Source organism: Entelurus aequoreus, linkage group LG04 (genome assembly GCF_033978785.1).
Source record: "Entelurus aequoreus isolate RoL-2023_Sb linkage group LG04, RoL_Eaeq_v1.1, whole genome shotgun sequence".
NCBI lineage: Eukaryota > Metazoa > Chordata > Actinopteri > Syngnathiformes > Syngnathidae > Entelurus > Entelurus aequoreus.
This window is the reverse complement of record NC_084734.1, coordinates 24,630,407-24,774,585: the sequence shown is the minus strand read 5'-3', so window position 1 is coordinate 24,774,585 and position 144,179 is coordinate 24,630,407. Positions and strand designations below refer to the sequence as shown.

The 144,179-nt window shown below is 40.4% G+C and overlaps 3 protein-coding genes and 1 long non-coding RNA gene across 9 annotated transcripts in view; all 4 read right to left on the bottom strand.

The window, feature by feature from the left end:
- The window catches only part of LOC133648385 (gamma-aminobutyric acid receptor subunit rho-2-like), a 56,348-nt gene extending 40,397 nt beyond the window's left edge, over positions 1–15,951 (bottom strand). For both annotated transcript variants that reach the window (XM_062044424.1, XM_062044423.1), the window contains exons 1-3: positions 15,713–15,951; positions 9,439–9,545; positions 127–194 (exon numbers count right to left, since the gene is read on the bottom strand). In XM_062044424.1, the coding sequence (XP_061900408.1) occupies positions 127–194; positions 9,439–9,545; positions 15,713–15,828 (291 nt within the window). In that variant the 5' untranslated portion in view covers positions 15,829–15,951. The remainder of the gene's footprint in view (positions 1–126; positions 195–9,438; positions 9,546–15,712) is intronic.
- A 4,214-nt stretch (positions 15,952–20,165) lies between these two features.
- ube2j1 (ubiquitin-conjugating enzyme E2, J1) lies at positions 20,166–59,345 on the bottom strand. Its single transcript, XM_062043463.1, has 8 exons — positions 58,975–59,345; positions 52,972–53,045; positions 49,388–49,519; positions 44,257–44,341; positions 25,788–25,893; positions 25,106–25,235; positions 22,684–22,815; positions 20,166–21,067 (listed from the first exon to the last, which is right to left on the bottom strand). The coding sequence occupies exons 1-8, from the start codon at positions 59,003–59,005 to the stop codon at positions 20,816–20,818; spliced, it is 942 nt and encodes a 313-aa protein (XP_061899447.1). The 5' UTR covers positions 59,006–59,345; the 3' UTR covers positions 20,166–20,815.
- Positions 59,346–71,968: 12,623 nt separating this feature from the next.
- LOC133647773 (uncharacterized) lies at positions 71,969–79,864 on the bottom strand. 3 transcript variants are annotated; one of them, XR_009825771.1, is made up of 13 exons: positions 79,203–79,864; positions 78,876–78,953; positions 77,578–77,655; positions 77,414–77,488; positions 77,282–77,308; positions 76,973–77,163; positions 76,653–76,770; positions 76,408–76,499; positions 76,223–76,292; positions 76,059–76,133; positions 75,818–75,959; positions 72,792–75,614; positions 71,969–72,124 (listed from the first exon to the last, which is right to left on the bottom strand). It is a non-coding gene; the product is annotated as an uncharacterized LOC133647773 (long non-coding RNA). The 3 variants fall into 3 exon arrangements; XR_009825772.1 differs by having other exon boundaries at positions 76,653–77,163; XR_009825773.1 differs by lacking the exon at positions 72,792–75,614 and having other exon boundaries at positions 76,653–77,163.
- A 5,168-nt stretch (positions 79,865–85,032) lies between these two features.
- cfap206 (cilia and flagella associated protein 206) lies at positions 85,033–142,235 on the bottom strand. 3 transcript variants are annotated; one of them, XM_062044416.1, is made up of 12 exons: positions 141,846–142,234; positions 141,223–141,306; positions 135,229–135,319; positions 124,612–124,800; positions 113,688–113,855; positions 113,018–113,226; positions 111,063–111,182; positions 106,071–106,269; positions 105,843–105,983; positions 96,293–96,468; positions 96,003–96,140; positions 85,033–88,988 (listed from the first exon to the last, which is right to left on the bottom strand). In XM_062044416.1, exons 1-12 carry the CDS (start codon positions 141,948–141,950, stop codon positions 88,764–88,766), a joined length of 1,845 nt encoding a protein of 614 aa, XP_061900400.1. In that variant the 5' UTR covers positions 141,951–142,234; the 3' UTR covers positions 85,033–88,763. The 3 variants fall into 3 exon arrangements, with proteins under 3 accessions (XP_061900400.1, XP_061900402.1, XP_061900401.1); XM_062044418.1 differs by lacking the exon at positions 113,688–113,855 and having other exon boundaries at positions 141,846–142,235; XM_062044417.1 differs by lacking the exon at positions 141,223–141,306 and having other exon boundaries at positions 141,846–142,235.
- Positions 142,236–144,179: the final 1,944 nt, after the last annotated feature.

Here is a 144,179-nt window from a genome sequence, read left to right as displayed (position 1 = left end):
CGGCTATAGTTTTGATGTTAAAGGTCTAAAAAATTGAATTTTATAATGGGACGCGTGTGGCCCGCGGGCCGTATTTTGCCCAGGTCTGGTCTATCATGTGCGATTTAATTTTGTCATGTCACTCACCATATCTACTTCTGATATGCTATCCAAGCTCTCAACCTGAACGTCGACACCAACAGGAACAGCTGGACCTGTAGAAACATTTAAAAAATAAATAAATAAACCTAATATTTCATTAAATAGATGAATGTCACAATGGTGTAAAAGGGAGGAGGGGCAAATAACTGAGCGGTTTGCTAAACACGAAAGAATGAAGGGATTCATATGGCCCCATTCTTCACGGTTTACCTGACACATGAAACGTGACAAATTGGTGGGGCGTATCCACTTTAGATACGAAAATGATCGTGTTGATCCTCATGATGTCTACGGGCTAAATTGAATTTTCAAAGACATGCACTGCGGATTGATATGTGCTTTCATGTCTTTAAAACACCCCGAAAAAGTACAGTATTTGTCGCTCGTCGCTTTTGAGAAAAAAAGTAACTGAGAGGAGTTGGAAAGTCACCAGATTTGGTGTCTTTGCGGCTGAGAGGCGTCGGATTTGTGGAATATTTGCATTTTCTTTAAATGACGGCCGAGAGTGGAGTCAGCTCTCTTGGTTGCTTTGTTACACCTTCTCCCTTCTCCGGGGGAGAAGGTGTAAATCTCGCGCCAGGCCGTACCCATATCCGCAGCAGGTCTCCAAGGTGAACAGCCTCTGGCATGTTAGAACAACCAGCAGACGATGGCGTGGAACACCGCAGAGGCCACCACAGTGTATATGTTCATTTTACTTTTTATTTATAGCTGTATGTAGAATTGGCTGGTTGAATCAGCTCTGCTCTTTTAATTGTCTTTAATGTCCTTTGTGTTCTTTGTGTTCTCACACACATGTTGTTTTTTCCCTTGGCCTCAGTCTGGACCCCCTCTCCAGGGGCCCAGGCTTAGACCCCCCAGTTGTTTACCTGTATCTCACCTTTTTTGTAAGGGGCGCCGGAAGTTGGCTGACCCGTCAGAGATCCTGTTCTGTCTCCCTGTAATGTTTGTCTGATCTTGAATGGGATTGTGCTGAAAATTTTAATTTCCCCTCGGGGATTAATAAAGTATTTCTGATTCTGATTCTTATTTATCTTTACACTTGGCGAGACATTAGATTTAACATTTGTATTTTTATTTAATATTTAGATACTCATTCAACACTAATATCTAGATTTAATGTGTATAATTCATATCTATAACATTTACAATAAGATTTAGCATATAGTGTAGATTTATATTTGATATTTATATTCAATATTTATATTCAACATTTAGATTGAACATTTCACTTCATCATTTAATTGTTGCCTCAAATGTGAGAAAAATTAGCTAAAAGTAAAAAAAAAAAAGTGAGCTAAAAATTCAAAATATGATTTAATTTCTACATTCGGCACCCCATAATATTGATCATACAGTACATCCGGAAAGTATTCATAGCGCTTCACTTTTTTCCACATTTTACTATGTTCCAAAATGGAATAAATAAATTTTTGTCCACAAAATTATACACAATGACAATGTACAAAGTTGTTTTTTGGAAGAGGTTTTTGCACTTATAATTAAAAAATATTTTTATAAAAAAATACAAATTACATGTACGTAAAATATTCACAGCCTTTGCTCAATAATGGTCACCTGGTGGCAAAGATTTACGTTATGATCATGGAATTTAAACATTTGACTGAAACTGTTGTATTGATTATATTTGTAACTAAAGGACTTGTAATCACTGCTAAAGAAAGGACGCCAGAAAAACAAGTGCCTTTACAGTAAATTTGCTGTGTGTTACGCGTCTGACTACGCTAACAAAAAATACTCACATTTTTTTTTTGCAAATAATCTTTAACTTAGAATTTAATGGCAGCAACACATTGCAAAAACGTTGGCACACGTGCATTTTCACCACTGTATTACATGGCCTTTTCTTTTAACAACACTCAGTAAACGTTTGGGAACTGAGGAGACCAATTTTTGAAGCTTTTCAGGTGGAATTCTTTCCCATTCTTGCTTGATGTACAGTTTAAGTGGTTCAACAGTCCAGGGTCTCCGTTGTCGTATTTTACGCTTCATATTGCGCCACACATTTTCAATAGGAGACAGCTAGGTCTCATTGAGAAATGTTGTTCTTAAACTGTTGGACAATTTGTTCACGCATTTGTTCACAAAGTGGTGACCCTCGCCCCATCCTTGTTTGTGAACGACTGAGCATTTCATGGAAGCTGCTTTTATACCCAATCATGGCACCCACATATTCCCAATTAGCCTGTTCACCTGTTGGATGTTCCAAATAAGTGTTTGATGAGCATTCCTCAACTTTCTCAGTCTTTTTTGCCACTTGTACCAGCTTTTTTGAAACATGTTTCAGGCATCAAACTCCAAATGAGGTAATATTTGAAAAAAATAACAACGTTTTCCAGTTCGAACGTTAAATATCTTGTCTTTGCAGTCTATTCAATTGAATATAGGTTGAAAAGGATTTGCAAATCATTGTATTCTGTTTTTATTTACGATTTACACAATGTGCCAAGTTCACTGATTTTGTTTTTTTTAGATTACACATTCAATGGTTGTAATCAGCACTTGAAGAAACAATAGTGCAACAATGTTGCGATAGAATTAAACTTTTATACTTGCAATTCCTTTCCTTTTTTAAAATTGCAATGATGAAACTTTGGAGGAAGTTTAAACTGTCCAAAGTTTTTATAATGAAGAAAAAACTAAGTAAACTTGTATTTTGTAACAAATTAGAGTGATTTTCAATATTTAAGTGTAGAATCTATTTAGAATCAATTTAGAACCTTATGAATCAAATTGGAATTATTTATAAGGTTCCATGATACCAAGCCCTAGAAGACAGAATAATTCATATTGTCAACAAATCCAAAACATCTAGGGACTATAATAGAATTGATATAGAAATTATTAACACACATCAGCAATTTATGGTACATTTTTAAACCAAATGAAAATGGCAAAAGTTGCACTCATGTCTCAGCCTGGGGACAAACACCAGTTCACAAACTACAAACCATTTTCTGCGACTCCCCAAATTTTCCTAAATCATTTAAAAATTGTTTAGCAAAAGATGAAACAAACTCAAAAACAAAAGTTACTCAGTGTCAGCCAACGCGGATTTAAAGCAAACATTCCAACATTGATGGGACTGATTGGAAAAACCTTAGGAAGTTGACCTGTTACCACCGTCATACTCACTGCAGTGAACTTTTCTTCTGGATATCAGCTGATAAACTTCAGGCCTCTAAAAACCCAGCATTTTGAAGCAAACATAACTTTGGGTTGAGTTCTCACCTACTACTAGACTTTTTAAACCAAATGAAAATGGCAAAAGTTGCACTCATGTATAAGCCTGGGGACAAACACCAGTTCACAAACTACAGACCATTTCAAAAGTCTGGCCCATTCAAGTGCACGTACAGCTAAACCACCAGTTTGCTAAAGCAGGTGTTCTGTCAGCCCTGGCCTTAATTCGGTTTGCAGGCTAAATTCTCTCGACAGAATTTTATTTTGGGACCCCCTTCCCGATTACAAAAATAATTTAGACTTTTTTATTCATGTCATACTAAAACAAATCAGGAATTTGTTTGCGTTAAAATGTCATATATAACCTTCTGTCATTCTAATAATTTACATTTTACATGTGCTTCTTCATGCAAAAGGGGGCTGTACGCACAGCGTGTGTTCTGCCTATAAGAAGGGGCGGCCCTCACTGTTTGAAAGCTAACAAATAGCTCTTCGCATGGCACAAATATAATTTTTCTACCACTAAAACTCACTGAACAAGCAGCTTGGTTTACTCTTCTATCCAGTAGTGGATGTACAGTATGTAACGTCAAAGTCTCTTCTTTACTTTGATACCAAGCTCATGTAGACCTTGTAGATCAGGCGTGTCAAACTCGTTTTCATTGAGAGCCACATCGCAGTTATGGTTGCCCTCAGAGGGCCGTTTTTAACAGTGAATAATATACAGTATGAATATTGTATATATAACAGTATGAATGTTATATATACAACATTCGAAGAAAATGTGTATAATTGTCTGTCTTTTTTTACGTACGCTGAACAACCAAATCTTTAGTTTGTACTGTATAAAACTGGCAGCTCAGTCGCCACAGTTTCACTGTAATATTTGCATTTTGTTTTTTTACAGCATATAAAATAAATGAAATACATGGAATGAAATTAAATGGAATGGAAAAACGGTACCACAAAATTTTTTATACTGCAAAATCTACGGTTGTTGTGTTTTATAGTGTATTATTACTCTATATTGAAAGTGGATTTTACTGTAAAAAAAAATGTTACTGTAAAATTTCTACATTGAACTACAGTTTGTTGTTTTACTTGCTTTGAAATCATAAATCAAGCACATATTTATGTATTTATCGTTATTTGAACAATAACATTGTTTTGAAATGTATGATGATATAATATTTTGTTTTATAATTAGAGATGATTAAAGTGGAAATGTATGTAATTGTACACAGTACATTAATTTTTCTAATACATGTATTAAGAAAAGATAAGGTACATTATTTACACATATTATTTACACATATTATTTCCACGCTTTCGGGGGCCGCACAAATTGATGTGGCGGGCCTTGAGTTTGACACCCGTGTTGTAGATGCATAGAAACATTTGTTTTATTTTGGGTATGCCTTTTTTTTAAAAAGCCTTCAAGACCAGGGTTTCAGAGATTATTAGGTAACCATTTGTGTATTTGCCATTAGGTCCTCATTTCTGACTTTCTTGGCTTTCCGATTGCTTTTTTTGTTGTTGTTGTGTTTTGACAATTACAGCTATACATGTAACTATTGAACAGGTTGAATATTTATGATATAATCAGGGGCGTTGGGATGTGATGGGGTTTTGTAAAGAAATCACATAACAGCACAAAAATTATTGGTCAAGGACTCAAGGTAACCTTGAGTGACATAACAGAATCAGGCTGACTTGGGCGCAAAATCAGCCCGATTATGTTGATGTGCGTATTGGGCTTAACTTGTGCCAAGTACCAGATGTCAGCAGTGTCCTCCCTACACTTCCTCACACCATATGGCCCGTATCACGTGCCAGACTCAAGTTTTAGTGCCAGCTGACATGTTGACTCCGCAGAAATACCATATTGACCTGAATATAATAAAATGTTTCTCCTTGAAAGAAAATGGTGTAAAAAATGTGTCGTATATTCACAGTTGTTGTACCAACAATTAGGATCACATTTCTGGAAAAAATTATAAATTGTTTTCATTTTACTCTTTGTTGTTTTTTCGGCTTTAAAGATAATAACAATAAAAAGAAAAAAATCAGTGAAGTCAAAAACATGGCGTGCTTGCTTACTCGACAGTACGTTCAAGTTGAAAGATGATTAAAACAGTTAATTATTTTGTGCAGTCCAATAGATCAGGGGTGCACACAGTTTTTCAGCAGGCGAGGTGATATACTTAATAACGTAGATTATATACATACATATTTTTTAGCATGGTATTAAGGTGTTTGACAAAGATACAAACATGTTAGATGCATATAGATTCTCCCTGAGAGTGAGAGCTTTTCTTGCTGTCACTCACAAATACCAGTAACCTGGAGAAATGCAGTGATTTGTTAAAAAAACAAAACGGTCTCAGACGATGGGAAGGTTAATGACATTTGTAATAATATATGTATACCATCAACTATTATTATATTTACAATTGTGTTGGACACAATTAGTATGACATACTAATGAATCATATTCGGTACTATACCGCCTCTCCGGTGGTTTTACGAGCAGAAGAGCATGTTCGGCAAAGCACAATCACGGAGTACTTACAAGCAAACACAGTGTGCGAGGGAGAACGGACGCATTTTGGCTTGAAAACTAACGATAAAGGTGAAGCTATAACACTGAAACGCCCTTAGGAAGAGGTGCTTTAAGATATGGCTAGCTCGCTAGCGGCTAAAGTCCAGCCCTAAAATCACTAATCCTCGCCTCCATTCTTACAAGTATCATCCCTGCAGGACGAGGAATAGTTAAACATGCTTGACTACACACCGTAGCTCACCGGCGTCACAATGTAAACAAACGGCATGGGTGGATCGACACCTAACATCCACTGTAATGATAGGAGCGAATCTTGTCGATACTACTATGATTACATCGATATTTTTAAAAATCAAACAAATTGATACCAATGGTGGTATCAGCATGAGATTGATACCATTGGAGTTTAACCCAGTAGACAAGAGGGTAGTCTCCCTTCGACTCTGGGTGGAGGGGCAGGTCCTGACTGTTCTTGCCAAACACTAGTTTAGAGTACCTGCCGAAGAGGGCGTATTGAAGAGTGTTCCCTCAGGTTTCCCTTGTTCTGCCGGGGGACTTCAACGCTCACATTGGCAACAACAGTAAGACTTGGAGAGGCATGATTGGGAGGAACAGCCACTCGGATTTGAACCCAAGTGGTGTTTTGATACTGTTCGCCAGAAACTGTCCATAACAAACACCATGTTCAAGCACCCTGAATCAATGATTGACTTTGTGGCTGTGTCATAGAACTTGTTGTCCCACAGCTTGAACACTTGTGTGAAGAGAGAGGCACAACTTAAAATCGATAACCACCTGTGGTGAGCTGGCTCTAATGTGGGAAAGGGTGCCGGTAAGACCTGGCAGGCCCAAACATCTTGTGAGGGTCTGCTGTAAATATCTGGCAGGATCTCCCGTCAGAAAGAGTTTCAATTCCTAACTCCGGAAGAGCTTCAAACATGTTCTTAGGGAGGCAGTGGGTTGAGTCCGAGTGTTCCGTGCCTCGATTGTCCGATTGGAGCTGTGGCCACAAGGTGGTTGGTTCCTGTCGTGGCAATAATCCCAGAACTCGCTGGTGGAGACCAGCAGTGAGGGATGCCGTCTAGCTGACGAAGGAATCCAATATGGTATTTTTTGTACAATATGGTACCGTAAGCAGCGGCCAGGTATCGATAGGCCAAAAAACTCAGACATGGGAGGAGTTTGTGGAAGCCATGGAGAATTACTTCTGGACGGCTTTCAATAAATTCTGGACCACCATCTGCAGTCTCAGGAAGGGAATGCAGTGCGCTGTCAACACCTTGTAAGGTGACGTGCTGACTTCAATTTGAGGTGTAGTGAATTGGTAGAAGGAATATGAAGACCCCCTCAATCCCACCTACATCTTCCTATGAAGAAGCAGTTCATGGGCACTCTGCAATCTCTGAGGCTGAGGTTGCCAATATAGATAAAAGGTGGATGATCCGCCTGGATGCTCAGGCTCAGGATGCTGTGGGGCTGTCTTGGTTGACAGGAGTTAGCAGTGCCTCTGAACTGGCAGACCGTGGTGGTTTTTGCTCTCTTTAAGAGAGGGGACCATATGGTATGTTCCAAGTATCATGGGGTCATACTCAGCTTTCCTGGTAAGGTCAATTCAGGTGTACTAGAGAGGAGGTGTGGACTCATTAGTAGGATGACCAACGTTGTACGGCTACCTCTGATTGAAGAAGAGCAGTGTGGGTTTCCTCCTGGTCATGGAACGGTGGACCAGCTCTATACTCTTGGCACAGTCCTTGAGGGTGCATGGAAATTTGCCCTACCTTGATCTCTGTGGAGAAGGCATTGATTGTGTCCCTTAGGAAGTCCTGTGGGGGGTGAAAATATTGGGACAGATTGTGACTAGATTGTGGCGGTCTGCTCTCTTTATGATTGGTGTCAGAGCTTGGTAATTCAGGCTTTTTTCTAGTAAGGTCTGTGCTCTTTGTCACAGATTCTGTTCATATCCTTTATGGACAGAATTTATAGGTGCAGTCAGGGCATTGAGGTGCTTTGGTGGCTGCAGGATTAGGTATCTCCTTTTTGCAGATGATGTGGTCCTGCTGACTTAATTTGGCCGTTTTTTTCAGATCTCACTGAAGCGAATGGTATGAGAATATCAGCACCTCTAAGTCAGAGTCCATGGTTATGACTCAGAAAAGTGTGGAGTGCCATCCCCGGTTTTGGAACAAGATCCTTCCCCAAGTAGAGAAGTTCAAATACCTCAGGGCCAGTTCACGACAAGTGAGGGAAGAATAGATCATGAGACAGTTTGAGTGGTGCTGCATTGGTCCGTTGTCGTAAAGAGGGAGCTGAGCTGGAGGGGAAAGCTCTCAATTTGCCGGGCGATCTTTGTTTGTATCTTCACCTATGGTCATGAGCATTGAGTTGTGATTGAAAGGGCAAGATCGCGGGTACTGAGGGGCTCTCCCTTAGAGATAGGGTGAGAAGCTCTGTCATTTGAGAGGAGCTCAGAGTAGTCACTGCTCTTCCACATCAAGAGGAGCTAGATGAGGTGGCGGGGGGATGCCCCTAGGATGCCTCTCTGGGGAGGTATTCAGTACACGTCTGACCTGGGTAGACCCAGGACACGAGGGAGAGACCGGTCTCCCAAATGTCCTGGTAATGCTTCGGGATCCTCGGGAGGAGCAGGATGAAGTACAGTGAAGAGGGCTTCTATAATAATAATAATAATAATGGATTACATTTATATAGTGCTTTTCTATAGACTAGACACTCACAGAGAAGTGAGAACCCATTATTCACTAAAAGGTGGTGGTAAACTACATGTGTAGCCACAGCTGCCCTGGGTTAGACTGACGGAAACGTGGCTGCCAATTTGCGCCTACGGCCCCTCCAACCATCACCTATCATTCATTCACCAGTGTGAGCGGCACTGGGAGTAAGGGTGAAGTGTCTTGCCCAACGACACAATGGCAGTGACTTGGATGGCCAGAGACGGTGATCGCACCTTCAGACTATCTGCTGCCCTCGCGCCCCGACCCCAAGAAGCGTAAGAAAATTGATGGATGTTGTAATATTGTCTTATAATGCTGTGTTTATAGATTGTAAAATTTCTCACCTTTGTTGATACAAATATTTTTTGGAGTAAAATATTTGTCCTGTGTTTTATCCTGATCATGGTCATCAATTGAAGGTCAAATTACAAACTCAATGAATTAGGTTAAAAAAATCAAGTATCAACCTATTGAAGATGTTAACAGGTTTGTGTTCTTGCCAAAAAAAAAGGTTAAGTCAATTGCAGTATACAGGACCAGAAACTTGCATTGCTCTACCCCATGCCAGTTGGATGTTTATTTTGCTTCATTTACCTTTTTTGTTCCAATTTGGATCTCAATTTTAAGCAAGAAAATTGTGCTTTACATTTTATTACCAGAACTGTGCACATTTATTGTTAAGTGCATCCTCTCAAAAACCGGAGCTGACAGAAAATGAAGATCATTCAGTGGACTAAATATATCTAGCACCAGTTCATGTCATGAATCAGCAGGGTCATCGGTCATTGGACAATTTACCTGCAAATGCAGGTCTCATGGTGAAGTCATGATCATCAATCTGCAGAAGGTGGGTGCTCTTCACCTTCCGATTTTTGGTTCCATCTGCAGCCTTCTTTGACTTTGGACTATCAAAACAGACAGGAAGCACTGATTTAATTGTGTACTCTTTCAGTGTGCATACCAAACCTCTCAGGGTCTGCTACTGTTAGACACCAATCGGAGCACCATTTGCAGTTTTTTCCAATTGCTTACACACAAAATTTTACATGTTCACACAGTTAACAAAGTCTACACACAGTGAACAAAACCATTGTGCAGATTTGCCTAATATTGGGCATAGACTCTGCTTCAACGTTTTTGCAAAATATTACACACATTGCTTTACACACACCTTCCCATCTTGCACACATATAAGGATTGTGATACACACATCTTCACATCTTGCACACAGATAACGATTGTGATACACACATTTTCACACTTTACACACACTAGGATTGTGACACACACATCTTTATCTCTGCTGTAATTTTTATTTAACTCCAGATTTCTTTTCAAACCTTTTTATTTGTCTCAGATTTTAATTTGTACTGCATGTTGACTACTGTGATATGTTACTATACCTGACTGTGGTAAAAAATAAATATTTGCAGTTTGCCGCATCATTTTTGAGTAGTTCTTGAAAAGATTACAGGCTATTTTTACTTTCTCTTTAGGTCCTTACATATAGGCCCACTTCAAAGTAAACAATGACGATTGCTGTGGATTTGCCAATATATTTTGTCAAGTTATAGTAATGTGAAGTGAAGTGAATTACATTTATATAGCGCTTTTTCTCAAGTGACTCAAAGCGCTTTACATTGTGAAACCCAATATCTAAGTTACATTTAAACCAGTGTGGGTGGCACTGGGAGCAGGTGGGTAAAGTGTCTTGCCCAAGGACACAACGGCAGTGACTAGGATGGCGGAAGCGGGAATTGAACCTGCAACCCTCAAGTTGCTGGCACGGCCACTCTACCAACCGAGCTATACCGGTTAATCATTCATCACATATGCTAAAAGGGTCGGGAAAAATGCCCCAAACGTGAAAATGTTTGAAAATGTCACAATGTAAAATAGGGTTTTTTACAAATGTGTTGTGTATTTATCACTGTTCTGGGTAACTCACTCCAATAGTGTGTTATCATTTGAAGTCTGTGTGACTGAGATGACAATAAAACTGCATTTTTACAAATGCTTGCTTTAGTTTGATGAATGGGCATATGTTTTGACGAAGTGTGTCATTTTGCAAATAATCTAGGAATCAAGAAAATTGAATGTGGTGTTTGGAAAAGTGTGTAAATCCTTTCGAAAAAAGACACACAGTTAGTAAAATTGTGTGTAAGCAAATGGAAAAAACTGTAATCCAAGGGTGTCAAGCGTATGGCCTGCGGACCGGATGAGGCCCGCAAACAGGTTTTATCCGGCCCGCGAGATGAGTTTGCGGAGTATAGAAATTAGCTGAAGTTTTTCAATGAAAGAAACTGTTTTGTCCACTGGATGTCACACTAGCAATTCTTTTAGGCAAGTAAACTGTTTATACCGGGGCCAAACAAGAGGTACACGGTAAAGCGTGGCTACGGCTCCTCCCCCTCGACACCAATGAAACGTAAAACCTGCTTCGAACTTATTTGTCACACTCATTGCCCCAAAATGTCTCCGTCAAAAATGAGAAAAGTGAACACAAAGAGTAACTCAAGTCTCTGACTAGTTTCTAACTCCATCTGTATGGTTTGTTGAGTTAGCACATGATTAATATGTGGAAATAAATGAGGTATTTCATACCTACATTAAAATGGGTTATACTTGTATAGCGCTTTTCTACCTTCAAAGCGCATTGACACTATTTCCACATTCACACACACATTCCCACATGGCGGGAGCTGCCATGCAAGACCCTAACCACGACCTATCAGGAGCAAGGGGGAAGTGTCTTGCTCAAGGACACAATGGACGTGACGAGGGGATTGAATCAGGAACCCTCAGGTTGCTGGCACGGCCACTCTACCAACTGCGCCACGCCGTCCCCCACAATAGAATACTTTTTATCTATTTATTATTTATTTGGTTCAATCCCAAATAGGCTGTGACTTGTCAAAACGGGGGGGTCGCAGCTTGCTGCGGGGTTCTTCCAACGCAAAAAACGGCTCCGGACGACAGTGTGAAGGTGAGTTTGGATTTATTAACATAAATCACTCAAACTATCACAAACACAAAAATTTAAGCAAAAAGGCAAGCGTGCCTAAAACACAAAAGAAGCTGCTAGTTAGCAGAAAACTATGGCCTGGACTAGGAAAACTTACTTGGTCAGCAAGAGACATAAACTGGTGTGACAAAGACAATGCAGGCAGCACGAGTGAAGAACAAAGGTAGACTTAAATAACAGTGACTTGATTGGTGAAAACAGGTGCGTGACTCAAAACGTAAAACAGGTGCGTGACGTGACAGGTGAAAACTAATGAGTAACCATGGAAACAAACAAACAAGGAAGTGAAACCAGGAACTAAGAAAGTGTCCAAAAAACAGCACATGGCCAAAACGCAAACATGATAAACAGACATGACAGAACCCCCCCCTTACGGACAGATCCCAGATGTCCAAAAACAAAAAACAGGATCAAGAGTCATGGGAGGGCGGGAGGGGGACATGGCGGTGGGTCGCCAGGCCAAGTGGCCCCGGATCCACCAAGGCATGGTCATGTGGCGGCGACGCGTCGACCGCCGCTGAACCTGACGAGGTGGGCGACCTGGGAATGGCCACATTCGTGGCCGACGAGGAGGTCGGCGCACCTGGCGTGGCGGACGCCCATGGAATGGCCACATCAATGGCCGACGAGGAGGTGGGCACGTTGTTGTGGCAGGCGGCGAAGCTTGGCGTGGTGCGTCAGGCGGCGAAGCTTGGCGTGGGGGGTCTTGGTCTTGGTCCTGGCATGGGCGGTCTTGGCCGCTTGGGTCTTGGTCTTGGCGGCGTGGGTCTTGGTCTTGGCGGCGTGGGTCTTGGTCTTGGCGGCGTGGGTCTTGGTCTTGGCAGCGTGGGTCTTGGTCTTGGCAGCGTGGGTCTTGGTGTTGGTCTTGGCAGTCTTGGTAGTCTTGGTCTTGGTAGTCTTGGTCGTCTTGGTCTTGGCAGTCTTGGCCGTCTTGGTCTTGGTGGTCTTGGCAGTCTTGGTCTTGGCAGTCTTGGTCTTGGCGTGGGTCTTGGTCTTGGTCTTGGCGTGGGTCTTGGTCTTGGCGTGGGTCTTGGTCTTGGCGTGGGTCTAGTACCGGAGCTTGGCAGCGTGGAGCTGGAACCGGAGTTTGGCAGCGTGGAGCCGGAACCGGAGCTTGGCAGCGTGGGGCCGGAACCGGAGCTTGGCAGCGTGGAGCCGGAACTTGGCAGCGTGGAGCCGGAACCGGAGCTTGGCAGCGTGGAGCCGGAACCGGAGCTTGGCAGCGTGCAGCCGGAACCGGAGCTTGGCAGCGTGGAGCCGGTACCGGAGCTTGGCCGCGTGGAGTTGGTACCGGAGCTTGGCCGCGTGGAACTTGACGTGGTGCAGGTGGCCTAGCTGGGGGCTGTGGCTTGGCATGGTGACGGACTGGTGGTGGCGGCCGGGATGGAGGTTGCTGCCTGGTTGGGTGCAGCTGAGCCACCCCACCAACACAGCTCCCGGTCCCAGCCCCCCCCTCAAGGAGCGGATACCAGACGCGCTCCCCGTCTGGAACCGTTTTTTGGGGTGGGTGGAGGGAGGTCAGGAGGGGGGCAGAATCCTCCCCATTAAATTGTCCACAATGTCTATTCACCACCCCCACTTTAGACTGGGTCTGAAAAAATCTAAATTTTGAAAAAAATTTCTCAAAAGGATTATTTTTTGAAACAAAGTCCTTAGTGGGCGGCTGACAGAGGGCGTAAATGGAATCTAAAAAAAAATCTTGGTCTCTGACGTCATCACCAGTGGGCGGGATGACGTCATCAGCGCGGGTCTCCTGCGGCGGCGAGGAAGACAGGGCTGGTTGGGGAAACTTGTTGTCCGGAGGAGGATCCTGAGGGAACGACGCGCCATGCTGGCGAAAAGAAGCCTTTCTGGCTGGCCTACATCTTCGCCAGCGCGTCTCCATCACCTCGTCATGGCCCGTCTGCGGAAGAACGTCTGCTGCCTGCATTCTGTCAAAACGGGGGGGTCGCAGCTTGCTGCGGGGTTCTTCCAACGCAAAAAACGGCTCCGGACGACAGTGTGAAGGTGAGTTTGGATTTATTAACATAAATCACTCAAACTATCACAAACACAAAAATTTAAGCAAAAAGGCAAGCGTGCCTAAAACACAAAAGAAGCTGCTAGTTAGCAGAAAACTATGGCCTGGACTAGGAAAACTTACTTGGTCAGCAAGAGACATAAACTGGTGTGACAAAGACAATGCAGGCAGCACGAGTGAAGAACAAAGGTAGACTTAAATAACAGTGACTTGATTGGTGAAAACAGGTGCGTGACTCAAAACGTAAAACAGGTGCGTGACGTGACAGGTGAAAACTAATGAGTAACCATGGAAACAAACAAACAAGGAAGTGAAACCAGGAACTAAGAAAGTGTCCAAAAAACAGCACATGGCCAAAACGCAAACATGATAAACAGACATGACAGACTTAAAGTTTGAAGGTTTTGTAGATACACTTAGACAGTCTAAGGTCATTGTGTTCTTCATGGTGTTTTTGAAACTGCACCAATGTTTGCCTCAAAATTAACTTGACCTGTTTTGTCAAGAAGATTATTTGGGATTTGTACTTTTTCACAATGCGCTTGTTCTATTTTTGGACAAAGTAAAACAAAGAAAACAATCTGAAGTTGTCTTAATTTTTAAGTTCTCATGCCATGAATTTATAAGTCCAGCCCACTTGGTAATGGATTTTCCTCCATGCGGCTCCTGAGCTAAAATGAGTTTGACACCCCTGTCTTATCCGACTGGACATACTGTATAAAATACACACATATAATATCCTAACATTACAAAACAAAGTTACATTGAATAATGAATTAAAACTATCTTAAACATCATGTTATTAAAAAGAACAGGAACAATTATTTTGAAATGTAAAATATTCAATAAAATATATTTTAATTTGATGTGGATACAAATTGAGTGATATCAAATTAAATACTTTTTTTTAAATCGCTATACCGTACATATACAGTAATGTATATAATGTTCATATATTACACTAATTACATATAAAATAGAATACATTAAATGATTTTAGTACAAATTACAGCTGCAATTTAATAATTTAAATTTAAAAGTCATGAATGATATATTATAACATAACTAATACGCAAGATTAATATAAAAAAGGAAATGTTTGGATTACTTTTATATTTGCTGTTTTAATTCATAACAAAACATGTATTATTTTTGTTTTCTATAATATATGCATACATGCCTATTTGTGCCAGGGGTGTCAAACTCGTTTTTAATTGAGGGCCACATCGCAGTTATGGTTGCCCTCAGAGGGCCGATTTTAAAAATGAGTAATACATGAATATACATGTATATATAATACATTAACAATATATTTTTTACATAAGCTGCAAAAAATGTTTTACATTTTACTTTGAAAGCTCAGTCACCAGAATTTTACAGTAAAAGCAGTGTTGTTGTTTTTTTACAGCATATCAAAAAATTTAATAAATGGAATGCAATGGAAAAACAATACCACTGTTTTTAGCGTTAAAATTCAAGCAACAGAGCTGCCAGTTGTTTTTTTTTACCTTGAAATCTTGTTTTAATGTTTTTTTTTTTGTTTTGTTTTAATGTTTTTGTTTTACTGTATATGGAAAAAAACTTTACCAAAGTTGATTTTACAGTTAAAAAAAACAACGTAAAATCTATTGTCAATTTTACAGTCTACAATTTAATTGATCATTTGTTTTGAAATCATAAGACAATCAGATATTTAAGTACAGTATTTATCTATATTTTAACAAAAAATATTTTTGGAATACATGATTATATATTATTTTGATAATATTGAATTTTAAAAGATATGCAATTGCATGCAATACATGATTTTAGTATATATTTAGTAAGAAAATATTAAGCATTTTATTAACGCATATTATTTCCAGGCTTTCGCGGACCATGTAAAATCATGTGGCGGGCCAGATTATGCCTGTAGTATAGCCAAAAATACACACAATATAACCTTAAATATCCCTATATTATAATAAAGTGACAAAAGTAAAATGAAAATACACCTTTAAAAACATCAATAAACTTTCCACACTTACGTGCCCAAACTGTGATTTTCCGTCGACCATCGTTTTTTTCTGCTTTTTTGTCTCCGACAGTCGCCAATGACGACCAGGCACAGGAATAACAGCAAAATCCTCACGAAACACCGCATAGTAATTCCAAAGTCATGAAGTGAAACGTTTGGTGTAGGAGACAGTTGGCGTGTCGTCTGTCAACAACCTTTCTTTGTGGAGGAAGAGGGAAAGCACGAGTGTGGAGTAGATTTCATTTAACAACATCTGCACGGGCAGGGGCGGATTTAGGACTGCAGGACATCCGGGGCTTATCTTGGATTTGGGTTTTTTGGGGTTTAATACCACATGTGATAATAATAATGATGATAATGTATATACATCAAAACTAATTAAAACATGGAAATTTACTGACAATTAGTGTTTTTGCTATTGTGACAATTTTGTCACGTTTGGACTTACATATTGAAGCGGTGGGCGGGATAATATTGGTTTTACGTTTGAAATGACAAGAAGTTCTATCTCTTTGATAAATAATTACCAACTAAATGCTCATATTACTTATTATCTCACCATACCATATGAAGGGCATATTTAGTCAACAGCCATACATGTCACACTAAGGGTGACTGTATAAACAACACCAACACTGTCATAAACCTGTGCCATATAGTGAAACCATACTAAACAACAATGACAAACAGAAACACAACAGAACAAATAGAACAAATTCCCAGAATTCCCTGCAGCACCAACTCTTCCGGGACGCTACAATATATAAGCATTATTTCTGTAGCTTACTCCTTCAAGAAACATGGTAAGTTGATTTGTAACATTTGATATCATATTAAAGCATTATATTACAAAAATTATAAATGTGTTTAAAATGACATTTTGGGAAGTCACATTATCACATTTCCTAAATGTCATTTAGGGATTTGAATGATGAGTCAAGAAAAATCTGTATTTTAGGACAGTATTGACTTGTGTAAAAGTAGAGATGTGACGTTAACAAACTAATCAAGTCCTTAGAACGGCTCTTTAAAGTGAACGATGAGAACCAAGTCCCAGTTGTTTGTTTGGGAGACATTGTTGCACATGCAAATTTAGCGTCTGCATTCACCCACTCGCACACGCATGTCGATCGACTGGCAACTGGACTAGAAATTGAGTCAGAGTAAATAGAAATTAGCAGCAATTGGATTAACTTGTTTTTAATTAAAAATATTTTTTACATATGTGTGAATGTGAGTGTGAATGTTGTCTGTCTATCTGTGCTGACCCTGTGATGAGATGGCGACTTATCTAGGTATACACCGCCTTCCGCTCGAAGGGACAAGTGGTAGAAAATGGATGGATGGAAATATAATTGTTTAAAGTATGATTTTTTTTAATTTTGATTCACTTTTCAGGTTTACTTTAAACCTCTCATACACATACAGTATATATACACATACACACACGTATATTTATATACAGTACAGGCCAAAAGTTTGGACACACCTTCTCATTCAATGTGTTTTCTTTATTTTCATGACTATTTACATTGTAGATTGTCACTGAAGGCATCTAAACTATGAATGAACACATGTGGAGTTATGTACTTAACAAAAAAAGGTGAAATAACTAAAAACATGTTTTATATTCTACTTTCTTCAAAATAACCACCCTTTGTTCTGATTACTGCTTTGCACACTCTTGGCATTCTCTCGATGAGCTTCAAGAGGTAGTCACCTGAAATGGTTTTCACTTCACAGGTGTCATAGTTTTGATGCCTTCAGTGGCAATCTACAATGAAAATAGTCATGAAAATAAAGAAAACGCATTGAATGAGGTGTGTCCAAACCTTTGGCCTGTACTGAATGTATACACATACACACATGTACTGTATATGTATAAACAGTATATATATATATATATCTCCATCCATTTTTTACCGCTATATATATATATATATATATATATATATATATATATATATATATATATATATATATATATATATGTATATGTATATATATATATATATATATATATATATATATATATATATATGTATATATATATATATATATATAAAACGGGACAAGCGGTAGAAAATGGATGGATATATATATATATATAAATAATTGTCTTGTCATCGTCTCCCCCCCCCCCCCCAGTCTTCTTTTCCCCCTCTTCTTTCTATCCTATATGTCTTGAAATATAGAAAGTATTTCACTTTTGAGTTCTTACGGTAATCTACGTACGGTCACAGCAGCTCAGATGAGGAACAATTAAACCAGAGTGGGCGGGGTTTGTTTTCAGAGCAGCCAGCCAGAAACGCATGTGTCAGGAACAGATGCAGAATCAAATTTGTACAACATATTTTCTACATAAAAGTGATAATATATCATATTGTAGGTGTCTATTACACTTTGCATTCATATTTTGCTGTTTGTTACATTGTTGTTGTGTTTTACTTGATTGTAAAAGATACACAACTATCAAGAGCTGTTCTGAGAAGTAAGAGGAGCGATGTTCATATGTTGTTAATATTCAGTGTTTTATCGTTCATAGCTATTGTAAATCCCACTTTCTTTATTTTCATGTATATTTTGGGTGTCTCATTCAGTAAAAAAATGTAAAATTCCATTCCGTTTTTTTGAGGTGGTCTGTCATAACTTTTTTAGAACTCCATCGGACATTGTGACTTTTGATAATAGACCCTGGGACCCAAACACACATACTGTACAGCAGATTTTTACAGATAAATGTGCATATCTCATTTATACACATTGGCCTCCCAGACACATTTTTTATCTGGATGTGTCCCCCCAGTCAAAATATTTGCCCAGCTTTGTTCTTGTTACACAGCAAAAAAACATGCACACAGTGGCTTGCTGTTCAAGGCAAAGCGAGCCTCAAAATGAAAACATGGCATTATTAACCTTGATTCTACCATACTAACTACAGTAAATGCACCCACTCACTGTGATCATTTCTATATTCTTAACCACTGGCAGAAAAATGTTTGCAATACAAAATTTGTAGTACATATTGCATGAATACCAAAACAACACTGTTAGGGTAAGTATTTAATTAGTTATACTGTATCTGCAAATCAAGACTGCAGACTTCTGTTTCAATGGCAATTTATTTAAAAAACATCTTGCTGACTCTACTACTGTGGTTAATGTTGTGTTTTTTTAATTAATTATGACATGATTAAGAATATGTGTTGACAATCATCTGAGCAGCATGTTTTACTCCACCCAAAAGTATCACAACAACAACACAAGTTTGAACTTCACCCTTGACATTTAGGGGTGTGCTCACATTTGCAATGGTCACTTCAATTGAACTCTGGTGCGCTTGCTGTGCGAGTACAGTTCATTTGTGAGAAAGCAATCAGCCGACCCTTGAAAGACCGCATGAAAGATGAGTCTTAGTTTGTTGCAAGGGAGCACTGGTGTAAAGACACGGCTCTAGCATTAAAATAAAGCAACAATCAAAACTAAAAGCATTCGAATTAAAAGTGCTGTTTCTCTGCTCTCCGACTCTTTAAAAGGTATATTTTGGTTTGGAACATTTGAGTTACATCAGTTAATAAGTCAGAAAAGCTGCCCAATTAAGTTAGTTCAAAATATTTTGTTTACAGCATAACCTTTGGTCCCAATGGGGCGGCTCAGATGGTTCCTGGTTTGAATCCAGCTTCCGCCATCCGAGTCACGGCCGTTGTGTCCTTGCTCCTGATGGGTCGTGGGTAGCGCCTTGCACGACATCAGTGTGTGAATGTGTGTGTTATTGGGGAAATGTGACGTATAATGTAAAGGGTATTGTGCATGCATATAAACAGACCATTTACATTACAGGGGTCTCAAACTTGTTTTCATGGAGGGCCACATGCCTATGCATTTGGTTATTTGATTTTTGTACATGCAAATTGACGGATAACTTGCTTTGAAATCGTAAATCAAGGTGACAAGCAGATATTTAAGTATTTATTGTTATTTTTACAAACTATAATACGGTGTATAATAATAGGGGTGCTAAAAATGTTTTTTTCTTAAATCACATTCGAATTCCGTTTTTTTTAGTAATTTTCAATACTCTAATAAATATTTTGACGAATTAATAAAAAACCAAAACATTTTTAGGCCATCTCTATGCTTATTTGGTGCACGTATGTGTCATATGTCAGTAACCAAAAGGAGGTTTTGGTAACCTGTTTTAAGGTGTTATTATTATACCAAATAATACATTGCAAAAATCAGTTTGAATGGAGAATCGTGTTGAATTGAGTATCGATTATGAATCAAATTCTCACCCCAAGAATCGGAATCAATTGGAGAGGTGCCCAAAGATTCACACCAATAGCAATTGAATATTTGTATATATATATATATATATATATATATATATATATATATATATATATACAGTGGGGCAAAAAAGTATTTAGTCAGCCACCCATTGATTGTCAATGGGTGGCTGACTAAATACTTTTTTGCCCCACTGTATATATATATATATATATATCAAAGTTTAAAACATATGAAAGTTTAAAACATTTTTTTTTCTGTCAAACTGGAAACAATGAAAACATTTAGTAAGAACGATGAAGTATCCGCATTATTTGCGGGCCACATTAAATGAGATGTCGGGCCGGATCTGGCCCCCAGTCCTTGAGTTTGACGCAAGTGATTTACAACGACAATAATACCAGTGTGAACGCCGAGCGAAATGCACCAAACTGCAACGTTATACTTTCGGTCCGGACCAGAGTACTGAGCCGCAAGTGTGAATGAAAACTTTAAATGTCGGATTAAATGGAAATTTGTAGGCAAACAATAATTGTATCTTTTTTACATTATATTTCCAATTATCGTGGGAGCATCAGGATTGATGATTAAAAATGTAGGGATAATTGTGTGATGTTAAACACAAAAATACATTACTTCCCTTAAAAAACATGAGGGCAGGGTGCAAGGTGCTGTAGTTACTGATAAGCGGCATGAAAAGGGCCTAAAAAGGAGAAAAGAGAACACCAGACGTCACTTCCAGGGACCACGCAACCTCAGGGATGACTTTGGCTGATCATTGGTGGCATGGCGGCCGGACTAACAAAACAGAAAAGCTTGAAGGTCACAGCTCATAATCAAACTTGTACTCATGAGCCAGGTAAATCCGACGGAAGATAAGAGCAGCAAGGGCGAATGTGAGCAACACTATTAGGACAGCTGAGCCGGCGTGACTTTCATTGTGTGGCTGGCGAGTGGCTGCAATGAAGGCCGGCCTAATGTTGTCTCTTTGGACCTGTTGCACATGACGCTGCCGAGGACTGAGAGGACGAGGAGTAGGTGGTCTCTCCACTTCAGGAGCTGGTGCCGCCTCTACCTAAGGGGTAGGAGAATATAATTTAACGGTTCATACACCCTTACTGGTGCATTTTTGAGAACGGGACATTCAATATCCCACACAGTTCACACTAAATGAAGAAAAGGACTTGGTAAACAAAAACAGTGCAGCCCAGATTTTGGCTAGTGCAAAAGTGCCGAAAAGAGTTTATCAATTTGGAACGCTTAGTGTATCCGTTCAAATATTGACATAGACAAAAGACAAGTGGATAAGACAAAAGCAATCATTACTACCATTATAAAGTAGACATGGGGAGCGGGGCTAAAAGCTGGAACTATTAATGCTGCACTTTAATTGACTAAAAATAAGATATTCATTGACACGGTTACTTACTTGTGAGAGTTGTTCATTCATATGAGTTAAGAATCTCCCCACCACTAGTTGGTGTAGCATATGTCACAACCGGTCTTACTTGCTAGCAATAGCTAAAAGCTACTAAGACATAACTTTGTTTTTCCAAACACAAAGAAAGTGAGTGCGAAGGACAGTGCCGAAAAGAATGAAAGAATATAGTATGTACTAGGGTTGTTCCAGTACCAAAATGTATTTTGATATTTTTCAAAACAGAGGGGACCACAAAAAAATTATTAATTAAAAAATTATAAATATAAATATTTTTTAAATACCAGTTTTTCTCCGTTTTTAATTCATTCTGATGCAGAATGAGCCGATAACACAAGGCAAGTACGTTAAAATGGCAGACATTTATCCATGAAAACATGGAGAAGCTGCTGATGGTGTGTTTGACAGAGAAGCAGCTCGAAGGAGATACCATAAAAGTCCGCTCTCCAGGGTAAATGTGGTATATTACTTCATAAAATACTTCATACTGTAGTTGTTTGCGGTACATCATATTGTGCTGTTTTTCATACAATATTTTTATTTATTCCAAAAGTTTTTTTTTTTTAAAGGGCATGTTACGTATTAAAATTGTGCTGTCATTCGGGGGCCAAGCAATGATTAAAAAACCCATGCATCCTTTGAATTTTCAGTATACAGGGGACCTCAGTAGAAAATGTTTGGATTAAAGGGTTTACCTTATATATAGACAGCTGTGTGCCTTCCCAAATAATGTCCAACCAACTAAATTGATCACAGGTGGACTCCAATTAAGCTGTAGGAACAACTCAATGATGATCAGTTGAAACAGGAGGCCCCTGAGCTCACTTTTGAGCTTCATGGCAAAGGCGGTGAATACTTATCTACATATGATTTCTTATTGTTTTATTTTAAATACATTTGCAAATATTTGTAAAACATTTTTTTTCAAATTGTCATAATGGGGTACTGTGTGTAGAATTTTGAGGACAAAAATAAATGTATTCCATTTATGAATAAGGCTGTAACATAACACAATGAAGCGCTATGAATACTTTCCAGGTGCGCTGTAAACAGGGTCGACTTAAACAGGTTGCACTGTGGTATTGGAAAGTGTAAATTAAAAACCACCTGATTCACATGGTTTCTTTTTGGTCATTTAATTAGGAGGAACAGTCTGTTGAACATCCAGTAAGCTGATTGTGATCACATGCTCTGACTGCCTCACTTTCTGATATAAATCTAATATACAACATACTTTAATAAAGGAACCCTACCTGCTCAGTCAGAGGCCCATCTCCTGCTTCCTGGACTGCAGAAGTGGAGGTACCTTCCTGGGTAAGAATGGAAGCCTCACTGCTGGCATCTTCACTCTCTCTTGACTGCTGACTTAATGAACTGGATTCTGTCTACATTCATACACAGGAAACAGTTGTCATCACACCCCAGTTGTTTCATTAGCTATTGCATTTATATGATTCCTGAATGTACAGAATGAAGTCATTTTTACCAACAAACAAACTTTTTCTTGAAAATATGCCAATAAAAAACTAGCTGCGGGCCATAAATAGGACCCCAGACAGGTCTTTGCACACACCTGCCTTCTCCCCAAAACCTACTGATTTTTGTGGTTGTTTTTTACTTTCACAACTTTTACTTTTGGTGTAAATAAACGGTCTCAGTTAGGTATAATAAAGGTGTACCGTATTTTCTGGACCATAGGGCACACCGGATTATAAGGCGCACTACAGATAAGCGGGTGTATTCAGGTCTTTTTTCATACAAAAGGCGCACTGGATTATAAGGCGCATTAAGAGGGTCATATTATGATTTTTTTCTAAATTTAAAACATTTCCTTGTGGCGTACAGAACATGTAATGGTGGTTCTTTGGTCAAAATGTTGCATAGATTATGTTTTACAGACCATCTTCAAATCGCTTTCTGACAGTCACTTCAGGATGCGCCGTTTTGTGGGTAGTCTTATTTACGTGGCTTACCTTCGACAGCTAATGACATTCACTCTTTACTTAAATCTACAACAGAGCAGCATCTTTTCATCTGTGGCACACTAGTGCAACAACGCCGGAAATGTGTCCAGTGAAAAACCGTCTGACCGGAACTCTCTAATAACTAAAGTTCCGTGGGTGAATTATGTAAACCCACTACACTGGTAGGTTTTAGTTCTTCCATAGCAAGATATAAGTTAGAACTTTACGCTACTTTATATTAGAAATGGCAACAGCAGAGGATGAATGCCCCATGACAAGAAGATAGTTAAAAAGAAGACGCTTACCGACTACGGCATTGCCACAGACTACAGTGGCGGTTGTGCGCAAATTTTCAAGACTTATGCAGATCTCAAATACACATCAGCAGTTACCAGAAGGTAAGAAAAATTGGTTTTGCATAATATTGTGAAATAAAACGAAAGATAATATACATGTCTGCTAATGGCTGCCATTTTGCAGGCCTTATACACACACCATAGTAATACTTGTATCTCTGACTATGGTCGCCGTAATGGGCCGACAATCCATCAAGCGGTGCGGCCTCAAAGTCATATTAAAACATTATGACAGATTTTTGAGTGCTGTGTGTAATGTTCTTTAATTTCAATGGAACATTTAAAGTTTTGGTGTTGTTTACTGGCGTCATATTGCAGTCTACACATATCTCTTATGTGTGACTACCATCTACTGGTCACACTTATCATTACACCATGTACCAAATAAAATTTCTTCGAGGTCAGTAAGCAAAACCAGAATTATTCCGTACATTAGGCGCACCGGGTTATAAGGCGCACTGTCGATTTTTGAGAAAATGAAAGGATTTTAGGTGCGCCTCGTAGTCCGAAAAATACGGTACTCAGGATGTCCTGATCAACATTTTTGGCCTCAGATCCGATCCAATTTTGAGCCTGATCCAATACTTTGACAATATATAATAGAGCTGAAAATGTTTTCTAACCAATAACTAAAGTAAACATAATAACACATTTTCATAAAGTTTATCCTACATTTTGATTTTGCTGGTATTGTTGTAAATCATATGATGTATTACATTTGTGATACAATAAAACAATAACTAAACAAAAGCCAAAACTACTATTAATCCCCTTTAAATCATTTGGGTTTTGTCCTCAAAGCCTTCCTGTATCCAGAGACGTACTCTCTGTGTTTGTAAGCAATAAGGAAAACAGTAAGAAAAATGATTTTGTAAAAATAACAAGAAAAAGAAAAATATTGCTAAAATCATTTCATGGTTTTTATACTGATATTGTACTATGATACTATCAACATGTGGGTTGATCAACCCTACTTTACATTGAAGTTTTTGTTTAACGGGGGGGGGGAGCAATGTTCTGGCAAGACACGAAGCAACTTGGAATTCACGTATGCCCCTTCTGCATGTGTGTATAAGGAATCTAGAAATTTAATTGTGTTTCCAGAGTGTACATCCCTTTTGAAGGAATCTTTCACGCGAGTACAATCTTTAGCCGTGCAAACACTGGAACACAGCTGCAGTTAAGATCGATTGGGCTGGGCAGCTCACCAGCTGATTGCCGATCAGTTAAAAAAGGCAAATATCACCGCTCCGACCCGATGAGCTGGAGTCAGTATATTTTAGGGAACCCCAGAGATAAAACAACTAGTTTTTTTTAGGCACAACACTGAATTATGCGGTCGTAATAATTATTACTTTGAAGTTAATTTGTTGGGCTAGCTCTTCTGCCATGTGGTCCCCTGGGCTTGGACTGCTGTCCGGGGTCAAAGCCAGGAGTGCTGAGTGCATTGAAGAGTTGCATGTCTCACAGCAGAAGTCCTGGGACCTGCATGGTTACAAATGAAATATAATGAGATGCCAACGCAGAAGGTCCTGTAAGTAAAATGTTTCATGCAAGTCGAAATTTATACCAAAATTAACACCTACGCCTGGATTTTTGGTAGAATATTCAATAGACCCACAAGACTAAAGTTTAACTTTTGGAAAGGTGTGTATTACTTTACATCTAGTGTAAATCTAACACAGCATTTCAGAAAAGACCTCAATGAAGCCCAGCAGTACATGCCAGCAAGTCAACTAGGCCAGTCCAAAAACTTTTTTTTATTCTGGATGGCTTAATAAACATACTGAAGGTCACTACAGAACTTTCATGGTGCGTTTTTATTTTAGCCTTAAAATCTTAAAAAATATTTAAGGTTTTGGCGTGGCCTAGTCAAAGTGCTGTGGCATGACCCTAAAAATGCTGTCCATGCTCAAAAACACTCCAGTGCTGCTGAAATAAAACAATTCTGCAAACTGTGCCGTTATGTTATGCTAACACAACAATTTATGTTATGTAGTTAATAAATGTTAGCAAGGTTTCAGCTACAAATCTTACTTTTTTGCGAGGACCCTCCTCTCTTCTGGTGTGTAATCAAGAGATCCAATTGCACCTTCTCCTTTAGTTGGCATGAATCCAATTATGGCAATCAGAGCAGTTCGTACTGAAAGAGACAAGATAAAAACAAATTACACAAAAATAGTATAAATGTGTATATATAGAATATCTCATGCAAGTTATTGGTGAAGGCGGAAGAAAGCACATCCCTTTTGAGATGTTTTCTTACACAACTTTGATGTGTTCTGGGAGAGAAGACATCTATTTGGGCCAGAAGGGCTCTTCACCTTAAACAGCAGGCTGTCGGCGAACCTGGTGTTTGGCGTGCAGCATGCAAATTTCCCCACACCTGAACCAGCTCAGCTGTCCGTCACTGATTGACGTTCCTCGTGTCATAGATTCTACATGTTCAGTTCTACCTCCGCCCACCACACACATCACTGGACTTGGACATTCACCCATCCCTGTCATCATTACACCACATGAGCACACCATACACCTCTGTTAACTTCAGAAAGCTCAGAAATATCCCAAAACACTAATAATTGACTTTTCCACAATACAAGTTACCTGTCACCATCAATATGGAAGTAGGGCTGGACGATATGGCCTTTTATTAATATCTCGATATTTTTAGGCCATGTCACGATACACGATATATATCTCGATATTTTGCCTTAGCCTTGAATTAACACTTGATGCATATAATCACACCAGTATGACGATTCTATGTGTCTACATTAAAACATTCTTGTTCATACTGCATTAATATAAGCTCATTTTAAACTTTCATGCAGAGAGGGAAATCACTAGTCAATTTACCAAAACTGTATTTATTAAACAATTATTAAGCAGTGGCACAAACATTCATGTCATTTCCAAAACAGAAAGTGCAAGATTGTCAGAGACATTTTAAAACAAGTTCTAAGTGCACTTTTGTGAATTATGTCACCAAGATGACTTATCAAAACAACACTAAATTAAAGTGTACTTTTTGTACAGAACGCCACTAAAATAGTTAAAAACAAATAAACTGCACTTTTGCGCATGATGTCACACAAGATATTTCAATAACTGTCAAATAAAAATTAGCTGCATAATAGGAAATCAAATAGTGTATGTCCTTCGCTATGTGGTAGGTTACTGCGGACCTTATCTCCTTCTGTTGTTGATTTTTTTTTCATACGGTGTTGATCTGGAAATAGTTGCTTCGGCATTTTGTTGGTGTGGCCTGGTCATAAGCCATGGCCTGTCCATTGATGGTGTGTACTCTTTTGTTGACCTGGCTGTGTCTGCCCTCAAATGTATTTTGTAATATCACCAGTCTCAAACAACGGGGGTCCCCGGTGAGAACAGCGAGGAGACACTACCTAACTTCTGAAGTGGCTGCAAGTTTTTTTGAGATTTTACACAACACACCTGCTGAAATTGTACTTGCATCATGTGACGTTGTCATTGATAAGTTTTAGGTTGAGCTGAAGAGGTGGCGACTTGTCCAGGGTGTACCCCGACTTCCGCCCGAATGCAACTGGGATAGGGTCCAGCCACCCCCGTGACCAAGACAGGGACAAGCAGTAGAAAATTGATGGATGGATGGATGAAGTGAACTTCGGACTCAATAGCTTTTAACGAAGACAATCAAAACAAAACCTCAGAAATAAAGAGAAATGAAATAAACTGAAAAAAAATTGCAGGGTTGCCAACAGGGAAGTCCTAATTAACCATTCATTAGAGATGGAGATGGGAATTAGCCATTCTATAATCACACATAATTTACATGTCAAATGTTCATTAATATGTATTGTCTCTTTCAAATAAATTAAATATCAAATTATCAGATTTCACTCATAACGCAGTAAAACAGGCTAGAATTTACCAGTAATCATAACTCATCAGAGACCAATTTTGCTAATTTAACAAGTACGAAAGGTATTAAAAATGTTAAAACATCATCTGATGCTATTCACGAGGACTTCGCAGACCACTTTAGAACCAACATCAATGACATCAGATCTCATCTCCTATCACAAGTTCTATCTGATGACACACTTGGGGCCTCATGTTTCAAGCGTGCATACGCACAAAAACCTGGCATACACACTTTTGAGGACAAATTTCACCACATCTAGTGTGTGTGTGACAATCATTGGTACTTTAATCTTAATCTTTAATCTTTTTCACGGCAAAGTTGAGATGTATCAAGAGTGGACTAAACGTGGGAATGTGCGGTGCCTCACGCCAACTTCATGCTTCACGTACACACATTTCAACAAATCCGGGGAAATAATTACAAAAGTACACTTCATTCATTAACGGTGTTACAAAAAAGATCAGTTTGAATAATACATAATGTTGGATATAGAGAACATACAAACCCTTTATTTATTGAATCAAAAATACTGAAATTCCACGACATAGTGAATTTGCAAACAGCTAAAATTATGCACAAAGCAAACTATAACCTGCTACCCAAGAATATACAACAATTCTTCTCAAAAAAAGAGGAGAAATATAATCTTAGAGAAAAACGTAATTTAAAACATTTGTTTGCACGTACAACACTTAAGACCTTCAGTATATCAGTATGTGGAATTAAATTATGGAATGGATTAAGCAAAGCAATCAAACAATGTACTAATATGATACACTCCAAGAAACTCTTCAAACTTAAAGTGTTTACAAAGTACAAAGAAGAAGAACCATGACAAACATCCTCAATGTATTTCATCCATCCATTCATTCATTCTTAAAGTAATCTTACTTATCTCATCATATGAAATATGACTTACTTCACCAATTATTATTATTAAATTCTTACTATTATTTATTTATTTATTTTTATTGTGATTACTTATGGAGTTTATTGTGAAAAAATTGTGAACAGGAAGTGAACAAAAAGTTTTGCAACTGTTATGTAAAGAAAAGGGGTAGGATTAAATAAGCTCTGCTTCTTCCTACTCCTTTCGAACATGTTGAAAAGAAACTGGAAATTGTGATGTATCATGTTGTATGCTTGCATGTTCGAAATAAACTCAAACTCAAACATGCAGTGGATATTTTGGCGACAGAGAGGTTCAAGCTTTTCCAACATTTGATTTCAACAATGTAAAATATCGAGGCCGTACCCTTGCCTGTTATGACCATGCACATCCATCCTTATTTCTTATTTAGGCCTGTGTGTGGTTCTCTGACTCCACAGCATTGAGAGGCTCACTCAGTTTATCACGCTCAATAATTCTTGTTTGCTGGAAATGCCAGAAAAAAGCACTTCTTACTGCTCGGCAGTTAATTCTGAGGGTGGGATCTCAGGCACATGTGCAATTTCAATATGATTTGGGAATTCATAAGGGGGAGTGGCCTGGAGATGCCCAGCCACCAAAACATGTGCGCTTAAATCCATGTTGATTGGGATGTAAAAAAAAAGTGCTTGGATTTAATACATCTGAAACTTTTAGTGCAATCAGCCTTTTCTGGATTTGAGCGTACTCAAATTTTTAGTTGGAAACCCACACAACTTTAATACATGAGGCCCGTGATCTGTTGTCCTTTCTTTAAGTAGAGGTAATTTAGATCCAATTCAAACATCACTTTTAGAGTAATTTTATGGATTCTTTGAATACAATTTTTTAAACATTATGAATTTCTTAAGACAGGGAAAGCCTTCTCTGCCACTTTTTTTTACAATGGCAGTGGTGAGGCCCCTTCTAAAGAACAGTATTTTGGACCCAAATAGTTTTAATAACTACCCAGCTGTATCCAACTTACATTTCTTCAGTAAGATTTTAGAATAACTGTTTTTAAACCAAGTCAGTAACTTCTTAAATAGAACATTTTAGTAAGACATCAGTCTGATTTCGGGAGGAACCCCAGTGCAGAGACAGCACATTAAAAGATTTTAAAGAATATCAGATGAAATTCTGAAAATAAAAAGTTCACAGTGTTGGTTCTGCTGGATCAAAGCTCCAATTTTGACACAGTAAACCGTCACATTTTAATAAATAGACTAAGACATCTTGTCTGCCTCTTAAAGACCTACTGAAATGAAATGTTTTTATTTAAACGGGGATAGCAGATCCGTTCTATGTGTCATACTTGATCATTTCGCGATATTGCCATATTTTTGCTGAAAGGATTTAGTAGAGAACATCGACGATAAAGTTCGCAACTTTTGATCGCTGATAAAAAAAAGCCTTGCCTGTACCGGAAGTAGCAGGCTGAAGGGCTCCTCGCATTTCCCCATTGTTTACAATGCAGCGAGACCGATTCGGACCGAGAAAGCGACGATTACCCCATTAATTTGAGCGAGGATGAAAGATTTGTGGATGAGGAACGTGAGAGTGAAGGACTAGCGTGCAGTGCAGGACGTATCTTTTTTCGCTCTGACCGTAACTTAGGTACAAGGGTTCATTGGATTCCACACTTTCTCCTTTTTCTATTGTGGATCACGGATTTGTATTTTAAACCACCTCGGATACTATATCCTCTTGAAAATGAGAGTCGAGAACGTGAAATGGACATTCACAGTGACTTTTATCTCCACGACAATGCATTGGCGAAGCTCTTTAGCTACGGAGCTAACGTGATAGCATCGTGCTTAAATGCAGATAGAAACAAAAGAAATAAACCCGTGACTGGAAGGATAGACAGAAAATCAACAATACTATTAAACCATGGACATGTAACTACACGGTTAATGCTTTCCAGCCTGTCGAAGCTTAACAATGCTGTTGCTAACGACGCCATTGAAGCTAACTTAGCTACGGGACCTCGACAGAGCTATGTTAAAAACATTAGCTATCCACCTACACCAGCCAGCCCTCATCTGCTCATCAACACCCGCGCTCACCTGCGTTCCAGCGATCGACGGAGCGACGAAGGACTTCACCCGATCATAGATGTGGTCGGCGGCCCGGAGACGGAGGAAGTCAAGGTGAGGTCGCCGGCTAGCGTGTCTGCTATCCATCTCAAAGTCCTCCTGGTTGTGTTGCTGTAGTCCGCTGCTAATACACCGATCCCACCTACAGCTTTCTTCTTTCGTGGCGAAGTTGGTAGAGTGGCCGTGTCAGCAATCGGAGGGTTGCTGGTTACTGGGGTTCAATCCCCACCTTCTACCATCCTAGTCACATCCGTTGTGTCCTTGGGCAAAACACTTCACCCTTGCTCCTGATGGCTGCTGGTTAGCGCCTTGCATGGCAGCTCCCGCCATCAGTGTGTGAATGTGTGTGTGAATGGGTGAATGTGGAAATACTGTCAAAGCGCTTTGAGTACCTTGAAGGTAGAAAAGCGCTATACAAGTATAACCCATTTATCATTTATTATTTATCTTTGCAGTCTTCATTGTTCATTAAACAAATTGCAAAAGATTCAACAACACAGATGTCCAGAATACTGTGGAATTATGTGGTGAAAACAGAGCTTTTTGTATTGGATCCAATGGGGTCCGAATACTTCCGTTCACTCCATGACGTCACGCGCAAACGTCATCATACCGAGACGTTTTCAACCGGAAGTTTCGCGGGAAATTTAAAATTGCACTTTATAAATTAACCCGGCCGTATTGGCACGTGTTGCAATGTTAAGATTTCATCATTGATATATAAACTATCAGACTGCGTGGTCGGTAGTAGTGGGTTTCAGTAGGCCTTTAAGTACTGTTTTAACTGGTTCCGCAACTCAGGAACCCATTAAATCAGGTGTGGGGTTCCCATAGGTTAAATTTTAGGTACCATTCACTCGCATATGCGCCTAAAATATACTGCGTGACTGAACAAAAATTAAAAGGGAGCACTTGTACGAGTACTTAGCCCAGGGGTGTCAAACTCAAATACAGAGTGGGCCACAATTTCAAACTGAACAAAGCCGCGGGCCAAGGTTGAACAAATGAACCTTTTAATAGGGACCCAAACAAGTTTTGCATTGAATATTGAACAAGCAAGACTTATATAACTTTATAGTGACATGCAAAATCGAGTTTCAAATAATAATAATAATGATAATAATTAAAAAATATCAATAGCATATCAAATACAATTTAAATAAAAATTGAATGCCTCTTTTCTATTTGCAGCCTTCTGAGGTAAATATCAACATTAACTTTTTCCACAGGCTAATAATACATTTGAAAATAAAATAACAATAATGAATGAATCAAACATTTAAGCCTTGAAGTAGCAAGAGAAAGTGCATGAATAAAACGTTAATTATTGCTCAGTTTGCAACACTGATTTGCCTTAACACTGAATATGGAACAAGCAACGCTTATATAACTTAATAGTGCAAAATCAACTTTCAAAAGACAAACGAAAAAACATCAATGGTATATTAAATACAATTTTAATAAAAAATGGAATGCCTCTTTTTTATTTGCAGCCTTCTGAGGTAAATATCAACATTAACTTTTTCCACCGGCTAATCAATTTGAAAATAAAATAACAATGAATAAATCAACCATTCAGGACTTTAAACTGCTCAGTTTGCGACACACTGATCTAATCTGATGTGCCCAAGCCAGATACCTGCCATCTTTTCTTGGATGCTAGTTCATTAATGTCGGGGCTCAGGTGGGTGGGGTTTGGTGGTAGCGGGGGTGTATATTGTAGCGTCCCGGAAGAGTTAGTGCTGCAAGGGGTTCTGGGTATTTATTCTGTTGTGTTTATGTTGTGTTACGGTGCGGATGTTCTCCTGAAATGTGTTTGTCATTCTTGTTTGGTGTGGGTTCATGGTGTGGCGCATATTTGTAACAGTGTTAAAGTTGTTTATGCGGCGACCCTCAGTGTGACCTGTATGACTGTTGATCAAGTATGCCTTGCATTCACTTATGTGTGTGTTAAAGCCGCATATATCATGTAACAGGGGCCGGCACGCTGTTTGTATGGATGAAAAGCAGACGTGACGACAGGTTGTAGAGGACGCTAAAGGCAGTGCTTTTAAGGCACGCCCCCAATATTGTTGTCCGGGTGGAAATTGGGAGAAATTCGGGAGAATGGTTGCCCCGGGAGACTTTCGAGAGGGGCACTGAAAATCGGGAGGGTTGGCAAGTATGAGTATTAGCGGTGAATGTGGTGTTACAGCGGCATTGCCGCTGTATAATACCGGCGGGCCAGCTCTAATGTTGATTTGATATTGCCTCAAGGGCCAAATGAAATTACGCGGTGGGCCAAATTTGGCCCGCGGGCCAGAGTTTGACACCCATGACTTAGCCAGTCACTGACGATTTAATTTCAACAAGGTAAGATGCAAACATCATAGTAAATAAACCAAGGTTTTCACTGTACGATGTTCTGCTTATTTATGTTGATGGTGTTTTAACATTTAGGGAACATGCTGTAATGAAATAAGAAAACATACTTTGTTGGCGCTGGCGAAAAATAATTTGAATGGCGGTCGCCGTTTTGTTATGCTCAGACGGCATCTGCGCATACATGCTGCTTCAGACAAGATAGTAAGCATGGAAAGGAGAAATAGATAAAACCTAGATTGCTGCTCAGCAGACTATTGCAGCTATATTTTCTGCTTCCCCTATTTATGATCAGACTAGCGATAGTACCTCCACATTACCTGTACGCACTTCTGTCACCTCTACTGAGCCTGATGCAAAATGAATTAATCTACTTTTTGCATCTTTCTCCAAAAAAATTACATTTTCCAGATGAAATTAAATGTTATATTTAGGCTGCTGCAACATTTGCACTGCTCTCACCAAACAAGCACATCGATTGCAGTTAAGAAGGTTTTGCTTGTGTCAAAACCAGCACTTTTATTGATATGTTTTGGTATTAGTTGTTTTCATTTGAATTTCACTAATTTATTTATGTGTTATTTATCTTGTTACAAAATGTAATCCCATTTGAATTGTGCATCTCATGCCCTGGTGACAGTTGTCTTTTCAGATTTGGAGTTTTGTTTAATTTCAGATACAATTTAAACATAAATTAATACATCCGTTAATTATAACTATATCATACCATACCACCACTAAAGGAAATCAATAAATTGTTATAAAACATATAATATAAGAACAAGAAAGAAATACATATTTTAAAAGAAGCTCAGCTGTTTGCAACCTGCTCTCAGTTAGATTTTTCAAACAAAAAACATAACAAGAACACCACTAGCTTATGTTACCATTAGTGGTTTAACAGAACAAAAAAAATGTTTTAAGTATCTATATTTTTTACATTTAATAATTATATTGAATAAAAATTGCTTATCCATCTGAGGAATTTGTTTGTCATTCATGCTCGTACACACGTACACGCAGGGATTGTGTGCACACCAGGCATGTGATTTGACCACAATGAAAAAGACTGGAAAAATTTCCGGGGGCTTGGGGGACGAAGGCCCCCAGCCAGGTCCAGGGCGGTGCCCTGGTGGGGGGACAAGGGGGGCAACGCCCCCCGAAGCTCCTGGTTTTTCACCAATTTAACATGCTAAAATTAACAAAGACAGCACCATTTGAAGAAAATGTTTTAGTGTTTAAAGACATGAAAACATCATTAATAGAACATACATAACCCAATTATAATAATGAATCACTGTATATGGTTCAGTCCCAACAGTATTTAGTCACTAATATTTACATCTTGTGTTCATTTCACATCCACAGGTGTCACATTGATCAGTGATATTATTTACAGTTTATTTACAGTATTACCACATTACTTCAGTTCACTTCACACATTAGCTTTCTCGGAGAGCCCTAACATGAGCCTTCCTTGCAAATTTCTGAGCAGCCTGCATTTTCCTTTTGGTCTCTGCTTTTGTAGCTTCTTTTTTGGATTTTTGGATAAATATAACAAAATACCAAATGTAAACATTTCATTCTTTTCGCCAAAATAGAATATAAATTTATGAAAATAATTAAACATGTTTAGTATTGTTTACTCATATTTGAAAATAGGAAATAATAATAATGCATGAAACAAGTGTGAAAATATTTACCTTCAAGATTGTTACACCACTGACAATAGTTTCAAGAGACTACATAAGAACTTAATATTACAAAATAGTATTATATGCAAATTTATTTCAAATAAATTGTTAACTGGAGTCAATAATGCGACTCTTTGAATTTCTGTCATTTCATAATATATTTTCACGTGGCTTTTTATTTTTAGAAAAACCCATTTATATTTCGCAAAGCAATAATTGGTTAATATCTAAAACAAACATGCGTATTTCGCAAGCAAATATTTTTTTAGCTTACCTCATTATTAACAACCCTGTCTGCAACTGAAGTGGGTTGTGGGTGGATCTTTCCTCTCGATGTCACTTTCGGTTGACATCCAAAAGTACCAGCTAGTGAAAAGTTCGTTTTCCTTGCTTCAAGTTGTTTCATGTTTTTGGCGTTTCGCATGTACTTCCAAAGCCTTGAAACCTCGTGATCCATAGTCAATATTATCATGACACCACGTGCACAAAACCTTTCCGGGACGAGCGATTTTCCGAATAAAATCACCGAACAAAGTCGTAACTTCCTTCTTCCCAACAGTATCAGTGATTTCCCTTTCCATCCAGTCCCATCGAAAGTTATTTTTGACATGTTTATCAATTTCTTTTACTCGTAAAGCGTCCTTTCTCTCGAGAACAGACATCGTTTACATATGGAAAATGGCGGTAATAACCATTATGAAAGATAACGTTATTAACGTCATCATTCATAACAGATGTCCTGATTGGTCACAAGGAACATATCGACCAATCAACTACGGCGTAATATAAACTACGTCTCGAATCTTGATTTAGGGTCGGAAAAAAAACCGGTAAAACGGGAGACCTTTTTTCTTTTTTCCTCCGAGATTCAAAAAGACGGAATTCCGACTTTAGACGGAAAAATCACATGCCTGGTGCACACACAAAAGCTGTCAATAAGAAGCAGCTAACAATCTGCAGTCATGTTTTGTTATGATGGAATATACAGTACAATAAATGATCGCAAATGTTAGCTATCCAGATTAATATCATTAGCTAACAACACACAAAGCTAATGCGCATGCACGTGTTACATATGGGTGTAGTTATGTCATTACATGCTGAAAGCTGTAAGTGAGCGGGATATAATGCTTAAAATACTTGCAGTAGGCCTTATGATGACACTGTGTTTATATTTATGAGCAAATGTGTGTTACTGTATATGTTGTTTGCATGTTAAAATAAAATTGTGTTATTTAGGACATTTCATATTGCTTCTATTTTGTTTCTGTGATCCTAAATTTTGTATATTTACAGGCAACTGTGCTCCTAGTGAAAAAATGAGGTGCAACAGTCCTGCACATGCTGTCTCTTGGGGACGTCATTAGGACAGAAGGCATCAGTTTCCAAGGTTACGCTGATGGTACACAGTTGTACATTGCCATGTCTCCAGATAACACAGGACCAATAGACAACTGTTTTAAGTGCATTTTAGTGATCAAGTCATGAATGGCAGTGAATTTTTTACAGCTTAACAGAGACAGAACAGAGGTTTTAGTTAGGCCAGAAAGAGAAACTTTTACCAAATGACAAGATTTTAAACCAACACAATCCATAAAAAATCTGGGCATCATTTTTTTATACCACATATGAAAAATGTATGACAAATATTTTTTTTTTTATCATCATAAGAACATAACCAGAGTGCGCTAGTTCCTCTCTCAGGCCAGCGCGGAGGCGCTAATGCATGCTTTTATTTCCTGTCACTGGTTACTTCCATTCGCTGGTCTTTCCCAAAAGAATATTAGATGAATCTACGTTATAACAATACTCAGCTGCACGCGTGCTGACAAAGACCAGAGGGCTGGAGCACATTACACCAGTCCTCTGGGCTGCAGAAATGATAATATTTTTAAAAAGCCACAACTTTTTAATCAGGCTTTTTACTTATCATTTTAAACTCTTAGGTTCTTAATTTTTGTAATTTTCAATTGTATTTATAGCTATTATTACTGCTATTATTTTAACTATTTTATGTTTGTATTAATTATTTAGTGTATTATTTATATTTACATATATCTTAAAATATGTTTTATAAAATTATTTAGATTACGTTTATTTCAGTTATTTTCCAGTGTGGCTGCCTTAAAGATGGCGTTTTCCTCAATACTCTGAGCCATGCCATGTTTTGTTATCGTCAATAAAGCTTTGTATGTGTGTGTGTGTGTGTTTTCTTCCTTTTGTAATTGGTGTAAAGCACATTGTGTTGCAACTGTCCTGTGCATAAGAAGTGTTGTATAAATAAAGTTTGATTGATTGATTGATTGACTTCTGAGTCGGATTTGCAAGTATGCATTCAATATAGTTTGTCCTAGGTGTGGTGCTGTAGTCAGGAAGTACTCGTTGCCATTAAGTTGAATGTGAAGATGGGTGGTAGATGCATATCGTATGGCAGAGGTCTTCAATTAAAAATATGTCCAGGTCTGGAACGTCATTAAAAAAATGTATCCTAAAGGTATTTTCTCCAACTCTCTGTCAAATAAAATATTAAAAAATATAAAACGTTATAGTATTTAATAAATTTACTTGGATAATTAGAATGAATAAAAATATTTCTTAAATGTATGCTAAATAATTGGTGTGTTCTGAGCGGAGCGTACTTTGCGTGGAATGTCATCAGAACTTTTATAGTCAAACGCAATGAAATTTCAGTGAAACACTACATTTCACTGAATTGTTGCTCATTGTTCACATTTTTCCATCATGGCGTCTTACATTGACAACGAGGAAATGGAGCTGCTTAGCCTGCTGGCAATACCAAGCAGTGAAATAAGACGGTGGCATTTACAGGTATTAAATGTCACAAGAGACCCGAAGAGGATGGCTGTCGTCTGAGAGTACTCGCTACTGGATGCTCCTAAAAAGTGTTGCAGCCAGTTATCGATTGGACTATCTGCTACAGTAAAACATTGCAACATACAACAAGCAACATTGTTTGCTGATAGCCATGTATTGAAGGGGGGTCAAATTATTGTACTTTGCTATATTTGAATTGTTAAAATACTCACTTCCCCTCACTGTAGGTGTTAACCTCACATTAAAAGAATTGTCTCGCTAAACAGAATTTGTGTTTTACCTTTACAGCTCCTATGTAGATATATTTTATATACACGTATATGTACATTATGTGTTGCGTGAAAATTGCTGCTGTGATGCCTTCATTTCCCTCTCGATATTAATAAAGTCTAGCTCTTTGCATTCACATTTAAGATTATGTAATCTATCCAGACTTAGGCTGCTGTAAAAAACAGACGAGGAACGGTGTTACATAAGAGCACATGGTGTTTTGTTTTTTTTAGCTGCGTAAGCTTGGATTTATACAAGGACATCCCCCGTGCATCTGTACTTTACTCGCACAGTTTACTCCAGTTAAAGGGTGTATTTAAAATATTTTGAATAATCTTTGCACTCATATTTCATTTCTTGAAAGAAAGAAAAAAATACAGTAAGCCTTAAAAGATGAGTTTGCTTGGCTGCAGAACAAGAAGGTAATATTTTGCTGACTTGCAGATCAATGCCACCATGCATTTGACGAGTGGAAATAGAGGTTTGAAATGTCTGTTTCATAATTCAAGTTGTCAACCGATGTTTTGGACTGAGGTTTAACTTTAATGGACTCAATTTGACTCAACAAACTGCATGATCGAGCATAAGCTTTGGTATACAGACGTACAGCTGAAACTCAAAAAATGTGAACGTTGTGCAAAAGTTCATTCATGTCAGCAATTCAACTTCAAATGTGAAACTAATATATGATATAAACTCATTACATGCAAAGTGAGATATGTCAAGCCTTTATTTGTTATCATTTTAAAGACCATGGCTTACAGTTTTTGAAAACACCTACATTTCAGAGATTTTCAATTTGAGGTTTTCATTAACTATGTTGGAGCCTATGCCATGTATTAGTTTCACCTTGTAAACCTTACTGCTGGAATAAACAAACCTTTACACGATATTCACATTTTTTGAGTTTCATCTGTACATATCGCTTGTTGTGAACTCTGACTTCCAGTAGCTCAAAACATAAAGAACGATTTCCTAGTTCCCATTGTTACACGACAGAGAAACAGCCCCTAGGATACACCTACAAAAGTCTGCTCTCCAAGGTAAATGCTGAACAATATTATTACATTATTTCATAAATCTACTGTAGTTGTTTGTAATACATTCTATTGTGATGCATTTCCAAACAATTTTTGTTATCTAAAATTTTTCCTTTTGTCTGACTTATAAATATTGTTACAACGTTGGATACTCATGTATTATACAATGCCAAAGTGTCAAATCAAAAGGTGCAACCTCCCACCTGCTTACTGTAGATTTCTACAGAATACTTCCGTCTTAATTTGTCGATGACATTTTACTCGGCACCATTGTTGTGTTGACCACACAAGAAAGCTGCAAGTCACAGTTTATCAGTGTCCTAACTGTTTATTTTGTGTAAGAGCGATTGTCTGTGTTGCGTTAGTGTACTCACAGGGAGCTATGGAAAAGTTTTAAATCAAGCTGGTTTGGCTTACGACATAAATAGACGTGGATCAAGAACTATGGATTTATACTTTATACTCATTCAAATATTAACGCTGAATTAGTAATCTTACTCTTGATTTTCATCTTATTCAATAATTATATCTAACCTACTTACAGTTTACAACCTAGTCAAATGACTTAAAATAATGTGTTAATTACAAAAACTATTATTTATTTAACATATAAACCTTAGGCCTAGGTCAGGCTGATTAGAAAAATAAGTACTAACCAATTATACTGCATAAGAAGGGACTCAAAAATAACAAACAAAAAATACATCTATATATAATCATGTTGTGCTGAAATGAATAAATTAAATTATTAATCCATCCATCCATTCTCTACCGCTTGTCCCTTTCGGGGTCATGGGGGGTGCTGGAGCCTATCTCAGCTGCATCCGGGCGGGAGTAATAATGAATATGTTTAACTAAACTGTCAAAATAAAATAAAGTGAAAATCACGGTGGCACAGGGGTTAGTGCATGTGCCTCAAAATACGAAGGTCCTGAGTTCAATCCCGGGCTCGGGATCTTTCTATGTGGAGTTTGCATGTTCTCCCCGTGACTGCGTGGGTTCCCTCCGGGTACTCCGGCTTCCTCCTACCTCCAAAGACATGCACCTGGGGATAGGTTGATTGGCAACACTAAATTGGTTCTAGTGTGTGAATGTGAGTGTGAATGTGGTCTGTCTATCTGTGTTGGCCCTGCGATGAGGTGACTTGTCCAGGGTGTACCCCGCCTTACGCCCGATTGTAGCTGAGATAGGCTCCAGCGCCCCCCGCGACTCCAAAAGGGATAAGCGGTAGAAAATGGATGGATGGATGGATGAAGTGAACTTCGGACTCAATAGCTTTTTTGTCCTTTATCCCTAGCCAATATGGACAATAAAATATTGGCAAAAATCTTAGCCACACGATTATCAAATGTAATAGGAAAATTAATTCATACTGACCAAACTGGCTTCATGGTAGTTCGACAATCTTCAGACAATACAAGGAAATTGTTTAATGTTATTTACTATGCTAGAAGTCTCCCTTATCCCACAGCAGTATGTACTGTTGATGCGGAGAAGGCTTTCGACCGCATAAACTGGTCATTTATGTTTTGCACATTACGTAAATTTGGATTTGGAGATAATTTTATACAATGGATTAAGATGCTTTATACAAGACCCATGGCATCAGTCAAAACCAATAATCATATTTCAGAACCTTTTTCGTTAAAAAGAGGAGTAAAACAGGGATGTCCTGCATCTGGATTATTATTTAATTTGGTTATTGAACCCTTAGCTGCAAAAATAAGAAGTGAAAATAATATTCATGGTATAAAAATTGGCTCTCAGTATAATAAGCTGTCGATGTATTGTGACGACATAATTCTCTACCTGTCACATGTTAACTCCTCTCTTCACTATATCAATAATGTCATTACTGAATATGGCTGTTTATCAGGGTATAAAGTCAATTGGGACAAATGTGAAATATTACCACTTAATAAACACTGCAGGAAATCACAAGTTCAGAACTCCAAAATTAAATGGAAAGAGGCAGAAATCATATATCTAGGACTACATATTACACCAAACCTTTATGCAAGTAGAGATCTAAATCTTAAACATTTAACAAATAAGATAGAATCCAAAATGGAACGCTGGTCACGTCTCCAAATATCACTTTGGGGTCGTGTGAACATAGTAAAAATGAGTATACTGCCAGCAGTTAATTATATACTGAAAATGATGCCTGTCCTAATTAATAAAAGTTGGTTTAAGAAAATACATACAATGATATCACATTTTATATGGTGTGGAAAGAAGGCCAGATGCTCATACTTAAGGTTGTCTTGTACACAAGATAAAGGAGGACTACAATTACCAAACGTATTACATTATTATATCTCCTTCGGTTGTGAACAAGCAAGCCACTTATTTCATTCTTCTGCAGATAAAGATTGGATCAACATAGAAAAAAATATGTTAATGAATTTGGACATTGATGTGGGGAGCTTATATTATATTAAAAAAATACCTAATGAATTGAGGCAGAGCCCAATAGAAGCCACCTTTAAAATTCTAAAAATGTGCCAGAAAATACTAGGAATCAACCCAATGACATCTGTAAATCAACCGCTTTGGTACAATCCTAATATCATAATTAATAAACATGTGGTTAAATGGACAACATGGAAAGACAGAGGTATTACTAAACCTCATCATATTATTAATAAAAACTCTTTTAAACCGTTCAATGATTTAGTTGAACAATATAATGTACCCAGAAATCATTTTTTAAATTTTATCTCATTAAAACACGCTGTAAATAAATGCATATCCTCTGAAAGTATGTCTTTAAATAGCCATGAACTGGAAGATGCACTTTTTAATCAAGATACAATAAGAAATTAATTAAACTATTTTATGGAATAATAAATGAACACCACACTAGAAATGCAAATGATGCATGTGTTCGGAAATGGATGTTGGACTTAAACATTTTCGATGAAAGAGACATATCATGGAATGATATTTGGAAAAATGCCAATAAGCCCTTTAGAAGCATTACAGATAAACTGACTCAATTTAAGATATTGAATAGATTGTATTTTACATCTTCTCAGCTGTTTAAAATTGGTGTAGTAGATAGCAAGTTATGTATGAAGTGTCGGGCAGCTGAGGGAACTCTTGTTCATTTATTGTGGGAATGTCAGAGAATAAAAGAGTTATGGTTGAAAACAACAAAAGAAGCAATCACATTCCTTAATATAAACATCCCAATGACACTGCAAACTTGTATTCTTGGGGATCTCCATCAATTTAGTAACGTGTCATCAAAGAGTAAAAATGCTTTTCTTTCAATATGCATAATAACAAAAAGGGTAATATTTAAAAAATGGATAGCTGTTGATAGTCCAACTCATACTGACTGGTATACACAAGCTATGGAGATGATATCAGTAGAACAAACTGCATTTAGTTTAGATAATAATGAGTCATATATTGGAATATGGGATCCATTGTTTAGATTTGTTTCAACTATTAAATGAACCAAAATATGACTTATTATATCATTGTGGAAAATATTAGACACAGTGTGTTGTCAAGCTTGTGAGATGTGATGCAGGTGTGGGCCACTGTGACAATATTGTTCATTTCTAATTTTTAAAATTATTTTTTATTAATGTTTTTAATGATAATATCAATGAGGGTTGTTTTTTTAAATCACTGCTATTTTGAAATTATTACTAATATTGATGCTGTTGTCGATAATGTTCATTTTTGTTTCACTACATTTGTATTGTACCGTGTCATGTTTGTGTGTCCTCAATTGCTCTGTTTGTTGTTATTCCTAACATTGGTGGGACGGGTTTGGTTTTGGAATTGGATTGCATTGTTGTGGTATTGTTGTGTATTGTTTTGTTGATTGATTAATTAAAAAAAAAGAAAAAAAAAAAGAAAATGGATGGATGGATGAAAATACAGTTTCACCATTTAAGTCTTAATTTTTGCACTCAAGAAACTTCTCTATGACTTTAGCTCTAGACTTCTTCTGTTTGGTTCATATTGTCATTACTGCCACAAGTGGTAGAAAAGTTTATTATAATGGAGGTACCGCTGCAGCCCATATGGGCCACAGCTGAAAAACAATATTTTTGGCAGCCCAACAATGGCACTATGGTTAAGAAACACTGTGCGATTTATCAGCAGCGATGTATGTCTAGATACCGTGTTTTTCGGAGTATAAGTCGCTGGGGAGTACAAGTCGCACCGGCCGAAAATGCATAATAAAGAAGGAAAAAAAAACATATATAAGTCGCACTGGAGTATAACTCACATTTTTTGGGGAAATGTATTTGATAAAACCCAACACCAACTATAGACATTTGAAAGGCAATTTAAAATAAATAAAGAATAGTGAACAACAGGCTGAATAAGTGTACGTTATATGACGCATAAATAACCAACTGAGAACGTACCTGGTATGTACGTAACATATTATGGTAAGAGTCATTCAAATAACTAGAACAAACAATCTGTCACACCTAATGGCTAAATCCGATGAACTCTTATACGTCTAGTCTCTTACGTGAATGAGCTAAATAATATTATTTGATATTTTACGGTAATGTGTTAATAATTTCACACATAAGTCGCTCCTGAGTACAAGTGGCTAAATCCGATGAAATCTATACGTCTAGTCTCTTACGTGAATGAGCTAAATAATATTATTTGATATTTTACGGTAATGTGTTAATAATTTCACACATAAGTCTCAGGAGTATAAGTCGCACCCAAACTGAAAAAAACTGCAACTTATAGTCTGAAAAATACGGTACATATTTCAACAGTGCACAGGGGCCAGGCATTCATTTGCATTGAAAAGGACAGCTTCCTCAAACAAACCGTTTTGCAGGCATACTCAAAAACAAAGTTAAAAATTTAACTATAGAGCAAAATTTAGACAAAATTTACACCAACACATATCCAATACAAATTCCCTACACCACAAGGAAGATTGTTAAATGTAAGTTAGAATAATCATAGGTGTATCTTATCTTATTGTAATTTAACTTTTCATAGTTTTTATTTTCAGCTTTTGGAAAGAAACTCAATAGTCAAAACCTCATCTTTGGGTCATGGGCATGCAAAGCCATAAAACATTTCAAAATGCACCTGCATTGTTTTGTGACTCAGTTGAACAAAAAAGTATTTTGTCACTGCAGTTTTCCTAAAAGTAATGTCAAAACATTGTCTCGTTCTCATGGACCCACTCTTGTGTATTATCTCGTCAATTGAGCGCATTGTCACACCTTTTTATTAATAGATTATTATGGCCATTAAGGAATGAGATGCATTTTCCGCGAAAATAAGTGTTTCCCCAAATACGTGCCCCTGTTTCAGCTCAACCCTACCTCATAGTATGTTTTCTAAACGCGCATGACCAACAGTTACTTGTGTCAGAGGAAACCTACTGCTCCATGAAGGCTGCCATGTCTCTGGATGGTGACCAGAAATGCTCAGACAAATCTTCTTCCCAACTTCAAATCTTCCATTTGGCTGCAGGTGAAACAAGAAAACGAAACATACTGAAATAAGAGATTGCTGTGTTACTTAAATTTACCTGACTTTGTTAAAGGCCTACTGAAACCCACTACTACCGACCACGCAGTCTGATAGTTTATATATCAATGATGAAATCTTAACATTGCAACACATGCCAATACGGCTAAACTTCCGGTTGAAAACGTCTATGTATGATGACGTATGCGCGTGACGTCAATCGTTGAAACGGAAGTATTCGGACACATTGTATCCAATACAAAAAGCTCGGTTTTCATCGCAAAATTCCACAGTATTCTGGACATCTGTGTTGGTGAATATTTTGCAATTTGTTTAATGAACAATGAAAACTGCAAAGAACAAAGCTTTAGGTGGGATCGGTGTATTAGCGGCTGGCTGCAGCAACACAACCAGGAGGACTTTGACTTGGATAGCAGACGCGCTATCCGACGCTAGCCGCTGACCGCATCTATGATCGGGTGAAGTCCTTCGTCGCTCCGTCGATCGCTGGAACGCAGGTGAGCACGGGTGTTGATGAGCAGATGAGGGTTGGCTGGCGTAGGTGGATAGCTAATGTTTTTAGCATAGCTCTGTGACGTCCCGTTGCTAAATTAGCTTCAATGGCGTTGTTAGCAACAGCATTGTTAAGCTTCGCCAGGCTGGAAAGCATTAACCGTGTAGTTACATGTCCATGGTTTAATAGTATTGTTGATTTTCTGTCTATCCTTCCAGTCAGGGGTTTATTTCTTTTGTTTCTATCTGCAGTTAAGCCCGATGCTATCACGTTAGCTCCGTAGCTAAAGTGCTTCGCCGATGTGTTGTTGTGGAGATAAAAGTCACTGTGAATGTCCATTTCGCGTTCTCGACTCTCATTTTCAAGAGGATAGAACTCAAATCCGTGATCCACAATAGAAAAAGGAGAGAGTGTGGAATCCAATGAGCCAGCTTGTACCTAAGTTACGGTCAGAGCGAAAAAAGATGCGTCCTGCACTGCACTCTAGTCCTTCACTCTCACGTTCCTCATCCACGAATCTTTCATCCTGGCTCAAATTAATGGGGTAATCGTCGCTTTCTCGGTCCGAATCTCTCTCGCTGCTGGTGTAAACAATGGGGAAATGTGAGGAGCCTTTCAACCTGTGACGTCACGCTACTTCCGGTACAGGCAAGGCTTTTTTTTATCAGCGACCAAAAGTTGCGAACTCTATCGTCGATGTTCTCTACTAAATCTTTTCAGCAAAAATATGGCAATATCGCGAAATGATCAAGTATGACACATAGAATGGATCTGCTATCCCCGTTTGAATAAAAACATGTCATTTCAGTAGGCCTTTAAGTATATTAAGTTTATTTTAAATTGTACTTCTGATAATTTCTTGTGCGTAACATTGTTGATGTCATTTCTTACTTGCCAGAGGAACCATTGTATTATTTAAATTAAAAGACACGTCTTTATTATGCACACCAATATAGTTATGGTTGAGCAAGCATGCCTTGGGTTGGATTAACTTGAGTCTTTGTATCTTTCGGGCAGCATGGCTCAGTTGGTAGAGCGGCTGTGGAAGCAACTTGAGGGTTCCAGGTTCGATCCCAGCTTCCGCCATCCTACTCACTGCAGGTGTGTCCTTGGGCAAGATACTTTACCCAACTGCTCCCAGTGGATTAAATGTAACTTGGATAATGGGTTTCACAATGGTAAAGCGCTTTGAGTCACTAGAGAAAAGTGCTATAAAAATATATCGTATATCTTATATAAAATATGTCGCCTATCATTAGGAACTTACCAAGAGCAAATGTCTCAATCAACATATTCTTGTCTCAAGGTGCCACACATTAGAACAATATGCAATAATTTACTTAAAAAAAACATTTGGCTTTATACAGACAGACTTAGAGCTTTTGACTACATAATGCTCTTTAACTGAAGAAATAATCAATAAAAACTAGACAATGTTTGTAATGTAATGGTGTCATAATCCATCCATGCATCCATCCATTTTCTTCCGCTTATCCGGGGTCGGGTCACGGGGGCAGCAGCCTAAGCAGAGAAGCCCGGACTTCCCTCTCCCCAGCCACTTTGTCCAGCTCCTCCCGGGGGATCCCGAGATGTTCCCAAGACATCAACCGGTAAATTGAGAGCTTTGCCTTCCGGTTCAGCTCCTTCTTTACCATGATACAGTGTCTGTATTACTGAAGTCGCTGCACCGATCCGCCTGTTGATCTCACGATCTCTTCCCTCACTCGTGAACAAGACGGCGAGGTACTTGAACTCCTCCACTTGGGGCAAGATCTCTTCCCCAACCCGGAGATGGCACTCCACCCTTTTCCGGGTGAGAACCAGGGACTCGGACTTGGAGGTGCTGATTCTTATCCCAGGTGCTTCACACTTGGCTGCAAACCGATCAAGTGAGAGCTAAAGATCCTGGCCAGATTAAGCCATCAGGACCACATCATCTGCAAAAAGCAGAGACCCAATCCTGCAGCCACCAAACCAGATCCCCTCAACGCCCTGACTGTGCCTAGAAATTCTGTCCTTAAAAAGTTATGAACAGAATTGGTGACAAAGAGCAGCCCTGGCGGAGTCCAACCCTCACTGAAAACGGGTCCGACTTTCTGCCGGCAATGCGGACCAAGCTCTGACACTGATCATACAGGGAGCGGACAGCCACAATCACACATCCGACTCTGAGCACTCCCCACATGACTTCCCAAGGGACACGGTCAAATGTCTTGTCCAAGTCCACAAAAAAACACATGTAGACTGGTTGGGCAAACTCCCATGCACCCTCAAGAACCCTGTCGAGAGTATAGAGCTGGTCCACAGTTCCACAACCAGGCCTTCCTCATAGGAAGAAGTGTGGTGGGATTAAGGAGGTCTTCGAAGTATTTTGCCTCCGCGACCGCCGAAGCCGCACACCGCTTGGCCTGTCAGACTCAATATCCAGTGCTTCCCTCGTGACATGTTCAAAGTTCTTCCGGGGGTGGTAATTGAAACTCTCTCTGACAAGAGACTCTCCTGGACGTTCCCAGCAGACCCTCACAATGCGTTTGCACCTGCCAGGTCTGTCCGATATCCTCCCCCTCCTTCGGAGCCAACTCACCACCATGGTAGTGACAGGAAGAAAGCTCCCCCCCTTTCTTCACCCGAGTGTCCAAAACATGAGACCGCAAATCCGATGACAACTACAAAGTAGATCATGGAACTGCGGCCAAGGGTGTCCTGGTGCCAAGTGCACATATGGACACCCTTATGTTTGAACATTGTGTTTGTTATGGACAATCTGGGACGAGCACAAAAGTCCAATAACACAACACCACTCGGGTTCAGATCCGGGCGGCCATTCTTCCCAATCACGCCTCTCTAGGTTTCACTGTCATTGCCAACATGAGCGTTGAAGTCACCCAGCAGAACAAGGGAATCACCTGAGGGAGCACTCTCCAGTACTCCCTCGAGGGAATCCAAAAAGGGTGGGTGCTTTGAGCTGCTGTTTGGTGCATAAGCACAAACAACAGTCAGGACCCGTCCCCCCACTCGAAGGTGGAGGGAAGCTACCCTCTCGTCTACTGGTTTAAAGTCCAACGTGCAGGCTTTGAGTTGGGGGCAACAAGAATTGCCACCCCAGCCTGTCGCCTCTCATTGCATGCAACGCCAGAGTGGAAGAGAGTCCGGACCCTCTCAAGAGAACTGGTTCCAGAGCCCTGGCTGTGCGTCGAAGTGAGTCCGACAATATCCAGCTGGAATTTCTCCACCTCGCGCACCAGCTCAGGCTCCTTCCCCCCTGCGAGGTGACGTTCCACATCCCAAGAGCTAGCTTATGTAGCCGAGGATCTGACCGCCATGTGCCCTGCCTTCGGCTGCCTCCCAGCTCACATTGCACCCAACCTCTATGGCCCCTCCCATGAGTGGTGAGCTCATTGGAGGGGGGACCCACGTTGCCTCTTCGGGCTCGACCCACGTTGCCTCTTCGGGCTGTCCCTGGCCGGACCCCTAGGGACAGGCCCAGCCACCAGGCGCTCGCCATTGTGCCCCACCTCCGGGCCTGGCTCCAGAGGGGGGCCCCCGTTACCCACGAGTCAAATCTGAGTCTTTGTTTTTGTTTTTTTCATCGAGGTCTTCGAGCTGCTCTTTGTCTGATCCCTCACCTAGGACCTGTTTGTCTTGGGAGACCCTACCAGGAGGCATAGAAGCCCCCGGACAACATAGCTCCTAAGGTCAACTCCTCTACCACGATAAAGTGGCAGCTCAGAAAGGAGTGTTGTCATAATATATAATAATAATCCAAGTAACCAATAAAAAGGATATACACATGTATTTCTCATTACTGTAGAATTGTTTACCATTGTACTGTATTTGGAAGGTAAATAACTTTGTTATCCTAAATCCCTATATCACCACAATGGGACAGTTGGCTTTATAATCTTACTTTTATAGTTTTCCCCTCATTTTTGTTACTTTGCGGTTCTTCTCAATGGCGAGTCGCGAAACTCTCCGTACTGTGAGTGTGTAAAGCTGGAACCCTGCTTTAGTCTCCACCGAGACAAAAATTGTGAATGAGTGAGAAGAGGAGTCACTCTGTCAAGTTAATTCTACAGTTTATTCTGATTGGCGAACATGTCTGTAACATGAATACCGGTGACAGCGGAGGGAAAAAAAACTCAGTCTCCTGCGGTTATTTACCACACTAATTAAAACCTTGATGTCGATTCGATTACGATTAATCATGCAGCCCTAAAGTACACCCTAATAACAGTATATTCAAAACTAGTTTGACTGGCCTGGTACAGATGCCATACAACAGTAAAAATATAAGACATATTTGCACTTAATCTGAAAATAAATAAATAAAAAATAAACAAAAAAAAGTCTCCGTCCGAAAAAGGGTAGTCTGTTGGCAAACACATATTTGCTCTGAATAATGTGGTAAAACTAGAATTGGCGGTAGATTCACTCACTTCCAATCCTTTTCCATACTTTGATCCTGTGATTTTGCATACTTTTGCTACGCTCTCTACGGTGATCGGGTCCTTGGAATTAGTGTGTCTTACCGTAAGAAGGATGATGCTGGGAGGCTTCATCGGATACTCCGGGGGAAGCACAATCCTGCCATGGTAAACTCCACCATCAAAATCTGAATCCGGGGGACCACGTACGGAAAAGTGCCACTCAAAAAGGTTATCCTAAAAGGTGTAGGAAAGGTTGATTAAGTTAAGAACATGCTACCTCAATATTCGTCTGTAGAGACCCTACATGCAGTGATAACAAATGTTGTTGAGACATTTCATTTTATTTGCATTTATGAAATGGAAACCATTTAGATTGCCATCACTCAGATTGGCAGATTTGTGTCGACATAACCAAGAATAGCAGTTGTTTGCACATTTACTTTACTTAAAGCGGTCGAAATGTGGATATGAACATTTATAAAGCAGGCTCCACTACGAATCTCACCAAGCACTTATACAGCTGCGGCTCGATTTGAAGCCCTGTGAAGCAACTTTCGCCCACGCACAAGACCATTTTGCATGCGCACATGCTCCATAACTATGTCGACTTTGCATTATTTAACTTAGTCTCACTTCCAAAGAGTCCTCGACATACATCAAAGATCACACCGCTGTTATTTAACGGCGACAGTTGTTGACACTTGCACAACAATGCTTCGCATGTCTCACTAGAGTCGAACAAGCACGATTAACGAGCAGCCATCGTGCTAAATAGAGTCTGGGGACACTCTGGCTACAGAGTGCCAACACCGACTAGACATGATCTCCATTGGATACCAAGCACCCTCTCCATCTGAGCATGCGTTTGGATCCAAGCAATGCGGACATGTCATTTTTAAATGTAAAAGAACTGTTTCACGTGAGTACAATCGTTACGCTGAAAAACTACCTCTCAGCATGTGTTCAAGAACGCACCGCTGCTATTAGATGACTACAGGTGTGGACAATATTGGAGACTAGGGTTGTATGTTATAACGGTACTAATAAAGTACTAATTGATTGAAATCGGTACTATACTGTTCTTTCATCTGAATGCTGGTGTGGAGCCGAGGCGCATGATGTTGAGTGTGTCAAAACGCACACACAAAGTTCATACAAGCAATAACATCTTGGAGAGGAAGAATGGCAAAAAACTAAAATTCTACTGGTTATTAAAGAGGGTGTGTGAAGCGCAATATGGAGGTATTTGGGCTTCAAAACCAACAATAAAGGTGACGCTTTAAACAAGTGTTGCTTTAAAACACACTTCGACAAATGTGGCAATTAGTATTACCACCTTTGCTTCAAACTTAGAGGCCTACTGAAACCCACTACTACCGACCACGCAGTCTGATAGTTTATATATCAATGATGAAATCTTAACATTATAACACATACCAATACGGCCGGGTTAACTTATAAAGTGACATTTTAAATTTGCCGCTAAACTTCCGGTTCGAAACGCCTCTGAGGATGACGTATGCGCGTGACGTAGACCGGCGAACACGGGTATGCCTTCCACATTGAAGCCAATACGAAAAAGCTCTGTTTTCATTTCATAATTCCACAGTATTCTGGACATCTGTGTTCGTGAATCTGTTGCAATCATGTTCATTGCATTATGGAGAAGGAAGCTGAGCAAGCAAAGAAGAAAGTTGTCGGTGCGAAATGGACGTATTTTTCGAACGTAGTCAGCAACAACAGTACACAGCCGGCGCTTCTTTGTTTACATTCCCGAAAGATGCAGTCAAGATGGAAGAACTCGGATAACAGAGACTCTAACCAGGAGGACTTTTGACTTCGATACACAGACGCCTGTAGAGAACTGGGACAACACAGACTCTTACCAGGATTACTTTGATTTGGATGACAAAGACGCAGACGTGCTACTGTGAGTATGCAGCTTTGGCTTCTAAACATTTGATCGCTTGACCATATGTGCGCAACTTTTTTTTGCGTATGTACGTAACTTTTTAAAAATATATAAGCTTTATGAACCTTGGGTTAGGTGAACGGTCTTTTGGGCTGAGTGATTGTGTGTGTTGATCAGGTGTTTGAATTGTATTGGCGTGTTCTATGGAGCTAGGAGCTAGCAGAGGAGCTAGGAGCTAGCGTAACAAACACGCAGGTGTTTTTATGCAGGATTAATTTGTGGCATATTAAATATAAGCCTGGTTGTGTTGTGGCTAATAGAGTATATATATGTCTTGTGTTTATTTACTGTTGTAGTCATTCCCAGCTGAATATCAGGTACCGTGAGTATGCAGCCTTGGCTGCTAAACATTTGACAGCTTGACCGTATGTGCGCGTCACGTACGTAACTTTTTAAAAATATATAAGCTTTATGAACCTTGGGTTAGGTGAACGGTCTTTTGGGCTGAGTGATTGTGTGTGTTGATCAGGTGTTTGAATTGTATTGGCGTGTTCTATGGAGCTAGGAGCTAGCAGAGGAGCTAGGAGCTAGCGTAACAAACACGCAGGTGTTTTTATGCAGGATTAATTTGGGGCATATTAAATATAAGCCTGGTTGTGTTGTGGCTAATAGAGTATATATATGTCTTGTGTTTATTTACTGTTGTAGTCATTCCCAGCTGAATATCAGGTCACCCCCGGCTCTCACAGCATCTTCCCTATCTGAATAGCTTCAACTCCCCACTAGTCCTTCACTTGCACTTTACTCATCCACAAATCTTTCATCCTCGCTCAAATTAATGGGGAAATTGTCGCTTTCTCGGTCCGAATCTCTCTCACTTCATGCGGCCATCATTGTAAACAATAGGGAACTTTGCGTATATGTTCAACTGACTACGTCACGCTACTTCCGGTAGGGGCAAGCCTTTTTTTTTATCAGATACCAAAAGTTGCAATCTTTATCGTCGTTGTTCTATACTAAATCCTTTCAGCAAAAATATGGCAATATCGCGAAATGATCAAGTATGACACATAGAATAGATCTGCTATCCCCGTTTAAATAAAAAAAATTCATTTCAGTAGGCCTTTAGGTAAACATCTAAATAACAAGCATTCAGATCTGCAAAAGGAGTTATAAAAATTGACCGGATAAAAAATTATCTTAATGATTAATTTGGCCATAATCGTGCAACTTTATGTATAAGATTGATGAACACTATTTGTATTTATATGGACAAAAAGTGCAGTTACATCTTATGGCCATCAGGTGCCATCTTGCAAAATTCTTACATTTTCGTTATGTGTTTATCTCTTATGTCCATTAAGCGCTATCTTGCACAATTTCCACATTTATTTAATTTAATTATGTTATTATTTTGTTTCTGCCATATTACTTTGTGTATAATGCTTGTGTTGTTTTCATGTGCACATTCAATTTTTACTTGAGGTACAATTACAGTGTTCTTATCTACAGTAATGTTTATTCTTCAAAGGATTTCATTTTGAATGCGTTTGTGTTTTTTCAATAAAACTTGGTTAAAAGATTTCAGTATAAGTACATTTAGAAAATTCTGAGCACATTTAAAAATATTGCAATAACAATGATAACCGTGATACATTTTGTCACAATAACCAGGATAAGACATGTTCATTTTCTTCAGTTGCCCAAGTGTATGTACAGTATGTCTAAAAGCTTGAAGAAACAGAGTATATCAAGTGTGCTATCATGAACTTACTTCCAATGGTTGGGCATGGTAGTGTTCTGTGGGATCTCTCAATTCAGCAGCTTCTTTCATCAATCGCTTTACCGCTAGGCAGATAAAGCAAAGACAAACATGAAAGTCAGTTTTGGTCAACATTTTTGGTTTCCTCTGCCCTACTAAAATAGTACTACAATGATGAAGGCTTTGGACGATTCTGGGAAGCATGATTTGATTTGCCTATACAATCTTTTCTCTGAGCTGGATATAAATCTGCACAAGTTTTTTCTTTCCAATGAAAATAGTATGCTTGGATGCCATTTCCAATGAGATCTTGAATAAGTAGGCAAAGAAGAATGCAAAATTCTGATTTTTTTCATGTTTGATTTCAGATTGGGGCTGCAGTTTTAAGAAAAAAACCTAATTGCGATTTTTCTCTCCAAGATTGCGATTCGATTTGCGATTTTTATATTTTATACATAGGGACGGCGTGGCGAAGTTGGTAGAGTGGCTGTGCCAGCAATCGGAGTGTTGCTGGTTACTGGGGTTCAATTCCCACCTTCCTAGTCACGTCCGTTGTGTCCTTGGGCAAGACACTTCACCCTTTGCCTCTGATGGCTGCTGGTTAGCGCCTTGCATGGCAGCTCCCACCATCAGTGTGTGAATGTGTGTGTGAATGGGTAAATGTGGAAATACTGTCAAAGCGCTTTGAGTACCTTGAAGGTAGAAAAGCGCTATACAAGTATAACCCATTTATTATTTATAAAAACGCATAAAACTAAAGATGACAAGACATGTTACTTTTAGACATGTTCCTTGAGACAAGAATCAACATAGTCTTGTCTTTAGGTGCCACATAGAACAATACGCAATAATTTACTTTAGAAAATATTTGGCTTTATACAGACAGACTCAGAGATTTTGTCTACACCACACTCTTAAACTGAAGATATACATACAGACCAGTGGCGTGCAGTCAGGGGAGGCAGGGCCTCACGTGCCATCATGGAAAGAAAAAAATGTAAAAAGAAAAAAAAATGTTTTAATTGTTATATGTATCCAGTGATTATACTATAAAGTTATTTTCCATTTAATTTCACCAGTTTTAGATTATTTTTATTCAAAATGGCTGAATTTTCACATTTGCCGTTCAAATACTGAGAAGAGACTTGCGGTGAGTCACCAGCCAGTTGAGGCACGTCACTGAGTTGAGCCTCACCATGGATTGCGCAATGACTCGGCTAACTGCTGGCCTGCTGTGCAGTGAGACCGTATTGCTATATGAATTATATTATACATTTCCATAGTTTAGTTAGCTGAGGTATATAATGTACAGTGTATTTTGTCAACAACTGTATGTGTGTAACATATTTCTTGTGCTGAGCAATCATAAAACGGCTGCGAAGACGCACTGGCTGAGGCTCGCAGTAATCCCGCCTCCTGGTGGTGTTGTGCCGGATAATGCACCCCCGCCGTAGAATGCACCCCCTGACGGGAGTGTTATATCAACTAAAGCCCACACTTAAACTTTCCACGTGCAAGATTGAATCTATTTAAAAAAGTTATTTAATAAGAAGCCAAAAAGTGCAAAAACAATAATGTTCGTGTTGGAGGAGTTGTGAATGACTGCTGGGCCACAACATTAAGTACACCTGCAGACTGCAGCACGGATGGGCATCAGCCGATCCGCCTCCACAGTCATTGCTTATGCAATGAAAGAGTTCGGCTGGTCGCTATAGAAGGCATACAACTTTGTCAAGGAAAAAAGGAGCATCACACGACCGAACGCAAGTTCCATGCGACAGCTGGCAGAGTACGAGGGCATCCTCGATGCGAGGTACACTGCATTTCTTGACGTGTGCGTGTAGTTGTCCAAACTCCTTCCTATTTGTCAGATTTGTATTTGATCTATACATTCAGCAAACAGAGGTGTTGGAGGAGTTGTGAATGACTAAAATATGAAATCCGTGCTGCAGTCGCTGCTGGGCCACAACATTAGGTACACCTGCAGACTGCAGCACGGATTTCATATTTCAGTCATTCACAACTCCTCCAACACGAACATTATTGTTTTTGCACTTTTTGGCTTCTTATTAAATAACTTTTTTAAATAGATTCAATCTTGCACGTGGAAAGTTTAAGTGTGGGCTTTAGTTGATATAACACTCCCGTCAGGGGGTGCATTCTACGGCGGGGGTGCATCATCCGGCACAACAGCGGCGCATGGACTTCATTTATAAGTAAAGGTAAGACCATAATAACGTTTTTTTTTAATTAAATGTGCTTTTTTGTGTGCTACAGTTTGTATGTGTAAAATTAAAGTACCAATGATTGTCACACACACACTAGGTGTAATGAAATTTGTCCTCTGCATTTGACCCATCCCCTTGTTCACCCCCTGGGAGGTGAGGGGAGCAGTGGGCAGCAGCGGCCCTGCGCCCGGGAATCATTTTTGGTGATTTAACCCCCAATTACAACTCTTGATGCTGAGTGCCAAGCAGGGAAGAATGCTGGTATGAGCTTTTAAACACAACCCGTTAACTGCTGCCAATCAAATGGGGAATAAGATACTCTTTAGGGTTCATATGTTTGTAAATCTGACTGTGATGAAGTCAGTGCCTCACCAGCCATGAACCTCACCGCACGTCACTGATACAGACACACATAGGTATTTGTACGTATATATACAGTACAGGCCAAAAGTTTGGACACACCTTCTCCTCATTCAATGCGTTTTCTTTATTTTCATGATTATTTACATTGTAGATAGTCACTGAAGGCATCAAAACTATAAATGTGGAGTTATGTACTTAACAAAAAAAGGTGAAATAACTGAAAACAGGTTTTATATTCTAGTTTCTTCAAAATAGCCACCCTTTGCTCTGATTATTGCTTTGCACACTCTTGGCATTCTCTCGATGAGCTTCAAGCACACACACCTGTGAAGTGAAAATCATTTCAGGTGACTACCTCTTGACGCTCATAGAGAGAATGCCAAGAGTATGCGAAAAAGTAATCAGAGCAAAGGGTGGCTATTTTGAAGAAACTAGAATATAAAACATGTTTTCAGTTATTTCACCTTTTTTGGTTAAGTACATAACTCCACATGTAATTATATTGAATGGAAAATGGGTTAAACTTGTATGGCGCTTTTCTACCTTCAAGGTAGTCAAAGCGCATTGACACTATTTCCACATTCACACACACATTCACACACTGATGGCGGGAGCTGCCATGCCTAACCACGACCCATCAGGAGCAAGGGTGAAGTGTCTTGCTCAAGCACACAACGGACGTGACGAGGCTGGTAGAAGGTGGGGATCGAACCTGGAACCCTCAGGTTGCTGGCACGGCCACTCTCCCAACCATGCCACGCTGTCCCTAGTCGTTCATAGATTTGATGTCTTCAGTGACAATCTACAATGTAAATAGTCATGAAAATTTTAAAAACGCATTTATTAAGGTGTGTCCAAACTTTTGGCCTGTACTGTATATAGATATATTACGTATCCTCATCTTTTTCTTGAGCACACAAATCACGTAGCTCGCCCAAAGACGACTTAAAACTCATATTCAGGTCACATTTCTGTTTAGACTGCAGTCACATTTGAAAGAATCGGATTCCAGTCGTATATGAACTACCTCGTGGTATGACCCAAATCTGATGCTAAAAGATCAGATTTGAAGCACTTTGGAGCGTTAAAACTGGCAAAAAATATTCAATCTGTGTCACTTGAGGGCGGAAAAAATCTGATTTTGTGTGCGTTGTAAAGGGCCATAGTTTAGTTGCCACAATATAGGCGAGGATTGCGGACATAGAAGTGGCTTTGCAATGTGGAGGGAAATTAGCCGCTAACGAGAATGCTACAGTACGTAGAGGACGTGTTTGTTTGCGTGTCACTGTAAAATAATGCGGGACACAGTTCGAATGTGGAATCAACATATAAAGACAGTATTAAAAGCTCTATCGTTGAACAAATTCATATCATTAATATCGTACGTCTATATAGCACAACCTTAATATGTACGAATACTTTCGGAGTACCTACATACATATATGTATGTGTATGTATGTATACAATGCATATACAGTACAGGCCAAAAGTTTGGACACACCTTCTCCTCATTCGATGTGTTTTCTTTATTTTCATGATTATTTACATTGTAGATTGTCACTGAAGGCATCAAAACTATGAATGAACACATGTAGAGTTACTATGTACTTAACAAAAAAAAGTTAAATAACTGAAAACATGTTTTATATTCTAGTTTCTTCAAAAAAGCCACCCTTTGCTCTGATTACTGCTTTGTACACTCTTGGCATTCTCTCGATGAACTTCAAGCACACCTGTGAATTGAAAACAATTTCAGGTGACTACCTGAAGCTCATCAAGAGAATGCCAAGAGTGTGCAAAGCAGTAATCAGAGCAAAGGGTGGCTATTTTGAAGAAACTAGAATATAAAACATGTTTTCTGTTATTTCACCTTTTTTTAGTTAGGAACATAACTGTGTTCATTCATAGTTTTAATGCCTTCAGTGACAATCTACAATGTAAAGTCATGAAAATAAAGAAAACGCATTAAATGAGGTGTGTCCAAACTTTTGGCCTGTACTGTAAATCATGATCATAAATTGATAAAAGTTGACTACATAGCTAAATTAAAGACGCTATAGGATACATGAAAAGTTCACCTTTTACAAACCAGCTTCCTTTTTTATTTTTTATTTACATTTATTCTAGGTGTATATTTACTATCTGCCTATGTTGAGAAGAAAGTGATGTACTAATTATTTTCCATTTGTGACTGTACCTTTAACTTATGTAGGACCTGGGGGGCGGGGTTGTGTGTGTATGGGGTGTGTGTTGGGTTGCTGTTCTTGGAAGTGGGTGGGAAAAAAAAAAAAAAGGAAAATGTGATTACTGTTCTATTGTATAGTGTAATACCTGTCAAATTCAATAAAAACATTTATTAATAATAATAAATTGATAAAAGTTAATTTTATTTTTGATTAAATGTTCCTAAATATTTGAAGTATTCATCATATTCTCTTAATGTCATATTGTGTAGAGCAACAATGTGCATTTGTGTTACACACATATCACTGTCGGACAGTGCTCCAGTATGCGCCAATTTAGAAGTTGCGTTAATTTGTATTCTGACGCATAGTCATAGAAAAAAAATAAAGACAACGCATTGAATGAGAAAGTGTGTCCAAACTTTTGGCCTGTACTGTACATATATAGACATCTCACAATGGTAGTATTGATCAGATATTACCGATACTATCCTTTCAGGGATATTAATTGAACTGACTTGCTGACCTCTCACTCAGTTGTTATATTAAGACAGAGATGAAGAGACACAAGGCAATATAAAGTTCTACATATACTTTTTGAGGGAAACAGGCTTTGGTTAGCATCTCGTTCTACATTCATTTCAGAAGGTGGCGGTAATGAGCATCAAAAGTTGCTTTTCAACTGACAAACAAGAAGAATAAAACGAGCAATAGCGGAAACTCAGCTATTTCCGTGACCAAAACATTTTAGAGGAGACAGAATTAAATTAATAAGATAAAATCAAAACAGGTTAGCATCTTGCTACACAGTGCATTTCAGAAGGTGACAGAAATGCACACCAAGCCTGCAATAAACTAAAGAAAATTGCACACAATCTTGCAAACTTTTTTTTTTAAACCAATCTTGCAACTTATCAATAAAGAAAGTGAAATAAGAAGCCACGACATACAGCAGAAGCTCAACCATTACCATTAACACAAACAACAAAACACATTTTGACCTCAGGCCCAATTGAATCATATCCGATGCTAAGACAACAATTGATGTCATTATTCGCATCTAGTGTGGACAATACAATGTAACACATATTTAAAATATATAACTATATAATTGCACTTTAAAGACATTTCTTTTGTCATCCATCGTCGACATGATGTTAAGGAGAACAACTATAATACTCCACTGGGTACAGTTCACTAGCACATTCGATGAAGGTGGAAAATAATGTTTGTCAACTTACCTGGACTCTTTAGGTTATATTTATTTTCCATTATAGACAACTTTAAGCGCTCGAAAGATAATGAGATAATACGGTAACCCTGTATAGTTGTAGCCGTGGTCTAATACGACGTAACGAGCGGTCCACTACGTTAGCTTAAGTTAGCTCTGTGGTTAATATAGTCGAGTCTTCAGTTATAAGCAGGCTAGCAGGACGTCTGCTCAACCTCTATCTGCGGACCTTTTGCTCGGACCTGGGAGATGATATGTCTGAATCCAGGTGTCAAAAAGTGATATCTTAAGAATTAGTTTCGATTTCGGCTAATTGTAGATATGTAAACAGGAAGTAACCGACTGAGGCTGATGACGTGTCAGCGGCCAGCGAATCCGCTCTCCGGAACAACTCTTTGAAGAGAATGCTCAGTTGCGCACTTCCTAGTTAGGGGAAGTAACAGTTTGGAGCAGGGAGTAAATAATGTATGAATTTGCTTCTGTATTTCATAACTAATTATATACATTGTTTAAAGTACAATTTAAAGAACAATTTTACAGTAAAAACTTTACATTTACTAAATTTGACAGTAAAATATAGTGTTTTTTCTACAACATTTTACGGTAAATGGAATAACAGTATAGATCTACCACTTTTATGTGTGTGAGGGGGAGGGGGGTGTTTAACAGAAAAAGCTGGCAGCTTAGTTGCCAGATTTTTTTTTGTTAAATTGACATTGGTTTTTACAACATTATATTGTTCATGTGTTGGCCCTGTGATGAGTGTAGAAATCAGTGACACACACGGCTGTCCACTTCAGTGGTGTAGACTTTACTGAACCAACTGCGCATGCCCCGAACATACATACACAACTACGGATGCCCATAAGGGACATCCACTACATCTCCCCATCTCCAATGTACAACAAGGAATGAACAATCATTGCAATGTATTTATAAATAAGCATCACCATTTATAATGAATCAGCCTAACACCCTATAAAGGCATTATGTATGAGAATTGCATAACAAATTCCTTACCATCCTCTTTTCTCCCTGAGAAAGAAAAAAAACAACAACAACAACAACACAAAACAACAACAGTGTTGCCAACTTAGTCAAACAGTAATTGCCTTTTTTTTTTTTTTTTTTTCATTACACAAGATGTGTTTCGTTATGTCCTGTCCTTTCACGAGACATAGTCTTTAAGCCACCCCGGTGGCTTTACCTGCCGTCTTGGAGCATCTCTTGCTTTCGGTGTCTGGGTTACCTGCTCTCCGATTGGTGTACCTGGTGTTGCTTCCCTCTCTGTTCTGTGTTCCTTTTGTGGGGTTGGTGGCTCTTGTGGGGCCAACTGTGGCTGGAGCTGTGGCTCAGGGAGAGCCTGAAGGTGAGCCCTGTTTCTCCTCACCTCCTCTGCTCCAGTGTCGACCACATAGGAGCGTGGCATGTCGGCCTTCCTGATCACTGTAGCTGTTTGTTTTGAGGGAGATATCCATACTGACTGTCCAGGCCTCAGCTCGGGCTTTTGTGTGGCCCGGTGTCTGCTGTCAAAGTTCTGAGCCTGTGTGCATTTCAGCTGATAGTCCTTTTTCTTGAAGGCCTTTGTTCTAGGCCGTTGTGGTTTGAGGTTGGATGGCGCTTGTGGCAGCGGCGAGCGGAGACGCCTTCCCATCAGGAGCTCGCTTGGTGACAGTCCATGGTGCAATGGTGTGACTCTATATGCTAACATTGCCCTGTATGGGTCCTCCTCATTCTTAAGTAACAACAATTTTACCGTCTTGACAGCCCTCTCCGCCTCTCCGTTACTCTGGCTGAAGTAAGGGCTACTAGTCACGTGCGAAAAGTCATAATCTCTGGCGAAGGCTGTGAACTCTGCTGATGAGAACTGTGGACCATTGTCACTTCGTAGCTCCTCTGGGACTCCGTGCCTGCAGAACATGGCTTTAAGTGTATTGATAATCCCCTTAGATGTGGTAATTGGGGTTTTCTCAATGTCAATGTATCTCGAATAATAGTCCACTGCTAACAGGTATGAGCTGCCTTTCAGGTAAAACATATCCACCCCCACCTTTTGCCAGGGGCGCTGGGGCAGTGCTGATGGGATCATGGGCTCAGGATGCTGTGATTGGCTTTTAATACATGTTACACACTGTGCCACCATTTTAGTGATTTGACTCGTTAAGCCCACCCACCACACTGACTGCTCTGCTCTTGCTTTGCATTTAGATATACCCATATGACCTTCATGCAGACGGGCCAGCATTTCTGCCTGCATAGTCTCAGGAATCACAATCCTCTGACCTTTCATTAAAAGTCCTCCTGCACAGTATAGTTCGCCCTGGTACGTCCAGTAGGGCTTTAGCTGCTCTGGCAGCTCTTCCTGTCTGGGCCACCCCCTTTTGCATAGCTCTCTAAGCCGTCTGCATATGGAGTCCTGCTCTTGTGCATCTCTAATCTGTTGTAGTTTTGCCTTAGATGCAGGTAGGCACTGTTGCACTGATTCCACAAACACCTTCACCTCCCCTTCTAGCTCCCTTTCATCTTCTGTGAGTGTGCGCACGATGGGTGCGCGTGATAACGCATCTGCCGTTATCAATGCTTTCCCTGGGACATGTACTATTTGATATGAGTACCTGAGGAGCCTGAGGCGAAAGCGCTGGATTCTCGGAGGTAGGTCATCCAGTGCCTTTGTTCCTAACAGAGCTAACAGTGGCTTGTGGTCTGTTTCTAGGGTGAACTGCAGGCCTATTAGGTATGAGCTGAGCCTTTCGCATGCCCATGTAACTGCAAGTGCCTCCTTTTCTACCTGTGCATATCTCTCTTCAGCATCAGAGAGACTGCGTGATATGTATGCTATTGGTCGCCACTCTTTGTTCTCTTGCATCTGAGTGAGAACTGCCCCGAGCCCAAAAGAAGAAGCGTCTGCGGACACTCTTGTTTTGGCACCTGGCCTGTACTGTGCCAGCACCCTGTCTGAGGCCAGCTCCCTTTTCACTTTTTCAAATGCGGCCTGTTGCACTTCTCCCCATACCCACTCACTCTCTTTTGCTAACAAGTCTCGTAACGGTTTGGTTATGTCTGTGAAAAAAGGCAAAAATTTACCCACGTATGTTGCCATGCCTAGAAACCTTCTCACATCTGCTACATTTTTCGGAGTAGACATATCTGTGATTGCTCTGACTTTTTCAGGGTCCGGTGCTATGCCCTCGCCACTGATTTTGTGTCCCACAAACACTAACTCTGGCTGTGCGAATGCACATTTTTCATTTAGGGTGAGCCCAGCATCCTGAAGTCTGGAGAGCACCGCTGTCAGCCTCTCATCATGCTGTTCCCGGTCCACCCCACACACCAATATGTCGTCAGCATGACAAACAACCCCTGTCAGTCCTTCTAAGAGCTGCGACATGCGGCGTTGAAAGTGTTCTGGCCCTGAGCTAATTCCAAATGGTAGGACATTGAAACAAAAGCGGCCACAGGGGGTTACAAATGTTGTAAGTTCTCTGCTTTCTTCTGCCAAGGGAATCTGCCAAAAACCAGACCGGGCATCCAGCTTGGTGAATACCTTTGCTCCGTCTAACTGTGCCAGTGACTGCTCTACTGATGGCAATATGTGCCTCTCCCTACATACTGCCTCATTAAGTCTGGTCAGATCCACACAGATTCTGATTTTCCCATTAGGTTTAACTACGGGCACCATGCCTGCACACCATGCTGTTGGCCTTTCTACCCTCGAAATGACCCCCATCTTTTCCATCCTCTCTAACTCCTCCTTTACTTTCTCTGTCAGAGGAATCGGCACCCTGCGTGGTGTCGTGAGTGCATAGGGCCTCGCATACTCCTTTAATCGAATGCTGTAGTCCCCATCGAGCCTACCTAGACCAGCAAACACTGTGGGAAACCTGTTTTTAAATGTTTCCCCTGGATCCTCTACTTCATCTACTCGCTCCACCAGCCGCAGGGCCTCTACAGCTGGAAGGCCTAGTAGGGGTCTGACCAATAAGTCCACCACGAACACGGGCTGGGTGACTGTTCCATTTTTACTCTTAAGCTGACATTTTACCTGCCCCGCAACTTGTAGTACAATGTTATTGGGGCCATATAGTCTCTTGGTTGTTTGCATCAAGGGGCCATCTCTGCTGTATTTATACAGATTGGTGGGGATCGCGGTGACCGCTGCACCTGTGTCGATTTTGAAGGAGATTACCTCTCCATTAAGTTCAATGTCTGTGTGCCAGCCTGAGTTTTGCCCTCTTAGCTCACCCATAAAGAGGGAATCCTGTTGCAGTTCGTCCTGTACTTCATGCACAGGCTGCATGGAACGACACACAGCGGCAAAATGTCCTCGTTTGCGGCACTTCCTGCATTCCGCATTGTTAGCTGGGCACTCCTTCCAGTTATGGGGGCCCCTTCCACATTTCTGACATCTCTCTGAACTACTTACAGTCTCTGTTTGTCTTGATCTCGCCTGGCCGTGTTGTTTGTGTCCCTGCATTTCCTGTCTTCTAAATGGACGTGAGATAGCATCAACCTCTCTCCTCTCCTCTGCCTGTGGAGACTCACCCCGCATCACAGCCTGTTGCTGTTTAACCACCTCTGACTGTTTAACCTGGCTTATAGCTTTTTGTAAAGTTAAATCAGCATCAATTTGTAACTTTTCTGACAGAGCGATATTCCTTATCCCTACTACTATGCGGTCACGTATTAACTCCTCCCGAAGCACTCCAAAGTTACAGTGTTCAGCCAGTTTATGTATTGCTGTTATAAAGCTATCTGCCGACTCACCAGGCTCCTGTTTCCGTACATTAAACTGCGCGCGCTCGAATATGACATTGTGTCTCCCAACAAAATAATCACTGAAAGTTTTTATCACCGCAGCATAGTTCTGTTTTTGATCCGATGTCAATGGAGAAGCATCCAAAATGTCCTCCGCATCCTCTCCCATGAAGTACATCAGCGTGTTGACCTGGAAAGCGTCCCCTTTCTTTTCCAGTCCTGACGTCACTCGATACCTCTCGAATCTTTTGCTCCATCTCGGCCATTTCTTCCCGTCTCCGCAGTCGAACTTTTCTGGCGGGCTAACTTGAAAATTGTCTCCATGGGCGGGAAGCGCCGGTGCATTGCCTTCACTCATTGTGATAGCTAACTTGGGAACGAACTAATTAACTCGTACTATTAAAACAAAAACACTACCTTTCGCCGTCGGCATAAGTCTTTATATGTCCTCTCTGACACATTTAATACCTTGGCGCGGTTGTTTAGACACTTCTGACACCATGTAGAAATCAGTGACACACACGGCTGTCCACTTCAGTGGTGTAGACTTTACTGAACCAACTGCGCATGCCCCGAACATACATACACAACTACGGATGCCCATAAGGGACATCCACTACAATGAGGTGGTGACTTGTCCAGGGTGTACGTACCCCGCCTTCTGCCCGATTGTAGCTGAGATAGGCCCCAGCGCCCCCCGCGACCCCGAAGGGAATAATAGTTTTATTTATATTCAAAGATAATTTATTTGTGTCCATCCATTTTTTTTTACTATGTTTAGTTCTGTGTTTACTGTATTTATGAGCTCATTATAGTCATCACTACTGTAGAATATATTTGTGTCATCTGCAAATAGTATAAATGTCAGTACTTTGGATGTATTAAACATATCATTAATATATACATTAAACAGTTTTGGCCCCAACACGGACCCTTGGGGGACACCACAAGCAATGCCAAGAGTATCAGATAAAAATTGACCATATTTAACAAACTGTACCCTCCCTGTTAAATACCTTTTTAACCAGTCACCAGCCAGCCCCCTAATTCCATATCTTCCCATTTTATCTAGTAGAATTGAATGATTAATGGTATCAAAGGCTTTCTTTAGATCAATAAAAATACCAACAGCATATCTTTTATGCTCCAGTGCATTAGTAATTTCCTCAATAGCTTCAGTTATCGCCATTGAGGTTGTTCGTTTGGACCTAAAGCCATACTGACCGTTATTGATTATATGATGCTTCTCAAGAAAAGATTCAAGTCGAGAGTTAAATAGTTTCTCTAAGATTTTTGAGAACTGAGGCAAAAGAGAGCTTGGTCTGTAATTGGTGAAAGCGTGTTTGCTGTCACTTTTGAAGAGCGGAGTTACCTTAGCGATTTTCATTTTACTTGGAAAGCAGCCAGTCTGGAATGATAGGTTACATATATAAGTTAAGGGTTTTACAATATTCAGTATAACTTTTTGAACCAATATCATGTTGATATCATGGCAGTCAGTGGAGCACTTACTTTTACACTTCCGCACAATGTTTGTCACTTCCTGCTCATTGGTAGCTGAGAGGAAGAATGACGGAGAATTCCGTTCAATAGTTGATTTTGTAACTCCATTGTCTGGGATATCAACAGACAATTTAGGACATTTACAAAAAAACTATTGAACTTATTCACTACATTACTCATATTATAATCTTCACCGTTTTCATCAATAAAGTAGTCAGGATATGTCAACTTTGAATATCCTTGTTTGATTAGACTATTCAAAACATCCCAAGTTCCTTTTATATTGTTTTTGTTTTCATTTAGTTTTTTTTTGATAGAATAACCGTTTGCTTGTTCTTATAATATCAGTTAATTTATTTTTGTACTTCTTGTATCGTTGTTCGACTTCTTTTGTTTTTATTTTGATGAAAAGTTTGTAGAGATTGTTTTTCTTTTTACAGGCATTAATTATCCTGGGTACTCCGCCTTCCTCCCACTTCCAAAGACATGCACCTGGAGATAGGTTGATTGACAACACTAAATTGGCCCTAGTGTGTGAATGTCAGTGTGAATGTTGTCTGTCTATCTGTGTTGGCTCTGTGATGAGGTGGCGACTTGTCCAGGGTGTACCCCGCCTTCCGCCCAATTGTAGCTGAGATAGGCTCCAGCACCCCCCACGACCCGAAGGGAATAAGCGGTAGAAAATGGATGGATGGATGGTGATCCAAGGGCTATTTTTATTTTTTCCTTTTATAAAATATTCTTTCACGGGGCAATGTTTATTATGCAGTGAAGTACAGATGTCTAAAAAATTACAATAAGCACTGTCCACATTTGGTTCTCTGTATACTGAAGTGCAATCCTGAACTGCTAAACTATTGTTTAGGGCAGTGGTCCCCAACCTTTTTGTAGCTGCGGACCGGTCAACGCTTGAGGGGGGGGGGTATTTTTTATTTTTATTTTTTTCATAAAGAGATACAATCATGTGTGCTTACGGACTGTATCCCTGCAAACTGTATTGATCTATATTGATATATAATGTATATATTGTGTTTTTTATGTTGATTTAATATTTCTTGTGCGGCCCGGTACCAATTGGTGGTTGGGGACCACTGGTTTAGGGCACAGATTGTTTCCTAGGTTGTTATTCGTTTAGAGATTTTTGCCATAGTGTCTTTGGTTTTCTTGAGATGACAGTCATATAAAGTAAAGACAGGTAAATGGTCAGTGATATCACATATAAATAGGCCACTGGTGACTTGATTTCCCATAATGTTAGTAAATATGTTGTCAATTATTGTGGCACTCTGTGTTGTTATTCTGCTTGGTTTGGTTATGGTTGGATATAGAGACAAGCTGTACATTGTGTCAATGAAGTCATCAACATGTTTTTGCTTGGTTGAGTTTAACAAATCAATATTAAAATCACCACAGATAAATGTTTTTTTGGTTCACAGAAGAAAATAGTTTACCCATCCACTCATGGAAAGTTTCTATGCTTGAACCAGGTGCCCGATATACACAACTCATGAAGATATTTGTCTTTTTGTCATTTAGGATTTCCACTGTTAAATATTCAAACAATCCATCGACTGCTATGGTCATGTTTGTTAAAACTTTAAATGTAACAGATTTATGACCAGGCATCCGCCCAGCCTACACAACCCGCTACTACCGGCAACATACGGCTGTCCCGACCCGAACGTTTTTCCGGAGAAAGGGAAGACGTAAGACAATTTTTGACGCAATGTGAGCTACATTTTGAGCTAAACGCATCCGCTTTCACCTCAGAGAGGGCAAAGGTAGGGTTCGTTATCTCTCACCTGTCTGGCCGTACGGGCACCTGGGCGACTGCTGAATGGAACCGTCAGACCGCCTCTAGCTCCACATATGCAAACTTTTCCAAATCCCTGAGGCAGATCTTCCAGCAAAGACTCCCAGGTAGAGAGGCAGCGAGGGCCCTTTTCAGGCTGCAACAAGGCTCACGATGGGTCGTGGATTACCTGATCGAGTTCCGCACCATGGCCGCCGACTGTGACTGGGGTCCCTCGGCGCTGTTGGACGCTTTCTTCCTGGGGCTCGCAGACGAGATTCGTGACATGATGATCCCGCTGTCACTTCCGACTAATTTGGACAATCTCATCGAACTGGCGGTGCAGATTGACTTCCGCCTATTGGAGAGGGATCGACGTGGAGACAAGCCCCACCTAGCAGCCAATCAGCGCCTACAAGACCTGCTATCTGCAAGACGGAGCCACTCGTTCCCGAAGACACCTCTCCTACGTGGCAGATAGACGAGCCGATGCAACTGGGAGGTCGCCGACTCACCACTGCCGAGAGGGAGCGCCGCCTTCGCCTCCAACTCTGCCTATATTGCGGGGCCGCTGATCATCTCATCTCCCGCTACAAGGTACTGCCACGTCCTGCCGCACAGTACGCATGCGCCCTCACTCGCCAGAGGACACGTCCACCAGAGGTTGCCGTTCTCTTTCGTTGGCCGCAAGCAGAATGCAGCTAAAATGTACTCTTTCCTGGCCTAACCAACAAATAGACATTTGCGCTCTCGTTGACTCCGGAGCAGATGATAACTTTTTGGATTTTGAGTTCATGAGACTTCATAAGATTCCAGTTGTAAAATTGTATGTACCCAAAAGGGTATATTCTCTAGACGGGCGCCTGTTAGCCAGCATTACCCACCAGACCCATCCGCTCAACCTGTGCTTGTCTGGTAATCATTGTGAGACAATAACTTTTGTTATTGTGCCATCTTGGTCCACGCCCGTCATTCTGGGGTTAACCTGGTTACATAAGCATAACCCGCACATTGATTGGCCTCGTTCGGCCATTATTAATTGGAGTGTGACCTGCCACACACATTGTCTTCGTTCTGCCGCAGGTTCTCACACACCACCACCTACCTCCCTAATAGAGGACATAGACTTGACAAACGTGCCCACTAACTACCATGACTTAAGAGCGGTGTTTAGCAAGGATTGTGCACTATCTCTTCCCCCCCACCGACCCTACGATTGTGGCATCGATTTGCTAGCCGGAGCGGCTTTACCATCGACCCGTATGTACAAAGTGTCAAACACCAAACTCAAAGCACTAGAAGAATATATAAACACATCAATAGCTGCGGGTCTCATTCGCCCTTCGACGTCTCCTGTAGCCGCTGGATTTTTTTTTTTGAAAAGAAGGACAAGTCCCTACGGCCTTGCATAGACTACCGCGCTCTTAACAAGATTACTATCAAGAATAAGTATCCACTTCCACTCCTTGATTCTGCATTTATGCCCTTACAGTCAGCAACATTTTTTACTAAACTCGATCTACGCAACGCTTACCATCTAGTTCGCATCCGAGAGGGGGACAAATGGAAGACCGCATTCAACACCTCTCTCGGACCTTTTGAGTGTTTAGTCATGCCTTTTGGACTTACTAATGCACCTGGCATGTTTCAGGGTTTCATTAATGACATTTTTCGGGACATGACAGGTCGGTTTCTTTTCGTTTACCTGGACGATATATTAATTTATTCTTCGACATTTGACGAACATGTGCAGCAGGTTCGGTTAGTCCTTCAACGATTGCTCGAAAATAAACTGTTCGTCAAGGCGGAAAAATGCGAGTTTCATTCATCCTATTCCCTTCTTAGGTTTTATCGTAGAGGAGGGTAGACTCAGACCTGACCCAGCTAAGGTAAAAGCAGTGGTAGACTGGCCCACTCCGGTTTCCCAGAAGCAACTTCAGAGATTCTTGGGCTTCTCTAATTTTTATCGGCGATTTATTCGTAATTTTAGTCGTGTCGCTGAGCCACTTACGAGGCTAACCTCTACTAAGGTTCCGTCTGAAAGGACACCCGAAGCCAATTCCTCGTTCTTGAGGTTGAAGAAATTGTTTACTTCAGCTCCTGTTCTTTGTTACCCTGACCGTTCTCTCCAATTTTTTGTTGAGGTGGACACTTCTGATTCAGGCGTAGGGGCCGTACTCTCCCAGCAATCTACCACCGACCAGAAGTTTCACCCCTGCGCTTTCTTCTCTCGTCGCCTATCCCCTGCGGAAATAAATTACGACATTGGCAACAGGGAGCTTCTGGCGGTCATCTTGGCCCTTCAGGAGTGGAGACATTGGCTGGAAGGGGCGGAGCTACCATTCATCATCTACAAGGACTACAAGAACTTGTCCTACTTAAGGACCGCACAGAGACTGAACCCCCGCCAGGCCAGGTGGGCACTGTTTCTAACCCGTTTTAATTTTATCATCACCTTCCGACCTGGTTCTCAGAATGGGAAGCCTGATGCCCTGTCCCGTCTCTACTCACCGTCTTTTGAGAATTCATCACCTGAACCAATTGTTCCCCATACCCACATCATTGGGGAACTCCAGTGGGATATCGAGCGGCAAGTCTTGGAGGCCCTGAAATCAGACACATCTCCTCGGGGTTGTCCACCAGGTCGGTTGTTTGTGATTCCTCGGCTCCCTTCCAGCGTTCTGGATTGGGCACATGGGTCGAAGATCGCTTGCCATCCGGGTATTCGTCGCACCTGTTTTGTCCTCTCCCAGCGTTTTTGGTGGCCATCCATTCTGGCAGATACAAAGGCTTTTGTGGCAGCATGTCGGATCTGCGCCCGGAACAAGGCATCCCACCAGGCTCCAGCAGGACTGTTACACCCATTACCCATCCCCTCCCGCCCTTGGTCACACATAGCTGTGGACTTTGTCACGGGGCTGCCCCCCTCCGAGGGAAAAGACACTGTCTTGACCATTGTGGATCGGTTCTTGAAGATGGCCCACTTCGTGGCCCTCCCCAAGCTGCCTTCTGCTCTTGAAACAGCCCAACTATTAGTGCTCCACGCTTTCCGGCTGCACGACATCCCCACTGATGTGGTATCCGACAGAGGCCCACAGTTCTCCTCGGCCGTCTGGAGGGCATTCTGCTAGTCTCTGGGGGCCTCCCCTAGCCTATCCTCCGGCTACCACCCACAGAGCAATGGACAGACAGAGCGGACCAACCAAGACCTGGAGGCGGCCATCCGGTGCACCTGTCATCAGCAACCCTCAACCTGGTCTGAGAATCTCCCATGGTTTGAATACGCCCACAATTCCCTCATTAGCTCCGCCACCGGCCTGTCTCCATATCACGTCGCCTATGGTTTCCAGCCTCCAGTGTTTCCATCTAACCAACCCAATGCCGACGTACCATCCGTAACTGCACACCTGCGTCAGGCTCACCAGGCTTGGTGCGACACCAGGGCGGTGTTAAAGAGAACATCGGCCAGGAACCAACTTTTAGCCAACCGCCATCGCACACCAGCCCCACACTACCAGTTGGGACAGAAGGTTTGGTTATCGTCCCGGGACCTACCACTAGCCACTGACTCAAGGAAACTGGCTTCCAGATTCATTGGACCATTTCCTATTGTGAAGATTATCAACCGCGTTGCAGTCAAGCTCCGTCTTCCTGAATCTCTCAAGTGCCATCCTGTGTTTCACGTGTCCCGCATCAAGCCTGTCGCATCCAGCCCGCTCAGTCCTCCTGAGGTACCGCCTCCTCCACCCAGGTTGGTTGAGGGTCATCCGGCGTTTACAGTCAACACCATCCTGGATGTGAGAAGAAGGGGCAGGGGTTTCCAATACCTGGTAGACTGGGAGGGGTACGGCCCGGAGGAGTGGTCATGGATTTTCTAGATCGCTTATAATTGACCAAAACTTGATCAAAGAATTTTACATTCCATTCCCAGACAAGCCAGCTAGGTAGTCCGCCAGGAGGCGTCCGGGGGGGTGGGGGGGGGTGGGGGTGGGGGGGGGGGTGGGGTGGGAGGGGTACTGTGGTAATCTGAAATTCATTGCTCAATTCTGTTTTGTCTGTACACCTGTTCACTCTCTCTCTCTCGTCCACAGTGTGGGGTGCAGTTGGCGCAGGCAGCAGCACACACCTTAGGACAATTACGTGGCAGCCTATTTAACCTGGCTGCTGACAACATGTGAGCGTGGTTGGGGGCGTGGTTATTTACAGCTAGAATTCACCAACTCGAGTATTTCATATATATTTCATATATATATATATACCCACACAGCAAAAACACTCCGCGGCGGATCCCCCGCGCAGGTATCGCGCTTTCCGGAACGGAACCGCGAAACGGACCCGCATCGGCGTCCATTTGCACTCAGAAACGTATCCGCCACGGCGGCGGGTAGCTGATCCGCCGTGGCGGCGCGTTGCATCCGCATCGCGCCCATGATCAAAGCCTTATTTCCGCGGCGGATGCGCCGTGACGGCGCGCTGCATCCGCTCCGTACCCATGATCAAAGCCTTATTTCCGCGGCGGGTGCGCCGTGACGGCGCGCTGCATCCGCTCCGCACCCAAGATCAAAGCCTAACCTCCCGCCGCGGACCAGCAACGGACTCATAAAACCCTGGCTCATCTGGCCGTTTTGGACCCCTTCATCTTATTTTCAAAATCCCTTCTGTTCTTGCTGTAGGATAAAAGAGGAAACTAAAAAATTCACTAAGCCCTACTACACCAATATAGGCTTAAATATGCATTGCCTTGTATTTTTAAACTAACAATATTGTCAATAGGCAGAAACAGAAAATGGTCAATTCACTCTATAAAGTAAATATATATAATATATATTTAAAAAGTAAATATACATATTTAATCTATTAGGCTACAACTTCAAGGAAACACTGCTCCATGCACAGCTAACATATCAGAAAATGAATAACTGGTGAATGACAAGAAGTCCAATAAAAGGTTGTTTATTTATACATATACATCTCTATTCCTCCTGAGGAGGTGGAAGCGGGACTCGTCTCCTCGTTGCCCGATCCCCCGCCAAGTTGAACCACCTGATGGCGTGTTTGGTGACCTCAGCGTCCGTGGCTGACCTTGTCAACACATTTTTACTCACAGCACCTGTAATCAAACAAGATTACAAGACAGATATGTTTATGTTTATGGTAGGAAGCATCCAAAGCCAAGTATGCTTACACAATACAAAATATGTGATAGGTATTAAGGAGATTACATTTGAAAAAAAAAATGACTTAAAGTTACTGGAGGTGGTTAAAATAAGGTGCGTAAACTATGAATTTGTGATCAGGGTGTAGGTGTGCAAGACATCCAAAATGTTTAAACAATATCGTTATTTGGTTCCTTGATTAGAGTACTTGTTTGGCTCTGTTGGATGACGGCGGCTGGGGGTGGGGGGCATCAATAAATATCCATAACCCAACTTTGGGAGGTTGACATTGTTTTCTTATTATATTTGTACTATCATTCTATGTTTGTATTCGTGTAGGCCAGGGGTGTCCAAAGTGCGGCCCGGGGACCATTTGCGGCCTGCAGGTCATTTTTTAACGGCCCCAGGGCACATTTTAAAAAAATACGATCGAAATAAATAAAAAACATTAAAAGTGGTATTTAAAGAGCAAACAGGTGAAATGTAACAAGAAAATGTAGCAATGTTTACTCTAATCACACAAAGCTGCCATGTAGGCTGTTTCTTTCTTTAAAAAATAATAATGAATCAAAATCAATGTCATTATGAATTATTGACCTATTCAAGGCTTAAGAAGTTTACCTTTGCAATCAGCTGGTCTTGGTTGTGCTTAATAGTTTCCAGCAGAGGTGGGACCAAGTCATTGCTTTGCAAGTCACAAGTAAGTCTCAAGTCTTTGCCCTCAAGTCTCGAGTCAAGTCCCGAGTCAAGACATTCAAGTCCCGAGTCAAGTCCAAAGTCAAGACTGGAAAGTCTCAAGTCAAGTCACAAGTCCTGCATTTTGAGTTTCGAGTCCTTTCAAGTCCTTTTGACCACAGACTAATATTTTTACACATATTGTGTATGCTTTTAAACCGCTGTATTTATTTATTAAAACAAGTGCATTTGAAATAGCAGGAAAGAAAATAGTACTGACATTGCAATTCATAATAGCACTATTAACCAGTCATTTTAATAGTTTAAACAATTTTAAACATTTAACTCATTCCTTTACAGAATAAACACATTTGCAAAAACAAGTGCAACTGTACTTATTTGTACAAAAGTGTTAACATTGTATTTCCATGGCATATTGCATTGTAACTAGTTCCACAGCAGTTTATATCCTGTTCTTACCTTATCTCATTGATCTCATCATACTGTATGTGTGTTGATGTGTGCGTACACATGAAAAACATAACAAATACATGAACATAACAATGAACAGAGTTGTACTTTTTAGATGTCAGGGCCCTATGCAATATGTACACATATTCTTAATATAGTATATATTTTAACTGACCTTTATTTGACTATGTTTATCTTTTTGTAGGTGGCTAAAATATGTGGTGCTGCTGACCGCCGTCTAACGTTATGTTACTGTGTGTGATACATTGACTAACGTAACGTTATGTATAGGTACCTCATGCAACCCTGCTTAAAAAATCACTTGACAAAAAGTATGAATAAGGTAGCAAACTGCAGTGGACGCAACATATTGCCGTGTTTGAAATGACGTTATAACCATAAACATCGTATAAGAAAACGCAATATTGGTTGCTGTGACGCGAGCAATTTGCATCTTGAAGTGGTGATGAGGAGCCGGCGAGCAGCCTAAACTGACAGTTGACAGGTAGAAAACAAAGATGCCGGGCTGGTGTTCAGCGTTTCCCTGCTCAAATGAGCGGACTGTTGAAAATAGGAATCGGGGGATTACTTTTCACAAGTAAGATTTAACATTAATTTACTATTGGTTGTATTTTATGAAAATAACATTACCACAGAGTTGAGAAGGAGCAAAGATCTTCAATATTTGTATGTGAAAATCACAAATAAATCTTCTGGGGGAGGATGATGCCCCTACAGGGGTTTGGTTTACAAACTTTCTGCCCCACCTAAAACAAAATTCACCAGCCGCCATTGATTATGATGCATTCTCATTTTAGGCAAAATATAAGACAATACTTTCTTAACAGTATAATTGTAACCAGGAATAAGTCTTCAAGTAACAATATTCAAATACTAACATTGTTGGGTAAAACAGAATTTGGTTTTATTCTGAATCCAGTGAAACAGATTGGTGGTTTTAGCTGATATAAAGACTTTCAGGTGTTTATATATGTTTAAGTATTTGGCAGACGCTTTTAACCAAAGCGACATACATAAAAAATACATATATAACAATCACTGTAAACATGATCATTTAAGGGAAGAATGTAATACAAAATATCAATACAAAGTGTCACGACAGAATAAACTCTGCTGCTGCAGCAACAGAGATACGGTCTATAAGATATATAGATATCTAATGTATTCATACATTGTTTATGTAGCATGTATATATAACGTAATCATATTGTTTCTTCAATTTAAAAATAGCTGACCGTTTTTCCCCCCTTCTCTGGGATTATATTCCCAGTTTAAATCTCGGACGTCTAGTCATTTATAGCGTATAAGAATATTCTATTACTGTTAAGCAAACTATGAATACTAAAACATGTGTCCGTTATCATAGCTACACGTATGACAAAAAAGTGCGTGAAAATCAGTGGTATTCAGTGAGGTAAAATGAATTAAATGCGTTGACAGTTCATTGCTCCTGCCAAATGAATTGCACTGAGTGGAGCGGATCACCACTCCAAGATGGCGGCCCCGCGTCTCGTCTGCGCCAGTAGGCAGTAGCGCTCGATGCTGTGTACCCTTATAAGATGTCTATGGTTATGACGTTAGCAGTGAGTTTACAGCCTCACTGATTTAACTACACAGCAAATAAAAGTCATGTTACTTAGCCAATAAACGTTATCTTACATTCAAAACTTACCCTTCTTTGTGCAACTTCAAATGTCGAACGAAGTTGGAAGTTGTTGCGTCTCCGTCTGTAATATTCGAACTGCGTGATTTGCATAGGGCAATTCGTTGACCAAGTCGTAGTTTTTATACCCGAACGAAACCAACTTTGGTATAAATATTTCTCACTGGCGCGTTGTTTGACAACTCTTGTTCATTGGTTGTCCTGCAATTTGATTGGCTGAATGCTGTGTGATGAAAACAATGTAGATCTAATTTGATTGGCTGTTGTACTGCGAGCACACACGCTGACACGCAGCACACACGCTGACACGCAGCACACACGCTGATAGACAGACACGTACAAAATGAAAGCTACGGAGCGCTCCCAAATAACTTTTTAAGCTTTAGGTTTTGGGGAAAGTAGCAAGTCATGTCAAGTCAAAAGGCTCAAGTCCAAGTGAAGTCACAAGTCATTGATGTTAAAGTCTAAGTCGAGTTGCAAGTCTCTTTACATTTTGTCAAGTCGAGTCTAAAGTCATCAAATTCATGACTCGAGTCTGACTCGAGTCCAAGTCATGTGACTCGAGTCCACACCTCTGGTTTCCAGCAGGCTAAGGATGTGGATTACCTCAGGCGCTGTTGACAAACAGCAGTATAAAATTAACATGTTTCAGTGTTTATCCTCATTACTCATAATCCTGACATTAGCTATTGACCTTAGTTAATGACAAAAGTTATTGACAAAGTTTGAAGTAAATATGTGATTGCTTGTGAATTTGAATTTTTTCCAAAATTTGTGGCACAGAATGACCATCCGGTATTTGTCAGTTATTGCTCACCAGAGCAGGAAATGTTGTCGGCCATTCTTCCCCCTTTGCCATGTTGGCCTGTAGGCCAGGCTGGATCCAGGCTCCTGGGTCTGCCACATGTTGAGGGCTGCTGGTGAGGGGGGTGGAGGGAGTCGAGGAGGGACTGCCGTTCCTAGTGAGGTGGGCATTGTGAGAGAGCCATCAGTTAACCATGACTGGTAATACCCAAGGGGCCTATCTATACACTAATATTTCAGAGATCAGTCCCTACCTTGTGTAACTCTCTGCATGTTTAATGCATGTGCTGGTGAAGGCATATGAATGCGTCCTTCCCCATGGTGAGGTGCTAAGGGAGATAAATTGGTATTAAATGGTTGTGATCTGTTAACCATGGTTACTGGATGCTGAGATATTATTTCAGAGATCAGTCTTTACCTAGAAAGTTATCTCCAGTTGAGGAGTCGAGTACTCATGACTCTTGCTGGCACTCTGCGAGACGGTGGAGCTGGGAGAAGGGATACAAGGAGAGGGGAATATCTTTAGCACTAAGAATGTTAACCATATCTTTAATATTAATGTGGTGGTTTTGTTGTTTTCGATGTTAAGAGATTATTCCTTACTCTGCCTGTGCAATTGGCTTGCCAACCCCAGAGATGTGAGGTCACTATTTCCCGGGTCTTCTTCGCTATCATCTGAGTCCCCGAGACGATGGCTGTTGGGTAACCATATCATTAGGATTATTGCAATACCAAAATTGCCAAATATACATATAGTACAATCATCTCTGCTCTATTTTTGAATGCTACCGGAAATAACCTTTCTATTACTGTAGAAACATGACAAAAACAAGACGGAACACACTTACACTGGCTTCCTGTTCCTTTTTTCTGGCAGCTCCTCGTTCTCTGCCTCAGATTGCAGGTCTGAGGTGTTGCAGCCCTTTCCATATTGTTGCATTATTTTTAATGCGTCTTTGTAGTTGTCTAAAATTGAATATGTTAAAATGAACATGAGTTTCAAATTAGCTGTAGAGCTGAACAGAATATTATTATTATTGATGATGATAAATCAGGTCTCTCTCTTACAAGAGACCTGGTCAGAACATAGACACAATAGGTTATTCCAAGCATAAAGAGAAGCAACTATGACGTTATTTTTAAACAAGAAGATTATGAATTTGCATACCACAAGTTCGGACAACAGAAACGTCAAATCTTGGCCAGTTTGGCTCATGCTGCTCCTCATTTAAAGCGGCCCTTTCAATTCTGTCGGTGTTTTTATAGCTGGGCCAGAAAACCATCCTATCATCATACCATCCACTTGGGACAACCGCAATGTCTCTGTTCATTATAAATTTAATCAGATGAAAAGGCACCCTTAATGTAGAAAGAAAGAAAAGGGGTATTTATTCATCGTCAAAGGAACAACGTGGACAAAAGCATGCACAGGTGTTAGTGTATACAAATAAGCAAGTAAGATGAGCTGAGATGTTACCTGAATGGTGCCCCAAGGTGGTAAGAACTATAAGAAAGGTAAAAGTACAGGTCATAGTAGTCAGAACTTCAGCTCAATCGTAAAGTAGGGTTTGAAATTATGGGTGTAGTGTATACAGAGATCAGTCCCTACCTTGTGTAACTCTCTGCATGTTAAATGCATGTGCTAGTGAAGGCATATGAATACATCCTTCCCCATGGTGAGGTGCTAAGGGAGATAAATTGGTATTAAATGGTTGTGATCTGTTAACCATGGTTACTGGATGCTGAGATATTATTTTGGAGATCAGTCTTTACCTAGAAAGTTATCTCCAGTTGAGGAGTCGAGTTGACAAGTACTCATGACTCTTGCTGGCACTCTGCGAGACGGTGGAGCTGGGAGAAGGGATACAAGGAGAGGGGAATATCTTTAGCACTAAGAATGTTAACCATATCTTTAATATCAATGTGGTGGTTTCGTCTACAACGCTAAATATATCCTGTGGTGTACCTCAGGGATCAATATAGGACCTAAATTATTCAATGTCTAGATAAATGACATTTGTAAAGTTACAAAAGATTTAAAGTTAGTATTATTTGCGGATGATACAACAGCGTTTTGTTCAGGGGAGAACACACAGAAGATAATACAAATAATAACAGAAGAAATTAACAAACTAAAAAGATGGTTTGACAAAAACAGACTATCTTTGAATCTCAGTAAAACTAAAATAATGCTAATTGGTAACAGTAGAAAAGAAAGTCAAACACAAATACAAATAGACGGAATGGAAATTGAAAGAGTAAATGAAACCAAATTTCTAGGTATAATGATTGATGATAAATTGAACTGGAAATCTCAAGTAAAAAATATACAACATAAAGTAGCAAGAAACACGTCAATAATGAATAAAGCAAAACATGTTCTAGACAAAAAAATCACTTCATATTCTCTACTGTTCACTAGTGTTACATATCTGAGTTATTGTGTATAAATATGGGGAAATAATTACAAAAGTACACTTCATTCATTAACGGTGTTACAAAAAAGATCAGTTAGAATAATATATAATGTTGGATATAGAGAACACACAAATCCTTTATTTATTGAATCAAAGATACTGAAATTCCACGACATAGTGAATTTGCAAACAGCTAAAATTATAAACAAAGCAAACTATAACCTGCTACCCAAGAATATACAACAATTCTCAAAAAAAGAGAAAAATAATCTTAGAGAGAAATGTAATTTAAAACATTTGTACGCACGTAAAACACTTAAGACCTTCAGTATATCAGTATGTGGAATTAAATTATGGAATGCATTAAGCAAAGCAATCAAACAATGTACTAATATGATCAATTATTTATGCTTACATGTGGAAATAATAATAATAATAGTAAATAAAATAATAATAAAAAAAGGTAAATAAAACATAAAAGTCTCTAATAAATTAATTAAATAAAAAACAGCATATAAAATATATACATCAGCAAATAACAAAAATATAGATCAAGAAAAAGGATCCTTAATATGTGCAGCAATTTTTCCCACTCACATCACCTCATTTTATATTTTTTTCTACAATTAACTATGCCAAAAAACACAGACATACCTTTTTTTTTGTAATGGAAACAAAAACAACATGGCGTCACACACAGCTAGTCCACAGTAAACAGGATCTCGAGCTCCACTAAAGAACAAAGAAATAAATAATACACACTCATATTAATGGCAAAGAACGGCTGTTTCCACTAGCGTTACGTTGTTGACTAACGCAGTAACGTTAGCGACCTGGGCCTAAACAACACTGACAATAAAGTAATACGCTTTCGTTTCAAGCAGTTGGAAATATGTGGAATATCGTAGCATGTAACCTACACACATTCACAGCGTCTAACAAAAGATGGCCTAAGTTAACTGTATTGAACTTTTTACTCACCGGCTTCACGCGGGAAACTTTCACATTCTGGAGTCGGGGTCCCCCGGAACACAAAACACAGATAAAAGACAATTTTACAATAGCACGGCGAAAAAATGACCGTCGTTGTGTGGGTTTTTTGACGAATAACACTCTTTTCCACTTTTCTTCGCTCGGGCCTCACCTACCGCGTGCAGCCATTTCGAATTTTGTGACGTGACGTCAGACGCACGTCCCCATGCAAAGCATTCTGGGAGGCGGCGCTGGAAATAAAGCCTTTTTTTACAGAATATAAAGTTTTACTGCTAGTCCTAATATCAAACAACGTCATTACAATCATACATAAATGATGATGGAAACACAAAGGCTGATCTTTACTGCGAATGTAGCAATAAATCTATACTTACCTTCGTGTTCCAGCAAAGAAAGTCCAGAGATCTTGGCTCATGCGCGTACATGCTAGTAGGCGCGTCCACATCTGCGGGTGCAGACATTGGTCGGCTCAGCGCGCGTAGGCGGAGCCTATAACTCTAGGCGGCGCGCGCCGGTTTGGTTTGTCGCGTCCGCGTATGCGAATCAGACACGAGTCCGCTCAGGATCAGCTGTCTGACCGTACAATTTTCAGAGGCGGAGCTGTATCCTCTAGGCGGAGCCAAAACGAATGTGACATTAACGCGGGTTGGGCGACTTGAAGGCGGATCCGTATAGCAGTCTTCTGCTGTGTGGGTATATATATATGTATATATATATATATATATATATATATATATATATATATATATATATATATATATATATATATATATATATATATATATATATATATATATATATATATATATATATATATATATATATATATATATGTATGAAATACTTGACTTTCAGTGAATTCTAGCTATATATATATATATATATATATTTATTTTATTTATATAGAAAAAAAAAAAAGTGCCATCTATTAGATCAGTATTGTCCTGTTTAACTTCTCCGTTCATTGGGCAGGCAAGCTGTTTATATTGTGGGAAAGCGGACGTGAGAACAGGCTGTCCCCACTCAGTCTCAGGTCCGGAGAGGCGCTGAATACCGGGATTCTCCCGCTAAAAACGGGAGGGTTGGCAAGTATGACACTAAGTGTTTATTTATCTGCAGTGCAACATTTTTTTGAGGATTTTCGAGATAAAGGGAAGGTGGGACACCAGTCGGTAGTTTACCATGTACCAATACTGGCCCTGTATTTATTTGACATGGTCTTAAAATAAAAATGTGCAGTATCGCCCACCCATACAAACTATTACTACGGTTCAGATGACGCACTTATGTGGTATCGCTTGACCATTTTTAACCTCGAAAGTTAATGAACAGTGCAACTTGTGCCTTATGTATACACTTTGTTAAATACAACTTTAAATAAATAAAAAATGTATCAATAGGCTGAGCTCAGTATTTCATCAGTAATCTCAATTTCACATTAACAGAGTCACCATCAATCACAGAATTCCAACAGTACTTCAAAAAACAAAGTTTTGCAGAAGAGATTGTCAATGTTGTACTGTAACAGGCTTCAAATTTCATAATTCTAGAGCAAGGCCACTTGGCCTTTGGTGTCGTCAACCTTTTGAGGGCAAAAGGGCCAAATGTCAGGGCAGGAAGGCCACCAAATTAAAAAACGATTTTAAAAGTCCACAGTCATAAGTAATGTATTTTAAAGGTTAAGGATAATTACATTCTTAATATGCATTACTTAAACATAAATAAAGCTGTTTATTTCATAGAATTGTTTGTTTCTTAATTATTTCTTTCTTTTGCCCACAATGATGATAACATGTTTGTTGTGTATCACTAAGGGGAGGTGACGGCAAACATACACCAGGGGGAAGTATGTACAATTATTTGTTATAAATATATAAATATTCAATATATATAATAATAACAAACAAAACTAATTTAATAAACTAAAGAAATGGATTGTGAACTAGATCCAAGGGTGTGTATGGTGTAAGACTATGTGTAGTATTTTAACTGAAGTGTGTATTACCAAAGTGTTGAATTAGATACGAGGAAGTCCAGGGGGCAGGCAGGTGATCCGAGAAAGTCCAAGCGGGAGGTCGAGAATCCAAAAGGCAGTCCGGGGAAGCAAGGGGAACAACAAGGGATCACAGGGGAACACGGGAAGTGCTGCGGGAAGACAACAGGAATATCAGACATAACGGAAACACGGAAGTCGCAGGGGATCGCGGGATGGCCAGACACTGGATGCTTACACAGGTACGGAAGATTATACTCCGGCGCCGCCTGGCAGGTTGTAATAGAGTGATCTATGTTTGTCTGTTGCCATCTCCTGGTGAATATTGGCTAGAGCGTACTGGGGTTACTTTTTGGTTGGCCAACGATTTACGTGGTGTTGCGCACCTGACGTCACGTGTGTTGAGTCTGTTTCTGGAAGTCTACAGTAAAGAGACGTACTTCATCTCCTCGCCTGTTTATTGCCTCCAACCCAATATATTACAAATGGCGACAAGGATTTAAAAGAAGCCCACTGCGTGAGGGAACTTTATTGGAGGTCCGTGCACTGGTCGTAGGTAAGGCTGACGAGTAGCCTACTTTGTGGAGGAACCGGGCACGTGTCGGAGTAGCAGTAGCACCCGATGCTAACATGGCTCAGACAGTGGGTCGCATCGATGAATACAATGATTCAAAGGAGGATTTTGATTCATATCTGGAGCGTTTGGAGCAGTGGATGCTGGCTAATGAGATTGGAAATGACAAGAAGGTGTGTGTTTTCCTTTCTGTTATTGGAGCAGACACTTATAAGCTGCTGAAAAACCTCACATCTCCGGCATTGCCAAGTGCTTTAGGATATGATGTACTGACGAGGGCGCTATGTGGACATTATAAGCCCGCACCTGTTGTGATAGCAGAGCGTTTTCGCTTTCAGAAACGTAATCAGAAAGAAGGAGAAGCTGTTTCTGACTACATTGTGGCGTTGAGGCAGTTGTCAGCTACCTGCAATTTTGGACAATATTTGGACGATGCCATGAGAGATCGTTTTGTGAGTGGATTACGTTCTGATGCAGTGCAACGCAGGCTGTTGTCTGAAAGGGACCTGACTTTTCCCCGTGCCTGTGAAATTGCAGTCTCAATGGAACTTGCTTCCAAAAATACAATGGAGTTCTCTGGACACAGCGGACCTCACCAGGTAAATGCCCTGTCAAGTGTTAATAATTTTTCTGAAAAGGGGAGGAAAGGACAGTTCAGATGGAACAATAATAACAAAGCAAAGGAACAGAAAGGAGGCAAAAGAGACACATGGGGGCAGCAAACATGTTACAGATGTGGTGGAAAGCACTCAGCACATGACTGCAGATTTAAAAATGAAAAGTGTCATGCTTGCTCCAAAATTGGACACATTGCCCGTGCATGCAGGAAGACTAGAAGGCAATCTTCAACTCAGTATGTTGAAACTGAAGGGAGTGCATCCAAAAGTGGTGATGAGGCAGAACTTTTTGGATTGTATGCAGTTGACTCTACATCAAACTGGGAAAAAGGTTACATAGTGGATCTTGGACTGGGAAACAAGAGCACCAAAATGTTACTGGACACAGGTTCAGCAGTGTCAGTGGTTTCTGACAGCTTTTACCAGGAAAACCTTACTCAATTTCCCTTGAAACCAGTTTGCAAGTTAAAGTTGAAATCATACTCAGGCCAAAGGATTGCTGTTCGAGGGTACATCATGTTGCCAGTACAGTACGAGGACCAGCAAGTGACACTTCCACTGGTCATTGTACAGGGAAGCAGACCTGCCCTGATTGGCCGCAACTGGCTAAAAAAGTTACGGCTGAACTGGAAACAGATTTTCACAGTACACAAGGTGCAGACAAAGACGCATGGTAACACAGGAGTACAGGAGGTGATAGAGAGACATAAGGCAGTGTTCTCAGAGGGCCAAGGCTGTATCACAGGGTTTAAAGCTAAAATCCGCACCAAGCCGGATACCACACCAATTTTCTGCAAGGCTCGCCCAGTTCCTTATGCACTAAAGGAAGCTGTAGAGAGAGAGCTGGAGAGGTTGGAGAGTGAGAAGGTGATTTCAAAGATTGACAAAAGTGAGTGGGCAGCTCCAATAGTCACCGTACCCAAGGTCGACAAAACTATCAGGATTTGTGGTGACTACAAGGTCAGTGTTAATCAGTGCATTGAAGAGCAGACATATCCACTACCGAATACTGAAGATCTGTTCGCTACATTAGCAGGAGGAACATCTTTCAGTAAACTGGATCTTTTGCACGCCTACCAACAACTACAGTTGGATGAAGAGTCAGAAAAATATCTGACCATAAACACACACAAGGGCCTGTACAAGTATCATCGCCTTAGTTATGGAGTTTCGAGTGCTCCTGCGATATTTCAGTCAGGGATGGACCATGTGACATGTTTTTTGGACGACATTCTCATCACTGCTTCCTCGGAGGAGGAGCATTTGACAAGACTGGATAATGTTCTCACACGTTTGGAGAAACATGGCATCAGGGTGAAGCTATCAAAATGTCAGTTTTTCCAGAGCAGTGTTGTATATCTGGGACATCGCATTGATAAGACTGGGTTACATCCTACAGAAGAAAAGGTGACTGCCATAACAAATGTACCTGAGCCCACAAATGTAACAGAACTGAAGTCTTTCTTGGGCCTTCTGAACTATTACAGCAGATTCCTGCAAAACCCCTCTACTGTGCTCCAGCCGCTGCACAGCCTACTTAAAAAGGACTCAAAGTGGGTTTGGACTGTTGAATGTGCAAAAGCATTTGAAGATGCAAAGCAACTTCTGCTGCAGAACAAAGTGTTGGTACACTACAACACCCGCCTGCCACTGCGAATCGCATGTTATGCTTCGCCTTATGGAGTTGGGGCTGTAATTTCACATGTAACAGAAAATGGAGAAGAATGACCTGTTGCATTTGCCTCAAGGACACTCACTGAACCAGAAAGGAAGTATGCCCAAATTGAAAAGGAGGCACTTGCTATCATTTTTGGAGTAAAGAAATTTCACAAATATCTTTATGGAAGGAAATTCACACTTATCACTGATCATAAGCCACTGTTGGCCATCCTGGGGCCAAAATCAGCAATTCCAACGTTGGCAGCATTAAGAATGCAACGCTGGGCACTTATTCTCATGGCGTACAATTATGAGATTGAGTATAAGAAGTCAGCTGATCATGCTAATGCGGAGGCTTTGTCACGCCTACCCCGAGTAGGGATGAACAACACAACAGAAGAGGGAAGTATCTTCTACTTTTCACACTTGGAGGAACTCCCTGTGTGTGCAAAAGACATTGAGAGTGCTACTCTTAAAGATCCTGTACTCAGTAAGGTGTGGAACTACACATTAAATGGCTGGCCGAGTTATGTGCAAGATGTAGCATTGAGGCCTTATTTTGTACGCAGACAGGAGTTATCGGCAGATCAAGGCTGCATTCTCTGGGGACAGCGAGTCATCATACCCCCAGGTTATCGACAAAGATTACTGGAGGATCTTCATCATGAACATCCAGGTATCTGCCGTATGAAGGCTCTTGCCCGCAGTTACCTTTGGTGGCCAGGCTGTGATGGTGAAATTCCAGAACTGGTGAACAAGTGCTCAGTCTGCCAAGCAGTACAGAAAATGCCAGCTGTGGCACCATTACATCCTTGGCGGTGGCCAGAAAGAGTGTGGCAAAGAATTCACATCGATTTTGCAGAAAAAGATAAACAGTATTTTTTGGTTGTCATAGATAGCCATTCAAAGTGGTTAGAGGTTTTTCCAATGTCCTCCACCACTTCTCACAACACCATTAAAGTGCTGCGCGGTCTGTTTGCATCGTATGGACTGCCAGAAGAGCTAGTTTCAGACAATGGCCCACAACTGGTGGCAAAATAGTTTACTCAGTTCCTGGAGAGTAATGGAGTAAAACACACTGCTGTACCGGCTTACCACCCAGCATCAAATGGAGCAGCAGAGAGATCAGTACAAATCCTGAAACGGGCTCTGAGGAAGAATGTGCTGGAAGCAGACAGCAAGTCTTCCTTGCCACTCAATCACAGACTTGCAAATTTCCTTCTCATGTACCGCAGCACACCCCACACAGTGACGGGACGTACTCCAGCTGAGTTATTCCTGAAACGCCAGTTGAGAACTCGTTTCAGTTTGCTTAAGCCGGAGCTTGCCAGACAGATAGAAGGAAAACAAGCAGCGCAGAAGCATCATCATGACAAAAGGGCTCCCCCTGTTCGCTTTTTCCTGGAGGGAGAGGTGGTTCGCATCAGAAATTTCAGGGGCGGAGTGGAAAAATGGATTCAGGCAAAAATACTGAAAAGACTGGGAACTGTCACTTACCTGATCCAAGAGGGACAGAGACAGCGCACAGTGCATGTGGATCACATGTTACCATGGCGAGAGAACATGGAGAGACTGCCAGTTATCTTGTCTCCACCAGTTGCAGAAAATGTACCATCAGTACAACTGGACAGTGCTGTTTCAGTTCCATCACCAGGACCATCAGTGAGTCAGACACAAACTAGTCTCATCACTGAACCAGATTCAAGGGCTGCTGAGTTGCCATCATCAGAACCCAGATCACCCACAACGAAAACCCCACCAGTGATCCGCAGGTACCCAGAAAGGTTTCGAGTACCACCAAAAAAACTGAATCTCTGAAGACAGTATAAAAATATGTGTTAAAGGTGTACAAATACTGTTTTGTATAATACGTACGTTATTGTTGACAAATGAGGGTTAAGAGTTCAGTACTAAAAAAAAAAGAATGTGGTTTCAGTACAGTTTTTTAAATTGAACTGCTGCATTTTTTGGTTGGGTTGTGTATTTCTTTTGAGTAATTTCTACATTTCTAAAAGGGGAGGAATGTAATAGAGTGATCTATGTTTGTCTGTTGCCATCTCCTGGTGAATATTGGCTATAGCGTACTGGGGTTACTTTTTGGTTGGCCAACGATTTACGTGGTGTTGCGCACCTGACGTCACGTGTGTTGAGTCTGTTTCTGGAAGTCTACAGTAAAGAGACGTACTTCATCTCCTCGCCTGTTTATTGCCTCCAACCCAATATATTACACAGGTTATGCGAGCTTATGAAGGCAGGTCCTTCATTACGTGCAGGTGTGCTGATAGCCGGTGATCGTTTGCAGCTGGCGGCTGCCGCGGGGCGGAGACGCGCACTGCGCGCTCCTGGATGTGCGCGCCCGTGGGCGTGTCCCGAGGTGCGCTCACTGGAGCACACAGACGGATGAGAGGCGTTGGCAGGAGCCTGAGCCGTAACAATGTTGGGACTTTATATTATTTAGTGCACGGCCCGGAGTGTTTTTATTATGCGGTTTTCAGGACCATAACCAGGAGTTGACAAACACCGAGGTCAAAAATAAGTGATTCAAGAGGAGCTTTGAAAGGCTGAAATCATGTGTATCCCAACACCATATGAATAATATTGCCTTGAGCAACACAATAAACTATTTATTTTTATTTTTATTACTACGCTGAATGAAGTTTATAGCGTGTTAAACACTTTTAACATCATTTAAACATAAGTTCCTGCCATGAGGTGGCAACTTGTCCAGGGTGTACTCCGCCTTCCGCTAGGATCCAGCTGGCATAGGCTCCAACCCCCCCGCAACTCCGAGAGGGACAACAGTAGAAAATGGATGGATGGATAAGACATACGTTTAAAAACTTTAGAACATTTCATCTCCAAAATGGGTTTGAACCCAAGACCTTGTGCTTTGAATTTCAAGTTCTAGAGACCATGAGATGCGCCATGAGATGCACCATGAGATGCACCATGAGATGCACCATGAGATGCACCAATCAGCAACAGAGCCTGATGTGGCCAGGAATACATTTGGGGTAAAATTTTATATGAAGCGCTTTGTCGTTCAATAATTTACATTTGACATGCGCTTCTTCACACAGAACGGGGCCCCCTACGGACGAAGCTCGTGTTCTGCGTTTAGGGCGGCGCGGCAATTGACTGACATGGCATTAGTATTATACCGTCAGCGTTTCACATCAATTTCATTCAGGTGGAACCAACATTAGTAACGTCAGTATACTTTAATGTTAATGTAATGTTGACAGCAAATTTTGGATCGGATAATGTTTAAAGTACTTAATTGCGTTACGTTGTCTGGAGTTGTAACAGGCTGTGCATGACCAAGGATCGTATATTGATAGAGGATCTACCGCATGGTGATGTACAGCGCACACAATGTCCGACGCAAAGTACCATATTTTTCGGAGTATAAGGCGCACCGGAGTATAAGTCGCACCTGCCGAAAATGCATAATAAAGAAGGAAAAAAACATATATAAGTCGCACTGGAGTATAAGTCGCATTTTTTGGGGAAATTTATTTGATAAAACCCAACACCAAGAATAGACATTTGAAAGGCAATTTAAAATAATTAAAGAATAGTGAACAACAGGCTGAATAAGTGTACGTTATATGATGCATAAATAACCAACTGAGAACGTGCCTGGTATGTTAACGTTACATATTATGGTAAGAGTCATTCAAATAATTATAACATATAGAACATGCTATACGTTTACCAAACAATCTGTCACTCCTAATCGCTAAATCCCATGAAATCTTATACGTCTAGTCTCTTACGTGAATGAGCTAAATAATATTATTTGATATTTTACAGTAATGTGTTAATAATTTCACACATAAGTCGCTCCGAGTATAAGTTGTACCCCCGGCCAAACTATGAACAAAACTGCGATTTATAGTCCGAAAAATACGGGTATATTTGCAGTCAGTCATATCATGTTCTCTTTTGTCACTTAAAGAATACAGAGGACATGACCTTGGGGTCCTCAATGGTAAATACGGCTATGTTTTCATTCACATAAAACTAGCATAGTCGAGTGGGTTAGAGAAAACTACAAAACCTGCACACATTGTTGCGTTGCGTTGCTAAATACGTAACAGTGTGTTACATATTGCATGTTTGGAGTTTGTTTTCTTATGCTCTTAATAAATGTATCAAACTTTCTTACCTTAACTTAGCTCATCTGACTTCTTCAATCAGTGCATTGGGCTTTGAGGAGTTGGAGACATCCGCACATCTGGATTGCAGGCTGCTGTGTGCGTTGGCTTTCACTCTTGTTTGGCCCAGTGATGCTTTGGTTCTATAGCACTGTGCTGCGTGTGGGACTCCGGTGGTTCATACGAAGCAGAGTTAAACCCACCATTGGTCAAATATGCCGTAATGACATGACAATGTGTCCGTCGAGGCGCACGTAATTTTTTCGAGGGGCACACGGCCAAGCAGAGGGGCAACGAGAGCCATGAATGTCGTGGCCGCCGTGAAATTCCTGCCCTGACTGTAGCTATCGATCCTTAAGGGTGGGATGGCCCAATTTAATACTCAGGATCGGTATTTGTTGATACAGACAATTTTTTTATTTATTTAATACAATTTCCTAAGTTTGTTCAATCAATGATTAGTCACCCCCCGCAACCGCGAGAGGGACAAGCGGTAGAAAATGGATGGATTGTTGGATGTTTAGTCACCAGTAAATTTGGCTAAGTTTATTCCTCATCAATAGATCTGGTAAGGTCTACTTTCTCCATGCAGCCGCCCCTTTGTCCTCTCAGGCCGGCCAAGAATATCTGAGGTTTGGGTACACCAGTAGAACCATCTCTCTTAGTTTGACAGCCAACCTCCTTGGGGAGCCAAGTCTGAGTGTCATTTTCCCGTCTCATGTGGCTCAGATGGGTCTGCGTTGAGTGTGTGACTGTCGTTCGAAGATCAGCCTAGAATTAAGTATATAATGTTTTAAAAACTGTCACATGCCTCACATATACCGTAATTAACGTTTTAAAACCTCCAGCCCTTAATAAAGGGGCTAGTTGAGTTGCATCTGTGTTGCTATGTTACACTTGTTTCAACATGCTATAGATTTACGTAAATGTTTACGTAAAAAGTTAATAGTACATTTAAATACTAACATCTAATGTTGGCTTAGTTCAGGCCTGGGCAAAAATTTTGAATCGGGGGGCCAAATTTAGAGAAAAAAATTTGTCTGGGGGCCGGTGTATCTATTTTTAGGAACACTACCGGTAATACAAAACCTCACAATAATGTCAGATTGAATGCTAAAAACGTTATGACAGACCGCCTTAAAAAACGGAATGGAATTGTACCTTTTTTACTGAATGAGACACCCAGAATGTACATGAAAATGAAGAATGTGGGATTTATAATATTAAATATGAACGATAAAACACTGAATATTGACAACATATTAACTCGATCGACATATTTTACATTTAAGCGAAACGCAACAAAAATGCAACATACATACAGTAATATCACACTCTTATTTATTCATATTATTATGAATGGTCATGGTTACTGATGCCTTGGAAATGAACATTTAAGTAAATATGAACGTGAATGTTAAAAAATACTCCCATCTACAATCTGATATACAGTACAGGCCAAAAGTTTGGACACACGTTCTCATTCAATGCATTCTTTATTTTCATGACTATTTACATAGTCGATTGTCACTGAAGGCATCAAAACTATTAAATGAACACATGTGGAGTTATGTACTTAACAAAAAAAGGTGAAATAACTGAAAACATGTTTTATATTCTAGTTTCTTCAAAATAGCCACACTTTGCTCTGATTACTGTTTTGCGCACTCTTGGCATTCTCTCGATGAGCTTCAAGAGGTAGTGACCTGAAATGGATTTCACTTTACAGGTGTGCTTGAAGCTCACCGAGAGAATGCCAAGAGTGGGCAAAGCAGTAATCATGCAAAAGCGCAGATTCCAACCATTGAAATACTTTGTATTGTCGTAGAATTTCTGACCTTTTGACCTATATTTCTTGTCTATTAAGAATGTCCGCTCATTTTCAATTCTCTTCTATTTTGTGCCATTGAATGGACCAGTTGTGGGACAAAGGTGAATATGGAGTTATGCCAACCTGTCTACAGAATGTTTAGATTTTCCAAATATGACTAAGAGATACGAGGTTGTTTTGGAACAGACAAACCAAAACAAAACAATCATAAAAACAGTGACGCACGAGATAAAAAACAGTGACGCACGAAAGACATATAAAAAATGGCAGAAGACCGGGACTAGGGAGTGATTTTGGCTTGTGTGTGTCTTGTTTGCTCCGGAGTAACATGTGGTCTGTCTGCACGGCCAACTCAATTCAACCTGCACTTCTGATAATGGGTAAATAAAATTGTTGTACTAAACTACATTTGTTGCCTGCTTAAGCTTCGGACAATTCCACTACACAAATTGGCGTCAAAAATCATGCAATATTTATTATGATTAATTAGTGTCATAATTCTATTGCATGATTTTTGGATCCCTTTAATTTAGGTAGCCAGGGACTACAGATGGAAAGTAGCTATTTAGATATAATCTGGTACAGAACATATCTGTTTCTGAACTTAATGTTTCTGTGCATTGTCCCATCATAGATAGACTAAATTAAACACAACTATTTAGTGAATTATTGAGTCCACAATAATTCACTAGGTGTTGTAAAATATCAAAGTACTATTGCAAAAGCGAACAGTGACCTCAAACATGACCTGTCCTCCGCCTCTGTTCTTGCTGCGCTTGACTATCAGCTGCCTTTTCTTTTTCTTGGATGTTTCTGAAACTACTAATACTACTACTACTATTACTATTACTATTACTACGACTAACACTGTCCCTGTGAGAGGGACAGAGGGGGGAGGTGAGTTTGGATTGGGTCAAGTTTGAGCGTGTTGAGGTTTTATTTAATCGATATGATCAAGGATAAAGGAACGTAATGATTTAGGTAGACAATTGCAGTGGTTGGCGAAAGCAACCTCAACCTCAAAGGAGGGTGCCAATTCAGTAATTAAATGTTTTGTGAATGATCTAATATTCCCCAAAAAAGATTAAGTCAAACAACGGCACCTATTTTAAGAAAACAGGTTATCGTCTTCAGTCACAAGATCAGCACTTCTCAGGACCAGCAGCTTCCTAGGAAGGCGGAAAGACTATGAGACCAAAATGGTATGTTTGCAAAATGTAGAATTTGTGTGCCAGTTCCTCTGTGCAGATTTGAGGATGAAAGCAGCCACTCCAGATTCCCTTGCACTCGCTAAGAGGGGCACGGTCAAAGCCAATCCAGGACCAACACCCGATACCTGACTGGAGGGAACCGAGAGGAGAGACAACACCTTGCCAGCGATGACGAGAACGACTAAGGTTGCCAGCCAATATGTGTCCGTCGGGACTCCAGCAGCTGTGGAAGGAGGCCCTGAAGCAAGCCGAGGGCCTGGACCAAAGCCCCACGCCCCATACTCTGCCCCAGCCTTCCCCAAAGCCCCCACAGCTCCAACTCTACCTGAGTTTTCCCCAAAGCGGCCAGCGCGCACATGCCATTGCACAGTCTGCCCAATGGACTGAACCACACCCCAAGAAGAGACAGAGACAGACTGTTTGAGTGGATCTCTTTCTTCACCAAGGCAGCCAAAAGCCCAACGAGGTGTCGGCGGCCACCAGCCTGAGGCACCACCGAGCCATCTATACGAGCACTAATCGAACATGGACTCATACGAAATTCAGTTGTGTGTTCAAAATCAATTGGTAATTAACAATATTGGTAACTACATTCATTGCAAATGCCGGAAAAAATATTTTTGCAAATGTCTTACAGTTATAAGTCTATATACATTCATCTAATTATGTTCAATGATGTTCATGATCAAAGTATTTGTTATTCCTTTACTAAATCAAAGGGTAGGCCACTAATTGTGTTCTGTGAGATGGTTTTACTGCAGGCTGGTAACAGCGATCGCTCTGAAGGAGGGTCATAGACGGAATTTTTGCCTCGTATAAAAACATTGAGGTTTTTGCCTCTATCTGCGGTAGAGATTTAAGTTAGTGGTCTATATCAGAAATTGTTTTGGTCCAGGGTCTTAAGACCCTGGAAGGAGGTATGTCGTAGAATTTCTGACCTTTTGACCTATATTTCTTGTCTATTAAGAATGTCCGCTCATTTTCAATTCTCTTCTATTTTGTGCCATTGAATGGACCAGTTGTGGGACAAAGGTGAATATGGAGTTATGCCAACCTGTCTACAGAATGTTTAGATTTTCCAAATATGACTAAGAGATACGAGGTTGTTTTGGAACAGACAAACCAAAACAAAACAATCATGACGCACTAGATAAAAACAGTGACGCACAAGATAAAAAACAGTGATGCACAAAAGACATAAAAAATGGCAGAAGACCGAGACTAGGGAGTGATTTTGGCTTGTGTGTGTCTTGTTTGCTCCGGAGTAACATGTGGTCTGTCTGCACGGCCAACTCAATTCAACCTGCACTTCATATAATGGGTAAATAAAATTGTTGTACTAAACTACTTTTGTTGCCTGTAAGCTTCGGACAATTCCACTACAGTATAATTCAAGACTTACTGTAATTTGAAAACATCACTGCACATAACATAATGGCAGCTACAGTTTCGATCTTAAAGATCTAAAAAAAATATTTGTGAATTTCCGGTGGGCCAGATAGAAAAGCTTAACGGGCCTTTGTCTTCAAAAAAGCCCGCCAAAAGGAAATCCACCCCCAGCAACCCTACCTGGCCTCCCCCTCTCCCCCTCTTCCCCTCTCCCCCTCTCCAACTCCACCCCTCCCCCTCCCTCCCCGGTACTAATAGGGACTGTTTATAGACCCCCTAATCAGAGTGATTTCTATGGGGCTTTGGAAGAATGCTTGGCAGGGACAGACAACGTGGAGAAATTATAACTGGGGATCTGAACACAGATATTCAACGCAAAGATGCGCCTGTCTTCAGATCCTTCAGCAAGTTTTGTAATCTGCACGGTCTTTCCCAGCTAATAGCGCTACCTACAAGGGTGTGTGATTCCACCCAATCAACCATAGATCTCATTCTCACTTCAGACCGGCCTAAAATAAAAAATAGTGGGGTCATGATCTGTGGTCTTAGCGACCACTATCTAACCTTCTGCACCCGCAAAATAGCTAAACCTAAAGCCAATGGCCACATAACAGCCCAATCCAGATCCCTCAAAAAATACTCCAATGACAATTTCAATTTAAAATTAGATGAGTGGGACTGGTCCCCTGTGCTCGCGAGCAACATGGTCGATGTTGCTTGGGATCGCTTCAAAACGGCGTTCCTAAAGATACTAAATGACATGGCTCCCGTGAAAACAGTCAGGATCAAAGCCCGCTCGGAACCATGGATGAATCCGGACCTATTAGCTGCCATAAAAGACAGAGACGGAAAATACTCTGAATACCAAAAATGTAAAACAGAAGTAGATAAACAACCCAATAATATCAACCTCAAATTACTCCTTTCAACTCTCAAAAAGCAATGCAATAAATTAAGAAATAAGTCAACCAACCTGACTAAATCCTTAAAAAAAAATTACATTAACGAAAAAAATAGAGGAAAACACAAATAAGCCACGTGAGCTCTGGAAAATTCTCAACAACCAGCTTCCTGGTTGCAGCCAGAAACTTAAAACAAGACTCACCAACATCAGCATCAAGAAGGGTGACTCCCTCATTACAGACAAAATGGAGGTAGCTAGCAGACTTAACATCTTTTTCACCAGCATAGCCGCAACTCTTGTCAACAAGCTGTCCCACCACTCTGGTCGCTTTGGTGTAGAACACATTAAAGCCTTCTACAGAAAGCTAGGAGTATCCAACGATGATTTCAAATTAGAAATGGTCACAGCTGATGAGGTGTTTAAAAAATTGAGCGCGCTCCACCCTAACAAGGCCACCGGCCTTGATAATATTCCCTCCAGATTCCTCAGGGACTCTGCCTCCATCATTGCCCCGATCATCACGCACATAATAAACCTATCAATTACACAAGGCCAAGTACCAAAAGATTTTAAGATAGCAAGAGGAACTCCCCTCTTTAAAAAAGGAAGCAAATTGGAACCTGGCAACTACCGACCTGTTTCTATTCTCAGTTCCATTTCGAAAGTAATGGAGAAAATAGTTTATGAACAGGTCGATAGTTACCTTGCCACTAATAAACTCATGTACAAATTCCAATCCGGCTTCAGAACTAACCACTCCACTGACACATGCCTTCTCTATCTGACCGACCACATCAAACATGAGGTGGACGCGGGCAAATACTGCGGCATGGTCATGCTGGACCTTCAGAAGGCCTTTGACACCGTTAACCACGCTATACTGTTGGATAAGCTCAGAGCAATCGGATTTAACAAAACCTCATGGAACTGGATGCAATCTTACTTGGAGGGGAGGGAGCAGGTGGTAGAGGTGAACGGCACCGTGTCCCCCCCCCCTCTCGGTAAGCTGTGGAGTCCCCCAAGGCAGTATATTGGGACCTTTACTGTTCCTAATATACATAAACGACATGTCATCGGCATGCGACTGTGAATTGTTTTTGTTTGCGGATGACTCGGCCCTGCTGGTATCCGGCAAGGACAAGTCACAGGTGGAGAAAATCCTCAGTGCTGAGTTCTGTAGAACTTGCACCTGGCTCGCTGACAACAAGCTATCCATACACTTGGGTAAAACAGAATCCATCCTGTTTGGGTCCCACATCAACCTTAAGAAAGTCAATGACTTCACCATAAAAGTGGGTGACATTGTTATCACCAGGAAAGATGAGGTCTAGGTTCCATTCTAGAGGCTAACCTTTCCTGTGATAAAATGGCAACCAAGGTAATCAGAAAGGTTAACCAACGAACGAGATTTCTCTACAGAATCTCCTCTCTGGTCAACAAAAGCACCTTGAGGATTCTGGCGGGAACTCTCGTTCAACCCTTTTTCGATTACGCATGCACTTCCTGGTACCCCAGCACCTCCAAAACCCTCAAATCTAAACTCCAAACATCTCAGAACAAGCTAGTCAGGTTACTTCTAGACCTCCACCCCAGATCCCACCTCACTCCTACCCATTTCTCTAAAGTGGGCTGGCTCAAGGTGGAGGACAGAGTTAAACAACTTGCACTGAGCCTAGTCTATAAAATCCGCTACACCTCCCTGATACAGAAGTACATGTCAAACTACTTCCTTAACGTAAATGACCGCCATAACCACAACACCAGGGGGTGCTCCACTAACCACGTTAAACCCAGATTTCGAACTAACAAAGGTCTTAACTCATTCTCTTTCTATGCCACATTAATGTGGAATGCGCTCCCAACAGGTATAAAAGAAAGGGCATTTCTATCCTCCTTCAAAACCGCAATAAAAGTTCACCTCCAGGCAGCTACAACCCTAAAATAACACCCTCCCCGGATTGCTAATAATCAAATGTAAACAATCAAATGCAGATACTTTTTCTTATGCCTTCTGATCTCTCTCTCTCTCTCTCTCTCTCTCTCTCTCTCTCTCTCTCTCTCTCTCTCTCTCTCTCTCTCTCTATGTCCACTACTTGATGTCCATATCCTACCCCCCCCCCCTCCACACCCCTGATTGTAAATAATGTAAATAATTCAATGTGATTATCTTGTGTGATGACTGTATTATGATGATAGTATATATGATAGTATATATCTGTATCATGGACCCCGACTTAAACAAGTTGAAAAACTTATTCGGGTGTTACCATTTAGTGGTCAATTGTACGGAATATGTACTTCACTGTGCAACCTACTAACAAAAGTCTCAATCAATCAATCAATCAATCAAGCCTTAATTTGCCCAGGTCTGGTGTAGTTATTACTCTGCCATGAAAGGCAGACACATATACCATTACATGATACAATGTACAAAACATTTAATGACTGACCAGTTTGATAGCTTTCCTTCGCAGTTCCCACTCATTCCATTCATATGACTTGACAATGTTTGCTTCCATCGGGTGGACATCAGTCTGTGTGAAGTCCTCACACTTAAGGTTGGTAAGTACTGCCTCTCCTTGCTTCTTCTATAAAACAGCACAAACAGTGAAATAACTACAATCATCCAACTATGTCTTTGTATATGTGACAGTATATTCTCATGGAGAACAGCATGCTAACTGACAAGGCTCTTCGGATAAATATTTTCCAGAATGCATTTGCAAAAGCAAGATCTTACATAAGTTGGATTTTGATGGAGTTGGAGTAGTTTAATCAGCTCAGGGGAAGCCTTGGCTCTCTCTGTCACCAGTGCAATGAAGTGATCTGGACTGCGGACAAATTTCACAGCAGCTTCTTTGGAACTGAAGACATACATCTTCTCCTTGTGTTTGAGAATTCCGATATATGGATTTCCTACATTGGAAATATAATATAATTATTAAAGCATTAAATATTTAATTATATCGTGAAATATTTAATACAATTGATAAAAATTATGGTTTAGATTTATATAGCGCTTTTCTAGACACTCAAAGCGCTTCACAGAAAAGTGAGAACCCATCATTCATTCACACCTGGTGGTGGTAAGCTACTTTCATAGCCACAGATGCCCTGGTGTAGCCCTAGTGGCTGCCAGTTTGCGCCTACGGCCCCCTCCGACCACCATCTATCATTCATCATTCATTCACCAGTGTGAGCGGCACTGGGGGCAAGGGTGAGGTGTCCTGCCCAAGGACACAACGGGAGCGATTTGGATGTCAAGAGGCGGGGAGCGAACCTGCAACCCTCAGGTTTCTGGCACGGCCACTCTATCCACTACACCATGCCACCCCTTGATACATAATCAATTCAATGAATAAGTAATTAAATCATAGAATAATTAAATCAATAATAAATTAAATGATTACATGTACGTTTACATTAAATAAATGAATGACAATGATTTATTTATTAACACATTTATGTATTCAACTCCAATTCTAATATATTAATGACACATTTAAAGGGGCTGTTTGCAAACTTTAATAAGATGCCTAAAGGGCGCTAACTTTCCATTGTGCATTAGCTTTATGTGTTGATAGCTAATGATAGCGATCTGGATAACAAATGTTAGCTATCGTTGAATGTATATTCTATCATAACAACAACAGGACTGCAATTGTTAATTGCTTGTCTGGGACATCTTATGTTTGTGCGCACATGCTCCCTGCATGAACATGTGTAAAGACAGCGGTGAGTGACACTGACAAGCCTGACCGGCAAACAAAATTTTTTGGGCTGACGTGCAACTTGTATTTCATATAATTAGTAATTGTGAAAAATATACTGTACAAACTTTTAAAAAGTATGTGTTCGGTTAAAATGCTAATGGTAACGTAATGGTTTCGAAAAATGTATGTGTCTGTGAGTATGTTGCAAACAGCGCCTTAAAGGACTGGTATTAGAGATGTCCGATAATGGCTTTTTTGTCGATATTCGATATTCCGATATTTTCCAACTCTTAATTACCGATTCCGATATCAACCGATACCGATATATACAGTCGTGGAATTAACACATTATTATGCCTAATTTTGTTGTGATGCCCCGCTGGATGCTTTAAACAATGTAACAAGGTTTTCCAAAATAAATCAAGTTATGGAATAAAATGCCAACATGGCACTGCCATTTTTATTATTGAAGTCACAAAGTGCATTATTTTTTTTAACATGCCTCAAAACAGCAGCTTGGAATTTGGGACATGCTCTCCCTGAGAGAGCATGAGGAGGTTGAGGTGGGCAGGGGTAGGGGGTAGCGGGGGGTGTATATTGTAGCGTCCCGGAAGAGTTAGTGCTGCAAGGGGTTCTGGGTATTTGTTCTGTTGTGTTTATGTTGAGTTACGGTGCGGATGTTCTCACGAAATGTGTTTGTCATTCTTGTTTGGTGTGGGTTCACAGTGTGGCACATATTTGTAACAGTGTTAAAGTTGTTTATATGGTCATCCTCAGTGTGACCTGTATGGCTGTTGACCAAGTATGCCTTGCATTCACTTGTGTGTGTGAAAAGCCGTAGATATTATGTGACTTGGCCGGCACGCAAAGGCAGTGCCTTTAAGGTTTATTGGCGCGCTGTACTTCTCCCTACGTCCGTGTACACAGCGGCGTTTTAAAAAGTCATACATTTTACTTTTTGAAACCAATACCGATAATTTTGAAACCGATGCCGATAATTTCCGATATTACATATTAAAGCATTTATCGGCCGATAATATCGGCAGTCCGATATTATCGGACATCCCTAATTTGTATAAATATATATATATACATATATTTAATTTTGTCCATTTGTCCAATTGTTGGGCTTATTCACATATTTAAAAAGAAGATAGTGGACACAGTAGCGTAGAGTTAGAAGACTTTATGCTAAATGCACATTTGGAAATATGATTTAGCGTGATATGGGAGCATGACATTGCTACACGAGCACCTCAAAAGAAAACACAATGGTCTTGAACAGGAAAAAGTGTAGCAGTAAGATAACTTCAAAAGGTATTGTTTTGCAGAAGTACAAAACCCAAAACCAGTGAAGTTGGCACATTGTGTAAATCGTAAATAAAAACAGAATACAATAATGTGCAAATCTTTTTCAGCCTATATTTAATTGAATAGACTGCAAAGACAAGATACTTATCGTTCGAATTGGAAAACTTAGTTATTTAAAAAAAATATTAGCTCATTTGGAATTTGATGCCTGCACATGTTTCAAAAAAGCTGGCACAAGTGGCAAAAAAGACTCAAAAAGTTGAGGAATGCTCATCAAACACTTATTTGGAACACCCCACAGGTGAACAGGCTAATTGAGAACAGGTAGGTGCCATGATTGGGTATAAAAGCAGCTTCCATGAAATGCTCAGTCATTCACAAACAAGGATGGGGTGAGGGTCACCACTTAGTGAACAAATGCATGAGCAAAATGTCAAACAGTTTAAGAACAACATTTCTCAACGAGCTATTGCAAGAAATTTAGGGATTTCACCATCTACAGTCCGTAATATCATGAAAAGGTTCAGAGAATCTGTAGAAATCACTGCGCGTAAGCGGAATGCCCGTGACCTTCGATTCCTCAGGCGGTACTGCATCAAAAAGCGACATCAGTGTGTAAAGGATATCCCCACATGGGCTCAGGAACACTTCAGAAAACCACTGTCAGTAACTACAGTTGGTCGCTACATCTGTAAGTGCAAGTTAAAACTCTACTATGCAAAGCGAAAGCCATTTATCAACAACACCCAGAAACGCTGGACTGATGCAAAGTATAAAAGTGTTCTGTGGTCTGATGAGTCCACATTTCAAATAGTTTTTTGAAACTGTGGACGTCGTGTCCGCCGGACCTAAGAGGAAAATAACCATCCGGATTGTTCTAGGCGCAAAGTTCAAAAGCCAGCATATGTGATGGTATGGGGGTGTATTAGTGCCCAAGGCATGGGTAACTTACACATGGCACCATTAATGCTGAAAGGTACATACAGGTTTTGGAGCAACTTATGTTGCCATCCAAGCAACGTTATCATTGATGCCGCTGCTTATTTCAGCAAGACAATGCCAAGCCACGTGTTACAACACTATGGCCTGTCTGTCGTCCAGACCTGTGAAAATGTGTGGCGCAATATGAAGCCTTAAATACCATAACGGAGACCGGACTGTTGAACAACTTAAGCTGTACTTACAATCAAGAAAGAATGGGAAATAATTCCACCTGAAAAGCTTAAAAAATTGGTCTCCTCAGTTCCCAAACATTTACTGAGTGTTGTTATAAGGAAGGGCCATGTAACACAGTAGTAAACATGCCCCAGTGCCAACTTTTTTGCAATGTGTTGCTGCCATTAAATTCTAAGTTAATGATTATTTGCAAAAAAAAAAAGGAAGTTTCTCAGTTCTAACATTAAATATCTTGTCTTTGCAGTCTTTTCAATTGAATATAAGTTGAAAAGGATTTGCAAATCATTGTATTCTGTTTGTATTTACGAATTACACAACGTGCCAACTTCACTGGTTTTGGGTTTTGTATAATAAGCTCTCAAAAGGTGCCTTGTGATATTTTTTTAATCTTATCAAAATCTTCTTTCAAGTTACGGATCTGTCTTCACTGACATTTCTTCCTGGCCATACATTTGTTGGATATTATCCTTGCAAGGCATTCTGTTGCTCAGCAATTGCTTTAAAGTTCACTTGTTTGCAACAAGTAGCTTGTCTCGTTAGCGGCTAACGTAACTCTAAAAATCTGTACCTCAGGCCAGACAAAGTTTAAACCGAAGATGTTAGCAAGCCATCTTGTTTATGCGATCAAGATCTGTGTTCAGGAAAGTTCCAAAATAATCCAAAACAGCTGTAGCAAATGCGGAGCTCAGGCAACGAACATCCAGACAGGAAGTGACGATTATTTATAATATGAATACAAGCAATTAAATACTCTGTTGCCTTACTGGGCTATTTAGGAGAATAAGAGAGGACCAATGTAAACAAGGAGTACAGCTGCCGATATACAGTACAGGCCAAAAGTTTGGACACAAGTGTTACTAAAACGGCTTTCTTTCATCTCCGTAATATTGCTAAAATTCGTCCCATTTTGTCCACAAGCGATGCTGAGATCATTATCCATGCGTTCGTTACATCTCGTCTCGATTACTGTAACGTTTTATTTTCGGGCCTCCCTATGTCTAGCATTAAAAGATTACAGATGGTACAAAATGCGGCTGCTAGACTTTTGACAAAAACAAGAAAGTTTAATCATATTACGCCTATACTGGCTCACTTGCACTGGCTTCCTGTGCACCTAAGATGCGACTTTAAGGTTTTACTACTTACGTATAAAATACTACACGATCAAGCTCCTGCCTATCTTGACGATTGTATTGTACCATATTTCCCGGCAAGAAATCTGCGTTCAAAGAACTCCGGCTTATTAGTGATTCCTAGAGCCCAAAAAAAGTCTGCGGGCTATAGAGCGTTTTCTATTCGGGCTCCAATACTATGGAATGCCCTCCCGGTAAAAGTTAGAGATGCTACCTCAGTAGAAGCATTTAAGTCTCATCTTAAAACTCATTTGTATACTCTAGCCTTTAAATAGACTCCCTTTTTAGACCAGTTGATCTGCCGTTTCTTTTCTTTTCTTTTCTACTCTGCTCCGGGGTGGACCGCTAGCCTGTCCATCAGATGGGGACATCTCTACGCTGCTGACCCGTCTCCACTCGGGATGGTTCCTGCTGGCCCCACTATGGACTGGACTTTCGCTGATGTGTTGGACTTTCACAATATTATGTCAGACCCACTCGACATCCATTGCTTTCGGTCTCCCCTAGAGGGGGGGGGGGGGGGGTTACCCACATATGCGGTCCTCTCCAAGGTTTCTCATAGTCATTCACATTGACGTCCCACTGGGGTGAGTTTTCCTTGCCCGTTTGTGGGCTCTGTACCGAGGATGTCGTTGTGGCTTGTACAGCCCTTTGAGACACTTGTGATTTAGGGCTATATAAATAAACATTGATTGATTGATTGATTGATTCTCATTCACAACACAACTGATAGTCCCAACTCCATTGATAAAGCACTAATCAACCCTGATAAGGTACACCTGTGATGTGAAAACCATATCAGGTGACTACCTCTTAAAGTTCATCGAGAGAATGCCAAGAGTGTGCAAAGCAGTAATCAGAGCAAAGGGTGGCTATTTTGAAGAAACTAGAATATAAAACATGTTTTCAGTTATTTCACCTTTTTTGTTAAGTACAAAACTCCACGTGTTCATTCATAGTTTTGATGCCTTCAGTGACAGTCTACAATGTAGATAGTCATGAAAATAAAGAAAACACATTGAATGAGGAGAAGGTGTGTCCAAACTTTAGGCCTGTACTGTACATCAAAGGTGCTACCTCTCCCAGAGCCTCTAACCCCCCAGTACAGACAACAGCCAAAACAGTACAGTTCGTATTCTGTCACGTGACTTTTGAAGGGACGTAAACTAAGTGGTGGCCTGTGGGTCACCAAACCAATATGACTACTGTGCAGCAAACAGAGAGCGAACTATCTGACGAAACAAACAAAGGCAGATAGATACGAGCAAAAAAAATCTAACTATGCAATGGAATCCATCCCTATAATTTATTTTAAAAAGATGTGTCCAGTGTCAGTCGCATTCCCAGACATTTCGAACTATCGCCAGACGTCATTCTGCACAACAAAACCGATGAAAACTTGGCAAAGCACAGAGGCCTACAACTTATTTGTGTGTGGTTGGTTCAATGAAACTATAAAAACTCTCCCGGATAAATCATGGTTAGTTTTTGCTGGGGTAAGGTTGCATTTCATGATTTAACTTTGCATCTACAGCAATGTTCGTTGCCTTGTTGTAGTTGCACGCGCTCTTACGAGTATGCATGTTTTTCCCCGTCTTTACCAAAATATAACTAGAGATCTCAATGTTGTGTATGTGATGAAAGCTTCATTTATAGATTGCTGCCTTTGGTAAAAATCTAAACTCTTTTAAGTTTTTCTCACATTTACTTTGTGGAGCATCACAATACCCCCGACAGGTGAGACCAGGCCGTGGGCCAGCCATCACAGTGAAAGCATGCACCAGGCGGTCAAACTACGCCACCCTCTAGGTGTGGTCATTGAAGGCAAGTACATCCCTAATTTTATCCTCAATCAGGCTGATGTGTGGCCACCTGCCCCAAGGCAGCTGTGTCAGGTTGGCAATCACTGTTTGATTTAAATAGCACCTCAGTGTTTGACTCATTGTGTGGCTGGCTCCCTGCAGGGAAAGGTCTACTCCCATCGGGCGGTAAGTGTGTTGCTCCACTGAATTATAGTTTATAGATTAGTCTGCTAAAGGTGTAATATGTTCGATTCATTTAATGCTGTGATTTATTGAACTTTGTGTTGATCAGATATTTCTCTGCTCTGTGTTCCAGGCAATTTAGGGGACCTGTTTAAGGCATAAAAAATGCAATAATTTGTTTTGTTTCAATGGAAGCCCCAATTGGGAGAACTTTAATTGAACCTGCATTCAGAAAAGTGACTTAATAAACCAACGCTGCTGCGTTTGAACATTAACAGAACTGTCTCTGGGAGGTTGGTTTGTGAACGCACATCACAACTTTTTTTTTTATTTAGACTCGCCGAGTTGGTTCTTTACGAAACACTTGTAGCAAAAAATTTTAATGAAACTCAGAAAAACTATAAAATACAAATAATATTAAGATAATACATCAGAGGTGCCCATTACGTCGATCGCAAGCTACCGGTCGATCGCGGAGGGTGCGTCAGTCGATCGCCAGCCAGGCATTAAAAAAATAGACCTAAAGATTAGCGATCATCAATCTTCACCAAGACATCACTTTTGTCACTTGATTGACATTCAAGGCACCCGAGGGTCTTGTGAGATGACGCTGGCTGCTACGAGATCAGTATTAAGAAAAAATTACCTACAGTAAGGCAAGAAACACTTTGTATTTCAACAGACTCTCGCGCCGTACCTGCCGTCAAAACTCTAAAGATCGACTGCACAGTTCCTATCTTATATCCTTTCTATCACAATAAAAGTGCTGCTTCATCCTGCCTGTGCTAACAAAATAAGAGTCTCAGAAAGCTGACGTGCACAAGCTAGCAAGCTACGGAGTTTGCCGCCAATGTATTTCTTGTAAAGTGTATAAAAACGAGAATGGAAGCTGGACAAATAGGATGCCAAAAAACAACCATTTTCATGTGGTATTGGACAGATAATGCGTACATTATCAGCACTACTGTCTGATTCCAATCAATGCAAGTCATCAGAATCGGTAATACACCAACTTATATTCTTGTCTTCATGAAAAAAAGGAATCTATATGTGTTAAACATGCTTGTATTATCATTAAACACCTCTAACTTAACAAAAATGTCTCTTTAATAAATAAACAAATATAAATTATATATTTAAATGAGGTAGATCCCCTCGACTTGGTCAATTGAAAAGTAGCTCGCCAGCAGTAAAAGTGTGGGCACCCCTGTAATACTGTCACACAGCGGTGAGGGAAGTCCTGTTTTGGGGTTGTCTGGCAAACTTCCTGTTTTATGTTGAAAATCTAATCCTCCTCTTGTTTCAGGCCACTTGCTCTTCCTCCTGTATCACTGGTCTGATGTCTTTCCTGATTGCCTGATTGTGCCTACCTGTGTCACCCTCCCTCATGTGTATATAGTCCTCGTCTTCTCCTGTCTTGTTGGCAGAGTATATTGTCTCGTCGTACCTCCAGCCGTCTTCCACAGTCTTCTCCCAAGTTGTTAAGTATTGCCTCGCCTTATTCCTTGATTTCTTTGTACCCTCTGAAGAAGAGTATTTTGACTTGCTGAAGTTTTTTGGTCAGTTTTTTGAGCTAATTTCATAGTGCTTTGCCTTCCTTTTTTCCTCCTTGGAGCGCTTTAGTTTGTAGTTTTCTTAGCTCTTTATAGCGTACTTTCTGTTTATAGCTTCTTGTCTCCTCCTCCGCATGAGCGATTTTCCTTTTGTGTAGCTTGTCAGATTGTTGTTTTTTCGTTATTAGATCAGTCTAGAATTTTGCTTTGCCTTTTTCCTCCCTATAGAGTGATTTTCCGTTTATTGTTTCATGCCCTGTGCTACGTTTCTTTTGTTACTTTAGTGTATCAAGTGTAGAGTTTGAAGTCATTTTGTTTAAATCATTCTGTCTAAAGAGAGTTCTAATAAACTGCTGAAATAAAGCCTGTGTCAATCGTCCCCCATCTGCACCAGAGTCCTCATTCTCACCAAGGGATAACAAATGCATAAATAGGAAATAGTAATTGTTAAAACTATATCAAACAAACTTTTAACAAAGTGATCATTGCAAACTTGTGTGTTCTTCAACTCCACTCCTTCGAACTGGAGTGCATGACACTTGTCGTCTTTCGTAAAATATTGCACTCATTTGCTCTTTTTGATGCCCTCTCGAGCAACTCTGATGAAACTTTTATCCTCTTCATGATTTGAACGGTTCCAACAGCCTAAAACACCGCAAGAATAGGGCATTTTTCTTCGAGAATAGCAGAATGCCACCAGAACGCAATGACAACGCTGGCCCACCACTTCGAGCCGCGCATAGTTAATGAGCCGGACGTGACTTCAGGTGAATACAGCTATAGAAGAACAAAGAAGAAACACATGTTCTCTGATGTTTTGTTCATAATACAGGCTGTGCAATATCTTCAAAATAAAGAACTGAATCCTCTTGTGAAGGCCAGCCTGCAATCAGCCACTGATAGCACCATCATTCAGTGAATACCATCTCACTGTAATTTACAGGGCAATGAAGAAGCTGATCAGCTAGCAAAATAGGGAGGAAAACAGCCTCAAAAGGATTAAAACATTACCCATGAAGAAGCAAAGATCATTAAGAACAGACAGATGAAACAATGGCTACAGGAACATCCAAACTACAACAAGCAGAATACTCTCAACCACCTCTTCAGACCAGACCAAGTAACCATCTTTAGACTAAGGACTGGACACTGAAGGCTAAGACACCAGACTCTGCAATGTGCCCCTGCAGTACTACCCTAATGGCGGTAGAACATCTTCAGAATTGAACAATACACTAAAACCACCAATCAACAACTTGACCTGCCGAGACACTGATGAGAGACAAATTATTTGGACCCCTGGAATGCCTTTAGGGTACAGCAGCCTTTGTCAGACCCTCTAGAGTTCCTGTCAAGCAAATGACAAGGAAGAATACATACAATACACAAACATTACTTACCCAAAAAAGACACTATTACCTGGAAGAAGAATTCCATTTTTCTGCGCAAGTGTGTAGCCACAGTATCCATTATACTGTAATGGTAGTCCAGTGAGGCTGTCAGTAGTTTCAAACAGGAACCACTGATTTTGCTTCATCTGTACTTGATCGATGCGCTCACCTGCATGAAATAACAGTTGATTGCTCATAATTTTAAGTTCTCGCTGTAATCGTCAGCATATTTGTCATTGATCAATTCTAAACGTACATGATGACTCGTTTATTCTTTGTCCGTCTGTTTTTACTTCTAATCCCTCCAACAAGCTGTCTAAAGAATTTTTGGAAAAAATCTTGACCTCAGAGGTAAGGAAGGACTGCAGTCTGAGTACAATGTTGCTGAAGATGTTCAGCAGCTCTGCCTCGTCCTGAAGTTCTGACCACAACTTTGATAGGGCCTTGAACAATGGCTGAAACAGTGCATGAAGAAAAGAAAATCAATAATCAGGAGAACATGGCATTGTTGAGTCATTGCTCAAAGCAAAAAAATAAACCAGGATGGTTTGTGAACTTTGTGAAAATGTTCTTATAAAAACTAGGGATGGTCCTATCCCAAACTCAGGATCCAAGTTAGACTGATACTGGGCAAGTTTTCTGAAAACAAAATCCCTCCAATTGTATCCACAATCCCACACTATCACATAAATGCTCAATTCAGGCCGTAAACAGAGATGTGACGCATTGTAGCACAGTAGCAAGCTACCACAGTTGCTAAAGCATGAGCCAATTAGTTTAGCGCCGTTGTAATCTCAGCTGTGTGGAGCTACTTTTCGTGCAAAGACAAGAAAAGTAATTTGTGCGATGCTATTGTTTCAAGGGGCGGCAGCAGCATTAGACATTTTAATGCCAAAAAATGGTATCAAACATTTGGAGGAAATACAGCAATGTACAGAGACATCCTGGATAAAACCAACACTTCCCATTTGATGGAGCTTGTAAGGTGCTGCAAAGCGGAATGGGCAAAGAGGAATGGGCGAAACTGCACAAAGATAGGTGTGCCAAGCTCCTATTGCATCATTATTGCATGATAATTGCACTGTATTCAAAAAGACTTGAGGCTGTAAGTGCTGCCAAAGGTGCATGAACAAAAGTATAAAGCAAACGCTGTGAATACTTATGTACATGTGATTTTTGTTTTGTTTTTATTTGGAATAAGTTTGCAAAAAAAAATATAAAATCAACTTTTCACATTGTCGTTATGGGATATTGTCTGTATAATTTTGAAGACAAAAATGAAGTCATCCCATTTTGGAATAGGGCTGTAAGGCAGCTGGGATAGGCTCCAGCCCCGCCGCAACCCTGAGAGGGAAAAGTGAATACTGTGAATTATTTCCGGATTACAACAGCTTTGTTCCAATTATGTTCCATTATATATTTTCAAGTAGATATGCTATTATTTGTATGTTATAATTGGGGAAGTTAGTAAATGCAAGTTGTTTTAGTATATCATGGTACACTGGGATTGTCAGTAATTTCTAATTCGTTTTAAGATTTTAACTTTTGCATTGAGTTTCATTTTATTTAATTTTATTTTTAAGGTTGGTGCTGAGTCCTGTAAATAATCAAAAATGCTATTGACATCTGCAGTATGAGCGTTTAAAGTTTGAAAGGTTGAATTAATATGCAGCAGAAATAACTTAAGTCATGCTGTGGGCAATTTCATTTCTTCCTTCTTTCTTGCTTCAGTTTGAATATAATACTTGTTCATGCATATATTGCAATCCATACCATAAATACAACAAAAAAGAAGGAAGGAAGGTTTTGCATTAGTTTGAGCAGACATACAAGGTTGCAGTATCCGCGCTTTGGACATGAAAAAGTGGTAACACTAATTCCTAATTCCTGGGCTGTATGACATCACATCCGCTTTGCCTCGATGCAGCGTAATGCACATGGCGGTCAAACAAGCTTGAGCCGAGCAATAAATCATGTGAAAGACCCGTTAGTCAGTAAAGAGTTTCAGCTGAAAATGCCACTTTGCCGGGCTGTTCCAGGCTTTCACATCGAGAGATAGGAAAGTGCTTTCACAGAGTCCCAAAAGAAGTGGTTCCTAGAGGGAATAAAGTCAGAGAAATTATGATAGTGCGTCAAGGGGAAATCTGGTGCTTTCATCTTGTGGAGTACAGTCAGACTCGTGTCTGCAGTGATCACTTGGGAAAAAGTTTGTTTGAACATTTAATTTGATTGAGAAACACTGTGTGACGCAGTCAGGTTTATTTTTTACTATATAGTTAGCGTTTGAGAGCAGAACTAAGAGTAAACTAAGGACAAGAGATCACATTTGTTTATTTGTGTTCTGTTATGTTAATACAAAAATCTTTGATTGTGGAAATAAACTAACATTATGTTAAGTCCTAGTACTATTGTACAATAGGTATTACCCGTACTAATACACTAACGCGGTACTCATTAATTAAAAACTGTACTGCTCCACCAAAATGTAGTAAGCTAAGCTACAAGTTACTCTCAATTAAATGTAGCTGAGCTACAGGGGAAGCTATCCCCAGAGAATAGTAGCAAGCGAAACTACTAGCTATATGACAAAAGTAGCTTGCTACATCAAAGATTTTACGGCATTTATATCTATGGATATAAATGTATAATATCAATATTAGAGTAACTGAAAGTGTACAAATTCTATTAGCGCCTTGCATGGCAGCTCCCGCCATCAGTGTGTGAATGTGTGTGTGAATGGGTGAATGTGGAAATACTGTCAAAGCGCTTTGAGTACCTTGAAGGTAGAAAAGCGCTATACAAATATAACCCATTTATCATTATTTATTTATTAACTATCAGTCTTTTAGATGGGGACACCCTACAACTACCTCTAGGGGTCCCCGCATCTCACTTTATGTATTTATTTTTCTTTGGCCCACCCATAAAATATTATTCATTGTCTCTACCTACAGTAAAATAAAATAAAAACTGCATCTATTTATATCTTGACAAAAAAAACAATGGCTTGTGTGTTGTTTGGGAACAGTTGATAATGGTTGTTTTACTGCACAACTGCAGTAAAACTTTTCATGAACCCAACTCACCTTAATGCGTGTTTCTAAATTTGTGATGGACGTCTTAGATGAAGAATGCAGTTATGATTTTGGTTTACAGAGTTTTCTTTAAACACATACATAAAGTACAGGCCAACAGTTTGGACACACCTTCTCATTCAATGCATTTTCTTTATTTTCATGACTATTTACATTGTAGATTGTCACTGAAGGCATCAAAACTATGTGGAGTTATGTACTTAACAAAAAAGGTGAAATAACCGAAAAAAATTAAGTTTTATATTCTAGTTTCTTCAAAATAGCCACCCTTTGCTCTGATTACTGCTTTGCACACTCTTGGCATTCTCTCAATGAGCTTCAAGAGATAGTCACCTGAAATGGTTTTCCAACAGTCTTGAACTTCTTGAAGCTCATCGAGAGAATGCAAATGGTGTGCAAAGCAGTAATCACAGCAAAGAGTGGCTATTTTGAAGAAACTCGAATATAAAACATGTTTTCAGTTATTTCACCTTTTTTTGTTAAGTACATAACTCCACATGTGTTCATTCATTGTTTTGATGCCTTCATGACAATCTACAATGTAAATAGTCATGAAAATAAAGAAAACACATTGAATGAGAAGGTGTGTCCAAACTTTAGGCCTGTACTGTATGTCTAAATTTGGCTTAAGACACGCATTATTGTGGGTTTCCTGCACGTCATCTTCAACACCTAAGGTAAAATCTAATCTGCGGGAGAGAATTCCTCTGTCATTTTCAAGTATGTTGCCTTTTTTTTTAGGCGTCAGACTGAAGCGTCCCTCTGTCTCTGACTCCCTTGTCCTCATGTGACATGAGTGCGTGACTGTTATGATTTTGCTTACTAGTTTTGATGGTCCACCTTATCTTGCCTCTGATTGGCCAGTTTGTAATGTTTCACACTAACCTTAGCCAACAACATCATGGATTTTCTCCATATGTGTAGATGTTCTCATTCATCCGGGTCATTTGATTTTCTGGGACGGCGTGGCGAAGTTGGTAGAGTGGCCGTGCCAGCAATCGGAAGGTTGCTGGCTACTGGGGTTCAATCCCCACCTTCTACTATCCTAGTCACGTCCGTTGTGTCCTTGGGCAAGACACTTCACCCTTGCTCCTGATGGCTGCTGGTTAGCACCTTGCATGGCAGCTCCCGCCATCAGTGTGTGAATGTGTGTGTGAATGGGTGAATGTGGAAATACTGTCAAAGCGCTTTGAGTACCTTGAAGGTAGAAAAGCGCTATACAAGTAGAACCCATTTCTCCATATTGTAGCGGCTGGCTACGGGGTGTTAGCCAATGGCTTTGGCTGGGGGGCGGGACTTCCGGGGAAGTTAGGGAAGTGACGTTGTTGACAGGAAGTGAGTTGTTCGAGTTTTGCCGGGAAAGAGAATAGACGTAGACGCACATAGGAGCTGTTGTGTGGTTAAATGGCAACGTGTACAATAAAGACACGACAAACTAAGAAGTCTCTGAGCCTACATTCATGGGATTATTACAATATTTTTTATGGCCTGGATTCGCAGTCCATTTTCTCTTTGTAGCGTGTAGCTTTGATGTAAGCTACCTTGCTACATGGGTCTAAAAGTAGCTAAGCTAAAGGAAAAGCTACTTGTTAAAAAGTAGCAAAGCTACTGCCAAGCTACTGGAAAATTTAGTTAAGCTACGTAGCTGAGCTACATATAGCTTGCTACTACCCAACACTGCCGAACACAAATAAGTCCAACATTGGACTTATTACCTCCCCATATGTGTCTCTAATCTTTTGTACTTTAAATATTTGTGAGTGAAGAAGGAAGTGCGGTCGAGCAGTAACGTGAACAGTTGACTTTGGTGATGTTGATTGGTTTAAATCTTTAGAAAAAAATGTTTTCTAAGAGTGTATAAATCCACTACATCCCATTTCAATATCTATATTTGTTCATGATAGCTTGTATGTTTGACTATAAACCTTTCAAAATACACCCAAATCTGCACTTATGCATGTATATAAACAGTAGCCTAATGGGACTCTCGCCCTCCACCTGAAACCCAGAAGTGCCTCTCGGTCACATGATTGCAACCCAAAAATAAATACATTCAGCAAATCAAACATTTGTTATAAAATGTATTACACAAATAACATTTTAAAATGGTAGCACTATTTTAATCACAAAATAGCAAACAAAAATATACTTACAAAAACCTTGGTTGTGGGCACAGCAGTCTTCGGCTGCACAGAGTTTTTTAGAAGGTTTATCTGCGAGCATATATCCTTCTGCAGTATTTCAATTCTGTTTGCACTTAAGCCTGCATCAGCCTGGTGGTGAAATAAAACAGAGGTGACATGATTATTTGTTGCTTAGAGATCAGTGAAAAATTTACAGTGTTTCCCCAAGCATTATTTTAGAAAGAAAAAAGGGGATTTCATTTAATTTCTATTATTTATACAGTGCCCGATCACAACATAAGTCATTTAAGGACACCAGGTTTATACATTGTTATCTTAAGAAATATATTAAACTAATTTAATTCACCTTTTTATACGACCGCATTTTATTTCTGTCTCTACATGTTTACAAGTTTTCATCTGCTCTCTCTTGTGTGTAGATGAGCAATTACATTGAAATACATTTATTATTTTGACTTTGAAGACTAATTTAATGTTGTGCTTCTAAGGCCCAAATTGACAATGTGCCAATGGGCTGTGGGCCAAACAGCGTTTTTATAGTAAGTGTACAGCAGCACCATGAGTGAGGAGTTTAGCTCCATACCGCAATTTATAAAGTAGTGGAGTACTTTATTTTCAGTAGATGGCTTTGAGGACATGCTATCAATAAAGTATGAGCTTGAAAATGGTAAGTATGATTATGTGGCAGATTTTAGAGGCCACCCTTTGTTTTGGCCCAGTCTTGTGGAAAGTACTTGAAAGCAATACTTGAATAAAAGTACAAATATCAGTAGACAAAATTGAAGTCACCTTGAGAAAAGTCTCAAAGTACCTGATATAAAACTAACTTCAGTATTAGAAGTAAAGTAATTTCAACACAGAAAGAAGTTAGAATGTTGACACGTATTCTAGATGGCCGCTTCTTGCAGGAGCTTTGCGCTCTTGTGTTTCCCCCTTTGTGGACCAGGCCCCTTTAAAAATGGTCTCTGTGGTGATTTTTTTTGTAAACTTTTGGATCTGCCTTGGGTAGTCATGGCAATGTCTGCACTGGAGACTAGCTGCTGGCTCTTGGCCTCACCTGAGTCTGTGTGGAGAGACCGGAGAAGATGCGGAGGAAGTGCAGTGAAGTGAACTATATTTACTGTATATAGCGCTTTTTCTCTAGAGACTCAGCGCTTTACATTGTGAAACCCCATTATCTACATCTTTAATTTACATTGCAACCAGTGTGGGTGGCACTGAGAGCAAGGTGGGTAAAGTGTCTTGCCCAAGGACACAACGGCAGTGACTAGTATGACGGAAGCTGGAATCGAACCTGGACCCCTCAAGTTGCTGGCATGGCCGCTCAACCATCTGAGGAAGAGACGGAGCTGCAGAGCTAGCGTAGCGCATCGGGATGGACAAGCTTCACGGAGCTTTGGCTGAACAAGCATGTATCGGACACTTCGGTCTCTCTAGACGGATTCTCCACCATCCGCGCAGACCGGACATTGACTGGATGTTGGCTGTGAGCTAGTGGGCAGCCTAGAAAAAAGTAGGCTCCCTTGGGTGATTTATTGAGTCTGTTCCTGTCTCTAGTCTGCCACCCCAGCAGACGATGGCGAGAAACCCCACATAAGCCACCACGGTGTATGTGGCAGTTGAAATTGTGTTTTTATGTTGTTTGCCTATGCATGGTGCCATTCTATGTGCGCAACTTGTATTATCTATTGCTCTTTTTTTGTTGTGTTTTACTTTTGTAGCTGTATGGTTTGAGAGTACTGATGACTTCCTCAGTCATCTTGTTTAAGACATTCAAATAAGATTCATGCATAGATATACTGCACAAGTAAGACAAATATCAGTGAAACTGAAATCAAGTCATTTGAAGCCCCATGTAGCATACTACAGCTAAGGCATGAAACAAGAAAAAAACAAGCAGCTTAACAAAATGTTGACCGCGCTACATCAGGAACAGCAACAGCAGTAACAAAACATGAACTCACCAGTAGTATTTGAAGGAAAAGTTCATGCTGCCTGACATTGTACAGCATCTGTGTGAGCTGAACCAAAGACACGTCACAATCTCCAGGCAGACTGTCTGTATACTTTTCTAACAGTGCTGTGTATTTCCAAGCCAAATCCTGGGAGACCATCAGCTCCTTCTTGATTGCTTCTTTGGTGACGGACAGTGCTTCACAAAGAACTGCAGGCACTGTAGAGCAAGTAACAAAGTTTCAGAATGACTTGAGTTTATTACACACAGTACAGCGTTTCCCCTACCATTATATTTGGAGGGCTGGAACTAATACAGCAGTCACTTTTATTGCAAATGTTAATCCGAAATTGGAGGACAAGATATTCGCCAAGGTTGGCGATACATATACAGTAGGTACACACAGGATGTACACACAGAAAATGCAAAATGATTCTAGTTGAACGATGACATAATTGAGCAACTTTTGGGGCAGCTACTACTTTCCCTTCCGTGCTTTGAATGGCTATGTGATTGAAACAGTTTCCAAAAATGGGAACTGATCTTAAACAAATACAATGTAAATGGTTATTGGGTTAATACAAAAGTTTGTGTCATTGGCATGTTAGTGTGGTAAATAATGCTTGTGGACTGGCAAGACATACAGTAATTGTAAAAGTATTAAGTTCACTGTTTTGTACTTAGTTCAGAGAAGTTCATCTCCTGTTCATCCTTCTTGCTGGCTTTGTTGAAGAGTCGAATTCCTGTGACAGTCATGGTGAGTTCAGAGAGCTGCTGCTCCTTTTCGCTCTTTAAGAGCATCGAGAAGGCTCCCAATTCAGTGGGTGGAAAGATGCTCTGTAAGGCAACTAATGCAAGCAATAAGTGAAGGGACATCCAGAGATGTGATATCATGCAAGCATGCTCATATATTTTATCTTGTATACTGGATTAATATATATATATTTTTTTTTCTTTAAATTGTTTATGGTAATGACAACCGGCCCATATAATTGAATTGTACATTATTTAATGCATACTAAGTCATGTATTTAATTGCATTTGATATCTTCTCTAATTCACAGTCTAAATAGTACACACTCAAGTATGCAGTGGCTACTCTCTTAACACAAGTACAGTCTCCAATAACAGATAAAAGATATAAAAATGCTAAATTTGACGAATAAAAAACATTACTGAGAGGATTCGAAAATTCTCCAGATCAACTCAAAACTAATGAAAGTTGAAAAATGCCCTGACAGCGGTTTATATTTCAAGATCGCAGTTTCACTCGTTTTGCCTTCAGTCAAAAAAGGATTCAGCCTCAGACAGAGATCATCCAATCATCATACAGAACTCAGCATCCATGCCAGCCGAAGCCAAACCCACTTCTCATACACTTCCAGAGACGCTGGGTGGGACAAAGCCAAGCTTTAAAGGCCTACTGAAACCCACTACTACCGACCACGCAGTCTGATAGTTTATATATCAATGATGAAATCTTAACATTGCAACACATGCCAATACGGTTAACTTATAAAGTGCAATTTTAAATTTCCTGCGAAACTTCCGGTTGAAAACGTCTATGTATGATGACATATGCGCGTGACGTCAATGGTTGAAACAGAAGTATTCGGACACCATTGTATCCAATACAAAAAGCTCTGTTTTCATCGAAAAATTCCACAGTATTCTGGACATCTGTGTTGGTGAATCTTTTGCAATTTGTTTAATGAACAATGAAGACTGCAAAGAAGAAAGCTGTAGGTGGGATCGGTGTATTAGCGGCTGGCTGCAACAACACAACCAGGAAGACTTTGACTTGGATAGCAGACGCGCTATCCGACGCTAGCCGCCGACCGCATCGGTGATCGGGTGAAGTCCTTCGTCGCTCCGTCGATCGCTGGAACGCAGGTGAGCACGGGTGTTGATGAGCAGATGAGGGCTGGCTGGCGTAGGTGAATAGCTAATGTTTTTAGCATAGCTCTGTGAGGTCCCGTAGCTAAGTTAGCTTCAATGGCGTCGTTAGCAACAGCATTGTTAAGCTTCGCCAGGCTGGAACGCATTAACCGTGTAGTTACAGGTCCATGGTTTAATAGTATTGTTGATTTTCTGTCTATCCTTCCAGTCAGGGGTTTATTTCTTTTGTTTCTATCTGCAGTTAAGCCCGATGCTATCACGTTAGCTCCGTAGCTAAAGTGCTTCGCCGATGTATTGCCGTGGAGATAAAAGTCACTGTGAATGTCCATTTTGCGTTCTCGACTCTCATTTTCAAGAGGATATAGTATCCGAGGTGGTTTAAAATACAAATCCGTGATCCACAACAGAAAAAGGAGAGAGTGTGGAATCCAATGAGCCTTTGTACCTAAGTTACGGTCAGAGCGAAAAAAGATACGTCCTGCACTGCACTCTAGTCCTTCACTCTCACGTTCCTCATCCACGAACCTTTCATCCTCGCTCAAATTAATGGGGTAATCGTCGCTTTCTCGGTCTGAATCGCTCTTGCTGCTGGTGTAAACAATGGGGAAATGTGAGGAGCCTTTCAACCTGCTACGTCACACTACTTCCGGGACAGGCAAGGCTTTTTTTATCAGCGACCAAAAGTTGCAAACTTTATCGTCGATGTTCTCTACTAAATCCTTTCAGCAAAAATATGGCAATATCGCGAAATGATCAAGTATGACACAGAATGGATCTGCTATCCCCGTTTAAATAAAAAAAAATCATTCCAGTAGGCCTTTAATCCAATGATTGTCTAGTTTCGCTGCACTTGAACAACCCACTCTATGCTCCCCCATTGAAGTCTAAGGATGTTCAGCATCAACACTGTTTAATGCACTGTGACGCTGCGAGAATGAATGAAGTGAAGTGAAGTGAAGTGAATTATATTTATATAGCGCTTTTCTCTAGTGACTCAAAGCGCTTTACATAGTGAAAACCCAATATCTAAGTTACATTTAAACCAGTGTGGGTGGCACTGGGAGCAGGTGGGTAAAGTGTCTTGCCCAAGGACACAACGGCAGTGACTAGGATGGCGGAAGTGGGGATCGAACCTGCAACCCTCAGGTTGATGGCACGGCCACTCTACCAACCGAGCTATACCGCCCCGAATGAGAGGAAAGTCGTGTCAGGTGTCGTGAAAGTAGCCGATTCTAAACAAAAGTTACCAGTAAACGCATTCTAGTGCACATTTGGTTAATAAATGTAAACACAAAAGTACTATTTTTTTTACATTTTTGGGGGGAAGCTTAGCTTCCTTTGCAGTCTCAGAGCAAAGGATTTTTGAAAGAATATAAACACAGTAAATCCCCCCAAAAAGTTAAATAAAGGTTATAATTGTATCTGTATTTGATTGGGAGAAATACATATTTGATCCTAATGCAAACTTGACGTAGTACTTGGTTGGAGAAACACTTTTTGATAAGCACGGAGGTCAAACGATTTTTGTAGTGTTCACCAGTGTTGCAAATATGTCAAAAGGGATTGGCAACACTAAATTGGCCCTAGTGAATGAATGTGAGTGTACCGAATCTCTTCTGCAGTTCTTTTGACAGTACGAATCACTAGAATCAGTGACTGACAACGCCACACGGTGGCCAGTTCAGTAAGTGTACCGAATCTCTTCTGCAGTTCTTTTGACAGTACGAATCACTAGAATCAGTGACTGACAACGCCACACGGTGGCCAGTTCAGTACGTGTACCGAATCTCTTCTGCAGTTCTTTTGACAGTACGAATCACTAGAATCAGTGACTGACAACGCCACACTGTGGCCGCAGTTCAGTACGTGTACCGAATCACTTCTGCAGCAGCAGTACAGTTTAATTGCAAATCAGCATTATTATAATGATGATGATAGCTACTAAACAACATCAACAACAACAGTTGCAGTAGAATGGATAATAATAATAATAATAATAATAATAATAATAATAATAATAATAATAATAATAATAATATGAATCAGAATTGACCACAAGGAGAAATTTATTTTTGTTACAATAACTGTGTAAATAATAGCCTATGTATGTGTACATACATTAGTTATTATTTTTATTTAAAATCTTCTCAAAACAGCCTGCCCTACACGTTACCCTCCGCCCCTCCCCCTCGCGTCGCTGCTGCTCAGCCTGCACGGATTTTCTTTAACTTTATGTGTTGAGATAATGGGGACGTGTGTTTGTTTTCATGTGGCTTGAGTCAACATTAGCCGTTAGCTTGGAGAATGAATGGAGAACGGATGCCAATGGCATGAAACATATCCCCGCGACGGGGGGAGAATCACTCGCGGCATTGGGGCAAGCAGAGCAGAGAGGGAGAGCGTTGACGTTCACTGAGTGATTCATGTCGTTAATCCGCGGTGAACGAATCGTTCGCTCAGTCCCTCCCCCCGCCCTCTCATTGGCTGCGTCGTTCGCCGACGTCGAGGGTTCAGTGAGTCACAGAATGCGCCAGTTCCACTCATACCGGCATGGTCGCGGCGGAGCTCAACTGAACTGAGAAAGGAACGAATCAGTTCATGAAGTGATTCGGTTCAGTATGTTCACTCAAAAGATTCGTTCTTTCAAACGAATCGTTCGCGAACGACACAACAATAAGAGAGACTGCAATACTGCCCCAGCTGCTCCGATTCTCCGGCTGATTTCCTTCTCCATCTTTCCCTCACTCGTGAACAAGACCCCGAGATACTTAAACTCCTCCACCTGGGACAGAGTCTCGTCCCCTACCTGGACTGTACAAACCATCGGTTTCCTGCTGAGAACCATGGCCTCAGATTTGGAGATGCTGATCCTCATTCCAGCCGCTGAACACTCGGCTGCGAACCGATCCATTGAGAGCTGAAGGTCACGAACCAAAGGTGCCATCAGGACCACATCATCTGCAAACAGCAGTGAGCAACCTTTAGCCCCCCGAGACGTATAACCTCTCCGCCATGTCCACGACTCCGCCTAGAAATCCTGTCCATGAAAATCACAAACAGGATAGGTGACAGAGCGCAAGCCTGGCGGAGACCAACCCCCACTGGAAACGGATCCGACTTACATCAAAGCACCCGGACACAACTCTCGCTTTGGTTGTACAGAGATTGGATGGCCCTCAGCAAGGTTCCCCTCACTCTGTACTCCCTCAGCACCTCCCACAAGCTCTCCCGGGGGACGCGGTCATACGCCTTCTCCAAATCCACAAAGCACATGTAGACTGGATAGGCATACTCCCAGGCCTTTTCCAGGATTCCCGCAAGAGTAAAGAGTTGGTCAGTTGTTCCACGACCAGGACGGAATCCACATTGCTCCTCTTGAATCTGAGGTTCGACTATCGGCCGGACCCTCCTTTCCAGTACCTTGACGTAAACTTTCCCAGGGAGGCTGAGTAGTGTGATACCCCTGTAGTTAGCACACACCCTCTGGTCCCCCAGTCTGCCACTCTCTCTGCACTGTCCCAGACTTCCACGCAATGTTGAAAAGGCGTATCAACCAAGACAGCCCATCAACACCCAGAGCCTTCAGCATTTCTGGACGGATCTCGTCAACCCCCGGAGCTTTGCCAATGTGGAGTTGTCTAACTACCTCAGTGACTTCACTCCGAGAGATCGATGTCGATCCCCCATCATCCTCAGGCCCTGCTCCTATCAGGGAGGGTGTGTCTGATGTATTTGGGTTCAGGAGTTCCACAAAGTGCTCTTTCCAACGCCCTACGACTTCCTCACTTGAAGTCAGCAAAGTCCCATCCTTGCCGTACACAGCTTGGATGGTTCCCTGCTTCCCCCTCCTGAGGTGCCGTATGGTCTTCCAGAACAGCTTTGGTGCCGCCCGATAGTCCTTCTCCATGGATTCCCCGAACTGCTCCCACACCCTCTGCTTAGCCTCGTCCACAGCCACGGCCGCTGCCCTTCGGGCCCGTCGGTACCTTGCAACTGCCTCCGGAGTCCCCTGTGATAACATACCCCAGTAAGTCTCCTTCTTCAGTCGGACGGCTTCCCTGACCACCACTGTCCACCAGGGTGTTTGAGGGTTACCGCCCCTTGAAGCACCTAAGACCTTCTGGCCACAGCTCGCAGCTGCAGCTTTAGCAATAGAGGCTTTGAACATCGCCCATTTCTGTTCAATGTCCCCAACCTCCACAGGGATGGCAGAGAAGTCCCGCCGGAGGTGGGAGTTGAAGTCCTTCCGGACAGAGGACTCCTCCAAACGTTCCCAGTTCACCCGCACTACACGCTTGGGTTTGCCAGGTCTGTCCAGAGGTTCCCCCGCCATCTAACCCAACTCACCACCAGATGGTGATCAGTTGACAGTTCAGCCCCTCTCTTCACCCGAGTGTCCAAAACATACGGCCTCAGATCAGCTGATACGATTACAAAATCGATCATTGATCTTTGGCCTAGGGTGCTCTGGTACCAGGTAGACCTATGAGCATCCTTATGCTTGAACATGGTGTTTGTTATCGCAAGTCCGTGACTAGCACAGAAGTCCAATAACAATCCACCACTCAGGTTCAGATCAGAGAGACCGTTCCTCCCAATCACGCCAGTCCAAGTATCACTGTCATTGCCCACGTGCGCGTTGAAGTCCCCCAGCAAGACTATGGAATCCTCTGCCGGCGCCCCATACAGGACCCCATGCAAAGTATCCAAGAAGGCCGAATACTCTGAACTCTTGTTTGGTGCGTACGCACAAACAACAGTCAGAGTTTTCCCCCCTCCAACCGTAAGGCAAAGGGAGGCGACCCTCTTGTCCACCGGGGTGAACTCCAACGTACAGGCACTCAGCCGGGGACTCGTGAGTATCCCCACACCCGCCTGTGCCCTCACACCCTGAGCAACTCCAGAAGTGAACAAGGTCCATCCCTTGTCCAGGAGTGTGGTTTCAGAGCCCTTGCTCCACTTCTCGCACCAGCTCAGGCTCCTTCCCCACCAGCGTAGAGACGTTCCACGTCCCGAAAGTCAGCCTCTGCTGCCCCGAATTGGTCCTCCACTTTCACTGCCATCCACTTGGCAGCGCACCCGACCCCACTGGTTCCGACCGCGGGTGGTGGGCCCACATGGCGGAGAAGATGGTGTGTCCACGTAGCTTCTTCGGGCTGTGCCCGGCCGGGCTCCGTGGCTAGCCCGGCCACCAGGCGCTCGCTGACGAGCCCTACCTCCGGGCCTGGCTCCGGAGGAGGGCCCTGGGCTTCCTCCGGGCCGGGTAACGCATCCTCTTCTAGTTTGGTTCATGGGGGGTATCGTACCCCTGATGGGGGGGGGGGGGGGGGGGTATTCGGGTGCTACACCTTGCCCAACGGTGACCCGGAACTATGTAAGGCAGGGGCGTTCAACTCCCTGAGGCTTAATACAAGCCCACATACCACGCTCCCAATGTACGTCAGAAAATACACGATCAAAAGAAAAAAAGAGAAAAACAAGAAAAACATATTACCCTAATTTTGCCAAAACCCTCATTAGCTTTGGATCAACAATTACAGAGAGATTGTGACTTGTGTGAAATATGTCAATTTTGGTGGCTGCCTTCAAATAATTGTTAGTAATCACTGCACAACAACTGTGCTTTTACTATTGCTTTTTTTAAGAATATTTTCCATACTATAGGTACTGTTGTGGTGAGTCTGCATGGCTTCCTGTTCTTATAATCACCATCTTAACTTGAAAATTTAACTAATGCTACTTTTTACTGCATTGTATAAATAATAATAATAATAATAATAATAATAATAATAATTATAAGCACACCTGTGAAGTAAAAACCATTTCAGGCGACTACCTCTTGAAGCTCATCGAGAGAATGCCAAGAGTGTGCAAAGCAGTAATCAGAGCAAAGGGTGGCTATTTTGAAGAAACTACAATACAAAACATGTTTTCAGTTATTTCACCTTTTTTTGTTAAGTACACAACTCCACATGTGTTCATTCATAGTTTTGATGCCTTCATCATCCTTGGTGACTTCAATGCGAGAGTGGGTGCTGACCATGACTCATGGCCTTCCTGTCTTGGACACCTCGGAGTTGGCAAGGTCAATGACAATGGGCAACGGCTACTGGAGTTCTGTTTCTACCATAACCTTTGCGTGACCGACTCCTACTTTCAGATGAAACCACAGCACAAAGTGACATGGCGCCATCCCCGCTCAAAGCATTGGCATCAGCTAGACATGATCCTGATCCGACAAGCCAGCCTCAAGTTTGTGCTCGTTACTCGTAGTTACCACAGCGCAGACTGTGACACCGACCATTCACTTGTCTGTTGCAAGATCAGGCTACAACCAAAAATGTTTCACAACTCCAAACAGAAAGGCAAGCCCCGCATTGATTCCACCAGCATGCATCTTCCAGAGAAAGTAGAAGAGTTTGCCAAGTCTCTCAACAAAATCCTATCTGAAGAACACCAGCCCTACTCCGCCTCCGAGAAATGGGGCCACCTCAGGGAGGCCATTCAGAAAACAGCCCTTGCGACTTTTGGGAGGAAGATCTTCAAAAACAACGACTGGTTTGTTGCCAAGTTCAGCGAGATGACTGCCGTCATTGAAGCAAAGCGTGCTGCCCTCGCTGAATACAAACGCTCCCCAAATGAGAAGTCCCTGCAAGCACTGAGAACTACAAGAACCAAAGTGCAACAGACTGCAAGACATTGTGCCAATGAATACTGGCAACAACTCAGTGTATCCATCCAGTCTGCAGCTACCTCAGGTAACATCAGGGGGATGTACGAGGGCATCAAGACTGCACTGGGCCCAACACAGAGCAAAATAGCCACCCTAAAGACCACCAGTGGGGAAGTTATCACTGACAAGGGCAAGCAGATGGACAGATGGGTAGAGCACTATTCAGAACTCTATTCCAGAGAGAACACAGCCCTTGATGCCATTGAACAGCTGCCCATCATTGAGGAATTAGATGCTGAACCAACACTTGCTGAACTTCACAAAGCGATCGACAGCTTAGCAACTAGCAAAGCACCTGGTACTGATGGCATCCCCCCAGACCTCATCAAGCGCTGTAAAGACACCCTCCTGCAGCCTTTGCATGATGTCCTCTGCCAGTGCTGGAAAGAGGGAGCCGTGCCGCAAGACATGAGAGATGCCAAGATTGTCACCCTTTACAAAAATAAGGGCGACAGGAGACTGTAACAATTACAGGTGCATCTCCCTCCTGAATATCGTAGGGAAACTATGCCCGTGTCGTGCTTGTCCGCCTTCAGAAACTTGCTGAACGCGTTTACCCGGAATCTCAATGCGGCTTTCGCGCCAAGCGCTCTACAGTGGACATAATATTCTCCCTACGCCAACTTCAGGAGAAATGCGGGGAACAACAGAAGCCCCTGTACATATCCTTCATTGACCTGACCAAGGCTTTCGACCTGGTTAGCAGAGAAGGGCTCTTCAGCATCCTACCCAAGATTGGATGCCCTCCGAAGCTCCATAGTCTCATTAGATCTTTTCATGACGATATGAAGGCAACCATCCAGTATGAGGGTAGCATGTCCAACCCATTTGACATTAAGAGCGGAGTCAAGCAAGGTTGCGTCCTTGCTCCTACCCTTTTCTGCATCTTTGCCCTGCTCATCAAACATGCTTTTGGGACTGCAACAGAAGGGGTATATCTACGTACCAGATCTGATGGCCGACTTTTCAACCTAGCCCGTCTTAAAGCAAGGACCAAAGTCTGTGAGACAATCATCCAGGACATGCTCTTTGCTGATGATGCCGCCGTCATTTCGCACACTGAACAAGAACTCCAGTGCCTTATGGACAGATTCTCCCAGGCCTGCAAAGACTTCGGGCTCACCATCAGCCTAAAAAAGACCAATGTGCTGAGTCAGGAAGTGGACACTCCACCAGCCATCACAATCGATGAGTACCAACTCAAAGTTGTACACCAATTTACATACCTGGGATCCACCATCAGTGACAATCTGTCCCTCGATGGTGAGATCAACAAACGTATCGGCAAAGCTGCCACAAACCTAGGGCGCCTAAACGACCCGCGTCTGGGAGAACCGGAAGCTGACAACTCCTACCAAGATGGCAGTGTACAACGCCTGCATTGTCAGCACTCTTCTCTACGGCAGCGAAACATGGACAACATACTCCAAACAGGAGCGCAAACTGAACACCTTCCACATGCGCTGCCTTCGCCGCATCCTCGGCATCCATTGGAGTGACAAGGTGACGAATGCCCAGGTCCTCGAACGCGCTGGTCTTCCCACCATGTTCACGCTGCTCAGACAACGCAGGCTGCGTTGGCTCGGCCACGTGTGCCGTATGGAGGATGGACATATCCCAAAGGACATCCTGTATGGCGATCTTGCCTCTGGCAAGAGATCTGTTGGCCGGCCAAAACTGCGCTTCAAAGATGTCTGCAAGCGGGACATGAAAGCCCTGGACAAACACTGAACATTGGGAAGATGCAGCAGCTGACCGCAGCAAATGGCGCAGTGTCCTTCACAAACAGCTGAAGACTGGCGAGGAAAAGATCCATGCCACAGCCAATGAAAAAAGAACCAAGCGGAAGACACGCACTCCTGCAGTTGCGCCTTCCAGCTACATCTGCAGTAAATGCGGCCGTGTTTGCCTCTCCCACATCGGACTTATCAGCCACAGCAGGCGTTGTCGCCGAGTTTAAACTTGACCTCTGGACTGGTGCAGTTTCCATAGTCGTTACGACTGACGGAGGCCTGATGATATATATATATATATATATATATATATATATATATATATATATATATATATATATATATATATATATATATATATATATATATATATATATATATATATATATATATATATATATATATATATATATATATATACATATACAGGTATATATATATATATATATATATATATATATATATACACATACACACACACAAACACACATATGCATATTATATATACATATATATATATATATATATATATATATATATATATATATATATATATATATATATATATATATATATATATATATATATATATATATATATATATATACACATATATATGTATATATACATATATAGTTTTTTTTTTGTTTTTTAAAAAAAATTTATAAATATATTTATTTTTAGGTAAGATAAACATAATAATACAATTTATCTCTAGTCTGGATGATTTAGTTCTTGTCCCTGTTGTCCTCCCGTCTCTTCCCCAAGGATGGCTCCATGAGCTGGGCAAACGCCTGGAGATGCCCTACGCAATGTTCCCTCTAATTTTTCATGTGTGTGAGCAAACGCACAAACACCCTGAGCATTCAGTGGAATACAGACGTGCAACACTGTGTGTCATACCAGCAGCACATTTGTCTCAAACCTGACATAACAATTTAAATGTCTTATTATTATAATCAAGTGACAGTAGTCAATTTCAAGAGATTATTTTCTAATACATGTGATTTGGCCCACTTAGATATATATATATATATTTTTAATCAGCTATGCACTATAGTATTTTATGCCTGGGTGGGGGTCCTGTACCCCTTTCAGAGATCACATTTAGTTCCCCTTAATACATTCACATATTGCATGAGATGAAGTGTTTATTAACTTTTTCATAAAAAAGCTCTACGCTGTCCATGGAGTCAGTGCACAGTTGAAACTTCCTCTGCAGTGTGTTTAATAGTATACCTGTTGCCTCTTGTACAGAGTTGACATCTGAAGGTGAGCCCATGCCTGAGCCCAGCAGGATATAAGTGATGATTTTACGATAAAGAACATCTAGCTGCTCTTTTGTTTTGACCCTGCTGTCTGTGATGTCCCTGCTCACTTGGTGAAGTCTCGATTCCAGCTTCCAGTTGATTTCCTTGAGGAACTCCCCTGCAAAGATAAGGACTGTCATGCTTGTAAAATATATTCTGTTGATTGACGCGTTACTACAATTGAAGACGTTTATGTCGACAAAACCGTCTATGTCAGCCTACTAATCAAGACGCATAGTGTCTGCTTAACCGGATATTGACCGTTTTTGTCGACATAAAATTTGAGAGCCAAAGTGGTCATTACTATGAAAAACCTGTCCCATTATGTCGATGTATGTGTTTGAGATAGATAGATAGATAGATAGATAGATAGATAGATAGATAGATAGATAGATAGATAGATAGATAGATAGATAGATAGATAGATAGATAGATAGATAGATAGTATTTTATTGATTCCTTCAGGAGAGTCCCCTCAGGAAAAGTTGTAGTATTCATCATTATTGCTAAACAGCGTTAAATGCAAGCAACACAACTAGGGATGTCCGATAATATCGGGCTGCCGATATTATCGGCCGATAAATGCTTTAAAATTTAATATCGGAAATTACCGGTATCGGTTTCGTTATTATCGGTATAGATTTTTAAAAGTAAAATGTATGACGTTTTTAAACGCCGCTGTGTACACGGACGTAGGGAGAGGTACAGAGAGACAATAAACCTTTAAGGCACTTCCTTTACGTGCATGCCATCCCAGTCACATAATATCTACCGGCTTTACTCATTACGAAGTGATGCAAGACATACTTGTTCAACAACCATACAGGTCACGCTGAGGGTGACCAAATAAACAACTTTAACACTGTTACAAATATGCGCCACACTGTGAACCCACACCAAACAAGAATGACAAACACATTTCGGGAGAACATCCACACCGTAACACAACATAAACACAACAGAACAAATACCCAGAATCCCTTGTAGTAGTAACTCTTCCGGGACGCTACAATATAAACCCCCCCGCTAACCCCTACCCCCCATGTTGGCATTTTTTTCCATAACTTGAGTTGATTTATTTTGGAAAACTTTGTTACATTGTTTAATGCATCCAGCGGGGCATCAGAACAAAATTAGGCATAATAATGTGTTAATTCCACGACTGTACCGTATATATCGGTATCGGTTGATATCGGTATCGGTAATTAAGAGTTGGACAACATCGGAATATCGGATATCGGTAAAAAAGCCATTATCGGACATCTCTAAACACAACCTTATATACCATTTAAACATGGACACATTGACTTCCTTTTCAGTAAAAAGTAAGCATCAAAATAAAAGTATGGACGTATTAACCATTTAAAAGGGCTGTTTGAAACTTGCTCAAAGTGAAATTTTTCTAAACAAAAAATATAACATGAACATCACCGGGTAGCTTGTTACTAGTTATTAGTGGTTTAAAGGGGAACTTTGCTTTTTGGGGGAATTTTGTCTATAATTCACAATCCTTATGAGATACAAGATTACATTTCCTCTTACGACGGAGCCAATGGGAGCCATGACGTCATTGCGTCTATTTCGACCATAAAACCCAATAAATAACCGTCCAAAAAGTGACAACAATACTCCATTTACATTCCGTGACCTGAATTTTTACCAAGTATTAGCGATATTAGAGTATATAGCGTTATTATAAGCGCTAACATTAAGGACCTAGATTTAGTGGCACATTGATCAGAGAGGCAACTTCCTTATCCTGCTGTATTGACATTATGAGCTGGTGCAGTGCTTTCTGCACTCAGAGCTCCATCCATCCATCCATTTTCCACCGCTTATTCCCTTCGGGGTCGCGGGGGGCGCTGGAGCCTATCTCAGCTACAATCGGGTGGAAGGCAGGGTACACCCTGGACAAGTCGCCACCTCATTGCAGGGCCAACACAGATAGACAGACAACATTCACACTCACATTCACACACTAGGGCCAATTTAGTGTTGCCAATCAACCTATCCCCAGGTGCATGTCTTTGGAGGTGGGAGGAAGCCGGAGTACCCGGAGGGAACCCACGCAGTCACGGGGAGAACATGCAAACTCCACACAGAAAGATCCCGAGGCCGGGATTGAACTCACGACTACTCAGTATCTTCGTATTGTGAGGCAGACGCACTAACCCCTCTGCCACAGTGCTGCCAACTCAGAGCTTGTGAAAGTTAATTAACGATCATAAATCATGCCTCTCAAGTGTACCAACCTGAGATGTTGGTACACTTTGACAGAACTTGGACCCGGAAATGGCAAAAAGAACCCGAAAATAAGCTTTTTTTCATCCCCCCTTTTTCCTTCACGAGGATTATGAGTGATTCTTCATCTAAACGATAATATACTGTATCAACATCCTAACAGTCGACATCCCAGTGAGAGCAGACATTGTACAGTAAATTAGGGCTGGGTGATATATCGAGTTTGTAAGACATATCGATATATTTTCAAACAAGATATGAATCAAGAAAATATCGTTATATCGATAAAATTTATTTAACGTTAAAATGACCAAACGCTGCTTATTTGTTGTGTTCCTTGTTCTCCCCCGCTTCCCACTCGCTACTAAACCCCTCCCCTTCCTCCTTCCAAGACGTGCAAGCACGTATAAGTACATCCATGATTGGTTGGTTGTTTACAATGATGAGTCACGATTGGTTGAGATTATGGCAAAACATTAAGGACAGGCTAATCAGAGGCAAGATAGGGCGGGTCATCGAACCAGGAAGCGAAATCACAACAGACATCCCAAATGACGACAAGAGAGTCGTAGAAGAGAAGAGGGAATATTCAAGCAGGCGATTTATATATTAAAAAAACTAGTGGAAGATGGCAGAGGGATTCTCTTCTTTTAATTTTTCTTTTAGCGATATAGACGACGTCCAGGAAACCGACAATGCGTCTACTTGGCCACATTTGGACAAATGTATGCGTCTGGATAAAACGTTCATTTGAGTTGTTTACCATGTAAGCCCAAATCAAAACTGTTCTCGAGTTGCCGAGCCGGGCATATTTCGCATGAGAAATGCTGCCGAAAATGTATGCCAAAGTGAGGAAGATCATAGCCGCACAATTAAGTAAAGTCACTTACTTGGCGCTGACCAGAACCGTACGTGTGTGACAATCCATTACATCGTTGACTGGGAATTAAAAAGTGCCTGCCTGCAAATGTATTTTTTATCTGAGTTTGATACATTTTGTATTATTTGCACAGCTATGTTATTTATTTTATGTAGAAAGAATGTGTTTCTATTTTATTTATGTTATGTAATTCTGTGCTACTTAAACAGTTTATTTTCTGTGCTGTTAATACCCATCTTAACTAGGTTAATAAAAGTGCCACTGACTGTTTACAGTACAGTTGTCATTCAGTTCAATTTCAGTGATTCTCGCTCAAAAATGAATACCTTTATATGTATACTTTCACCGGAAAATATATCGAGATATATATCGAATACCGAGTTCAAGAAAAAATATATTGAGATATACTTTTTCGTCCATATCGCCAAGCCCTATGTCAGCCTACTAATCAAGACATAGTGTCTGCTTAACCAGACGTTGACATTTTTGGTTGACATAAAATTTGAGAGCCAAAGTGGTCATTCTTATGAAAAACCTGTCCGTTTATGTCGATGTATGTGTTGTAATATTCATCATTATTGCATTAAATGCAAGCAAAAAACCTACTGCCTTGTTATACAACATTAAAACCTGCACACATTGACTTCCTTTTCAGTAAAAAGTAAGCTTCAAAATAAAAGCATGGACATATTTACCTGGATACACCCATTTAAAATATTACATGAACATCACCAACTAGCTTGTTATTAGTTATTAGTGGATTAAAGGAGAACTTTGCTTTTTTGGGGAATTTTGTCTATAATTTACAATCTTTATGACATACAAGAACACATATGTCTTTTTAAATGCATTCTAACTCGTAAATAAAAGTCATCTTACGATGGGCCAATATTTCTGACGTCATTGTGTCTATTTCGACCATAAAACCCAATAAATAACCGTCCAAAAAGTGACAACAATACTCCATTTACAGTTTGTGACCTGAATTTTAACCAATTATTTATATTTATATTATTATTATAAGCGCTAACATTAAGGACCTACATTTAGTGGCACATTGATCAGAGAGGCAACATTCTGTATTGACATCATGAGCTGGTGAGCTGCTTTCTGCCCTCAGAGCTCGTGAAAGTTAATTCTAGATCATAAATCATGCCTCTCACCTGGATAGAAATATGATGTGGCCATAACCTGAGATGTTGGTACACTTTGACATAAAAACTTGGACCCGGAAATGGCAACAACAAAAAAAAGGAAAACACGCTTTTTTCCACCCACTTCGCGAGGATTATGATTCTTCATCTAAATGGTAATATACTGTGTCAACATCCTAAGAGTCGGCATCCCAGTGAGAGCAGACATTGTACAGTAAATGATGTTTTATTATGTTTGTTGTCTCTCATGAAGTCTGCATTAGGTAGTATTCAGTGATGTTGTCGAAGGAAAAAGCAAACAATGTGATTCGTTTGTGAAATTAATGTGCCGCCGTATGCTTAAAATGAATAAAGTATGTAAATACTACATGTTATAATGAATGTGCCAGGCCTGTTACTACATTACATATATACTTACAGCGTGTCTATAAAAAGGTGTTTGGATGTTTTTATATCGGCAGAATAGAGTGACTCCCATAGGCTCCACTGTAAGCTAACTTTTGATCACATTTAATTACTAATTAGAGTGCATAAAAAAATGTTCTTGTCTTACATACTGTGAATGATAATCAAATTCCAAAACAGTGCAGTTCTCCTTTAACAGAACATATTTTTAAAATGTCCATATTTTTCACAATTACTAATTGTATTGAAAAAAAAATTGCTTGTTGCCCGAGGAATAACTCTGGCGTACATGACTGTCACTGCCACACAGCCAGAAAATGGCAAAAGCAATCCCACAGAAGCAACTAACATTTGCAGTCATTTTGTTGGCACGATACATTCAATGATTGCGAACATTAATAGCTCAACTCTGCCAAATCGCGAACACAGAGTTACTGCGTGTGTTTTACGTGGGGACAGTTTAAGTAATTAAAGCCGGAAGAGGGTGGGATACAATGCTTAGAAGAATTAGGAACGTCCATGCCCTCTAGCCAGTGACATGCTCTTAGGTTCAAGGCAGGTAAGGCACTTTGGAGGTTTTTTCGGGAATTTCACCTTCATAAAAAAAATAATTATTAAATACTTTATTTATTATTTTATAAAAAATAATTATCATTTGGTGTCTTACCTTTTATTTGTATGTGAGGTACATGCACCTATCCTCACACAGGAAAAGTTCTTACACGGTACATGGACCTGAATTTAAAAAGTCTGATCACCTAATGTTTTATCTAAAAGTTCAGTTTAGAAGCTGTGTTTCCTTTGCAGTTCTTCTCAAAAAAATCAATATTTCTAAAATTTTGATAAAGTACATTTGTGACTTGTAGGTGTTTACATTAAAGGGTGTTTTGCGTCATGAGCCGTAATTCTTGTAAAACTCCACTTTGAGGAAGATATTGTAGGCACTGCTGTTGCCGGGATGTCAATAGAAGACGAAGGTAGTGAGTGATTGCTCAAAGGCAACATCCTTACGGCCCTCTTGACACATGCAGGTCTCTCCAAGCTGCGAGACGGCCCGATGGGGCGGTGCCGCCTCGCTCGACCTCGGCAGACCGTTTGGAAGCGAGACCAAGACGACCTGACCTGTCTTCCCAAGTTGTCATGCATGCGTGGCCCGCCGGTTCGGTGTTTAGGTGCCATCTAAACGCGGAAAAAGTGTTCCTATTAAGCTTTTGTGAAAAACTTCAATATGAAAACGTCTCAAAAACCATCCCATGAGAACAAAAAAATATTTGAGTGATATTTAAGAGGTTTTTCGAAATAATTTCGAAATGCAGCTATAGACATTTCATGAGCTTGTATATTTTAGGGTCTTACAAAGTAGTCGACTAATCGACTTTAAGAGCCACAATTTGACCTTTTTTTTTTTTGGATCACATGATTTCTGCGGAACACATTATTTTCTTTTGCACTGATGTGGTAGAAGTAGCCAACACGGGATTCTAGGTGCGTTGTGGCTGTGATAAAAGTTTCTGTCTGCTTTGTGGTCTTCGACACGCTGGGTGTGTGCAGTTCAGAAATAGGAGTGCCGACACTGACAAGTCCCTGTGAATTGGTGCGCTTTTGCAAGAGACAATTGTTATGTGAAATCAAACTACATAGAGAAAGACAAGTGGGTTGGACTTCCGTGATACCTGATTTTGGTGTTTTTGACATGGACAAGTGCCATATTAATAAACATGGAGTGTTTTATTCTGAAAATCAACAGCTATATTTTGTTTATATGCTGTACTTCCTGTCCTGCACTACCTTTATTAATGCAAAATTGCTTCGCCTTTGCTGACATTCTGTAAAACTAGAAGCTTTGCGTATTTCCTTCAAATATCTCCGGAACATCAGGGGTGAGACTGTTAGAAATGCAATGCAGCACAGCTGCTGGAAAGCAGCAGTAGCACGAGCAGCTACTGCATACATACTCGGCGCATTTTAGGGTAAGGCGTAAATTAAGTTGATGTAAAATCTGATTTAAAGCTTATTCATATGACTGTGTGATTCCTGTGCATGTAAATACACATTGTTGCAAAGCATTCTCTTTTCCTGTTTTTATTTATGGCAGGGAAAACTATGAAGGTCTTCATCAGTGACTTGACTATCATTAGTGACTGATCGACCTTAAAAAATCTGAAATCGTGCAACCCCTAGTATAGATAACCCTCCATCTTAATAGTCACATTCATTCATATATTGATTTGTTTAGCAAAGCACTAAAATATAGCTAGCTCATCACAATTCATACACTGCAAATGATTTCACACTTGGCAAGATTTTACATTTTATTTCTAGAAATTTCCTGTTCTAGGGGCTATTTAGTTATTTTGAGTCATAAACATTACATCATAATCTTATCAGATCGGGTCTCCCTCTGTCTAGCATGAAAAGATTACAGTTGGTACAAAATGTGGCTGCTAGACTTTTGACAAGAACAAGAAAGTTTGATCATATTACGCCTATACTGGCTCACCTGCACTGGCTTCCTGTGCACTTAAGATGAGACTTTTAGGTTTTATTACGTATAAAATACTAAATATTCTGGCTCCATCCTATCTTGCTGATTGTATTGTACCATATGTCCCGGCCAGAAATCTGCGTTATTGGTGATTGCCAGAGCTGGGGGCTCTAGAGCGTTTTGTATTCAGGCTTCATTACTCTGGAATGCCCTTCGGGTAAGAGTTAGAGATGCTGCCTCAGTAGAAGCATTTAAATCCCATCTTAAAACTAATTTAAGACCATTAAATAGACCCCTTTTTAGAACAGTTGACCTGCCGCTTCTCTTTTCTGCTTTGCCCCTCTCTCCTGTGTGGACAGGTTATCAGGTGGCGACAGATCAGTTTCCACAGAAGAGGAATTAGCTGTTCTAAGTTGGGACCCATTGGGTTTAGTTTTTTCTTGCCAGAATGTGGGTTCAGAACCAAGGATGTTGTTGTGGTTTATGAGGGCCTTTGAGGTACTTGTGATTAAGGGCTGTATAAATACATTTTGATTGATGGATTAATGTTAGCAGTCTCTAAAATCTAGTCTTTTTATTCCTGCGATAAGTTGTCGAATTGTCCAGGGTGTACCCCCGCCTTCCATGCAACTGGGATTGCCTCCAACACCCCCCGCCACCCAGAGAGGGACAAGCGGAAGAAAATGGATGGATGGATGGATGGATGGATGGTCTTTTTATCTTTTATTTGTTAGCTCTTTTTTGCAGTGTATTGACTCGGTGTGTGTACCAACTCAGCACTTCTCAGAATGTTTTTTTTGTATTTGAAGTCCTATTAGCAAGAATAATGATCAGATGTCACACTTCCATTAAATGCGTTACACTAGCTGCAGATTGTACAGTGTAGAAAGTGATGGTGTAAAAAAGTTACTGAAAACATTATTTTGGCGACGTTGCTGACAAACAGAAATAGCCTGACTTGCTTGCGCACTAAAGAAGACAGGAGATACTTGCGAATGCATTAAATGAGAAAACAAATATGAGGCACTGTCTCGTTTTGTTTCTATGAAAGTATTCATTCAGTGCACTCAGGACATGGCACACTGCACAAAACTGGTAAGTTTGCATACGCACTATAGGTCATACTTGCCAAACTTGAGACCTCCAATATCGGGAGGTGGGGGTTAGGGGGTGGGGGCGGGGTTATTTACAGCTAGAATTCACCAACTCGAGTATTTCATATATATTTCATATATATATATATATATATATATATATATATATATATATATATATATATATATATATTTTATATATATATATATATATATATATATATATATATATATATATATATATATATATATATATATATATATATATATATATATATATATATATATATATGTATGTATGAAATACTTGACTTTCAGTGAATTCTAGCTACATATATATATATTTATTTATTTTATTTACATAAAAGAAATACTTGAATTTCAGTGTTCCGGTGGCTATCCATTAGATGGCAGTATTGTCCTGTTTAATTTCTCCGTTCATGATGAATATATCATTTCGGCCACCGTGTTCAATGGAGAAGTCTGTTCTACATATTTACAGGCAACATACACCTTCCCTTTCGAACTGTCCTGGATGAACTGAAATTCTTGTTTCCATTCGTTTGAATTCGTTAGGCAAGCTGTTTATATTGTGGGAAAGCGGACGTGAGAACAGGCTGTCCCCACTCAGTCTCAGGTTCGCATTGAGCTGGAGGGGGCGTGGCCTCCAGTTCCGGCTGAATACCGGGAGTTTGTCGGGAGAAAATCTCTGCCGGGAGGTTGTCGGGAGAGGCGCTGAAGTATGCTATGGGGCTCCTTTCTCTCATGTGCTTAAGGTAAAAAAAACGGCACAATCGCAGTTTCTGGATGTGCAGCATTCTCCCCTTTGACTTAGGTCTGTCAATACGAGCATTTATCCAATATGCGCACTTTGGGTGGCACAACCCTAAGATTCCCTGTCAAAACTGGCCTTCTGTATTCGTCCATCGCCTTAACTACTTTTTCTCCACTTATGCACCTCTGAGGCTGCATCCACTTATGCACCTCTGAGGCTGCAATAAGTGCAGCTCCCTGGGAAAGAGAAACATTATATTGCACTTGAAGTTCGGATGCAGTGTACATCACTCAGAATAAAATGATAAAAGAAACTCCTGGAAAATATAAAATCTATTCTGATCAATTATATTGAAAAACCTGAAAAAAATCATTAAGACAAGGATAAAATGACCAGGACAGTCTGAATTAATGCATATCATTGTCTCGTCTGCTAGAGTTGAAGAGAAGAGTGCGACCACAGCGGAATGTGACCACATGTATTGGCCGTTTTTGGACATCTTGCTGGAGCTAACGGATGTTCAATGCATGCAATGATTTCGGCTGGTCAGGCCATCATCGAACTATTTGACTATATAATTGAAAATGCATAATGTAGCTTTTCTCAATTGATTTTTTGACATTTAAAATCAAATTATCATGCAGAACACAGACAGTTGCACTTACCAGAACTCTACACAAGACATCAGGGTGTCTACAACAAATGAAAAGATTTCATAGGAAGAAGACGCTGAAGTTTAGGGATGAGGAACATTGTTAACCTTAATTTTTAATTGCTGGAAAGGTTTTATAAATGTGGAAGTAGTACAGTAGATATTTTTTAAGATCAATGGGCATTTGTCTTTGGAAAATCTGGAATTTCCATCCATCCATCCATTTTCTACCTCTTGGGGGGGGGGGTGCTGGAGCCTATCTCAGCTGTGGAAATTCACCATGTGGAAAATTGATAGCCTGAATGAGCCAATATTTTCATATTGAAATGGTTTGAATCGGTTTCAGAAATGTGACAAATTGAAAGCTTCAAAAAATTACCCATTAATTTTCAATGGGAATTTTGTCATGGAAAATATGGAATTAAATATAATGTACGAATATTTTCAGAAATAGATTGACCATTGCTTTTGAAACATTTTGAAACTTACCTGTTTCAATCAGTTGAGATATTTGGAAGTAAAGAAAATAAGTAAAGGGACGTTGGTGCTCTTTAGCATTCACACAACAATAACAATAATAACAATAAAAACAGCAATACTACTACTACTATTACTACTACTACTAATACTACTAATAATAGACAATTGCATATTTGCTCATGTATAGGTTAATACAAAAAAATGGTTTCATTGGTTAAAGGGCTTCAGGCTTTTGTTGGATTTCTAGTTCTTCATGTGAGTTAAGAGTTATGTTCATTTTTTGATTTTAAAAAGAATACAACCAAGTATTTCTGAAACTTTATCCAATTACATTGAAACACTGCATATGACCATGTGTGCAACACACGAAACTCACTTACGTCGAGAAGAGTAATTCATATCAAAATACACTTGCATTTTGATTGTGTCAAGGGATGGACTGCTTGCAGTTGTGCGTCTCGCCGTACAGATCTGTAAGAAATAGCGTAAACTAAATACAGTTTTAAGATTTCATATCCACACAGGCTGAACTCAAGCAATTATACTGGAAAAAAGGTGGAGGGATTATTTCTTAAGTGTCATATCTGCTAACTCTATTTATATTCACAATAACAATTCAGACTCTCTAAAGGTCAAATAGTGTCATCAGACAGCACTAATGTTTCCCATACATTCATTTATTTGTGGCAGCTTTCCCACCTGATTGCCCACACTTATTAACACATTGCGGCGGTACCTTAACTTACGAGTAACTTGAGATACGAGCTGTCTTTGGACTTTTTGTTATGATTTAAGTGCGAGTGTACCTTCAGTTACCAGTATTTCCACCGTCGGTTGAAGTAGCCCTTTGAGCAGTAAAGAGCTAATATACTGTACTGTCTGTTACACATTGTTCCTGCTGAGTTTACACAAGAAACAAACATACTGGAACGTCTGTGTAAACGTTACAAGGAGGACGAGAAGGTGATCCATGATCAATTGCTTTATTGTGCAAGACTGGTACCACCGTAACACACCAAAACATAAACTACAAACAAAAAGGATGTAGCATAAATTGGTCACTGTACACAGGCCAAATTAAAATGTCACTGTCTTCTCCACCACTGTCATCAATGTCATCTCTCTCTGTTCTGAGTTACGAGCTTGGTAATTGAACAAATCCATCCATCCATCCATCCATTTTCTACCGCTTGTCCCTTTTGGAGTTTTGGGGGGTGCTGGAGTATATCTCAGCTGCATTCGCGCGGAAGGCGGGGTACACCCTGGACAAGTCGCCACCTCATCGCAGGGCCAACACAGATAGACAGACAACATTCACACTCACATTCACACACTAGGGCCAATTTTTAGTGTTGCCAATCAACCTATCCCGAGGTGCATGTCTTTGGAGGTGGTAGGAAGCCAATCATGCTCATAAACTGAGCTGATCATCAGAACACCCACATTTCTGGGAGGAGAAGATGCAAACACAAATTAATCACACACAGTGTCCATCCATCCACCCATTTTCTACCGCTTGTCCGGGGTCGCAGGGGGTGCTGGAGCCTATATCAGCCGCAATTGGGCGGAAAGCGGGGTACACCCTGGACAAGTCGCCACCTCATCGCAGGGCCAACACAGATAGACAGACAACATTCACACAGGTACATGTTTTTGGAGGTGGAAAGAAGCTGAGTACCCGGAGGGAACCCACGCAGTCACGGGGAGAACATGCAAACTCCACACAGAAAGTTCCAGAGCCCGGGATTGAACTCAGGACCTTCATATTGTGAGGCACATGCACTAACCCCTGTGCTGTGCTGCCACACATTGTGTCATTTTTTGTGTGTAGAAAAAACATGTTAAACTGGCAGTTGCGCAGAAATGGCTGTGGGAAAGGAGTTGTTCGCGCTCCAAGTCTGTCCTATGTATGCTTGTCAAAATACATGGACTTGAAAAAAAAATAAAAATATTAGACACATGTTCTAGTCAGCCATATTATTTTATGCTGGATGACTTAAGGCAGTGGTTCTCAAATGGGGGTACGCGTACCCCTGGGGGTACTTGAAGGTATGCCAAGGGGTACGTGAGATTTTTTTTAAATGTCTGTCAAAAAGAACTGTGAAAAGAAATGCAACAATGCAATATTCAGTGTTGACAGATAGATTTTTTGTGGACATGGTCCATAAATATTGATGTTAAAGATTTATTTTTTGTGAAGAAATGTTTAGAAATAAGTTCATGAATCCAGATGGATCTCTATTACAATCCCCAAAGAGGGCACATTAAGTTGATGATTACTTCTATGTGTAGAAATCTTTATTTATAATTGAATCACTTGTTTATTTTTCAACAAGTTTTTAGTTATTTTTATATCTTTTTTTCCAAATAGTTCAAGAAAGACCACAACAAATGAGAAATATTTTGCACTATTATACAATTTAATAAATCAGAAACTGATGACATAGTGCTGTATTTTACTTCTTTATCTCTTTTTTTCAACCAAAAATGCTTTGCTCTGATTAGGGGGTACTTGAATGAAAAAAAATGTTCACAGGGGGTACATCACTGAAAAAAGGTTGAGAACCACTGACTTAAGGGACTGATTAAAACATTCAATTGATGTATTTTGGTGTCTGTTCGTGTTTTTTTAATGGCATTCGTTTCATTTAGAAAATATATTATCACAGCATATCTCCTTTATAAAAAAAGACGTGTCGTAATATGCTTTTTCTTGCGTTTGGATCATTCCAGACGCATGAATGCACAGCGGTATTGTGATGGTACACCGCCTCCCCACAGAACATGCCGTCATCGTGCTAAAACAAGTTTATTGTTATGATTCTATATTGCAGAAAAAGTGCCACATAATATAGATGTGTGCTGCTTGTTTAACATTGCAAACCCCCATAGGCAGGAGCGTGATGACATGAATGTGGAGGGAACTTAAAAAAACAACCTAATTTAAAAAACGCGGTCTGCGCCACTTTTGCACGTGTTATCAATTTGTTCATGAAGTCTCAGTAAATCACATGCAACACACCCTCTAATATTAAATGCAATTTTATAGTTTTTCCCCACATCTGCAGTCCCGTCCAAGGTTTCTCATTGTGCCCATTGGGTTGAGTTTTTTCTTTCCCTGATGTGGGATGTCGTTGTGGCTTGTGCATCCCTTTGAGACATGTGTGATTGAATTACACAGTAAATAAACGTTGTTTGATTGATTGACAGCTCTGATTAATGTCACCGACCGGTAATCGGCGTGGTCGATCATCAACTTTTTCTTTTACAACTACAACAGAACTACATCAGAAGACACAATATACACATAAGACACCAATATTTAGTACTTTTAAAAATAAATAATTATTGAAGTAAATGGTAACGACCACTGCTCAAGCCCCAGTCCTTATGCCCTGCATGAGAAAATATACCTTTTTGCTGAGGCCCCTTTTTTTTTAATTCTATTTAAAAATAAAATTTGCTCTCAGTGTCAATAATTCTCCCTAAATATGTGTTGATGTTTGACGGGACATTTATTTGAGTTTTTGTGAGAATTCTTATCTGGTCTGCTCAGCTGCTTTCACCACTGTGCTAAACTATGTCGCTAATGGCCTGACCTTTCCTAAAAAATTATGTTAAAATAAAAAACTTAAAGCCTTCTGCAGCTGTTAACTAACGTATACTATTCATGTTTAATTAACTTTTACTTCAAATTAATATTGGCTCCAGATATCGGTTGTCGGCCTCCTTCACTACTAATAATTGGTTTCAACCCTGAAAAAAAAATTGGTCGACCTCTACTGCAGACAGTCGAACTCTAGACACAACTGGTCTATGTTTGGTTAGCAACTTTTCAGACCCTCTTGGCCACTTGAACTGTTTTGCTGATAATGTCCTAAATGAGCCAAAGAGACTGTTGAAAGCCACTTATCAATCAATTAGATGCAAATGACGTATTAGGAAAATTAGTGATGCAATCATCTTTGCAGCTTGTAGGACAACCAATAACTAATTTTCTCACAAAGCAGTTGACAACAATGTTTCTGTGTCTCAAACCCAATACCTTTATCAGTACGCTTAATTCGTTCACAACATAGACTGAGTGCATACTGTAAGTGCGTTAAAATTAAGTCGTACTGCAAAATGTGTTGCACACATAATGGCCAAAAATGATAAGTGTGCAGTGATGGACACTTGCAACCCTCATTAGTCGCCATCTTGACTACACAACATAGAAGACTAACATGAGTGGTTGTAATTCCCCATTAAAAAAGAGAGAAGAGGAAGTGGGGAATTAGTGCAACCCTCATTTCAGGGAACTACACGTCACTTTCAAAATCCATACACTCAGGAACTGTAAGTACACAGTGAATACAGTATACTTATACTGTATTCTTTGTACTGACAGAAGTGTTCCATTTGAAACCCTGTGTACAGTTTTGATTGCGTGGATTTTGACAGTGCAGTGCTATTTTAAACGGTCGTTGCGAACTTAACAATAATTACTTAGTAATATTTACCTGCTTCTTCTCGATCGCTCTCTCTCTTTTTTGAATGGTGAATTGCAAAAATGGTGCACTAATGAATTTATTTTTCTTAATCAATTGTATGTAATAAAAGAGAATACTTGTATTATTTTGTTGATGTTGTTACATAATCTTGTTATATTTGGACACACCTTCTCATTTCAATGCGTTTTTTTTAATTTTCATGACTATTTACATTGTCGATTGTCACTGAAGGCATCAAAACTATGACACTTGTGAAGTTAAAACCATTTCTCTTGAAGCTCATCGAGAGAATGCCAAGAGCGTGTAAAGCAGTAATCAGAGCAAAGGGAGGCTATTTTGAAGAAACTACAATATAAAACATGTATATAACTCCACATGTGTTCATTCATAGTTTTGATGCCTTCAGTGACAATCTATACCAGGGGTCACCAACCTTTTTGAAACCAAGAGCTACTTCTTGGGTACTGATTAATGCGAAGGGCTACCAGTTTGATACACACTTAAATAAATTGCCAGAAATAGCCAATTTGCTCAATTTATCTTTAACTCTATGTTATTATTAATAATTAATTATATTTACACTTAATTGAACGGTTTAAAAGAGGGGAAAACACGAAAAAAATGACAATTCAATTTTGAAACATAGTTTATGTTCAATTTTGACTCTTTAAAATTCAAAATTCAACCGAAAAAAAGAAGAGAAAAACTAGCTAATTCGAATATTTTGAAAAACCTAAAAAAATAATTTATGGAACATCATTAGTAATTTTTCCTGATTAAGATTAATTTTAGAATTTTGATGACATGTTTTAAATAGGTTAAAATCCAATCTACACTTTGTTAGAACATATAACAAATTGGACCAAGGTATATTTCTAACAAAGACAAATCATTATTTCTTCTAGATTTTCCAGAACAAATTTTTTTAAAGAAATTCAAAAGATTTTGAAATAACATTTAAATTTGATTCTTCAGATTTTCTAGATTTGCCAGAATAATTTTTTTGAATTTTAATCATAATAAGTTTGAAGAAATATTTCACAAATATTCTTTGTCGAAAAAACAGAAGCTAAAATGAAGAATTAAATTAAAATGTATTTATTATTCTTTACAATAATAAAAAAAAAAATTACTTGAACATTGTCAGAATTGTCAGGAAAGAAGAGGAAGGAATTTAAAAGGTAAAAAGGTATATGTGTTTAAAAATCCTAAAATCATTTTTAAGGTTGTATTTTTTTTCTAAAATTGTCTTTCTGAATGTTATAAGAAGCGAAGTAAAAAATATAATGAATTCATTTAAACAAGTGAAGACCAAGTCTTTAAAATATTTTCTTGGATTTTCAAATTCTATTTGAGTTTTGTCTCTCTTAGAATTAAAAATGTCGGGCAAAGCGAGACCAGCTTGCTAGTAAATAAATACAATTTAAAAAATAGAGGCAGCTCACTGGTAAGTGCTGCTATTTGAGCTATTTTTAGAACAGGCCAGCGGGCTACTCATGTTGTCCTTACGGGCTACCTGGCGCCCGCGGGCACCGCGTTGGTGACCCCTGATCTATACAATGTAAATAGTCATGAAAATAAAGAAAACGCATTGAATGAGAAGGTGTATCCAAACGTGTGGCCTGCACTGTAGGCAACAAATACATTTCTAGATGAAAAAAAAACCTTTGACTAATATCTTTGTCCGTGTTTTATTCTGATTATTATCATAATCAAATAATTTGCTCAATACATTAAGTTAAATTAAAGACAAAAAAAAATCATTTGATGAGCTTGAAAAATGTACAAATGTAAAAAGGACCAGTGTCGGTATACTGCTGGCCCTTGGTATCAGTTTGATACCGAGATTTTGAGAGCCAGCCCATGGTGTTAATAACTCACCTCTTTAAATATTTGCATGTCATAGTTGGTCAGTGTCTGATCAACATTATACATATCCCTTGTGTCCTGCACAACACACATCTCCTGAAATACAGAAAAAGGGTACATTAACAAAGTAACTAAATAAATCTGAAAACAAAAAAAAGGCATTACGTAAAGTAGGGCTCCTTATATGAAACGTTGTTACCTTTACAGAGAATATGTTCTTGTCTCACGATATTTTCACACTGATTTTTTTTCTCAATAGATTAATGATTCGGGAATGGTCACTACTTTCTACCAACTTTTACGGATTGTGTCCCCCTTTGGTCCTCAGAAAATCATACATAATTCATTTAATTCAATATGCTACTGGCTTGTTACAGAGGTGGTCGCCAGTGACGTCGCCACGTAGTTGGAGAAAGACATCCATTACGCTAACGTTCATTGAAAGCCTCAAGTGACATTGTTCGCTTTTCCTTCGACCATAGTTGATTATTTTACAGTTGAAGGTGTATGGACGATATAAATTACACATTAATTTATATTTGAAAGTGTATGGACGATACAAAATACACATTATTTTATAGTTGAAGGTGTATGGACGGCTGAAATGAAACATGGAAACAATGTAGTTTTCTCACCACCATGGAATCCACTGAGTCCCCCGACAAAGGTCCTGTCAAGCACATTTGCGTTAATTCTATTAAAATTGTTTCAATCACGCGTTCAGCCTGAGCCCGAGACATATTTACACCCCGCAGCAAGTGTTGAGTTGGCGTGTGTTGGCAAGGGGTTGCCCTTGGTGATGGAAGTTTCTTCGTTTTTAACGAGCCGCCTATTTTGGCTCGGCACACAGAAAGTACTCGTTTATTTCGACGATTTATTCATGAGTTTGATTGGATCGCTCCAATTATTAGTAAAATCGACACCTTGGGTAATATAAATATTAGCGTTACTATCGCTGTAGGATTGATATTTTTCAGTGTTTTATGTTCATTTTCCCAAATATCTTTTTGTGTTGTTCATATTGTAGCGGCTGGCTACGGGGTGTTAGCCAATGACTTTGACTTGGGGGCGGGACTTTCGGGGAGAGATAGGGAAGTGACGTTGAGTATAGGAAGTAAGGCGTTTGAGTATTGCTGGGAAAAGAGTGGAGACGCACATTGGGGTTGTTATGTGGTTGTATCGCATCTTGTGCCATAAAGACAAGACAAACATAGAAGATGTATGAGTCTACATTCCTGAAATATTACAATATTATTACATTGTTACGGTGGCCTGGAAGTACAAAACACCTTATAATTTCATGAAATAAATTATGACAGAAAATAAATTAAAAAAGACAAAACACTTTTCTGAAACTCTAAAAACAGAAACAAAAGCTGAAAAGAGTTACAATTTCATAAACTGAAAAAGGAATGTCCAGAATCCCAGATTGACAGCAAAATCAACCAGTTATTTTGTTAATGTCAGCAGAGTGCCGAATGAGAAAATAAAGACTCAGCGGAAATGACCAAAATGATTGGTTGATTTAGCTGTCAATGTTGGATTTGGAACATTCCTTTTCGGGTTTCTGAAATTGTAAATTGTTTAGTCCACGGGTGTCAAACTCAAGGCCCGGGGGCCAGATTCGGCCCGCCACATCAATTAATTCGGCCCGCGAAAGCCCTGAAATATTATGAGTCAATAAAGCATTTGATCATTTACTAAATGTAATCTTTTCATTGTGACAGAAAGAAATACATGTATTGCATGCTTTCAAATATACAAACCCTGTTTCCATATGAGTTGGGAAATTGTGTTGGATGTAAATATAAACGGAATACAATGATTTGCAAATCCTTTTCAACCCATATTCAATTGAATGCACTACAAAGACAAGATATTTGATGTTCAAACTCATAAACTTTTTTTTTTTTTTTGCAAATAATTATTAACTTAGAATTTCATGGCTGCAACATGTGCCAAAGTAGTTGGTAAAGGGCATGTTCACCACTGTGTTACATGGCCTTTCCTTTTAACAACACTCAGTAAACTTTTGGGAGCTGAGGAGACACATTTTTAAGCTTCTCAGGTGGAATTCTTTCCCATTCTTGCTTGATGTACAGCTTAAGTTGTTCAACAGTCCGGGGGTCTCCGTTGTGGTATTTTAGGCTTCATAATGTGCCACACATTTTCAATGGGAGACAGGTCTGGGCTACAGGCAGGCCAGTCTAGTACCCGCACTCTTTTACTATGAAGCCACGTTGATGTAACACGTGGCTTGGCATTGTCTTGCTGAAATAAGACCTGTATGTACCTTTTAGCATTAATGGCGCCTTCACAGATGTGTAAGTTACCCATGATTTGGGCACTAATATCAATCAATCAATCAATCAATGTTTATTTATATAGCCCTAAATCACAAGTGTCTCAAAGGGCTGTACAAGCCACAACGACATCCTCGGTACAGAGCCCACATACGGGCAAGGAAAAACTCACCCCAGTGGGACGTCGGTGAATGACTATGAGAAACCTTGGAGAGGACCGCATATGTGGGTAACCCCCCCCCTCTAGGGGAGACCGAAAGCAACGGATGTCGAGTGGGTCTGACATAACATTGTGAAAGTCCAGTCCACAGTGGATCCAACACATCAGCGGGAGTCCAGTCCACAGCGGGGCCAACAGGAAACCATCCCGAGCGGAGACGGGTCAGCAGCGCAGAGATGTCCCCAACCGATGCACAGGCTAGTGGTCCACCCGGGGTCCCGGCTCTGGACAGCCAGCACTTCATCCATGGCCACCAGACCTATGCAACTCCCCCTCGCAAGGGACAGGGGAGAAGAGGAGAGAAGAAAAGAAACGGCAGATCAACTGGTCTAAAAAAGGGGGGGTCTATTTAAAGGCTAGATTATACAAATGAGTTTTAAGATGGGACTTAAATGCTTCTACTGAGGTAGCATCTCTAACTGTTACCGGGAGGGCATTCCAGAGTA

Coding starts and splice junctions, on each gene's coding strand:
- cfap206 (XM_062044416.1), bottom strand. CDS start 141,950: ATGTCTCGGGCTCAGGCTGAACGCGTGATTGAAACAATTTTAATAGAA. Junction 124,801..135,228: donor TATGAATTACTCTTCTCGAC/GTAAGTGAGTTT, acceptor TTATCTTTGCAG/GGGAGTTCCTCAAGGAAATC. Junction 106,270..111,062: donor TGCCCACAACCAAGGTTTTT/GTAAGTATATTT, acceptor GCACTGTTTCAG/CCATTGTTCAAGGCCCTATC.
- ube2j1 (XM_062043463.1), bottom strand. CDS start 59,005: ATGGAAAATAAATATAACCTAAAGAGTCCAG. Junction 25,236..25,787: donor AGGAGGGTCCTCGCAAAAAA/GTAAGATTTGTA, acceptor GTAACCATGCAG/GTCCCAGGACTTCTGCTGTG. Junction 22,816..25,105: donor CCCAACAAATTAACTTCAAA/GTAATAATTATT, acceptor GTATGAATGTAG/ACAGAATCCAGTTCATTAAG.